Here is a 135,433-nt window from a genome sequence, read left to right on the forward strand (position 1 = left end):
AAATGACTAGTATGTTAGGAACATAAATCTCTTGGTGTCTTTAAGATAAATTCAATCATGACTTGGAACGTCTGTAGTGCTTATGAAATGTAACAGACAAAACCAACCTTGTGAAATATATTGTTGATGAAATCAAGTGTTCCTGAATTGTCTGTGTTCGATTATGAGAAAACATGATCGATTGCTTGGTCGTTTAGTCACTGTGACCAATTTTCGATTATTTCAATTAATCGGATCACCATAAGTATTCACGTATTCACGTGTTCGTGAAGTTGTACACGGCTACGGCTGCTACCTGTGTAGCTTCGATATGCAAATCATCACTCACAAATCTTGACTGCATCCTCCTGTTTCTAAATACCTTATTCAAATCACGGATTGTGTCAAATGTGTGTAAATGGTGACACATGGTCATGAGTTCCACGTTCTAGTTCCCTAAAGCAATGTTCTACATCTTTGTCCAGACCGAAAGCTGATCCCTAAATCGTTTAAGTTGCTGGATCGACAGGACTTGTCTACACCATCTGCCAAGTATCCACATGATGTTATCTGTTTGGCGTCATCAGAATGGAACCTCCGGGGGTGGTTAATTACAATATTGCAACAAATATATATTTTTCTTTTAACGAAGATTTCCAAAATAACCATTGCTTGAAACTTCCTTATGTTTAAGTCTCCACTGAAAATCCAAACCATATAGTGAACACGTTTCTCTGAAATCACTGGAACTAAAGTTTTCCAGATTAGTTCTATCGTCAACATGTTGTTGGCGATCTATAGCCTGTTTTTATATTGTATTGTCCCAATAGTGCTATTAGTTTTAAACTTTCCACGCTAGTTTTAATTCTAATTGTGATATTCTAGTTGTTTACCAGTCCTTCGTCGACAGGTTTTTATAATATACATATATTCCACTTCAAAATCAAATATTTATGTTCTCGTCACGATATGGCTGCAATATTGCCGATGTGACGTTAAGTAATAACTCACTCTCTCACTCTATCGTCAACATATCCTTTTTGTCGCACTTTCATACCTACGGCTTTGAGGTATATGCGTATAATGAACAACGGTTACAACGAACTAAACTCAGTGACCCTATGTATACTGGTATGTGTATATTGAAGCAAATTTTGCATGAAGGCTATTATGAATTATTCCATAAATTCGATTTACTTCACAGTCGAATTATTAGGATAACCCCAGGCCGCCCCAGTCACCAATGAGTTCGCGTTCTATGTTATTTTAGTAGAATGGAGAAGTAACACGTGTATTCAACTGTGCTACATCTCAGACCTGGGAAGATCCAACTTGCAGAATTTCTATCCCTAAATTCCTTGTTTTCATGACTATATTTTCAACCTGACAAGTTTTAGGAGTAATCTCATTAACCGAGGCTGATACTCAGTATGGCCGCTCACGATCCTGCCCAGACTACAGACTTGTTCTGCCGCCGTCGGATGATGTGGAAGAAACTTCAGGTCTTGACTGACTTCCTTAATGCCCCTATTCCACACAGACCACGAATCCCACGAATTGCCACGAATTAACAAATTTGAGTATTCGTAGTTGAATCGTAATCAGCTAGTGGAGTTCTTAACTAATTCGTAATATAGTCATAGTCCGTTCTTGCAGTTCTTGAGTAATCGGGAATTCGTGGCAAAAGTTTTGAACTGTTCAAAATTTTGGTCACGAACTCCCGATTAAACATAATCGTAGTTAATTCGTAACAAATTCGTAGTGCATTCTGAAGCATCGTAACCAAATCGTAACCAATTCGTAGGCATTCTTAACTCATTCGTGTATTCGTCAGTTCGTGGCTTGACCACGAATCGGCTACACGAATCTGTCAGGAATCCGACAAATACACGCCGAAGCAGGTACGAAGCAAGTAAGAACTACCTACGAATCAGCTACGACCGCAAATTGTATATTTAACACGTTGCAGCATCGACATCCAATTTCAGACAGGTAAATAAGGGGCTCCAGAATATATATTTGCACATCATTATATTATGCAATTTCGTTGATTTTAATACACATTTGAAAGAATTTTAACTCAATATAATAGTTAAGTTCAACATTACCTCAAGCCATGAATAGGCTTTAACGAATCCAATTCAGCTTTTGCAAGAGCTTCGGAGGTTCACGTCTATGTCAAGGCATGAGGAAACAAGCTGCAAATACGCTTAATGCCAACAACTGCTCCTTTTCCATGCACAAACATGCTGTCTATTTGAGTTTAACTCAATGGTTTTAATTTATACAGAGGACGCTTTCTTTCTTACATGCAAAAACATTAAATTTTGATTATTTAGGTTGAATAAGACCTCACTCCTCAACATTCCAGCCTATTCAAATACACATGACGAAGTGACATTGTAAAGTTCCACTGCCATGAAGGAAGTTTGAGCCGATTAAAACTAGAAGCGTCTGTTTCCGTATTTATTTGTCTCTGGCGGCACCACACTGATGGAATCATCACATTATTTGACAGCTGTTGATCAAACCACACGACAAACGTAATTGGCAGCTGTCAGCGGGACTCTGAGCTTGAAGCTGTTGCTGGTTGACGTGTACTACGTCCCATCTGGTTCTCCTACAATGACAACTGACGCTGACGTCACTGATGTCTCCAGGACGCTCCCCACCCTTATCACGACATTGTTACGAAAACATCCTCACCAACAGCCTAATAGAATTATGGGAGCGGTCAGCCTCGGCTGTTTATTGATTAGACTGATGAACTGATACTGACGCTGTGGACGCCATGTTTTAGCGAGGCCATGGGGAGTTCAATGTGATTACACAGACACCATAACCTAGTTTCGTTCATGGTGTCAGCCCGATCTGACGTTTGTGAAGGTGATAACGCGACCTCAAACTCGGCACTTGTCTGGACATGATGCTGTGGTCTGCAATCTTGAAATATCTATATTCTCTAAAACCTAAAGACGTGGTTAGGGTTCGTCTCCAGGATTTCAATGGCTTCAATGGAAGACAGGTGACACCATTAATGAGTTTCGTCACGAGTGATTTTACCTGTGTGGTTTATGGAACTTGGGGTTCCTGTGTGACGAGCAAACATCTGGGTTCTGTAATCAGAACATCAGCGACAATTTGTTTCAGGCGACACCACACATTCACTGATTAACTAAACAACTCTAAATATCAAGTGCATGAAAGCAACAAACTGTCCCGCAGTTGGGTCCTTTCCTTCATTCATAAGATATCTCAGTCAGCTGATATTGTCAGAGTGATGATGAATTTGGGGAAATGTTTTTCCAATATTGTTTCTTTCAATTCAAAGAAGGATAGCTAGAGGTTGTGAAGATGGGCCGAAGCCTGTCGCCAGGTGGCGCGTGTCGTGCAAACTAGATCGAGTTCAATGAGTGTCAGGGTGATCTTAACCAGTCTAAGAATCCATTCAGGAGGAGACTTGAGTTACAAGAGATTCCTCACAGGTCATGAATTAATGTGAAATACTCCAGATTAAGTGGACCCTTCATCCGTCACTCAAATCAATAAACGGTGGTTTTTAACAGCGGTGAAAATACATTTTAAAAAACGGGAGGATTTTCTTCCCCCCAGGCAAGATGACAGACTGGAGATCAGCATTACAGGAATATGACAGGCAGGCTGGAACATGGAAACAGTCAAAAGGAGCAAAATGTTATAGGGACGGATTGTGGGGATGGGATCTGGTGAGATCAGAGGGTGAGAATAGGGATGAAGATGTAGGGGACACGATATTGCAGAGATGGGGACTAGGGGTGGGAGTGTGTGGGATCTGACACAGAGGCTTGCAATCAGCTGAACTTGCAGTACATCATATTACAAGAGCAGATCTGAATCTCAAGACACCTTGAAGAGCAACATATTACTTCGGGAGATCGATCTGACACTCTAAACAGTGATCCCAAAGACACCTTGAGGAACAGCATAGTACGCGAGAATAAGGTCCACCAGACCTAATGGCAATCTCTAATGGCAACGTATGGAACTACATTTATACCGAGATGACAAGACTTTATGGATGATCAAGTTCTTTATTTTAAGAATGGCCTTTCAGGTGGGCCTTGTGTTGTCTCTGCAGCTTCACTGTTGGGTCTTTGTTGATTTTTCGGTAGGTGTTGGTGTCGTCAAGGATTTTGCTGACCATGGTGTCGAAGTCAGGGGTGTTGAGCACCACCGTGCCTTGCCCTTGTCAGCAGGGAGGATGGTGATGGTTTTGTCTCTGCGCAGGTCGGCGATGGCTTGTTTCACCCCTTTGGTGATGTTTGGTTGCTGTGGCTTTGACTTCTGGACAATTTCAGCGACCTGTTGACGGAGGAAGTGGTCATCCATAAAGTCTTGTAATCTCTATACCACCAATTTCTAGAATGCCACTCAAACAACTACATTTATACCTATGATCGTTGGTTCTAATCCCACTGGAGTCACTTGTGCTGTTGGTGTTTCAGCATGCCCTCACTCGAGATTTGACCAAATGGATCAAATCTTAGACCTGCATCAGTCTGGACTGGTATACATGAAGCTGGTAAGCAGTGATATAACTACAACACTGTTCCAAGCGGCCTTAAACCCAGCTCACATGATCAATGATCAGACGCCTGTTATCAACACATGTTTCAAATATGTGTAGGACTCAGATCTAAGGCGGGTCTCTCTAATCTATGTCGGGTTTCCTAATCCGTGGCAGGTCTGATTGTTCGATTGTTACATGACGTCTCGCGTAATGACGTCATTACTCGATGACGTCATAATCGCTAACCGTCCCCGACGTTATTCGACACTAGCCGTTCGTGGCGATAGTAATCTCAGGAAAATCTTCAAAGCTAAGAAAATGGAAAACATAGAAAATGATGGTTTTGTAATTGTGGAGTCACCTACAAAGAAGATGAGACCCGTATCAAAAGATCCCAATGCAGAAACATTTTGGAACGACACGGAAAAAATACTTGCAATTACAAAACTGAAAACGCTGAATCCGAAATGGGGAAGTGTAAAGATTTGCAAGATTAGCATGGCCTAAATTTTCGAAGCTCTCTTAGTTCTATGATAGTCGTAAAAACATTAGCAATATCGACAGACGATCTTAGTGCTAACAGAGCTTCAGAGAGTCTCAAACCCAGGGTATCAGTAAGTTAGAATCACATAAATGAAGTGCCATAAACCCCTATTCTACCGAGGTGAAATGTTCTAATGACGATGTGTAGGAAATCCGCCTCAGATTATTAGGGTGTGTACGGCAACTAGCCATGGATTTGAAGATCTGCCATGGATTTGGTAATCCGCCACGGATTTGAGGCCTGCCATGGATCCGAGTCCTACATATGTGAGATAAGATGCGTCTAATATCAACTGTGCACTGTCTGTACGGTCTGTACTCCACCTTTGTGGACGAATGAAAGAAGACTACTCGATAGCAAGTGTAGATGAAATTGGGTTAAAAATCTGGTTTATTATTATTTTATCGTTATAGAATTTGCTGGTAAAACGCAGGAATCATAGTGCGAGCTCAATGATATTCTATATGTCGCCGACAGCCTTCTATTTCCCTTTTATTTCACCAGAGGGCTGCGTCTCCACTGGCTATATGTAGAGAGTTGTACGTGCCACCCGTATTCGGCTAACCCGCCAAATCTCGTGCGTTTCATGCCTGTGACGTGTGACACTTTCATGTCACCATCCGACCATGTCGGACGCACACAACATATTTCTCATGCTGTAATGTTTGTATTTCACAGGTAAGCACCCTCTCTACATATATTCTTTCTACATCTATATCATTGCTAGTATATATATTATTGTCATCAAAATAGTAATAACATATATCTTAAGTTAGTAATTAATCGCGACCGCGTAATGTAAACTTTCTCTCGCGTGCATCACTTACTAACTTAAAGCATTAGCATTGCATGTAAGACAGTGTGTGAATGATCAATGATTATGATTTTATATCTACAGTATACTAAATCATTAGTTGTATATAATTTTGACTGATCGCTAATGCGTGACGTCACATCAATTGCAAAATATCCCGGACGAAACGCTTATGCGTGACGTCATATATATTATATCAATTATACAATTATAGCATAACTATTATATACCAATCTTATATCTATAATTGTATTGTTTATTGCCGATGTATTCATATAAGATACATACGACTTTCATGTCACCATCCGACCATGTCGGACGCACACAACATATTTCTCATGTTGTAATGTTCGTATTTCAGGGGCAATAGACTGGTGCATATCGTAAGCGACGTTCCCCGTCTCATCAATTATTGTCCTTGGGACATCTCAAGACCTGAACCCGCGACACATATCACAGCTCCACCTCGTATACCCACTTAAACCGACTTCGATATTAATATTTTCTTCATGTTATACAATAAACTACTGTTATAACGAACCCAAGGAGAGGCCGCTTATTCAGACAGACAGACAGTATTTATTCAGTAAAGAGGCCCTCGCCCATAATACAATCAGACTGACATTGTGTTTAGTGGGTGCGCAATACAACTTTGCAGCTCTATGTCCTGGAGTTTATCAATTTCTGTACATGGTATAAGTAAAGGCTAACATTGTATATGACAGCATCATTTTTTCTTTTTCAAAAAGATTTACGACAGAGTAATGAGTAAGTGGTTCTTTAGTGAACTTTGTTATATATTTCGTTCTAAGTATATCATAAGCATTACAAATAAATAGTACATGATATTTCCAGCAATTCAAGTTCGTTATAACAGTAGTTGTACGCTATTCGACTAAAATATGAAGGAGGACGCAGTCGTTGCGACAAACAATGGTTGTATCCGTCGGTTTGTTGTAAGCGTGTAAGCGTTATAACCAGAGTTTACTGCACCATGACTTAGCCCCAACGTCAAAATCGCCTCTGATGGATGACTGACTGACTGACTGACTGAGTTTGGTTTTACGCCGCTTTTAGCAATATTCCAGCAACATCAAGGCGGGGGACATCAGAAATGGGCTTCACACATTGTACCCATGGGGGGATTCGAACCCGGGTCTTCGGCGTGACGAGCCAACGCTTTAACCACTAGGCTACCCCACCGCCCCTCTGATGGATGAAGAAAATGAAATGCGATTTATCTACCGAGAAATGACATTGACAAAAATCACACACGTGCAACGACGGTTAATAATGAATAATAGATAATAATGAAAATAAATGCATCAATGTTTTATGATGGAGAGCCCTCATTGAATGCAACCAACTAACCCAACACTTATAGACCTGGTATGTTGTATCACACGATAATAATAATAATAATAATAATGTGTCCATTTTATATAGCGCCAAACTCCACACTAGGTATGCTCATAGCGCTAACAATCAAGGCACAGCACATTATTAACCCGGATAACCCAAGCTGCCTGTTAGGCGCTAGAAGGTTATAGTCATATGACCTTTTTCCACCGGGTACCCATTTTCCTGCTGGGTGAACAGAGACAATTTTGAACAAACTCACTTGCCTAAGGTGAGACCACATGTGTCACATGTGCTGCGTTGTGGGGCAGGACTCAAGTCCTAGAAACTCTCAGGAGTCAAGCTGCCAAACACGGTCACCCATCCAAGGACTCTCCGAGCTCGACGCTGCTTAACTTCACCGATGACATACGCCATACAAATGCAATTATAGACTCTGGGAATAACATTGCTAACCATGTTTTAATGGTCAATGCAAAATACATATAAACCGACAGACCAATAACCATTGTTCACACAGAAAAAAAATATGCCATCTGAAAGGACAATATATCGGCAGCAACATCGTTAATACATGAGCATAAAAACAGTAACACCAGTTATCGTCCCGAAACATCACATAAGCAGCCTATATTGATACCGATACCCTGCCAAACGAGAAGGATTTGAAGCAACCTCATTAATGTTAGACCATGTTCATTGTGGTTTAACTGGCGCTCTCCAAAAACATATTTTATTGAGATGGTTCCTGTTTTCCGAACCAAATCAATACCAATTTCAGATTCGATATTCTTCCAGAAGAACGGAATAACAAGCAGGAAGTTGCAGCACTATGTTCTTTGTTTTTGGACCTCTCTACATGAAAGGTTGTTGCTTGCATTTCACAAACTCTGCTGCCAGGTTTTAAGCCATGTCAGCGCTTCTGGCATTGATAACTCACAAACTGTTTTAATCCATGTCGGCAATGTCCTGGATTGTCTACTGAGTGTTGATATATACAGTATCACCAATGGCTCAACTTGTGTGAAGACTGCTAAAACTATCTCAAATCTTGATGTTGAACATCATTCTGGTTGTTTGTTGTTTAGTCGTTTAACACCGCAGTCAGCAATATCCCAGCTATTTAGCGGTGGTATGTAAAAAATCGAGTCTGGACCAGACAATCCAGTGATCTACATCATGAGCATCGGTCAATGCAAATAGGATACGATGACATGCGTCAACCCAGTCAGCGAGCCTGACAGCCCGACCCTGTCAGTCGCCTCATACGACATGCATGAATTGCTGAGCATTGCTGAACCTAACCCGGATCTTCATGGGTACAAATAGTAAATAAATCACTTTAAATGAATGAGGAATTGCGATATTTTTATTTTTATTAAAAAAAATTTATGTAATTTAAATTTTAGTTCTGAATCCCTGTTACAGTCAAAACTAAGTAGCCAGGGGACAGCTAGACAACAATCTGTAACATTGATGAGAAATTTAGCTGTCGTTCTCCAAACTGTCGAGGCTTAAGCTTAGGAGATCTACAAAAAAGGAAGGATGTTTTAAAGTTTTTGAGAGCCAAGAAACACTCAATTTACTTGCTCCAAGATGCCCATTTTGTCAATAAGTTAGAGTTGTACGTTCGAGCAGAATGGGGTTTTGATTGTATCCTTAACTGTAATAATAGCCAATCCCGAGGTGTTGCAATTTTAATCAATAACAACTTTTCTTACAAAATTCACAGGGTAATTAAAGGTGATTATATATATTTCCATACTTCAGCAAGCTTTGTCTTTTAACAATGAACACTTCATCTTTGGTGATGACTGGAATCTTGTTTTAAACCCAGACGTTGATGTTTATATTCATGTCAATAACCAAATGCTCGGGAGCGATGAATTGTTTTATCAGACATGATTCAGTTTTGTAAACTTGCATTAAGGTTTTGTAGAAACAGTTTTGCACTTGCTGCACGCAAATTATCTCATTATCGTTTTGTGCATTTTGTTTCACTGAGATGAGTCAAAATATAAATCAAGATAACTTGAGGGGGTTCAATAGCATTGCAAGATTCCTTGCGATTATGTGAGGTGAGGTTAAATTGAGTTTAACGTCGTGCTTGAGAATATTTCGCTCATATGACGACGTGCATGCGTGTGTACGTGTATGTGCGGCTGCTTGTACTAGCCCAGACTTAAGCGGGTTTTAAAGTGCTAGCCCAATAAGATACCATGCCGCAGTGAAGCATGAATACCCCACTCAGACACATTATACTGACTCCGAGCCGACCAGTCCTTGTTGTACCCATTAATGCCGAACGCCAGGCAGGGACCAACATGTACCATATTATTAACGTCTTTTGGTATGACGCGGTCGGGGATCGAACCCACGACCTTCTGCTCTCCGGGTGGATGCTCTATCAACTACACCACGGAGGCGGTCTTGCGATTATGTAATTGGTTCTTTATCTGTAAAAATCATTGTCGTAAAATATATCAAAGTAACGTAGAGGTTAGTTGCTATGGTAAACTGATAATAAACTCCTCGATCAATACTGACTTTGACCAGTGGTTTGTTAGCAAGAGACCAATACTCATTGTTGGATTCAAATATTCACAAATGGCTGAAATTAGACATTATGCATTCTGTCGTTGAATGCTGCCGCTCTCCTGTTGCTGGAGCAGTGACTGTAAATAAAGGTGACACAACATGTTCCATATTCATAACCCGTGAAGGTCCGGGTTAGAATATTGATCTTCAGTAACCCATGCTTGTCGTACCCCGTGAAGGTCCGGGTTAGAATTGATCTTCAGTAACCCATGCTTGTCGTACCCCGTGAAGGTCCGGGTTAGAATATTGATCTTCAGTAACCGATGCTTGTCGTAAGAGGCGACTAACGGGATTGGGTGGTCAGGGACGCTGACTTGGTTGACACTTGTCATCGGTTCCTAATTGCGCAGATCGATGCTCATGTTGTTGATCACTGGATTGTCTGGACTAGATCGATTATTTACAGACCGCCGCCATATAGCTGGAATATTGCTGAGTGCGGCGTAAAACTAAACTCACTCACTCACTCCATATTCATAAGAAATGAGAAAGCCTTTCCATTTTCATAAATAATAAACACCTCTCTCAACTGAATGTCCAGTTCGGCGTTTATGAATACATGTCACAGACAATGTGTTCCATCTGAATGGTAAACTTCTAACGTTGGCGTAGATGTAGACTCGCCTTCCACATTAATCTGACAGTGAAATATGGTGCCATGTCGACGGTATAACAAGGTTGGTGTATGGTTTGGCAACGGATCGGCAGTAGTTCTGTTAGATCCTATTCATCATTGGCCTTCATTGTCTATGGTCAAGAAGATGACAAATTGATGCTATAGAGACAAAATAAATCGTTCATATGCTGAACGCGGAGACACTGATAGGATAACAAACGCCTTTGGATGGTGTAGGTCGATGATCCCGTGGTTGTATTGTTGACAATTGGTTCTATTGTTGTCGAATCCCGGGCTCTTAATACATCTCAGTCGACGGTGAATACATCTCAGTCGACGGTGATGCCATCAGTAATGAAACCGAATCCTTTGTATCAACTGACAAGGCCACAAAACTGACGGTTTAAGATCTAATTAGAAATAATCCAGCGTTGCTCACACTTGCAAATACAGCTTTAACATGATTATGTGCTGGGGACAACGGCCCAGGTTATCTTATATTTGACAACCTTGTCGCTGATCTAGGGTGACACTTGAATCAGTATTGCAAACACTTCCTAAACTACTTTCATTAACACACATTCAATGTTATCTAGAGGATTGTAAGCAATGTGTTTGGATGAATAATACCTTTGACCTTGCGCGACCTGGCCCATATTGACGTTGATTTACAGATGGCATACTCTTTCAGATTGTTCTCACTTACTGTTGATGGTCGTCTTCCCGAGTTTTGAAAGATTCGTCCTCCACCTACACACACACAGTGTACGAGGGCTTTGGGATGAATATCTCATTTTAAAGTGAATTTATTTCCGTCTAACAATCATTCATGTCTTCTTTCTGCATGGCCCTCAAAACAAACTGGAATTTCTGAGCCTGTATTCTGGATTTCAGAGGCTATATTCATAGGGTAAACCAACGCTTGACACAAATGTAATCTAGCTGAAAACAGTCGAACAAGCACTTCGAAAAATCCGAATCAAATATGCCATTAATAACAATGTCCATATTGTTTCCTTGGTAACCCTCATCACTCAGTGGTACATACTATTCCCGAGATTCCATATGCAGGGATTGTTTTTTCAAATCCAATTTTAGTATGCTTCATCATCAGAGACCTTAGGCCTGATGTCCCAAGCAGGTCTTAAGACTTGCAATATGTTCCCCTGGCTGTTTGGGTGCTTACATCTCTTGTTCTTGCATGTGTTTGCGAGTTTGCCACTGGCGAATCAGCTTGTGCAATCATTGTCTCCAACTGGCATCATGTCTATTCCATAGTCATTGATAAATGTCTGCACATGATGTAGATGGAAAGGTACAATGAATGTATATGGTTTAGGATTAAGTGAAGGGTTTATATTCTTGAGGCTGTCACATTTTTTAAATCGTTTTCCCCATTCCCACCCGCTTTATCAGCATGAAAGGTAACATGACCCCAAAAACATTGCTGCATCCACCTCCGCTAGAGCTACATCTAACGGATCCATACTGTTGGCACCAAACGCATTGTGTGACAGTTCAAATCCCAACGCAAACGTAATAGGACTGGAACCATAACGGAATAAAATGAATCTAAGATTGAAACTGTTGTTGGTCGAAGTATACCACGTTACATCTGGCTCGTCTGCAATTACATGACAGCTGACACTAACGCCATTGACTCCTCCAAGAAACTCTGCTTCACCACATTGGTTTTATACACATGCTTATATCATCGGCAGTCGCTACATGGCTGAAAAAATGCCCATGCCATGATAAACTTTAACTCACTTCCTCACTCATCGGGAACGTCCAAAAGATACCTTATACAATGTTGGCAATGGTTCCCTCGGCTGTGCATTTTTGTTCAAATACACGTGGGGAAACGAATTTGGGAATTACTACTGGAATTCTCCAGGGCTCGTCTTACGGTTCATCGGCATGAATCAATTTATGAGCCGGTTAAAACTAGATTTGTCTTTTTCCGCAATATTTGTCTCTGACGACCCCACACTGATGGAATCATCACATTATTTGACAGCTGTTGATGAAACCACTCGACAAAAGTAACTGGCAGCTGTAGCAGGACTCTGAGCTTGTTGAATTATACAACGTCCCATCTGCCTCTCCTACAATGACAGCTGGCACTGACGTCACAAGACAGGACAAGACCTTCCGATCCTCATCACCTCCATATATGCCTGTGGGACAACACTCTTACAGTCAACACAGAGATTTGCTTAAATCGTCGGAATCGTACAGAGGACACAATGTGCGATGTTGGAAATAGTTTCCTCGGCACTACATTCTCATTCAAATACACGTGGGGAAGCGACATTGGGAATTTCTCCTGGAATTCCACGAGGCCAGTCGTACGGTTCATCGGCATATAAAATAATAAATCATCACATTATTTGGACAGATGAGACCATACAACAAACGTGATTGGTAGACATTCTGGACACTGAACTTGAAGCTGTTGCTGGTGGAAGTATACCACGTTCCATCTGGTTCTTCTACAGTCATGTGACAGCTGACACTGACGTCACTGATGCCTCCAGGACACTCCCCATCCTTATCACGACGTTGTTACTCTAACATCCTCACCAACAGCCTAATAGAATTACATGGGCGGTTAGCCTCGGCTGTTTATTGATTAGACTGATGAACTGATACTGACACTGTGGCCGCCATGTCTTAGCGAGGCCATGGGGAGTTCAATGTGCTGACACAGACACCATAGCCTAATTTCCCTAATGATGTCAGTCCGATCTGACGTTTGTGAAGGTGATAACCTGACCTCAAACTCGGCACTTGTCTGGACATGATGCTTTGGTCTGTAAGCCTTAATATATACATTTTCAAAAAGCAAATGACGTTGTTAGGGTATGGTTCGTGTACAGGATGCCACTGGCTTCAGAGGATAATCTGGCGGTTAATGCGTACTCCAGTTACTTGTGATTGGTTTGTGAATATTTAAAGTCATATGTCATTAATGTCAAGACAGGTAACGACAACAATGAGTATCGAGTGATTTTACTTGTGTCATGTATAGAACATCCGAGTTCGGGTCACACTTTAAGACAAAAACATCAGGGAAGATTTGCTTCAGGCGACACATTCATTAACTAACTCTAACTCTCAAGCACATGGAAGCAATAAACTGTCACTACGCTCGGTTCTTTACCTTTATTTAGACACGTGAAGATCCGGGGTAGAATAGGTCTTCAGCAACCCATGCTTGCCACAAAAGGCGACTATGCTTGTCGTAAGAGGCGACTAACGGGATTGGGTGGTCAGGCTCGCTGACTTGGTTGACACATGTCATCGGTTCCCAATTGCCAGATCGATGCTCATGCTGTTGATCACTGGATTGTCTGGTCCAGACTCGATTATTAAAAGACCGCCGCCATATAGCTGGAAAATTGCTCAGTGCGGGGTAAAACTAAACTCACTCACTCACTCACCTTTATTTACAAGATATGTCAGTGAAATGATACATTGAGCGATGCTGAATGTTGAGACTTGTTTCCAGATATTGAATCTTTAAATTCAATGATGGATAGCTAACGGCTGTAAACATGTCCGCAAGTTCATTGAGTGTCAGGGTGATCTTAACCAGTCTCAGAATCAATTCAGGAGGAGACTTGAGTGACAGGAGATTTCTCGCAAGATTAAGTGGACCCTTCAATAGTTTCTCGAATCATTACACGGTATGTTTCAACAGCGGTAGAGCGTGGAAAATACATTAAAAAGTACGAAAGTGGTTTCTTAACCCCAGGCCCCATACCAGAAGAATGGCTGTAGATCAGCAGTACGGGATAACATGACAGACAGAACAGAATATGACATGGGACTGGTTGTGTGGGGTGGGGTTTTTGGTATCTGTCACACCAAACAGCTGATGATACAGGATGAGGACTATTAATATGGATATACAACTTCTTTATTCTGTATAGGCGACGTTTCGACATAGATTCTCATGTCGTTGTCAAGCAAGTGATACATGAGAAGTAATTTGGGTGACATATATACATGAGATGTTTGGACAGTAGATGAAGGATGAGGCGAAAATGAGTTGTTTATGCAATAGAAGAGGAAAATATACAGATAGTATACAGGGTTAAGCAGGTTGATGGAAGTACATGGTTCTATACATAAGGGATTAAAGATGTTGATTGGCAGCCAGTAGGAAGTGATGTACATAGGTGTATATATAGGTGATAAGGTACTGTTAGGAAGCCAGTATACTATCTGTGTTATCTACCTCAAGTTCTAAATCAAGCTGGTAAGCAACTGCAATGTGGCCTTAAACCCAATCCACTTCATCATGTATTTAATAATCAGACGCCTGTAATCGGCACATGTCTGAAAAATGGGTGAGACAAGATGTCTCTTATATTACGAGAGTGAGCAATGCCAAACGGTCTGTACTCCACCTTTGTGGACGAATGAAAGAAGATTACTTGATAGCAAAACATTATCTTCATTACCAGTCACTTCCTCATCTGATCAAACGCAACAGATATAAAACTATTTATCCGTGTGAGCACGGCAGATGATATTGACAAATGCTGGTTTCCGTCCAACTACTTAAACGATTCAGACGACATCAACTGACAGCCGAGACAAAGTAGTAAAACATAGCTTCAGGGAAATAGCACAGACACGATATACAGGAATAATTCTGACTTACCGTTTACAACCCAGACAGTCTTGATCCGAGGCGTGTAAGTATTAAATGCAGTATTTAATCTTTGCAGCAAATAAATGTTTTCTGATTGGTTCATCTGTGGGGGTGTTAAAGCAGTGATGAGTTGAGATGAAGTGGGGTTGAAAGTCCCGTTTAGGATTATTTCAATTCCAGAATGAAATTTGCTGGTACAAACCTGGGCTGATAGTGCCAGTTAATTGACATTCCATGTCGCAGATCCACTTAACATGCTATATTTTGTCGAGAGGCAGGGATGGTAACGTCAAGGTCTGTCAAATGTCTCTGGCCAAAGAGACATCACAGTGCAATCTGCAGCTGGTCAGTTGCCATAAAATGTATGAAGCACCTTATACCCTTGGACATGGAAATGTTTCTTATTATTTTTATGACATCTGATTAATGTTGGGCTCAAGTGACGCCACCCGTAGACGTTTACCTTTAAGATGAACCCTGTCGTCGCTTTTAAGTACATTTACAAATTCACATTGCCATTTGCAGACTCTGCAGATAAAAAACATTCGTGACTTACGAAAATCGAAAGAGATACTGACTTCTAATGAAGGGATTCAAGCTGCAACGAGGTATGGTGGAATGGAGGTTACAGTCTCGTTTATGATTATTTCATTTATAGAAGGCATGTGTCTGTGTTGCTCTTTCTACATGGCCGGCAGTGGCAGTGCTATCGGTTCCATGACACCGTGGTTTCCTCACTTATACCGAACAATCATTGTTTCGAAGTTGTATTAAGTCGAGAGTAAAGCATAGAGACATAAGTTTGTGGGTTTTTTGTCTGTCATGGCCAGAAAGATGCCCACACTTATAAAACTCCAAGCATCCCCTTTATCGAATTCAACGGAGACGAAAAATACCGATATACCGTTTTTAGAATATTCTTCAAAATATGATAATAATACATGACATATTCTGCCATTGTGGTGAAAAATACTGTGATCAAATTCTGTTATCACATGCAACTAACTAAATCGTCTATCAAACAATTTAGAACCGCTGTTAACCGCTGGGTTTGATTCCCCCATGAGTCAAAGGGTGAAGCCCATTTTTTGTGTCCCATGCCGTGATATTGCTGGAATGTTGCTAAAAGCAGCGTAAAACCAAATTAATTCACTCACTCTTTGTTAACATGCAGATCAGTCAGATACTGTGTAGATGTACACTTTCTTATCATGCTACGACCCGTGAAGGTCAGGGTTAGAATGACACTTCAGTAACCCATGTTTGTCGTACGAGGCGACTAACGGGATCGGGTGGTCAGCCACACTGGCTTGGTTGACAAATGTCATCGGTTCCCAGTTGCGCAGATCGATGCCCATGCTGTTGATCACTGGATTGTCTGGTCCGGACTCGATTATTTACAGACCGCCGCCATATAGCTGGAATATTGCTGAGTGCGGCGTAAAACTAAACTCACTCACTCACTTATCAAACTTCGATGTGTTTCGGCAAAGATTTGTATGCTGTTGTCAATAAGAACTTTTCATCCATAAAGTATCCTTCCGTTCTTACTACTCACAAACTTCTATAGTGGCTAATAAACTTATCAGAGTAGTCGTTTTAGCTTGATCATACCTTGTTCTCGATCGAAAATACACATATTCTGACAGTCGTTTCGTTTGTTGAGTATGTACATGCACAGTACACACACAGAACTTAATTAAGCACCCCTTCTATTTTTGCAATGATACGTATTCAACACGTACACAAAACGTCTGGTGGTGAGTCACTGGTGACCACGATGGAAACACATGAGTATGATCCTGAAAACATAAAGAAACAACAAAATGATTGGAATCCATGTTGCTTTTATGATGATATTTGCTCAGTTTAAGAAAACCCAAAGATTTCCATACAAAACCATGTCTGTACAAGTATGACCTTGGAATGTTTAATGTTGAATTTATTAGTGAATATGAACATTCAAGATTTCATTGGGCGTGTCTTACAAGATTCAAGGTCCTTCATGTCGAGCGTAACCTCCATGTGACTGTATGGCAGCCATCACTCTCCTCCTCATACCCCTGTCAGCCTCCTGAACGTCTTCAGGGGAAGTCTATGCCATAGTAAAGCAGCTTCCAATTGGGCCAGGTTCTGTACAGGAGGGTCCCTTTCTTGCACACAACGACCATGTTAACCAAAGGGTTAAGATCGGGGCTCATTCAATCGTGAGATATGTCAGGGTGTGCTTAACTAAGTTCTTTGTGTATAAATCAACAATGATGATAACTGATTTCCAGAAGTAAACATCACTTCATTTTCTTCATGTTAACCAATACACTACGGTTATAACGAAGCCAAGGAGACCGCTAATTTAATTTCGTTATAACAGTAGTTGTTTTCGCAAGTGTGGTTTCGACTAAAATATGGCACAGTGGACGGGTTAAAAAAAAACAGTATCCGTCGGTTCGTCATAAATGATTTTTACTTCACCATGACTTGGCCTTAATTCAAAATCGCGTCTGATGAATAGGAAAGTGCGATTTATCTACTGAGAAATTACATTTAACTAAAATGAAAAATTTAAGACTTGCGCAACAACTATCAGTTATGAGGTAACAAAATAGAAGTACATTTTATGACGGGGAGTAATAATTGATCTCATGCATCTAACACAGCATTACTAACAACGAGGAGAGTTCTATGGATATACAACTTCTTTAATATAATATGAGAGCCGTTTCGGTGTAGCTACTAACACCGTTAGTATTTTTATATTTTTTTATTTATTTTTTTCATTTATTTAAATTTGTTTTGCTTGATAACGGAGTTAGTAGCTACACCGAAAAGTCGCTCATATTATGTTTAAAAAGTATATAAAGCCACTCAAACAAGTTACAGCATTACTCTTTATCTCATGTATTGTATTACACAATACGCATTTGTATCTGTGCAACATATACTTGAAATGACCTTGTTAACCGCTGTTTTTCTGGTCACAATGAGCATAAAGACCTTAAGAATAGCTTCTGGCCTTTATCATCACAAATCTCATTTATTTACAGAATCACATATGCCATACAAATGCAATAAATTATGCGAACAACATAGCTAACGATGGTTTCGTGGTCAATACAAAATACATATAGACCGAAATGCCTGCTACTGTCCTGGATGTTCACAATACCCATTACTCACACAGGGAACATATGCCACCTGAATGGACTATGTTTCAGCAACAACGTCGCTAGCGATGGTTTACTGGTCAATACAATGCGCATAAAAGCCGTCAAACCAGTTACCGGCCCGGATCATCACATAAACAGCGAGATGCTATTGGTACCCCCCCCCCCCCTCCTCACTTACAGATAAGAATGATCTGAAGCAACAGTATTAATCTTAGACCGTGTCCCGTGTGGTTCCACTGGCGCCCTCCAAACACATATTTTATTTATATGGTTCCTGTTTTCCGAACTAAATCAAAACCAATTTCAGACTCCATATTCTTCCACAAGGACGGAATATCAAGCAGGAAGTTGCAGCACTTGAAGACATCTATGTTCTTTGTTTGTGGCTCGGTCTGCATGATACGTTGATGTTTGGGTATGGTGTTTCTGCTGCCAGGTTTTAAGGCTCAACTTGTATATAACGCCTGACAAGACTTTGAAGGGCAACATGACTATCCCCAAGAGGCCCTGACTGCGAACAAGGAGACATGTATATCGTTTAGCCTGCGCCCAACACTATTAATGTGTCATGGAGGACAATGCATATAAGTCAAGAACCCTTGAGTGCAGACCCTTGAGTGATACTGAGAAGACATATTCAGTCACTGGGTACGATAAGACATCAAGAAGGCACCCCGTTCTATCACTCAGGCTCTTCTTGGACTGTAAACATCTGGTTTTGCGAGTAGAGGTTTAAGGGAACACTGTGCTTCGAATACCTCAAGAGACAATACTGATGAATTGTTTCCTTAGAAACTTATGAAATTGATCTTTCAATTGAATATTCATGTTTTGTAAAAATCTCCACTTTAAACTGAATGGTATTTTTTTAATGAATCAACCGCGGATTAATGCACATGATTGAAGTTTGTTTATTCGTTAGTTGTTTTAAGCCGCAGTCAGCAATATTCCAGCTATATGGCGGCGGTCTGTAAATAATCGAGTCGGGTCCAGACAATCCAGTGATCTACGCAATTGGCAACCGATGACATATGTCATCCAAGTCAGCGAGCCTGACCACCCAATCCCGTTAGTCGCCTCTTACGACAAACATAAGTTGCTGAAGACCAATCCTAACCCGGATTTTCAAAAATAATAAGATCATTTGAATCAATAAGTTATTGCAATATTGTTTATGATTTAGGTATTCTCCATCGGTTTGAGTGGTGTTTTGTGACGTGTTTATAATAATAATGATGAAATATGAAAAAGTAGAAATGGTAACTTTCTTATTTGCTGAACGCAAATTATATTTTAAAAAGACCCCTCTTGGTAACCGGCTTTACTTGGATACGTGAGTGAGTGAGTTCAGTTTTACGCTGCTTTCAGTAATATTCCAGCGGGGGGGCACCAGCTTCACACATTGTACCCATGTGGGAAATCGAACCCGGGTGACGAGCGAACGCTTTAACCACAAGGCTAAACCCCCACCCCTCCCCCACCCCTGGATAAGTCAAAATATAGATCCAAGTAACTTGATTTAGGTTATTGAGGAGAGTTCACTGTCAGAGATTCCGTTGATTCTGACAATTGTCTTTGTTGATTGGAATTGGTGAGAATATGTTAATTTATATCGAAATATCGTAGAAGTTTCTTTGAGAGGCATTATAGAAGTTGCATAGATAAAGGAAAACCAAGTTCTATGGGTGCTTGCTTGATAACGGTGTTAGTACCTACACCGGAACGTCGCACTTATTGCAATAAAGAAGTTGACTAAGTCCGGTTTTGTTTTATCGTAGAGGTTATTTGCTATCATAATGGTAAAACTGAAAATAAACTGCTGAGTTCATACTGCCTTTGACCGGTCAAGATACCCAGTAATCCGTTCGATTCAATATTTACAGATCTCAGTGATATGGCTGAAATTAGACATAATGCATTCCCTTAAAAATATTGAAGGGGGTGACAACCATTATTGGCATGAGTATATGTTTGTTTGTTTGTGCTATATGGTGGCGGACTGTAAATAATCGAGGTATAACAAGTTTATTGAATGGTCTGGTAACCGATCAGCAGCTGTAGTGTTAAATCTAAGTGACCATTGGTTTTCACTGTTTATGGTCAAGTATATTTGACTACTTCGTTGTTGATTAAAGCTGTACCTCAGCAGGATCCAGCTATTATGGCGGCGGTCTGTAAATAATCGAGTCTGGACCAGACAATCCAGTGACTAACATCATAAGTATTGGTCTACACAGTGTCAGTGACAAGTGTCAACCAAGTCTGACCACCCGATCCCGTTTGATTGCTGAAGGCCAATTCTATCACAGATCTTCACGGGTTGACAGTGAAATATTGTGCCATGTCAACGGCTATAACAAGTTGAGTGTATGGTTTGGCAACGGATCTGCGGTTAGTACTGACTGGTTAAATGTACTGACCATTTGTTTTCATTGTCAGTGGTCAAATGGATGATAAATAGCTACTATCGAACGATATAAATCAATCATAAGCTAAACTGAGACACCGTTCAGATAACGAACGCCATAGAATGGTGTAGGTCGATGATCCGTTGTTCTATTGTTGACAATTGTATCCAATAGGGCTCCTAATACCTTCTCGTCGATGGTGATATGATCAGTAATGAAACCGAATCCTTTGTATCAACTGACAAGGCCACAAAACTGACGGTTTAAGATCTAATTAGAAATAAACCAGCGTTTCTCACACTTGCAAATCCAGCTTTAACATGATTGTGTGCGGGGAGTACAGTCCAGGCAATCTTATCTCGTACACTAACCACACATCTGGGCACTGTCTTCGATTTCTGGACAACGCGGCCGCTAAACTAGGGAACCATTTGAATCAGCATTGCAAACACTTCCTACACTGCCTTCATTAACATGTTTCATGTAATTAAGAGGATCTTCAGCAATGTGTTTGAATGAATGATACATTTGACCTTGAGCTACCTGTGCCGTAATGACCTTGATTTACAAATGGTATTCTCTTTTAGATTGATCCAAATTACCATTGATGGTCTGCTACGCAAGTCTTACGGGATTTATTATACACGTACACACAGCCTACGAGGGCTTTGGGATCAGGGTCTCAGTTTAAAGTGAATTTCATTTCTACAGCTCTGCCATGTTAAATGTCAAAACAAAATCGAGTGATAATGCCGTATTATCCCAGTTAACTAGCAGAGTCAATGAAATGGCCTTAAAACAAAACGTAATGCAATCTTAAGATGCTACATACAGTTGTTTTGTTTTTGTTGTTGCTGTTGGTGTGTTTTTTCTATTTTTTGTTTGTTTGGTTGGGGTTTTTTTGGGGGTGCTTTTTTTCATTTTTCTTTTTCTTTTGGGGTGAAATGCACCAGAACGTGTATAACGTGAAAAAAACAAGGGTCATAGTAACTGCGAATTTGTAATTGGTATCTCCTATCAAAGGATCCTGATATACACATATAGGGTAGCAGTTGCAGCCACACGTGTCAGAATGGAAGTGATACGTTTATGTAAAAAAATCCAACAAATGTCATCATGCAGATAACTATTCTTGATAATTAAAATGGTTTGGATTTTTTGGGTGTAATTTTCATGTATTTATTTTGAATAAGGTGTTGAAGGTGTTTGGTTAAATATGTTCACTATATCTACTAGCCTAAATATACACACGCATCACGTCTTGAAAATCAGAGTACGAAATTAACTATTATCAGTGTATTAAACTGAGATACAGAAAAAAATAATTCCTTCACTACCATTATCGAAACTTTGTTAATACAGGCTTGTTGTCTTTATATTGAAGCAATTTACGTAGTTGGTAATGTTTTTTGATTTTTACCATATGACCTCGGTTGGTTGGTTGATTGGTGGTCGTTTAACGCCGCACACAGCAATATTGCATGGCAGTGAAGATAGACAGGAGACTTTACTATTGCAACTAGCTTCATTGGTGATGCTGAATCAACTCTCAGTAGGCCTGCCCCGATATTACCAAGATTGATAAAACCGCTTGCAAATTATCATTAAATTATTCCTAGAAATAAAACCTGCCATTAAATTAATCCTAGAAGCCCCATCAACTCGCACTGTAAACTGTTTAGCGAAACGATGAACGTAGGTAGACTTTAAGAGCTACAACTTCGGCCTGTTCGTCAGTCTTTGTAGAATATCGAGTCTGAAATTGGTTTTGATTTGGTCCAGAAACCAGGAGCCGTCTCAATGAAATGTGTGTCTGGGGGGCGCCAGTAAAACCCTCTGGACATGGTCAATCATCAATACCATAGGTCATAGGCTCCTTCTCGTGTGTAAATGACAGGGTACGGGCTTCGTGAAAGACTGTTTCGCTGATGATTCGGGGCAGTAGCTTGTTTTAAGGTCTACACCGGTAAAGGCGTTGTTGCGTGCATAGATTGCATATGAGGTGCACACGTTTTCTTGTACAAGTTAATACTTTCTGTCATAATCCAGGGCATTAACTGGTCTCGAGGTCTAAGTGTACATTCTTACGATATTATTGCTAGAATATATTGCCTTGCAATAACATATATCTTCATCGATGTGTATTTGGTAATGCAACAATCAATATGTTAGTGTTTTGTCAGTGGAATAATTTCTGCGATTACTCCCCATCGTATGTTAGTTCTGTTCCACAGACTGTTTCTGTGCAAGTTGGAGGCGGTGGGGTAGCCTAATGATTAAAGCGTTGGCTCGTCACGCCGAAGACCCGGGTTCGAATCCCGCATGGGTACAATGTGTGAAGCCCATTTCTGGTGTCCCCCGCCGTGATGTTGCTGGAATATTGCTAAAAGCGGCGTAAAACCAAACTCAGTCAGTCAGTCAGTCTGTGCAAGTGTGTCTTTTTCGTGTAATCACAAATCATTAATGTTAGATGAATAAATACTGCCTTTCGTGATGACCCAATCCAGGTTAGAACTTTCGATGATTTATAATGTGTAAGTTGATTTATTCCCGTTTATCGTATATGTGCTGTTTCTCTGATTCCTGGTTGCACAACCTTTACTCTGCTGTCAGTTGATGTCTACATCGTTTAGGTAGCTAGTTGTGTAGAAAGCAGGATGTATCAATACAATATCATAAATGGATAAATGGCTTTATATTTCTTGCATTTCATCAGAGAAGGAAGCGACCTGTAATGAAGATAATTATTTTGCTATCAAATAATATATTTTCATTCGTCACAAGATTGTGAAGTAAAGACTGTTGGACATTGCACAGACTCGTCATATCACAGCACTCAGCTCATGCTAATGCATTTCATATAGATGATGGTCGATAAAAGACTTGCGAGAAACGCATAAATGAATGGGCGAGATGGGTTAATGCCAATTTCAACAGGACTGCAGTTATATAACTGTTTAAACCACTAGGGAAAGTTATGTCCATTGTTCTTGGAAGTGTTTTATTAGCATAACTGAATAACTGCCCTAGGGCAATTATTTCTATTTAAAAACAATAAAATTGTACTTATTTTGTTAATCTTCATCATGCCTAATACATTACACGCCCATTAAATAAGTATACCCTCGTGGTGTAAGCCGTTTAATCACCCTCACTACGGTAGTTATTTAAATAACTACCTATTACGGGTGATTATCCTATCACCCATGTCAGCTTGGTAAAGAGAGTCAAAATGATCGTGAAATGGGCCTCGTTTCCTCTTCTACGCTGCATCGTTGAAATTTCAGCCATTTTTTCGAGTAGACCAGGTTTACACATATAAACAAATCCATTTAAAAGCACATATACTTATGTTTAAAAAAGAAATTCTGTACAACACCGTTTACATAGATTTAATGTATTATTTGCAAACCCGGGAATACGTGAGCGAGCTAGGTTGTACGCCGCTTTTAGCAATATTCCAGCAATATCACTGCGGGGACACCAGAAATGGGCTACGCGCAATATACACATGGCGAGAGTGAGTATGGTTTTACGCCGCTTTTAGCAATATCACGGCGGGGGACACCAGAAATGCACATGACGAAAAAACACTTTAGTCACTAGGCTGCCCCACCGCCTCCTTATGAGCGTTGGCATTAATGAGTGGGTGAGTGGGTGTGTGAGTGGGTGCGGGAGTGAGCGAGTGAGAGAAAGTATTGATTGCTGAGTGAGTAGTTGAACAAGTGAGGGAATGAATGAGAGAGTGAGTGAGTGGTGTCATCTCATACACATTCCTGATGTGCACACTGGTACCTGTGCTGGGTACAATGTGTGGAACCCATTTCTGGTGTCCCACGCCGTGATGTTGCTGGAATATTGCTCACAGCGGCGTAAAACCAAACTCAGTCAGTGGTACCTGTGCATATTGCAATGCCTATTTCTTGTGTCTGCAGACGCGACATGAATGGAAATGCTGGCGGCTTAAAACCATACTCATTTTCTCGCAAGTATCTGGATTAAAAATTGACCGCCAGACTGCCAATGTTTCCATGACATCCTGTGGAAGAACTATCCCCGACAACGTCTTCAGGTTATACAGAAAGTATCATGGCGTGCAGACTACAGCCTCATCTCCAGACAAGTGGCGAGTTTGAGGTCGCGTTATCACATTCACAAACGTCAGATCGGGCTGACACCATGAGGGAAACTAGGTGATGGTGTCTGTGTAATCACATTGCAGTCCCCATGGCCTCGCTAAGACATGGCGGCCACAGTGTCAGTATCAGTTCATCAGTCTAATAAATAAACAGCCGAGGCTAACCGCTCATGTAATTCTATTAGGCTGTTGGTGAGGATGTTTGATTAACAATGTCGTGATAAGGGTGGGGAGTGTCCTGGAGGCATCAGTGACGTCAGTGTCAGCTGCCATTGTAGGAGAACCAGATGGGACGTGGTACACTTCAACCAGCAACAGCTTCAAGCTCAGAGTCCCGCTGCGGCTGCCAATCACGCGTGTCGTGTGGTTTGATCAACAGCTGTCAAATAACGTGATGATTCCATCAGTGTGGGGCCGTCGGAGACAAACGCATCTGGTTTCAACCGGCTCATAAATTGATTCATGCCGACTAGCCGTAAGGTTGGCCCTGGGGAATTATAGTGGGAATTCCCAAATTCGCATCCTCATGTGTAGTTAAATATGAATGTGTAACCGAGGGAACCTTTGACAACATCGTACAAGGTATCCGCCGATACAAGCTTGTTAAAGTGACATTTCAATAACGTCAAGCATGACGATCCGATATTTTACGTCACTTCCTCCAGCATACTGGTTACATCAAACGTTAATCCTGGATTCCCAAGGAGCGAATTGTCACACAGTGTACCAATGTCAGTCGCCAGTAGCTAGGCTACTTTTGAAGTGAGTGAGTGAGTTTAGTTTTACGCCACACTCAGCAATATCCCAGCTATATGGCGGCGGTCTGTAAATAATCGAGTCTGGACCAGACAATCCAGTGATCAACAGCATGAGCATCGATCTGCGCAATTGGGAACCGCTGACATGTGTCAACCAAGCCAGCGAAACTGACCACCCGATCCCGTTAGTCGCCTCTTACGACAAGCGTAGGCGCATGGGTTGCTGAAGTCATATTCTACCCCGGCTACTTTTGGAAACATTTCAGATTGAAAATAGCTCATCTAAAGTCGTCAAATACGGAATTGTAGCGTCACAGAGCAATGTTTTGGATACGATTCCTGCTGTGATATGGGAGCTATTATCATCTTTGAGGAACCCAAGTATGAGTGGTTGGGCGCTGTACCATGTATACGTTGGAGCTGGCCTATTGAGGTTATAGGCCTTTGTGTTTATCGGTTGCATAACAATATTCTAGCTATTAGATTGCGGCCTGTAAATAATCGAGCCTGGACCAGTCAATCCAGTGATCAACATCATGAGCTTCCATCTACGCAAATCGGATACGATGGTGTGTGTCAACCAAGTCAGCGAGCCTGACCACCCGATCCGTTAGTCACTTCTTACGACAAGCATGGGTAACTGAAGATCAGTTCTAACCCTGTCCTTTAAGGGTACATTATAAGTTGTTCACTGGTCACGAGGGGGACATGGGTTGATGTACCCTCGATGTTTGGGTAACTTCCCTGAGCCCGAAGGGGAACATAAACAAACATCGAGGGTACATCAACCCATGGGCCCCGAGGGACCAGCGAACAACGTATTTATCTTACCGAAAACCTTAATGTTAATTTTGAACTGATTGAAGCACGGGTACAAATCGTTTTGTAGATTTTGCTGACAAGAAAAACAGATTTAGAGTTATCTCCCTTCCATCGATTTGCATTCGCAAAACATCGGTAATTTCCGTACATCATACGTGATTCAATGTTATTCGAGATAAAGAATTACTAATGCGAAATACAGAATGAGTTGCCATTGACAGCGGGGTACATTGAAATGTTACTCGCTTGTAAGCAGGGTACATTGAAAGTAATAGAAGAGCGCTCAGCCAATCAGAAAGCGACATTTATGTGTGAGGTAAGATAATGTACGAAATACAACTACGAAGTAAACACGTTGTAAGATATAGATTTGTTGGTGCATTCCGACTGATTCGAACACTCAAAGGAGAAAGACAACACCCAATCTTTTATGAAAGCTTTTAAACTGATATAACTCTAACTTTGACCCGTTTTGTGCCTACAAACGCATGCTGCCGCCGTGTAGCTAAAATATCGCTATGTGCGGCGTAAAACAACAAACGAACAAGTCATATACCTGACCATTGACAGTGAAACCAATGGTCAGTTAGGTCTAGTTCCCAACCCATACAATAAACATGCTATACTAGCGGACGTGGCGCCATATTTCACTGTCAGATGAATGTAGGGGCAGAATCCAAATCGACGCCAACGTTGGAGGTTGACCGTTTGGATGGACAACATTGTCTTTAACCTGTATTCATAAATGCTGAGTACTGGAGATTCAGTTGTGAGAGGCGTTTATTGCTTATGAATATGGACCGCGTTATGTCGTCTCTATTACAGGCCATATCTCAGGAATAAATGAGTGAGTGAGTTTGGTTTAACGCCGCTTTTAGCAATATTCCAGCAATATCACGGCGGGGGACACCAGAAATGGGCCAAGATGATTGCTTGGAATTGAGGTGTAAGACAACAAACAAAGAAATGTAAGTAGAAAGATACTATTACTGCAGATCAACACCATTGGTATGGATTTACACAGAATGCTTCATGTATATATGAAACCATGCGACATTTGAATGATAAATTAAACGTGCAATCTACACAGAATGTTACCATTCTTGTATCGATCAGCTAAGCATTGAATGATTTAATTAAAACGTGTCACCTCGATCAGCAAATATCGACCGCCTTGGTGTAGTGGCAGAACGTCCGCCCGGAGACGGAAGGTCGCGTTCCTCGATCGCGTCATACCAAAAGACATTATAATATGTTACTTGTTGGTCCCTGCCTGGCGCTCGGCATTAATGGGTACAACGAGGACTGGTCGGCTCGGAGTCAGTATAATGTGTCTGAGTGGGGTATTCATGCTTCACTGCGGCATGGTATCTCAGTGAGCTAGCACTGTAAAAACAGCTTAAGTCTGGGCTAGTACAAGCAGCCGCACACAACACGCATGCACGTCGTCATATGAGCGAAATATTCTCAAGCACGACGTTAAACCCAATTTCACCTCACCTCACCTGTATTAAAATCAAAAGTATTATGAGGTCTGGTGAGCATGCTGGCCAGTCCATCCGTTCCACACCCTGTTGCTGAAGATAATCAGTGACAATCCTGGCTCTGTGAGGTCTGGCATTATCGTCCTGTAGAAGAGGATCACGACCATAAAATCCATGCATAGCTTGCAAAAAGAGAATAGCAATGGGGTCAAGATTTCATCTCGATACCGCTGACCAGTCAACTTTCCATCAATAATGTGAAGCTGGGTTCTTCCTGTAGCCATGATACCTGCCCAAACCGTGACTGACCCGCCACCAAACCTATTGTGTGTGACAACTATAGCATCAGTGAATCGTTCAATTCTTCTGCGGAATATTCTCCGACGACCATCATTAATAGAGAGATTAAACCGGTCTTTCATCTGTAAAGAGCATGGTCGACCATTGACGTTGATTCCAACGACCGTGACGTCTGCTCCAGGCTAAACGTGTATGTCTTGCAGAAGTGGTGGACGGACTGAAGGTCGCCTCGAACGGAGCCCATTGGCACGTAATCGTCGTCGAATAGTGTTCCTACTTATCCTGACACCATGAATATTGTAATGTTAAGTCTGAAGGTCACCGGCGGTCACGGATCGGTTACGTAAAGCGACGTTAACCAAGTGCCTGCCTTGCCTTGCAGTGGTAACTCTGGGTCGACCTGGTCTTCTCGCATATCCCATCGATCCCTTGGCTTGAAACCTTTGCCACAGCCTCCGAATAATACGTTGACTCACATTGAAGTGATTTGCAGCTTGTCGTTGACTGTGACCAGCGTATCAGAAACCATGATGTCAGGTCAGACTACAGTTGACATTTATAGCCTAACTCTGTGCATGAGAAGTCGAACTTTCTCATGCAATACAAGACAAAATGATGCGTTTCCACGATACAGACATTAGCAGTGTTCGTGGAAACAAAAACTCAACCAAAAGGATCATGTTTTGGAAACACTGTATATCTGCTCAATCATCAATCATTGAGGCATGTGCGCAGCCTAATGTGTTCTATGGTGCGTCTCATCTGATATTTCAAGCAGTATGGAATCTCATTACTGATATATTTAATGGCACAATATGGAATGAAATCTCTTTCTGAACAATGAGAATCTCTATGGCAATACTAGAAACTGTTAACGAAGTCAGTCTGGACCTGAAGTTCCTTCCACATCATCCGACGGCGGCAGAACAAGTCTGTAGTCTGGGCAGGATCGTGAGCGGCCATACTGAGTATCTGCCTCAGTTAATGAGATTACTCCAAAAACTTGTCAGGCTGAGAATAACCCGTCTATAGTCATACGAATAGGATACGAAGTCTGCATGAATTTCAACATGTGGAAGTTGGATCTTCCCAGCGCTGAGACTGTTAAATTTAGCATAGTTAAAAACATGTGTTTTTTCTCCAATCTTCAAAGATAAAATAGAACACGAACTCATTGGTGTCTAATGCGGGCTGGTTTGATCCCAATATTTTGAGTGGATAGTCAATCGAATTAATGGAATAATTCATATTAACCCTCTCACAAAATGTGCCTCGGTATAAGCAGAAACAGTATGCCTGCAGTAGTATATATACTGAAAGGCAAAAGACTGACTGACTGAGTTTGGTTTTACGCCGCTTTTAGCAATATTCCAGCAACATCAGGGTGAGGGACACCAGAAATGGGCTTCACACATTGCACCCATGTGGGGATTCGAACCCGGGTCTTCGGCGTGAGGAGCCAACGCTTTAACCACTAGGTTACCCCACCGCCCCAAAGGCAAAAGAAAAGTCGTAATATTGGAAATGGCATTTAAGTATCAATGGAGAATTTGAAACTGTTTTTGATAAATATACACCGGAAGTCAAGTTGGAGGAAAACGTGAATCGTGGTCAGATAGTCTGTACTGCCCAATAAGATATTGATTGAGATTGAGGTTAGAAATGTTTTTTGTTTGTGGAAAGGGAACTGTTTGCACAAACACAACATTGAAATCGAAATGCACGTGCATGCATTCAGGCATAAATTGCCGGCTTGAATGGCAATCGCTCACTTGTTTTCTGAACACAGCAGCTATAGCTAGGTTAACGAGAGGTGTTGCTGGACGATATGACGGTCCTGGCGACGTGTTGTTACACGGGATCGACCGCTAGGTGGACGGTCATCAGTGCTGTTGGTGGCGCTGTATCGCTGTCTAAGACGTTCTATCGTTCGTACGCTGCAATTGAAGTACTACGGTCCGTTTGAGTCAGAAAAGGAAGGATGAATTGCAAATTGTATCATTGTACAAAATTGCCACATAAATATAAATAGTACACATGTTTATCATTTACTAATACCCAAGAGCTTTCTTATGTTTGAAAATTTTCCGGACTCCACCAAAAAAAGTTGTTTAAGAAACTATCATCATTGAAAACGCAAAAGTTGTTATCTGTCCGGCGGGGTGAAACCGCAGCAACGGAACAGCCAGTCATGGCTGGGGACATCTCAATATCTATTGCGGGAGACCTGTTGGTTCCTCGTCCGCGGTAGTGTCATAGTCACGACTTCAAAGGATGACAAGTGGTGCCACAGTTGCCTGTTGTAAGCCATCCCGAGTTCAATGACGTTTGCTACCTTGTTGATACAGTTTTGCCAAGTTTCAGTCGTGATTTTGTTAAAGAACCACTAAACTTTGTTTTTTGTTACTCTTTTAACCTTTACATATGAAAGATTTGTGGTTAGTCTTATGCGGAACACCAAATGTATTCTTTAAAAACTTGTGGTTAATTAATACCGAGCGATTAAAAGTGGCCAAAAAGTCGCCTGCTTCCCCTCTCGCCCGCCAACGAAACCACAGACAGGTTACGTAACTCTGTCGCCAGAGCACTGCAGTGACGTCATATGAGGAACGATTTTCACTTAGTTGTATAGAAAGTGTGTAGCACGCTCATCATTTTGATGATTTCTCGACATGAACAACGACATGCCGAATCGTTGCTTTGTCGTCAATTGCTCCTAGGGGTCGGGTGATGGTGTCACCATGCACAGATTTCCACAGGACCCGCAGTTCGTGCTAAATGGGTTATGTTTGTGAGTGCGAAGCGAGCGTTGTGGAAGCCTGAAACGATATCTTACTTGTGTTCAGATCGCTTCACGGAAGTTAAAGAATCAAAACTACTTACTAGTTATAGTAAAATATGTATATGATTGATGACCATAAAGATTTTCCATAACACAACTTGTAACATAACGATTTCTTCCTCGGAAGTGAGGTTGTGGTCGAAGTAACAATAATATTATAAGTAGTATTATATTGACACCCACCTCGCTGCCAGGAGAGAAATTGTTATGTTATACGCTATGTCATGCAAAATCCTATTGGCCATCAATAAAATACATATTTTACTACCAGTAGAAAGTAGTTTTGATTTTGTAACTCGGTGAAAACAAACCTAAATAGCATTTATCCACAGACTGGCGGATGTTCCCGACAGGGCGCCGCCATTTTTGAAAATCGTAAAGTCTGTTAGAATTAATGAGATTATAGTTTGTTTTCATCAAGTTAGAAAATCAAAACTACTTTCTACTCGTAGTTAAATATGTATTGGAATCATAACCAAAAGGATTTTGCATGACACAACTTATAACATAACGATTTCTTCCACGGAAGCGAGGTGGGGTCGAAGTCACAATACTGCGCGATAAATTTCTTGCTACATTCACATGGTTAATGTCCACTCACCAGTATGTAGATACTAGTCAATGTGCGTCTTTATATTTGGTCTTATAATCCTAATTAGTTTATTATCATACTTTTATGCATTTTGAAACTAAATAAAAGCAGACGATCTGCTGATACTTACAGTGAATTTATAACAGAACTGTAATATCTAGACATTTTATAGTTTGCCAATGTGAATCATAATTCGCACACACACCCTAGTGTATGTTGTCTGTCTCATTACACTTCACGGCGAAAACAATGATTCTGTTGAATGCTACGACAAATGAATAAAAACAAAATGCAAATATTAAAATTAAAACAGATTAAAGTTATAGGACCAATCTCAGGCCATTACCTTGTTTGAGGAATGTATCCATCAATATCCACAAAACTGTTCCAAATGATGTGTCTTTTAACAGTTTAATATACGAAAAAGTGATAAATCTTTTCAGGTATTGGTGTATAGTCTCATTGGTCACCCAAGATAGCACACCTGGCAACTAATTGCATAATGTCCGCCTTTCTTTAAAAACAGTAATTTAGTTAGCCAATAATGGGGAATCAATCAATGTATTGCCGGTTAATCCTTTGAAAGAAGGACGTTGTTTTTACGCAGACACCGACACGGCAGAGTGTATTCAGTATAGATTAGTAAATCTACATACATAAACACTACCTTTTGACAATTCCGCTGTGTAAGATAAAAGTAATTAATCAATCAGCGTGTTATCGGTTAATCCTTTGATCGATGTTTATAATGTTGAATATTTACTCCAGACACAAGAAATGCCAAATGGGAACCTTTGTCGGGTAATCTAAGTGTGTTACCACTAATTATACCTGTTATAAATTCATTAACTGACCATCAAGTGAATGATGACAAATAATATGTGTAGGTTTATACCACCTTACACGGGTTACAACAAGGGAGTATTAATTGCTGTATTGCATGTGAAAACTTATGGGCCGACACTGTTTTGAGAATACAAACAGATTTTTACATGACATGATTAAATATCGAGGAAAAAAACCCACAGAAATGGGATCAATTTGGATCAGTCATTATACAAATAGGGCCTAACGACACCAATCAATTGTGACAGAAGCGTCTATGAAAACAAGTTGTAACTCGGAAACTAGGCAAAGCAGGAGACAAAATTAAATGACAGTAGATTGTGAGAACATATAGCTTTCATTTTCCACAACAATTGTCACGATTTCAGGTTTATACAAGCCTGTAAACAAGATAATTTACCCCCTAAAATGTAGATGAATTCTGCATCGGCCCTCAAAGCTATTCCTCATATGACGTCACAGAGTCGCGCCGCTCTGATTGGTTGAAATTTCGTTCGCGGGTGAGAATTGTGCACTGTTGTCAAAAAGGTCGATTTAAGTCAATTAAAGGTCGAAATGACTAATTTTAATGACGGGGTTTCATTTATAACGATGCCAGTTAGTGATTTATGTATTTTTACCCCCCTAGGGTTTATGTGACCTTTAAGGGATTCCTTAACCAAAACCTCTACGTCACGTAATCTAAAAGTTGTGTTTGATCTGGCAACATCTCCTTTGACAATACCCCATATCATTTCAATGGCGTTAAGGTCACAGTGATAGGGTGGCAGTCGCAGAATATCGTGACCCTTACTCTTTATGTAACTGTGTTATCTAACTCTTCTATTGTATACACAATTCATTTTCGCTTCATCATTCATCTACTGTCCAAACATCTCATGTATCACCCAAAGTACTTCTCATGTATCACTTGCTTGACAACGACATTAGAATCTGTGTCGACACGTCGCCTATACAGAATAAAGAAGTTCTATATCCATAAAAATAGTCCTCATCCTTTGACCTACCCAACTTCTAGAATGCCAATCAAAGTAAGTAATAATACAAACGGAGATTTATCGAACGCAACACTGTTGGGATGGGCAACATTAGGCTTGCCTACATCCGAGGAGCTTCGAGAACAACTGTAACAACATATAACAACACGCGGCAGATTTAACAAACCAGACAGTGATCAGAAAGATATTTTGAAGAACAAATTAGCATGGAGATCTGACACTCTAAACAGTGATCCCAAAGACACCTTGAGGAACATCATAGTACACGAAACCTATTTATTTATACCTATGATCGTTTCTTCTGATGCCCCTGGATGTTGTTCTAATGCTGTTGGTTTTTCAGCATGCTCGCACTCGAGCTTTCACCACAATGATCTGACACTGGAGAGAGTGATCCAAATGACACCTTGATGAATACATTGTGTATGAGAACTTGGTCCACCCGGCAGTGCTCTACTGAACATTTATGAAGCGGAACTTATGCCAATGATCGTTGTTTGTTTTTTTTCTTATCCCACGAGAGTCAATTTTGCTGTTGGTTTTTGAACATATCCTCACTCGAGAATTTACGAAAATCTCAGACCTGCACCAGTTCTAAATCAAGCTGGTAAGCAACTGCAGTGTGGCGTTAAACCCAATTCACTTCATCATGTATAATTCAATAATCAGACGCCTGTAATCGCCACATGTCTGAAATATGGGTGAGACATGATGTCTCTTATATTACGAGAGTGAGCAATGCCAAACGGTCTGTACTCCACCTTAGTGGACGAATGAAAGAAGATTACTTGATAGCAAAACATTATCTTCATTACCAGTCACTTTCCCATCTGATCAAACGCAACAGATACAAAACTATTTATCCGTGTGAGCACGGCAGATGATATTGACAAATGCTGGTTTCCATCCAACTACTTAAACGATTTAGACGACATCAACTGACAGCCGAGACAAAGTAGTAAAACATAGCTTCAGGGAAATAGCACAGACACGATATACAGGAATAATTCTGACTTACCGTTTACAAACCCAGACAGTCTTGAGCATAGGGTGTTAGTATTAAATGCAGTCTTTAATCTTTGAAGCAAATAAATGTTTTCTGATTGGTTCATCTGTTGGCGTGTTAAAGCAGTGATGAGTTGAGATGAAGTGGGGTTGAAAGTCCCGTTTAGGATTATTTCCATTCCAGAATGAAATTTGCTGGTACAAAGCTGGACGGATAGTGCCAGTTAATTGACATTCCATGTCGCAGATCCACTTAACATGCTATATTTTGTCGAGAGGCAGGGAGGGTAACGTCAAGGTCTGTCAAATCTCTCTGGCCAAAGAGATATCACAGTGCAATGTTCAGCTGGTCAGTTGCCATAAAATGTATGAAGCACCTTATACCCGTGGACAAGGAAATGTTTTTTTATTATTTTTATGATATCTGAATAATGTTGGGCTCAAGTGACGCCACCCGTAGACGTTTACCTTTTAGATGAAACCCGTCGTCGCTTGTACGTACATTTACAAATTCACATTTACATTTGCAGACTCTGCATCAAAAAAAATACATTCGTGACTTACGAAAATGGAAAGAGATACTGACTTCTAATGAACGTATTCAAGCTGGAACGAGGTATGGTGGAATGGAGGTTACAGTCTCGTTTATGAATGTTTCATTTATAAAAGGCATGTGTCTTTGTTGCTCTTTCTACATGACCGGAAGTGACAGTGCCATCGGTTCCATGACACCGTGGTTTCATCACTTATACCAAACAATCATTGTTATGAAGTTGTATTAAGTCGAGCGTAAAGCAGAGTGACATTAGTTTGTGGGTTTTTTGTCTGTCATGGCCAGAAAGATGACCACACTTATAGAACTCCAAGCATTCACTTTATCGAATTCAACGGAGACGAAAAATACCGATATACCGTGTTTACAATATTCTTAAAAGTATGACAATAATACATGACATATTCTGCCATTGTGGTGAAAAATACTGTGATCAAATTCTGTTATCATATGCAAATAACTACATCATCTATCAAACAATTTAGAACCGCACTCTTTGTTAATAGGGGCAATAAGGTAGCCTAGTGGTTAAAGCGTCCGCTCGTCACGCCGAAGGCCTGGGTTTGATTCACCCATGAGTCATACGATCCGTGAAAGTCCGGGTTAGAATGACTCTTCAGTAACCCATGGTTGTCGTAAGAGGCGACTTACGGGCACGGGTGGTCAGGCTCACTGACTTGGTTGACACGTGTCATCGGCCCCCAATTGCGTAGAAGGATGCTCATGGTGTTGGTCACTCGACTGTCTGGTCCAGATTCGATTATTTACAGACCGCCGCCATATAGCTTGAATATTGCTGAGTGCGGCGTAAAACTATACTCACTCACTTATCATGCTACGATGTGTTTCGGCAAAGATTTGTATGTTGTTGTCAATAAGAAGTTTTCATCCATAAAGTATCCTTCCCTTCTTACTACTCACAAACGTCTATAGTGGTTATTAAACTTATCAGAGTAGGCTTATTTTAGCTTGATCATACCTTGTTCTCAATCGAAAATACACATATTCTGACAGTCGTTTCGTTTGTTGAGTACATGCACAATACACAAAGAACTTAATTAAGCACCCCTTCTATTTTTGCAATGATACGTTTTCAACACGTACAGAAAACGTCTGGTGGTGACCACGATGGAAAAACATGAGTATAATTCTTGACACATAAAAAAAGGATTGGAATCCATGTTGCTTTATTTTATGATGATATTTGCTCAGTTTAAGAAAACCCACTGATTTCCATACAAAACCATGTCTTTACAAGTATGACCTTGGAATGTTTAATGTTGAATTTATTAGTGAATGTGAACATTCAAGATTTCATTGGGCGTGTCTTACAAGATTCAAGGTCCTTCATGTCGAGTGTAACCTCCATGTGACAGTATGGCAGCCATCAATCTCCTCTTCATACCCCTGTCAGCCTCCAGCCTCCAGCCTCCAGCCACAACCAAGCCAGTGTGGCTGATGTAACATTAGTTGTTTTATCACAATTAACAGAAACATGAAGTTATACTTTTATGCAAGCTATCCACCTTAAATGTTCATAAAAAATCACAGACGTTGTACAGTTCTTAAAAAGGCATGTAATTTAACATACACCGCCATTACTGATAAATCTGTAAGTTTGCATTATTGCTTCCATTACTCCCTAAATATTGAGTTACTTTCGTCTATGCTGACATATAAGGAAATATATCCTTCACGGATTAGTATTTCTTTTAGAAAGTCCCAAATACTTACACGTATGTAATGTGTATATACAGTTTAAATGTGTATACAATTGTATGGTTATAATATATAATTATGAAGTTTAAATTATGTAAACAATTATTCAACATATATGCTTGTAATGTTTCTATGTACGTCCATATATACAGATGACTATAAAATTAGATGAAACAAAAAACTTAACTACGAAGATAATGAATAAATAAGCAAAAAACAAACCATGAAAAAATATACAATTATCTTCTATGCCAACAATAAGTAGATAGTATGATGTTATAATTAGGCATACATGTGTTATGTGTGTCAGTGCTACTGGCGTAAACATGTTAATTAGCCTTGTAACTACAACTTTTACACCTGCAACACTAAGCTAAAACGTGTCCAGTTTATATATTAACAAAACGAAGCATGCATGCTCTGTGACACACAGAATATATCAGCTAAACAACAAATGCATTCCAGTTGACGCAATTATTAAAACAAAAAGACATTGATCGATTGATATTGAGAAGTATCGGTCAGTTGAACCAGATTTCGGTGCTTACATTGCACAAAACAATAACAACATCGTGTGTGAGGAAATTTAAGTTGAATTCGACAACGCAAAACTGTAAACAAACGCGTGAAAATAGACAGTCGGTGTGACGTGTGACACGTGGTTTGCGAACGTTTGGGGGTGACCTAACTGCCAATCACAACCAACCCTTAACTCAGTCTTACAAAGTTATAGCGTTGGAAAATACGTTCTACGCAGTGTGCGAAATAGCCACTGGCCCGCTAGCCCGTGGCTAGTAAAAATTCAGTTGGGCCAGTAAATCTCTAGTCACTGGCCCGACTGGCTAGTATATTTTTGGGGGGCCATTTTGTAAACATATCAATCTCTCCGACTTGTTAAGTTATAATAAACTTTTAAAAGCAATCATGCAAGATTATGGTGTGACAAAAATGTTCATCACATCAGCAGCTTAATGATGAAACTCGTGTCATGCCAACAATATCTTATTCTCATCTATTTTTGTAATCTTTTGCTTAGTTTCTACATTCAAATTTCGGGCTAGTGAATTATTTTGTGGGCTAGTAACTGTCAGGCATAGATAGCCGGGCTTGGTAACAATATTTCTAAACTATTTCGCACACAAGTTCGATATTCACTCGAAAAGCACTATTCGCATATACTCTGATTATAGTTCATCTAAAACAATGGTCAAATGTCGATATGTACAACAGTTTAGAGGCTGGACTGTTTGAAAAAAACAATGGTGCAATCATTCATAATTGTACAAGTGGCAATGGCAACAACTACACCAACGGACGGCAACGTCTGCCAAAAGCAACATGTACGATTTCAAACGCAACCGACACAAACGTCGAAGTGAAGTGTGCAACCAACGTCACCAATGCACTATCGCTCATTGTACGAGCGCTTCACTCACGTTCGTGTATCGTCCAATAAACACGATCTTGCGCCGAACTGTCACCAACAGCAGATCCCTCGACAAACTCTAGACGTGTATTGCTTTGAGAATGAGTGCTAGTGCCATCAGCATATTGATGACCTACAATAAGAGGGCACGTTCTAAAATAAGATGCCCATAGCTTTTTGGACATCGCAAGACATATTTTCGAAAATCGGTTGTTTCCAATATTGTGCGTTGTATTCGAGAAAATGAATGAAAGGGTGTTGTTTTAAGCCGCTGTGAATAACATCTCCGGCATGCATGGGAAAACATCATTTTTTAAAAGGGGTTTCACCTCTTGTGCGTTGTATTCGTGAAACTAAATGAAAGGATGTTGTTTTTACGCCGCTGTTAATTATATCGTAGGAATGTATGGGTAATATCACTAGAAAAACTAGTATAAGACACGCAGTCGGGAGAATAATGTATTCATATGGAACAGTATTCACCTGGTATGTTGTTTTAGGCCGCTGTGAATTATACCTTAGGCATGTGTGGGACTGACTGACTGAGTTTGGTTTTACGCCGCTTTTAGCAATATTCCAGCAACATCAAGGCGGGGGACACAAGAAATGGGCTTCACACATTGTACCCATGTGGGGATTCGAACCCGGGTCTTCGGCGTGACGAGCCAACGCTTTAACCACTAGGCTACCCCACCGCCCGCATGTGTGGGAAATGTCAACGTAAGAATCGCGTTTATACCACGCAATCTGGGGGTTGTTGCCTTACAGTTGAACCGTCAGACATCTGGCCATCCTGCATGTCGCTTTGTGCCGCTGCGAATTATATCTTAGGTATGTATGTGAAAACAACAGAGTACAAATGAGTTTGAGACACGCGATGTGGAGGAAAATGTTCAAATTGTGCAAAGCTTGACATCTATGGAACTAGCATGTTGCTTTGTGCCGCTGTGAAGTACATCTTAGACATGTCTGGGAAAACCGCAGAGTACGAATGAGTTTGGGGCACGCGATCTTGAGGAAAATTTCCAATGGTGAACAGCTAGATATCTATTGAATTATCATGTTTTGTGCCGCTGCTCGATTATATTGTCGGCATGTGTCGGAAAATATCATTGTAAAATCGTGTTTTGACCACGCAATCTAGACTGACTGACTGACTGACTGAGTTTGAGTTTGGTTTTACGCCGCTTTTAGCAATATTCCAGCAACATCACGGCGGGGGACACCAGAAATGGGCTTCACGCATTGTGCCCATGTGGGGATTCGAACCCGTGTCTTCGGCGTGACGAGCCAACGCTTTAACCATTAGGCTACCCCACCGTCCCCGCAATCTAGAGGTTGACGCATTACTGGTCGTTGGCAACTGGCCATCATGCATATTGTTTTGCGCTGCTGTGAATCAGATCCTAGGCACTATGGGTCAGACTATCCAATAGTTAAAGTTCAGTTATAAACAAACACCAACTTTGACCTTGATTAGTAAAATACTGAAAAGCGCAACACCGGCTTAAAGAACAATCCCTGTAAGCAAAAATACACATTTCTAAAACCACACAAACTAAGAGCACTACGAAATATAACGAAAGATGTGTGCCATCTTAGTACATGAACCCAAAGTGTATGATCCCTTGATCTTAGTACATGTATGCTACATGTATATTATCTGAAACCAAAAGGTTAGTAAGAATATTGAAAGATGAGACCGACGCCCATGCAAAAGAATATTATCTAACTACCTGTAAAATCCGGGTAAACAGATTTCTACAAAACAGTGCTCAGGATAATCCAACCAGTCTACTTATCTGAACTATGGGGACTTCAAGTTCTAAGTTAATTCACGCCACAAGATATGTTGCTTTTTACGGAGTGAGGTTTGTTTTACGCCGCATTGAGCAATATTCCGGCAATATCACGTCGGGCGAGACCAGAAATGGGCTTCACACATTGTACCCATGTAGGGAATCGAACCCGGGGTTTTGGTGTACGAGTTAACGCTTTAACCACTATGCTACCCAACAGCACCTAAGTGGGTTAAAGACTAATAATAAAGGGGCATGGGCCAATATGAAATGAGCTAGAAGATTACCCGGGTTAATAATCCCACATTGTCTTGCAGGTTTTAAAGAAGCAAACCCCGCCATTGAATTCCCCGTCCACCCCCGCCCCCAACGCCAACTGGTCTCTTAAGCTACCAATGGATAAAACCTTTACATTGAAGTCAAACACATCTTTGAATCTTGCCTGTGATACGACAAACTAGGGCTCCCATTGTCCCAGAAGTATTCATAATGAGCGGTGATAGTGAGTGAGTGAGTTAAGTTTTACCCCGCCTTTAGCAATATTCCAGCAATATCAAGGCAGGGAACACCAGAAATGGGTTTCGCACCGTCTACCCATGTGTGGAATCGAACCCGGGTCCTCGGCGTGACGAGCGAACGCTTTAATCACCAGGCTACCCACCGCCATGTGCGGTGTTTGAAAACAAAAGGTGAGTGAGTGAATTTAGTTTTACGCCGCTTTTAGCAATATTCCAGCAATAGCAAGGTGGGGAACACCAGAAATGGGCTTCACACACTGTACGCATGTCTGGAATCGAACCCGGTCCTCGGCGTGACGAGCGAACGCTTTAACCACTAGGCTACCCACCGCCTTGTGCGGTGTTAGAATACAAAGACTGTCATCGGTGTTGACAACTTTCAGCAGTGTTCCAGTTATATTAAAGCATGCAAGCTTGGTGTGGTAAACCTCTCGAAGTGATAAAGATCTCAGACATTTACCACTTTGAAGGTGCTGACAAACTTTGAGTCATGATCAGGGCGAGCCGTGATTCCGCTCCGTGATCATTGGTGTCTGGCGCATCAAAGGGACGCAACTCTGTTGTTTAAAGCTGCACTCAGCAATATTTCAGCTACATGGAGGCAATCTGTAAACAATCGATTCTGGACCAAACAATCCAGTGATCAGCATCACCAGCATCGATCTACGCATGTGGATACGATGACATGTGTCAACCAATCAGCGAGCCTCTGACCACCGGATCCCGTTAGTCGCCTCTTACGATAACCATAGGTTGCTGAAGACCAATTCTAACAAGGATCTTTACGGGTCGAAATTGCCATGAAACCATTGTCCCCAGTAAAACTAACCAGTAACGATTATAATGTGTGAGCTGTGATTTCTGCTGGTTTATTTAAGCATCAGTGCTATGTAAGGATGATTAATTTGTGACAGCGATTTAGTATATCTTGATTCAACAGTAAAAGTCACTTCTAATTTTCAATACGTGCAGTTGTTAATGATTGAAGAGAAAAGAAATAATTAAAAGAGATAGTGAAAGTCGCTTTAGAGTCTCACAGCTGAATTCTTCACAAAATAATTCTTCTCAAAGCCTTTGTTCTGTTCCAGCTGTGATATTAAAATTATTTGAGAAAAAATAGGAGAACAAACGTTACACTTTATAATTCAGATTTTTTAATTCGGAAGAATAGACTGGGAACAGGGTTTCACTGTCTAAATAAAAAATATATATGAAATAAAATACATATATTCAATGTAAAATATATTTTGAATACTACCTGTGTTGTTTCCTGATTTTGTGTGCATTAACAATCAGGACAAGAAAATTTGAAAAATGAAGCCAAACAATTATTTTCTATGACTGATCGGTTGTAATGAACGAATTATCAATTATGAGATTTTAACCAATTCCCCACACTTACGTACATCTTCAGACAAAATGAAGATCAATATCACAAATTTAATGCAAAACATTTCCGAAGGACGTTTGTATACTCTAATATGAATGAATTTCTAGATATCTGCAAAAAGAGAAAGTCATTATATCATTGTTTTGTTCATTAAACATTCCAGTTTCACACTTCTGCCATATCTCGATCGTGAAGATCTGACAATCCCCTGCCTTATGATAGACTTTCTGATCGACCATCAGCATCGATCTTCGTAATTGGGTACCGATGACATGTGTCAACCTGACCACCCGATCCCGTTAGTCGCCTCTTACGACAAGCATTGGTTGCCGAGACCAATTCTAACCCAGATCTTCACGGGATTCGTACCAGAGTATTCGATCTGGGTGTCGTTGTACAAAAGGATCTTAGTACTAAGACTATCGTAAGTCTATGTTAATGTATAGGAGTTAAGATCACCTTAGCACTAAGATTGCTTTGTACAACTGTACCATGATGAAGATATTATGTTTGAAAACCATTTCGTCGTGACACTAAACTGAAAAATGTCCATAAAAATACGTCAAGCAAAGCAGAACCCGTACCTGCGACCTCTGCGTTCGACAACTTTATCCGGTCAATCGAATCTGTATCCGAGTCGTAGTCCTCAGCAACCGGAAGTTTGGGCGTTGTCGGGCCGTTGAGGTTGACGGATTTGACAGCGAAGTCGTTGGAGACGCTGGCACCGGCTCCGAGGTTGTTGATCCGAGTTTGTAGCCTTGGCTGTGGTTGGATGTTTGGCTGGATGTTTGGCGGAATGTTTGGTTGTATGGACGATGCAGGGGAGAAAGTGTCTGCGTACATCGGGTTATCGATGCCAATCACGGCTGTAAAAGAGTGAGTGAGTTTAGTTTTACGCCGCTTTTAGCAATATTCCAGCAATATCACGGCGGGAAACGCCAGAAATGGGCTTCACATATTTTGCCCATGTGGGGAATCTGACCCGGGTCTTCGGCGTGACGAGCAAACGCTTTAACCACAAGGCTATGCCACCGCCCAGCTGACAAAGAACGGTGGGTGTGGTGATTGAAGGTTGTTTTATACGGGACTCAGAAGTACTCCCGTTTCATTTCATGAACATTGATTGTCCTAGGCCGTCCAGATACGATGCCATGCTATCAGCCCTGCGATCTTCAATAATACTGACTGACTGACTGAGTTTGGTTTTACGCCGCTTTTAGCAATATTCCAGCAACATCACGGCGGGGGACACCAGAAATGGGCATTACACATTGTACCCATGTATTCGAACCCGGGTCTATGGCGTGACGAGCCACCGCTTTAACCACTAGGCTACCCCACCGCCCCTCTTCAATAATAGGAGTCGAACACGAACCTTAGGCGTAACGAGCGAACGCTTTAACCACAAGACTACCCCACCGCCCGGCTGACAAAGAACGGTGGGTGTGGTGAAAGAATGTTGTTTTATACGGGACTCAGAAGTACTCCCGTTTAATTGTATGAACATTGACTGACCTGGGCCGTCCAGATACGATGGCTCTCTACAATAATAGGAGTCGAACACGAACCTTAGGCGCGACGAGCGAACGCTTTAACCACAAGTCTACGAAACATTTAGACCTTACTGAGACTAAAAGAATCAAACCATATTGATGACGTCACGCTTATGTAGCAGTGGATTCTGCTGTTTTTTGTTTGTTGTTTAACGCCGCACTCAGCAATATTCCAGCTTTATGGCGGCGGTCTGTAAAAAATCGATCCGGGACCAGACAATCCAGTGATCAACATCATGAGCATCGATCTACGAAATTAGGATATGATGACATGTGTCATCGAGCCTGACCACGCAACCCCGTTAGTGTTCTGTGCCTGAAGGCCAATTCTACAGATCGCATTTCTTACGCGACATTTGTTTGACAGTGTGAGTTTGGTTCTACGCCGCTTGAAGCATCATTTCAACAACTTCACGGCGTTGGACGCCAGATATTGGCTTCAGATATTATACTGGGAATGTTGGGAATCGAACCCGAGCCTTCGGCGTGACAAGCGAACGCTTAAACAATTGGCCTACTCCACCGCCCAATTTGTGAAATTATATATATGCAAATTTAAATGGAAAATATATATGCACCAAAACGTGATTAAAGTCTGAGAAAGTTCTAAAATCTGACGATTTACGATCAATTTTCCCGATATGCTAATGAGTGAGTGAGAGAATGAGTTTTCTAAGCAGAATCGATTGATATTTCTTCAGTTCGTGGTTGCCGCTTACGTCCGCTGTTGACTGTTGGACCGTTGTCGTAGATGGCAGTCATTGTGTCACGCTTCAACTTCCGCATCCTCCTCGTGAAGAACAACACCAGCAGAATGACCACGATGACCAGAGCAACAGCGACACCGATGATAGCCAACACAAGGGGGTTCATGCCAGCGTTGTCTGTAGGCGTCGACGTCGACGGCACAGGGGCCTTGACCTTGCCCTGTCCGTTGCCGTCACTGTTGGTGTCCTTGTTATCGTTGTTATTAAGAGGTGCTTCTTGGGGACCCGCTGAAAAATGCATGACATATCCAGATTGAAATGAGTGTCTGAGTGAGTTGAGTTTTACGCCACTTTTAGCAATATTCCAGCAATATTCCAGCAATATCACGACGGGAGACACTACAGTACTGTCGGAAATAGACAAAAACTGTTTTTAGGCTGTTACTCTGTATCCCTAAACTTTACACAATTGCAAATAGCATATGTTGAAACAACCCACATCGGCCTAACTGAGCGTTCAGCAGGATGTGTAATAGGATATCTAGAAAAGCATGTTTACTCGTAAACTCGGGCAAAACTTAGAAGAAATACGAATAGCTGCTCAAAACAATAGATCAGACTATAGATGGCAATTAGGTCGCTCCGCCAGGTATGACGACGGACCGTCGACTCACCTGGCATGAAATGCATGTGCTGCCTACAGGCACAAGGGGTCATCTCAAAGATATTTCATGCTTTTTCATGTGCGTTGTATATATCTCATCTATTGATTAACATCTTACGTGTCTTTCTTACAGAAAGTTTATGTTGAGATATGTAAAAGAGCATGATACCCATAGAAAAGCTTAAATTAGCCATCGTATTAAATGTCAAAAAATATATAGGTGACATGACCACCCGAAGATCTACAGGACTGGATATTCTATGTAAATTGTTATGACATGCCGTTTACTTCCCAAGATTAATTCCCCTAAAGGATTATCTCATCTTAGCGGATATCTCTATCCCCTAGCCCGACCCCCACCACATACTGCGACACCCGTCCTAGATTTGCTTTTGAGACGACCCCTCCTACCTGTTTCTTTTTATAGTGACAGTGAGACTCCAGGGTAGCTTCATCCTTAACAGTTTCAGTCTTAAAGTTATTATTTTTTACGTCAGCTATCGTTAATAATGAAGCTAATTCTAATTTCAAAATGGGCATTTAAAAAGTTTCCTTTGTTATACAATATCGTCGCACACTAATTTGCATAAATCCATGGTCTGTTCCAAATAAGTCGCTATCGACTTACAAAAAAACGTGCACTGTTCATTTCTGCACTAATATTGCCACTGAAATGGCAATACTATCAATCCCTGGCATGCTTAAGACACTTAAAATCTGCGTGAGTTATAATTTAACCGAAGTTCTTGTGCGGCATTCATTGTAGACGTTGTAAAAGAGTGTTGTATTTGTACAATATTGATTCTGTTAAGTGAGTTTGTGAGTGAGTTTAGTTTTACGGCGTTTTAGCAATAATTCAGCAATATCACGGCGGGCGACACCAGAAACAGTCTTCACGTATTGTACCCATGTGGGGAATAGAACCTGGGTCTTCAGCTTGACGAGCAAACGCTTTAACCATTAGGCTACCCCGCCGCCCAGATTCCGTTAAGTAGTAGGGCAGTAGTGTTCTGGTTACCATGAGATGGTTTGGGCATTTCGGAGCCTTCTGGAACATTCCAGAGTCGTCTGAACCAGAGATTTAGAGAAAGTTCTTGTAGCTTTTTCTTATGAACATAAGAGAGCATCTCATGTTACAAGAAGACCAGAAGATCACTTTTTACCCCTGTTGAGACGAAGTGAATAGTATCATTAATGTCGCCGTCGCTATGATTACTACTTTCATATTATACTGCCTTCCAATTTGGTGAGGTGAGGTGAAATGGGCCAGTGGGGTTTAACGTCGCACTTAGTAACATTTCGACGTGCATGTGTATGTATGTGTGGCTGCTTGTACTACCCCAGAGTTACCGCTACAAATTCTGAGCAGGGATTTTGGTTCGGAATCGAGAAATCACGATTTTTCAAGCTTTCGAAGACCCTAGCTCCCAAAGTTCTGCTTCGATTTTTAAGCTGTATGTCTTATTTTGTAGGTAACTATATTAGCTTGAAATGTGTGCATACTTTAAATGGGATAAATACAGTGAGCATTGTTGGATTCGTCTTGAAACGAACGTGGTGTGTTGACCTCGTTACATCCCTTTCCTTTTAATAAGTACCAAGACCCCGCCGGTGACAGTATATACCTTGATGGCAGTTTTGATCCTTTTATATAGTTCTAAGACCCCGTCAGTGACAGTATATACCTTGATGGCAGTTTTGATCCTTTTATATAGTTCTAAGACCCCGTCATTGACAGAATATACCTTGATGGCAGTTTTTATCCTTTTATATAGTTCTAAGACCCCGTCAGTGACAGTATATACCTTGATGGCAGTTTTTATCCTTTTATATAGCATTAAGACCCCGTCAGTGACAGTACATACCTTGATGGCAGTTTTTAGCGTTACAAACCCCTCTTGAACGAACCATTGACATTCCGGTTCAGGACAGACACTCTATGTGCTGTACCATACTGTCCATTAATGGCTCGGGTTATACGTATTTCTACTTAAATAAACAGCAAATGGTTAAATTAAAATAAACCTAATTTCCCTATATCCGTCAGTTCGTCATACGCCTGTTCTGTTCGCAATATATCTGTAATTAAACCAGTTACATGCAAAACTCACATAATCAGAGAAAATGCCAAACATCACAATATGATTGGTTACTCTCACCTGTACATCCTGTGAACCTATCACAGATTTGCCTAGCATTACAGGTGCAGTTGAGTTGGCAGTTGCGGCCATAATACCCATCGGTACAGGCTGAAACCGAACATATAACCGTCATTATATGCTGATAACAACACTATCAAATGATGTTTGTTTGTTTGTTGTGGTTCGTTGTTTAACACCGGACTCAGCAATATTGCAGCTATATGGCGGGGACTGTAAATATTCGAGTCTGGACCAGACAATCCAGTGATCAACATCATAAGCATCCATCTAAGCAATTAGGAAAGATGACTTTAATAAAACTTGCATATAACGCTCTGCTCGATAGTCCAATCAATCTCTAAGTCAAATTGTTTTTTTATACAGTGGCCCAAAATGGGAACTTCAAGATTTTCGACATAAAATGCGACATAATTTCAGTTAAATACCTCGACAATTAAAGAGGGAGGAGGAAGGAAGTAGTTTTTTCGCCTTGAACAGTATTCGGTAAAAACATGCTGGGTCAGCGTAATGCAACAACAAACCCGTGACGCAGGTTTTGTTTGTTTTTGTTGCTTAACGCCGCACCCAGCAATATTCCAGCTATATGGTGGTTGTCTGTAAATCATCGAGTCTGGACCAGACAATCCAGTGATCAACAACATGAGCAGCGATCTACGCAATTGGGATACGATGACATGTGTCAACCAAGACAGCGAGCCTGACCACTCGATAGCGTTAGTCGCCTATGGCCGACAAGTGAGTATGATTGCCGATGGTTTTGGAGAAAGTGCCTGCTTACTGTCGAGGAAATGATTTGTAGATGTTGCAATAAGTTTTTAGAACCGTGGAATGCCGCTGCCGGTCGAATCTAGCCCTACATAGGCGCTGTCAACGTGGCTGGAATTAATAAACGAATTTAAAAGGTGAGTTTTCGCTGTCTTGGGTGATCCATGATTTTGGCTTGGAATTGCGGAGGTAGCTGTTTTCGGTGAGTCGTGGCGTATAACTTTTGAAATAATAATCCGATTATGACTATTTATAGCTCATTTTGTAGGGAAACCATCTCGCTTTTACTCCATAGGCCTCCACGGGGCCTTAAAAATAGTTTACGTGGTGAAATCTAACTTTGACTGAGGAGGGGGTGGTTCCGTCGTTACATCCCTTTCCTTTTATATAGTACTAGGGTAGGGGGTCTATATACCTATATGTCTTTCTAATGCTGTTTCTAAGCGTGACACGCCCCTGTGAAACAAACAAATAGTGGCAATGGGTATCCTCTGCCGCCTTTGTAAATGCAAATCCTCAGTAATGATATTTATTTCCAGAATACTTCTTTATATGGTCCCTTACCTTGTCCGCAGTTCCGACCGGTAAAACCCGCCTTGCAGTCGCACCTGCCATCAGTGCTTCGGCACTCGGCTCCGTTCAAACAGTTACATCTAAAGGCACAGTTGTCGCCATACAGACCTGCGGAACATTCTGAAACAAACAAGTCGCTTGTATGGCGTGGTCGTTTCTGATCGCTGACAAAATTCATCGCACTGTGTCGATCCGGAAGTTATATAAACAGCTTCAGCATTTTGACACGTGAACGGGGTAGTGCTGAGCATTTATTTTGTTTTATTTGTGTACTTTTTGTGTGACGTAAGACACTCAAACCTTTGTAAAAAAAAGGTGAAAGTCGGAATTTTCGTTTCGTTTCATAAGATCGTTTTGATTGACATACTCACTGTTTTCGCAGGTTGAGCCGTTGTAACCTGGGTAACAGTCGCACGCGCCGTCAACGTGATTGCACGTACCAAAGCCGCACGGTTGACAGCGCCCTCTGCATTTTTCCCCATAAGTTCCGACCGGGCAGACTAGAAGACAAAACACAACGTGGTGACGATCAAACATCTTGCTACAAAATGACGGTTTGAATGAAGAATGCGAATTCACACGTAATTTCAAATACATTAAAAATAGCACGAATGCCTTTCCTCTGTGGCAACCAGAGACGCAACTGAAACCAATGCGTATCAGCAAATTCGTTCTACCGCGTGAGTGAGTGAGTATGGTTTTACGCCGCTTTTAGCAATATTCCAGAGATATCACGGCGGGGGACACAAGAAATGGACTTCACACATTGTACCCATGAGGGGAATCGAACCCGGGTCTTCAGCATGGCGAACGAACGCTTTAACCACTAGGCTACCCCACCGCCCCGAAAGTTAGTGAGGTTGCACAGTACTGGTTATCAGATGGTATGGTGGCAAACGTGTGAACGATAGCATGAGCAACAGGGTTGCAACCTATAACCACCTGATCATTATTCAGATATGTATGAATGTTTACGATCTAGTCTATTCCTTAATACACTGACCGCCTCCGTGGTGTAGTGGTTAGAGCGTCCTCCCGGAGAGCGGAAGCTCGCGGGTTCGATCCCCGACCGCATCATACCAAAAGACGTTAAAATATGGCACTTGTTGGTCCCTGCCTGGCGCTCGGCATTAATGGGTACAACAAGGACTGGTCGGCTCGGAGTCAGTATAATGTGTCTGAGTGGGGTATTCATGCTTCACTGCGGCATGGTATCTCAGTGAGCAAGCACCATAAAACCAGCTATAGTCTGGGCTAGTACAAGCAGCCGCACATACACACGCATGCACGTCGTCATATTAGCGAAATATTCTTAAGTACCACATTTCACCTCACCTCACCTTAAACTGACCAAGTGTGATTTCAATAATTAAATTCACTACCCACCTGAATCTGTTACAATATCAAACTGACCAACACTGACTTTGAACAGAAGCTGTACACACAAACTCACAACCGCAGCCTTCATGTTGATAATATTCGAAAATAAATGTGTTTTTTTTCGCATTAGTAGCTTCAAAGTGCAAGTCAGGTGGGCGGGACGGTGGTAGCTTGGCGACATGTTAGAGTCGCCGTAGGTAGACGAAGCAGCTCTGTTGGACATCACAGACAACGCGCAACACGAACTCTCCGGGGAACGGACCACTGGTGTGTGTATGTGGTTCAATCAGAGGGTCATATATAAATATATTTTATTTCCGCCTTGTGGCTTCAGTTTAGAAGTCACGTCATGTCATTCCCATATACCAGACAGACAGTATTTATTCAGTAAAGAATAATAATACAATCAGACTGACATTGTGTTTAGTGGATGCGCAAAACAACATTGCAGCTCTATGTCCTGGAGTTTATCAATTTCTGTACATGGTATAAGTATAGGCCAACATTGTATATGACAGCATCATTTTTTCTTTTTCAAAAGATTTACGACAGAGTAATGAGTAAGTGGTTCGTTAGTGAACTTTGTTATATATTTCTTTCTAAGTATATCACAGGTATTACAAATAAATAGTACATCATATTCATTTTCTATATAATGCTGGCGTCTGGCTTTACAAAGAGGACATAGCCTTTCGTTATATTCAATTCCATTATACCTGCCACATTCAACAGCCGTATTAAAATTGCTGCATCTAAACCTTGATATAGCAAGTCTTAAATGCACAGGGATATCACAACACAAATATCTTTCAACATTTAACAAAGTTTTGAACTCCTTGTAAAATATACATTTAGGAGATTCACTAATTGATGAGAACCAGGCTGTGTTAAGTTATCACCTAGCCTTAGCTTGAATAGATACACAAAATATTCCACATTTCCAATTTCTTGGCTTAGCCAAGCATAACCAAATCCATATTGATACAGGATGTGCCTAACTTTTATTACCAAGGGGCCCGTTTCAGAAAGCGATCGTAGCGCTACGACTGTCGTAAGTCTATGATAAAGTATGGGAGTTACGATCGCCTTATTGCTACGATCGCTTTGTGAAACGGGGTCCAGGTATTATAGCCTAAGCTATCTAAAGATCTTAACATCAAATAACATTGATGTGGGAGTCTATTTTGTGGCATATGTATAAGTCTACACCAGAATTTGATCACTTGTGACACGTACAAATGCTGTAATGGGAGTCTGCCACACTCTACAAGAACCATACCATTTAATGTAGTTTTTTTCACCCTTAAGTATTGTTTACAAAATTTAATTTGCACAGCCTCTATTATTTTGGAGTGACATGTTCCCCAGATTTCAGAGCCATAACAAAGAATAGGCAGAACCACTGAATCAAAGATATTAAGTAGATGAGTGCAAACAATGTTACCAATTTTCCTCTGGAAACCATTTAAAGACATCATAGCTTTAGAGGCCTGAGATGCAAGACATGTCTGTGCTTTACTCCAGGCAAGCTTGGGTGTGAAAACTAATCCTAAATACCTATAAATAGGAACCGTTTCAACATGGGAACCATTTTAGAACCATTTCTCATAATGACGAAAAGGTCCCCCATTTCTAAAGACAATAATTCCCCTATACCATCTAAATTTAATAAGTGGTTTTTTTGGTCGTTTTTAGCAATATTCTGGCAACAGCAAGGCGGATGGGGACCAGGACTTTGCTTCCCATATTGTACCCATGTGGGGAATCGAACCCGAGCCTTAGGTGAGACGAGCGAACGCTTTAACCACTAGGCTACTCCACCGCACCCAGTCCATAGAGACAAACATGGGGTACTGGGGCATCTTCTGACTGATCACCTAAGGAGTAATCATCATCATCATAATCACCATCATCATTATCGGCGACGTCAACATCATCATCATCATCATCATCATCACCGACGACAGCGCCGAAACACGTCATGATCACTACTTCCATGGTCTTCCACGTATCAGTCTATCGTTATCTTAATCATCATCGCCATTGTCATCATTACTATACTTGTCGTCATCGTCATCACTCACCTTCTTCACAACGGTAGCCCCTGTATCCTGGTTCACACGGACATTGTCCAGTGATTGGGTCACACGATCGCCTGGTCACCGTACAGCTGCACTGAGACACACAGTTAGGTCCATAGGTTCCACTTGGACAGACTGACCGGAACAACACGTAACATTATTATTATTATAGCATATTTATATAGCGCACATATCCAGGCAACTAGTGCCTGCTCAAGGCGCTGGTATATTTTCCCTCGATCATTGGATGTCAATCTCAGCGGCACATCTTATTATCAATCTCAACTCCCTGTGGAGTATACAACTCTTGCAGCCACTAGGCGCACCAAGTTATTGTGGCTTTCTCATCCGAACGAGGTACCCACTCACAGCTGGGTGGACTGGCACATAGTCACAGTACTTCGTCCACCAAGTTCACTGCACGTTGCTGTACCCGCAACTAGGCGTTTGCACGTATTCATGTGGCCACCATCTTGTCATATACCAACGGATTCGTGGGTTCTTTTAAGTGTACAGGGTTGTGTACTGTACACTACGGGCTGTGACAACACTGAAAGAGTCTGCACACAATGTTGACACCAAGGTTTTTACACCCCCTCACAGGTGGGCTCGATCCCGACACCTCAACCTTGCTGGATCAGTAGCCTGGCGCCTTAACCAGCTCGCCAACCATATATAAGATATATACTGAACAAAAAAAGAAACATCACACATGGGGAAATATTTGTTCAGTATATCTGGTTAAACTGAACAAAGCATAGTAGGTCATAGTGAAAAACATAAAACAATTGGTGTTGAGGCCAAATTCCTAAAAAGCGAATTTTCTGCTAGAAAGTTACACTATGGAATTATGCATATCTATCATATTCCTTATCTTAAATGATGTACTGTTTCAAAGAAATGTGATATTGGCAAGTTGGGTATTCGTATGTTGCAAGAAGAGTCATAGCAAATACAGTAAAAGTTTCAGGGTTGCAACAAGTCGAGTGCGATAATAGACAGGGGAATATATGCATTACACAACACTACCCTTGAAAAATTCTAACAAAAGGTTTCTTCTCTGTGGTTTTCACTTCTACTTGGTATGGTTATCAACAGAAAAAAGTCTACCAAAATCCCACTGTGCGAAAGGTGTTAAAATCGGTCATTTCTATAACATGGTATCAAGCAGCAGCTAACTACAAGCGATACAGATGAAGAACACGTTTTTAGGTGAGTAGTATCCACTGCTTGTTTACATTGGAGACAACAAAAAAAACAGCGAATAATACGAGTTGCAATCTTTCAGTAGTTGCAAGAAATGGTAACAGCTGGTGTAATCAAAGTATCAAATTTCAGGAATTTGCAACAAGTCGAGAGCGAAAATACAATATGTTTCAGTTTTTTAAAAGGGGTTGCAATCTTTCAGTGGTTGGAAGAAACGTTAACAGCTAACATAATGAGGTATCCGATCTTAGATTATTTCACAATTCGAGAGCAACTAATCGCGGACTATACGACCTGACACATTCTCAGTAAGGGTAGCATGTTTATTGTTTGTGTTTCTCATCACCCGACCGACACTTCTAATTCTATTGCCGACCCTACCCACCACCACCACCCAACCCACCCAAAAAAATGAATACAAAAATAAAAATAAAAAAATAAAAAATTGTTTTGTTCATTCCAACTCCGCCGATTCGAACCTAAATCGTACCGCCTCGTCACATAAAATGTTTATCTTTTAATCAGTCGCTACCACAAGTCCAAAGACACAAAAAAATTGTCATAAGAATTACAATGAATGAGAATCAAAATCATGTTCAGAATTGGTGTCTACGTGAAACACATAAATGCAAATGATGCCCTACATTAAAGTTGCAATCTTTCAGTTGTTGCCAGAAAGGGTTACAGCTAATTTAATCTCAGATTGCAGGATTTTGTAACAACTTGAGAGCGTTTGTACGTCCTGATTATTTTGAATCAATGTGCCAGTGTTATGTGTCGACAGAGCAAAATAATATGAACTTACTTTCTGAGCACGTTGTTCCCGTGTAACCCGCTGGGCAATCACAGTCGCCATTGGCTTTGCACGTGCCTCCGTTGATACATTGACATGCCTGGGTACAGCCTGGGCCCCATTTGTTCTCGGGGCACTGGGTATCGCACTTGACCCCTGGTCATTCACAAAGACATATACACAGTTATGAAGAAACTGATGTGTTGAAGATGAAAAGATAATCGTACGCAAACAATGAATCGGCTCAGGCATGCTGGGGGCAATATCAATACTATAAATGCTATTTTTTCTTTGTGCTTCGCCTGACACAGGTGACAAGGCATTATGGACCTTTCGTGACGTCATACCTTTGTACTTACGGGAATTTAATTTCGTGGAAGTAGAATTTCTGTAGCCAATTCCTCTGTTCTAAGGATACGCTATAGAAATTCCCTACAGATCGTTATATCCGTCAGTGCGAAATAAACGTGTTCGTAATAAGCGATGTTTGATGCTGAAGAGAACAATGTATTGGTTACATCAGTGTAAAGTACCCGTGAAGATCCGGGTTAGAATTGATCTTCAGCAACCCATGCTTGTTGTTAGAGGTGACTACTGGGATCGGGTGGTCAGGCTTGCTGACTTGGTTGACACATGTCATCGTATCCCAATTGCGTAGATAGATGTTCATGCTGTTCATCACTGGATTGTCTGTGCACACTCTTACAATATGTTCAGGTCGGTATGTTCTCACGGACATAATCTGTTTACCTGGTCATATTTTTACGAGCTCGATATGTCTCGGACAGGTGTACACGATAAAAAGTGTCATATTTGCAGTGACCACACAATGGCGAGTCGTTAATCACAGATCCTAATCTGATGATGGTGACCCGTGAAGATCCTGGGAAGAATAGGTCTTCAGCAACCCATGCTTGCAACAAAAGGCGACTATGCTTGTCGTAAGAGGCGACTAACGGGATCGGGTGGTCAGGCTCGCTGACTTGGTTGACACATGTCATCGGCTCCCAATTGCGCAGAACGATGCTCATGCTGTTGATCACTGGATTGTCTGGTCCAGACTCGATTATTTACAGACCGCCGCCATATAGCTGGAATATTGCTGAGTACGGCGTTAATCAACAAACAAACGTTGTTGTGAAGGTCTTAACACTGAAGGTCATTTTCCAATTTGCGTAGATCCATATTCATACTGTTTATCACTGGATTTTACAGAACACAGCCGTATACCTTGAATAGTACTGAGTTAAACAAACAAACACAAAAACAAATGTTTGTTTGAAGCCTGGTGTGAAGGTCACGCCTTACCTCTCCATCCGTCCTTACAGTCACATGAGCCAGTGATGGGGTCACACGACGCTGTGTTAACGAGATTGCAGCTACACGACTGGCGACATCCGAATCCATATGTACCGCTCTGTAAACATAATAATAATCATAACCATACGATAATCGGTAATTAAAGGTAGTTATAGATTGCTCATTCCAGATGCTGCTTACTCCCGAACTGAGTCTTAAAATTTACCATATATTTTCCACATGTCATAAATTGCAGTTATAGAATTTAGTGAGTGAGTGAGTGAGTATGGTTTTACGCCGCTTTTAGCAATATTCTAGCAATATCACGGCGGAAGGAAATGGGTGTCACACATTATGCACATGTGGGGATTCGAACCCGGGTCTTCGGCGTGACGAACAAACGCTTAAACAACTAGGCTACCCCACAGACCAAATATGATTTAGCATAAAGAACGGTCCATTGGGAGGATGGGGAGGCAAAGGTCTTCGGTGTTTAGAACTTGGCTGAATCCTTCGAGCACGGTTAGAGTGAGTGAGTGACTCAGTCAGTTTAGTTTTACGCCGCACTCAGCAATATTCAAGCTATATGGCGGCGGTTTTAAATAATCGAGTCTGGACCAGACAATCCAGTGATCAACAGCATGAGCATCGATCTGCGCAATTGGGAACCGATGACATGTGTCAACCAAGTCAGCGAGCCTGACCACCCGATCCCGTGAGTCGCTTTTCACGACAAGCATGGGTTGCTGAAGATCAATTCTAACCCGGTTCTTCACGGGTAGCACGGTTAGACTTGGATTCTAACACATAGTCATAGGATCCTGGTGGAGCTAAGAGACTGGACTCTGCAGAAAAGCACTCTTACAAACTAGGACTGAACTTGCTCACACTGTGCCTCGTGTATCTTCGTCACTAAATACTGTTTAATTTGACTTTGCATTGGATCTGTATACGCCCTATTTGTCTAAAGCAGCCCTGGCTTGTTGTGAGGGACAACCAACGGGATCTGGTTGACTGGCTCGTGAACTCATATCCCAATTGCGTAGATCGATGCTCATGATGTCACTCACTGGAATATTTACATTCTCTAGCTGGTATGTTGCTGAGTGTAAACAACGAACAAACCTGGCATTCAAGCTCACACTTGTTACCATGGTAACCACGTGAACAAATGCACGTGCCGTTGCTTGGGTTGCACTCAGCGCCGTTCTGGCACGTGCATGTTTGGCTGCAGTTTTCGCCGAACTTGTTAATCGGGCAACGATCTTGGCATATGATTCCTGTCCAACCTGCAAACAGTGACGATGGGTAAATTTGGTTCTAAACACGAATACGAAATACGTCAGCATAAATATAAAGAAGGCGAAATCATACAAATTAGTGGTTGATATTGTGAGCATTGATGAAGACTGGTAATATATTTTCATATTAACAGTTTATTACCAGGCAGGGAAATAACAAGTACCATATAAAGCGCCATTTGGTTTTACGTGAAAACCCCTGAAGCGCATTTGAATCTTTCTTGGGGTGGTCCGGACCGTACCATCTCATACTACTTGGCAAATAACTGTGTTACGAGTTTATTACCCTCGATCTTTTTAGGTGCCAAATTAATAATCACTTCGGTCCGTTTTATCCGTTTCTCTTATAGTTCTGCAGCGAAATGGGACGCAAAGCGTTTCGTCATTATTTTTTAGGCAGACAGACATCGGCGCATTCGTAACTACTCGTGTCATTTCGGCAAGCCGGGGGATCTTCTTGTAGGTCACGGAAAGAGGCGAGTAGTTACGAATGACATCAGCGAACGATATTCGAAGGGACATAACTCTTGTAGACTTACATACCACGTAACCTACGTGTTGCAAACAATACCACTGTTTAGGATATATCTTTATGTTCAATCTATTTCCACTTCATAGATAAAATGCACAGCACACTCTGAACACATTTTGCTAAAAAACGTGTCTTGATAATCAGAGTCGAATTCTCCAAATGCGCTGTATTTCTATGTCAAAGGTCGCAAACTGTCAAGGTCGAGTGAGTGAGTGAGTGAGTTTGGTTTTACGCCGCTTTTAGCAATATTACAGCAATATCACGGTGGGGGACACCAGAACTGTCAAGGTCGAAAATGGGTAAGATGGATTTATACTGCTCTGCAACTTCAGAGCACGGTGCATTGTCTATTAACCAACAATCTTCTAACTTATCTGTAGGGTAATATGATGTTATCTCACCTCTGGTACATATACACTGCCCGCTATGAGCGAGGCAGGTCTTAGCGTTGATACATGAGCACTGCAGTAGACAGTTGTAGCCCCACTTCCCTTCCTCACAGGGGATGTCACACCTGAAACAAAACACAAGTTATATACCTGGCACATGATGATAGTTTTTTTCTGGAATGTGGTTGATAGTGTGAGCATTGATAAGCTTTCGTATACTTGGACAATCTTCAGCGGACTGGCTTATGCAGTTTAAGATGGCGTTTCAGGACTAATGTATTTATAGTGCTTGTCCAATCAGTTATTTTAAATGTATAAAGTCCATATTAAGGTAACCGGTAACCCATGCTTGTCGTAAGAGGCGACTAACGGGATCGGGGTGGCCAGGCTTGCTGACTTGGTTGACACATGTCATCGGTTCCCAGTTGCGCAGATCGATGCTCATGCTGTTGATCACTGGATTGTCTGGTCCAGACTCGATTATTAACAAACCATGTAGCTGGAATATTGCTGAGTGCGGCGTAAAACTAAACTAACTCACTCATATTAAGGTGTGCGTGTGCGTGTGTAAGTGCATGCGCGCGCGCGCGTGTGTGTGTGTGTGTGTGAAGACTATTTGGCCTGTGCAGATTAAGATTAAGTATTTCAGTATTAAGATTAAGTATCAAGGTATCAGAAGGTGTCGGTGTGTCTATGCGTGTGGACTATTTAGGACTAATGTCCCATTTATAGTATTTACCCAATCAGTTATTTTAAATGAATAAAGACTATATCAAGGTGTGAGTAGTTACATGTGTGTATATGTGTGTGTATGTGTGTCATAGTCCTTGCCCAATGAGTTTTATTGTCGCAACTTGACACCCAACGCACACAATACACGGACTTCCACTGACGCGGTGAGGTAGCCCAATGGTTAAAGCGTTCGCTGGTCAGGCCGTGGACTTAGTTCGATTCCCCACATGGTCACAATATCTGAAACCTATTTCTGGTGTCCCCGCAATGATATTGTTGAGGTATTGTTAAAACGGAGATTAAACCATACTCAAAACCCAAATAATGTCAAGTTTTCAAATGATATTTGTTTGCTTGTTGTTTAACGCCGCACTCAGCAATATTCCAGCCATTTCGCGGTCTGTAAACAATCGATTCTGGACCAGACAATCCAGTGATCAACAGCATGAGCATCTATCTATGTAATAGGGATACTACGTCATATACTACCCATCAAAGACTCACTAGTGTAAATGCACACTTACTTCAGTCAACTGTATTGTAAAACAAATTCGTAACGTTAAAAGACTATTGTCATGAGTTCAATCAATGATGAAACACAGTGAAAAATGTCGAATTCTTAACAAATCTTTACACCAAAACACAGCTGTTCATGTGCACGATATTTCCGCATGCTTTTCAGAAATTGGATGCATGATCCTCGTGCAATTCATCTGTACAAGGTTTGCAGTTGGTTCCTCCAGGTTGGTGGAGAAATTCATCTTCGATGTAACCATATATATATATATGTATATTGGTTTTCAAACAATACCATCAGATACTTACCTTGAACCTTTAAATCCCGACGGACATTGACAAACACCGGTAACTCTGTCACAGCCAGCGTTGTTTGCGCATGCGCATCGTTGGGAGCATCGCTCGCCGTAGTACAAGAGGGGACATGGGTTGGTGCAGTTACTACCAGTCCACCCCGGCTTACAGTCGCATGTTCCAGTACTCGCATGACATTCGCGAGTATTCGCAGGTTCGCACGTGCAGACACCTTGACAAGACTGGCCGAAGCGATTGGAACTGCATGCTGAAAAAGCAACAACTTTTTAAAAAAAGACTTGTTATGGGGTTAGTGCTTAAGACGAGTATAAACACGACACCTTCAATCATCCGAAGAAGGGGCAAGGGGTTGTGTTATACAATAAACAAGAAGTTGTCATCCATATACTCGTCTTATATATTCACCAACTTGTAAATGCCTCTCAAGAATCTCGGGTTAGTGCTTGTCGATACATCGACAGGTTTTACCTAGTTGTTTCTTTTTTAAAAAGGGATGCTATAAGCTTAGAAGAGAATTGGGGTGGGATGTTGAAGATGGGCGTTGGTTGGTGTGATCGGGAGAGGGTGGGTGAAACCGGGCGTGGCTGGGCGAGGGTGAAGGAGGGAGGGGTATGCCTTGGACTAACTCATGACATGTAATGGGAACCATCCTTGTTTTGCAAACACTGAGAGAATAAGTTCTGGTCTACGTAAAATCAACATCATCAAACGTGAGGTGAAATTGGGTTTAACGTCGTGCTTGAGAATATTTCGCTCATATGACGACGTGCATGCGTGTGTATGTGTATGTGGGGCTGCTTGTATTAGCCCAGACTTAAACTGGTTTTATAGTGCTAGCCCACTGAGATACCATGCCACAGTGAAGCATGAATACCCCACTCAGACACATTATACTGACTCCAAGCCGACCAGTCCTTGTTGTACCCATTAATGCCGAGCGCCAGACAGGGACCAACAAGTACCATATTTTATCGTCTTTTGGTATGACGCGGTCGGGGATCGAACCCGCAACCTTCCGCTCTGGGCGGACGCTCTAACCACTACACCACGGAGGCGGTCTCATCAAACGTCTCTGGATTTATCGGTAGGAGGTATTTGAAAAGTTAAGATCAACCGAATAATAATGTTTTCTGGCAAATAAAAAAAAAATTAAATCTGTATTTACAAACACGAATATTATCAAGGTACTCTTTTGAATTCACCTCACACGAAATGTTCATTCAACACATGACAAAAATCAGACGAGGTGGTGTGGTTTTACGTCACATTTAGCAACATTCCATGGCCATATCACGGCGGGGGACACCAGAAATGGGCTTCACACATTGTACCCTTGTTGGGAATAAACACCGGGCGGACGAGCGGACGCTTCAACCACTAGGCTACCCCACAGCCCCTGGACACGTGACTTACCTCTCCTCTCACACCTTTCCCCGGTATAGCCTGGGGGGCAGATGCAGGCCCCCGTGAAGGGGGAGCACCCAGCGCCGTGGAGACAGTTGCAGACAGAGGAACAGTTGGCGCCGTAAAGTCCCGGCACACACTGGCTGTCACACCTGGGAATGTACAGAATATCACAGGTGAGGAATAATGACGTTATCGTCACGTTCAAGATTATGCACGCGTGTGTGCGTGCGCGCGTGTGTGTGCGGTTGTATAAGATTGTACTAATACAGGTTTTATAGTGCTAGAGCACTGAGATACTAAGCAGTACATATATTATATGGATACACCTGTCAGGTAAAGTATACAGATTCCATTTCGATATCCATCCATCCAGTCGATTTGAGTGAGTGAGAAAGTTTAGTTTTACGCCGCACTCAGCAATATTCCAGCTATATGGCGGTGGTCCCAGTCGATTTGAAAATGTGACACATTTGTGGAAGAGTTAGTGATTGAGTCACTGACCTAGCAATTCAACGCCACTTTTGTATCTCTGGGTCAACTAAAAGCCCCAAGTGAAGTATATGTCTAAACTTCATATACGTTTTGTTACTTAGTGTGCGAGTCTACTTTTACGCCGCTTTTAGCAATATTCCAGCAATATCACAGCGGGGGACACCAGAAATGGGCTTCACACATTGTACCCATGTGGAGAATCGAACCCGGGTCTTCTGCGTGACGGGCGAACGCTTTAACCACAAGGCTACCCCAAAGACCATTTTGTTAATGAGATGTTCATATCAATTTAAATAAATATATATTTTTATGAAATATATATATATATGTATATAATCTCTATATATTTGCTATAACCAACCCACCTTTGTCCCACATAGCCGTCCCCGCATTTACACGCACCGCTCACGCTGTCGCACGTGGCGTTGTTGTAGCAGTCACAGTGTCCGGCGCAGTCCGGTCCGTACTTCAGATGACCACAAGGAATGTTGCACTTGGTCCCCTAGGCAGACAATTACATACATAGTCCATCTCCCAACACAATGTCAAACCGTGCTTCTCTACTAAGAATAACCTTCCTGGTATTAGAAAGTATGCGGTTGAAAATTGGCTTTGACAAAAATAATTGCAAACGGTATAAAACAGTTTACAGGTTGAAAACAGTCCGCGAAAAGTTGCAAGATTTATGTCAAAACATAGCCGTGATACCCGTACGGGATACATTACCAACCAACAACCATTTTATATATGCTTTTTGTTAAACGCCATCAAGCGTGTGTATACTTTCTTTGGGGCGTCAGTTCAGTGATAGAAGAGACACGTGAAACCAAATCTGTGAAAGTGATCTATGAATAAACAAAATGATTTTGATGTCCGATTTGCTCAACTGACGCTGCTTTCAGCAAAGATTTTCTTTCAATTACGGAAAAAGAGTTCTGCCGCTTTTATTTACTTCAACGATTGTTTAATTTAAGATAAGGGGTATCTTTTTTATGATAAACAGACCATGACAAAATTCGCTGGGACAGATTTTACAGAACTAATGAACTAAAAATATTTGGTTTTCTCATGGCTTTGGGTATATCAGGATTAACCAATTTGTTGGTGATGAATTTTCTTTCGTACAATGAATTTTCTCAAAGTTGCCATTCCACTTTGAATAATACCTCCAGATATATGATGTATAGAGATTATATATTCATATTTGAACCAGAAAGATGCCTGTATATCATATTAGAAATTAAGGTGTGCTCTACTTACACCAAATTTAGATGCAATGTCTTGCCACTACGTTATAATGAAGGTAGGTGGCAATCAATCGAACCTGGTTTACGTTTCTGTCCCATTTGCATCACCTCTTTAGAGGATGAGTATCATTTCACTCTTATATGCCACTTGTACAATGATTTGAGAACAACTTTTCTTCCGGAATACTTTTGCAAGTTCCCTTCCATCCATAAATTTAACAGTCTATTATGTACATCACATGAGTGTCTAATCAAACCTGTACAGTATACATTTACCATGTCAGTATTCGAATACTGTCAGCACAGTTTATATACGTGGCTTGTATATCAGTTAGTAGTGCTGCAATGATGCATCGAACTATCAATGGGTTGCAGTTGTTCAGTCTTCGCTAGCAATTAATCGATGGTAGAAACGAAAAACTATCGATGCATCGATAGTATGTGCGACTATCGATAGTTTAGTAACTGACTTCCGTTGATAAATGCGCCGCGCAAAACACAGGATGTTTGGGTGCAGACTTGCAGCTTCATTGAGTTTATGTTTTAACTGTTTACTTGAAGTTTCTTGTCAGTTATTAAAAGAGACCGAAACTACTTCAACTTGTTTTTATTTCATATAAACTATACATTCATTTGGGAAATGACTTCTTATGAGAAAATTCAAGGAGAAAAAAAACTGGTACAATAGTTTGTGGCAATAGTTGTTCCCCCTCAATAGTCACCCCTATCAGCGTATCTGTATAAACGTTCACTATCGTCGCTTACCGTCCACCCAGCCGTACATTGACAACTGCCGTCGATGTTGCTGCAACTGGCTCCGTTCTGACAGTCGCACTCTTGTTGGCAGTCGTCGCCATGGGTACCAGGCGGACATGACAGGTGGCACCTGAAACAGGTATGTCCAATATGACTACCCAAATAGCACGTGTGTTTACCAGCAAATAGCGGACAAGAGTGCCCAATCTTCATCCGCGCGACAATTCGGTGTGTAGAGTTACGTCCCTTATGTGTGACTGAATCCTATGCCCGTCGTATTTGATTTCACGTTTCGCCCTGATTATGTTTTTCAGCACCATTCCCGTGTTCTTGTTTTTAGTGATGATTTTTCACTTTTTCCCCTATTTTTCATTTTATTATTTACTTATTAACTGGCAGCTAACTGTTAGCCAAATTTAGATGTAGTAACTTTGTGTTAGCTATCGAAACTGTAAGAAGATGGCTTGTAGCACGAGTTGGTCATGAAGATGCAATATGTCAACAGACAGTCATGTGACAGGATGTCCATATTTTTCCCCGACAGTTAATCTGAAAATGTCTAGTATTTACTGATTCAATGAAGAACATGCATTATCTGTGGTATGTACAAATGCGTTTAACCTACTACGTGATGCTTTCGCCAACAGGTGCGCTGTAAAACTACAGGTAAATCTTGAAATACCAGTATGTGCAGAATTTCTGCAAAGAATAAAATTGTGTCAACTCACAAGTTTCCGGTGAAGCCTGGCGGGCAGTGACACGCACCATTCACGTGATCACAGGTGGCGCCATTGTGACATGCGCAGTGCATTTGGCAGTTCCGCCCGTAGGTTCCCTGGGCGCACTTCGTCTGACAATGCTCCCCTACCCATCCTAATGAAAATATGCAAAAAATGCAAACTCTCTAAAACAATGTCTCCATTTTCACCCATCGTGTCATCAGAACATAATACTCACTGTCATTAAAAACGTAAAAATGTTACATGTTTTGTACAGTGCCTCGGTGGCTGAGTGGGTTCGATCGCTGACTCTGCATGCTGGTGAGTTGTCACCTCACCCTGAGAGTCAGGGTTCGAATCCATGATATGCCTCAGTACAAAAAGAACTAGAATTTGTTGGGTGTTTTCACTAAGAAAATGTAATCCGAAAATAGCATATGTTAAAACTGGAACGAACAGTTCGCATTGTCTATTTTCCCGGGGCTGACGTGAATTGAGTGTCTCTTTTTTGTACTTATGCCGAAGTCGAAAAATAATAAACGAAGCCTCGGGAATACCTGGTGCGCATGTGCAGATGCCTGTTCTAGGGTCGCACGTGCCTTGACCGCTACAGTCACACACCAAGTTGCAGTTCTCGCCCCAGCTTCCAACAGCACAATCTGGAATAGTCATAATAATAACAATAACAATGAAGTCTCTTCATTGTATTGATCTCACTGGGCGACATCTTCACTTTTTCATGTCTTTAATGAGTAGCTGATCGACTCAAACCGTGACAACACGACGACTCGACACATTTTGACCTTGAAAACTGTTATAGTATTTCCCCATTTTTAAAATAAAATATCTTTGAGTGAGTGAGTTTAGTTTTACGCCGCACTCAGCAATATTCCAGCTATATGGCGGCGGTCTGTATATAATCGAGTCTGGACCAGACAATCCAGTGATCAACAGCATGAGCATCGATTTGCGCAATGGGGAACCGATGACATGTGTCAACCAAGTCAGCGAGCCTGACCACCCGATCCCGTTAGTCGCCTCTTACGACAAGCATAGTCGCCTTGTGTGGCAGGCAAAATATCTTTGAAAGTGAGACAATACGACAAAAGGCAAAAATGTGGAATGGTCGTATTGTTGACATTTGGTTATTTTTTACACTGTTTCCTTTTGTGAAGTGGACAAAACAGCAATTTCGGAAACGGGAAGAATCGGGAAAGTAGTGAGGTGAAATTGGGTTTTACGTCCTACTTATTGAATATTTCGCTCATATGACGACGTGCATGCGTGTGTATGTGTGGCTGCTTGTACTAGCCCAGACTGAAGCTGGTTTTATAGTGCTAGCCCACTGAGATACCATGCCGCAATTAAGCACGAATGCCCCACTCAGACACATTATATCCGAGCCGACCAGTCCTTGTTGTACCCATTAATGCCGAGCGCCAGGCAGGGACCAACAAGTACCATATTTTAACGTCTTTTGGTATGACGCGGTCGGGGATCGAACCCGCGACCTTCCGCTCTAACCACTACACCACGAAGGCGGTCCCAGTAAAAGTAGAAAGAAACGGTGAAGTTGCAGCAAAGATCGAGTGTTAACCCAGCAGAAAATGGGTACCCGATGGGATAAGTCATATGTGTTAACCTTCTAGCGCCTCACATCCTCGGGTTAACCCGGGTAATGATATCCATTATGCGAGTTCAGCGTAATGTAAGTGGCCTTATTATTATTATTTGATAAACAGATGAGAGGTATTTGCAGCTTGGTCAGGAATAGTCGTTGATGAAAGCACCTACTTGAAGAACAGCTGGTTCCTCTCCATCCGGAATCGCAGTGGCAGATGTTGATGGCAATACAGCGTCCGTTGTCACAACCTTGTTGACAAACAGCTGAAAAAAAACATAATTTCAGAAGATGTGACTTCATAAAAATCATTTGGTCATTTTTTAGAATCAATATTATTGAATTAACCAGTTATCGTACTGATTTACAAAGAAAGAGTAGGTGAGTTGTGTTTTACATCGCCTGGACTATGTCTGTAAAACCTCTTTATATAGGTCTCTGATATGTACTACTTTGGTGAAACCCACAGGGTGCATTATCTTAAACGAATCTGGGATTCGAACGCATTATCATCTGCAAAGTGAGTGAGTTTAGTTTTAGTTTTTCAGATATATTCCAGCTATATTGGGACACCAGAAATTCATCTGCAACGCTACCACCTTGCTTTCCACTGTTAAGGCGCACATCAGCCCGTACTCGTGTCAATTTTGTTTGTTTTTTGTTTAACGCCACACTCGGGTAATTTTCCAGCGGTCTGTAAATATTCAGGTCTGGACTAGACAATCCAGTGATCAATATCATGAGCATCAATCTACGCAATTGGGATACGATGACATGCGTCAACAAGTCAGCGAGCCCGATCAGTCACCTCTTACGATAAGCACGGGTTACTGAAGATCAGTTCTAACCCGGATCTTCTTGGGTTTCTTGCCTATTTTCAACCCTTTACAAACATATTTTCCGATCGGTCAGTCAAAAGAAATCCAAGAACCTCTTAATATTAAAATAGTGTAGATCTGTAGAAAATAGTGTAGAACGAAACACAGCATATGTGAAATATCACATTTTTACGAAGACGGATTCTCTGGCCAGCTTTGAAATTAAGCCGTTTGGAGACACGTGATGAAAAGGTCGTGACGTCATGAAGAATAGAACCAAGGGAGACAAATCATGAAACTCACGAGCGCAGGAGTTGTCTTTCTCTTTGTAGCCTTTGCAACATACAGGAACGTTTCTGATTTTCTGCACAGACACGCGTTTGTACTTCACTGATATTTCCGTGCTGAAAGTAGACACATTTATACTTGACCTACTTTTTTCGCACAAAATTCAAAATACAATCTTAAAATATTCGACTAGTTCAATTTCATTCATAGAAATAGCAAACAGTCATGTGATTTTACATAGAAGTTATTAAATTTGCTTTGCGAGGAGACTATTAACAGTATCCAACCAATATTGACTCGGGATGCAGGGAGGATGGTAACACGCTGTACCAGTGTCGGGATTCGAACCCAGGGCACTGTCGCAGAAACAGCACTAACAGAATCCTAACTCTTCTATACTAGCATAAGTTATAAACATTAAGATGCATGTACGTCCAATCTCCCCCAACTTAGTTCCAATCAGTGCTATCGTTATTGATGGCGAGACACACCACACCAACAAAAATAAACATTGGAATGTATGCACGTTCAATCTCCCCCAACGTAGTTCCAATTGTTTTCTGATGGCGAGACACAACACACCAACAAAACTGAATCAAAGTTATTTTTAGAAACATAAAAAGGTTCGAATATAATAGCTTTTAACTGAATTTGATATGACAAGAAAATAATCGAAGTAACTTGAAAAAAACGATTTTTTCTTACTTGAAATAAACAGAAAATAACGGAAGAAAACTTGTAATTCCTATTTTTATAAATCCATGAAATAGCAAGAAAATGTTTGTAATTATGGGAAAATATCGATGGAAGGAAAAAAATCAAAATTTCGATAAATGATTTAATTAACGAGACAACCGAAAACAATGCATCGATTTTTTCATCGATTTATTAAAATAAACGTGAAATATCGAGGAATTAATCAAACTTTTGAAAATGTTATGGAAGAAACGAGAACGTATTAACAAATAATTTAAATAAGGATACATTCCGGTTTCAAAATGCAATTATGCAACCAATGTTTCACCATTAAGCCTGACCATGCATGTTCTGAGCAGTAAAGGCCGCTGCAGTAATACCTACTGGAACACACGATGCTGTGTGGGAAACACTTAACCAATGTTGAAGAAAGGAAATTCTGCTGTTACGCTTTGAAGACACGTGATATTTTCAAGCAATGCGCCACGTGTTACGGTCGATGACAATCTTTAACCGGGACCACTTACTGGCAGACTTCGCATCTGGGGAGGAAGGCGAAGCACCAGGTGTGGGTGCAGACACGGACGGGAACATCGCTCTTCTGGACCTCAATTGTGACGTAACTGTAAATAAAGTGAGGGAATGTTATTTTACGCCGCAAACTGTACCCTATTGGCATACACGTCGTGCCAAGACGGAAGAAAGAGTGAGGTGAGGTGAGGTGAGGTGAGGTGAGGTGAGGTGAGGTGAAATTGGGTTTAACGTCGTCCTTGAGAATATTTCGCTCATATGACGACGTGCATGCGTGAGTATGTGTATGTGCGGCTGCTTGTACTAGCCCCGACTGAAGTTGGTTTTATAGTACTAGCTCACTGAGATACCATGCCGCAGTGAAGCATGAATACCTCACTCAGACACATTATACTGACTCCGAGCCGACCAGTCCTTCTTGTACCCATTAATGCCGAGCGCCAGGCAGGGACCAACAAGTACCATATTTTAACGTCTTTTGGTATGACGCGGTCGGGGATCGAACCCGCGACCTTCCGCTCTCCGGGCGGACGCTCTAACCACTACATCACGGAGGCGGTAAAGAGTGAGTGAGCGAGCTATGAGTGGCTACTGACGTAAATTCAAACTCATTTATTTATTTTTTCTAGGCTAACACAATTATCCACTCATGAGCAAAAATGTAAAGTGAATGAGGGACAGTCTAATTTTGTAATGTTATTTAAGTTGCTTTCACCAACATTTAATGTCAATAACACAGGCATTTTACTCGCATTTTACACACGAGGAGAATTGTATCCAGATCTTGCGTGGCAAATAGGCGTTTTAACAACGCCAACGTTTAACTACCGAAAACCTTCTCGATCTTTGTAAAGAAGGTAAATCGAATGATTGAAATACACAACAACCTTGTTCAAGACTCACGAGTGAGGGTATGAATTAGCTGAAACGCCGTAAAATGTTTTCAAATGGCAATGTCAGCAATCTGAACATTGTGATGTTTAGTGCGAGGCAGAAACACCTTTAGGATCACAAAACCATGTCGCAGAATATATGAATACACGATGTTTTCCTGCTACATATATATATATTTAATAAAATACTATTCACACTTTGCTAAGGATCAAATCATGGATTCAACAGAAAATTTGTTGTGGAGTCAAATTGGTTTAAATATCTAAGCTAATTGTTAGCATGGATCCTAGGTTTCAGTATGTCACTGCATCTTGTGGATCCTATACCTGCTATTGACAGGTGTTGACTATTTGACAATGACTCGTTCCATGATTTAATCGCTGTGTATTGACAATTCAAGTTTCAGCTCTATTATCTAGCATGGATTTATCATCATTATGTAATTAACACTTCAAGTTTTCAGTTTCACTTATACTGTACTCTTAATTGTGTATTGTGATACGCAGTTATGATGTCATAGTGACAACGTCATAGTGTCAACTGTCAGTTCACCTGATGAAGGGACCTGGAATGGTCCCGAAACGTCGTGAGGGAAATAAAAAAGAAGTTTAATCCATAAAAATATCTTGGACATTATTTATACTGTTTTAAATGGATACTATTACAAATTATAAATCTACGTTCAAGTAAAGTTGTTAATTTTTGTGATCCTTATCAAAGTGTGAGCAGTATATGTAGTCTAAACCGACTGACTGACTGACTGACTGAGTTTGGTTTATTACGCCGCTTTTAGCAATATTCCAGCAACATCACGGCGGGGGACACCAGAAATCGGCTTCACACATTGTGCCCATGTGGGGATTCGAACCCGGGTCTTCGGCGTGACGAGCCAACGCTTTAACCATTAGGCTACCCCACCGCCCCCTAAACCGATATAATACAGGGGCGGTGGGCGTAGTAACACAAACGTTCGGCTAGAGCCACCTGATCAAAACTACGAGGATTTAACAGGGGCTCAGATGAGGGTTTGAAACGGATCATGTGCGACCGTCCAACACGAGCAAAGACTTGATAAATGTTTCAACAAAATCTTCACACTCAACCATGAAAACACACATAAAACTGATTGCTTACGGTTTGTGAGAAGCCCATCATAGGTTTGGGTTCGTGAGTGTTTTGAGTACATATATATTACTGTGTTTAAGCCAAGGATTTCACACAACGATATTTCTACAGGACAAACCTCTTTCTGGCATCCCGGCCACGCCACGCCTGTTAATAGACGATATCGTTTCCATGTGTAAACACACGCACACACTATTTTTTTCGTGAGCTTATTAATGGAAAATATGTATCATGTTGGGTGTCAAGGGTTAGATTATTACTTTGGTACACCGGATTTTCATATGTTTGGATCGCCCAGGATTGTGGTCATATTGACATATTTATACAGCAGTTTCAACAACGTTGCAAAGATATTCAGTTTCAAGATTGGCACTTTAAGATTGGTAATTCACACTTCCTGGGTGCATACCCTGAGTTGAAATCATTGTTAACTCCTGAGAAATGCTTATCCTCACTTGCTGACGAACACGATTTGAGAAGAATTCTATGTAAGTTTCGTTGTCTTTTACATAAGATAAATATTCCACAGTATCGGTTTGATAAAACTGCCGAGAGAATAATGTCAGTATGCAGTAAGTGCCAAATACATCAAATTGAGGATGAGTATCATTTTCTTCTTATCTGTCCCTATTATTCTGAAAGCCGCAAGAAGATTAGTCCACCCTACTATCATGTTAACCCATCAGGGCGGTGGGGTAACCTAGTGGTTAAAGCGTTGGCTCGTCACGCCGAAGACCCGACATGGTTCGAATCCCTGGTGTCCCCGGTACACTGTGTATTGCAAAAAGCCCATTTCTGGTGTCCCCCGCCGTGATGTTGCTGGAATATTGCTAAAAGCGGCGTAAAACCAAAACTGAGTCAGTCAGTTAACCCATCACGTGCTAAATATATATTATCAGTAACTGTTGTTGACATCAATTGACGAGGATCACATACTAGCTTTAAGTATCTACCTGAAACGAAACTTGCCAGTCTGAATATATCGACTCTACAGTACTCAATCCCGTTCTTCTACATTGTACACCGTAGTGCACCGTATTTCTGTATATTAAATGTACTTTAGGCCATGTGGCTGAATAACTTGTCACTGTCATTGTCACTGTCATATGTATCATGTGTTCTGTAATTTACACTCATGAACTTTCGTAAATTCATTGTGCGCTCGTGTGTTTATATCTGTACTGCCGGATATACTTCAAGTGAGTCATCCTATTTTGTATTCGGGGCATGTATTTCTATTTCTTTATAGACTTTCTACAGACAATCCCTCTGTTTCAGGTATATTCAGTAGAGTTTGATGTCTCAGCTATATTCCACAGCATGTCCCTCGTTGTTAACTTATTTTGCATTTGTGTGAGTGAGCGAATTTACGCCGTTTAGCAATATTCAAGCAATTTCACTATAGGGAACACCCGAAATGGGCTGCACACTTTGTACCTTTGTGGAGAATCGAACCTGGGCGTGACGACGAACGCCTATACCACTAGACTATCCCCGCCCCTAAATGAACTAGTAAGTATATGTTACTTATCAATGGAATCGAACTTGCAACCTGGGAAAGTTTACGTATTCAGAGGAGCTGATAAACCGCAATGGCTTCCAGAATCCCCTTTTCAAGATTTAATGCGATATATTATTATGTCTGTTTCCTTAGATTCCATCGTCTCATTCCGCAACCTTTGGGAACGTTCGTGACAAACTCGTATTGTTCCGGGACAGGCCGAATGGTGTCATCTTGTGGTTTTCGGTACGGGGAGAATGGTGACGAATGCAGCAAATCCACTATTCCGATTCGTCACTATTCGCCCCTTTCTGTAACCTCCAAGATCGGTATTTGGCTTGGTCTAGAATAACACGAGTGGGTCACGACTGCGGTTTGGAAGACAATCATTACATTCGTAGCCACCTCGTGTGATGCCGGGATATACGGAACGGGGCGAATGGTGCCGAATGCAAGCATTGTTGATAAATGTTGTTTAATATTTCTCGTTCGGTTCATGGAGAGATAAATCCATATCCCTCGAGTCTCGATGAAACAGAAAACACCCGGGGTCTTAACAATACCTCGATCTTCCCCCATGTTTATATTAACAATCAAACTTTCTGAAGTGTGTTTACACATCAGTTAACATTGTGTAAACTGGCCTTTAGATGACAAGGTCGCCGTGCCCACAGGCGTGCTATGACCAATGAAGCGTGTACAATGTCGGTATTATTCTCAGTTGGTGCACCGTACAGCATGCCATGTTATGTAAGTGTTTGTTGTATGTGAATAAAGAGTTGGAGAAGACCAGTGAAGCGTGTACAATGTCGGACTTACGTTTCAGGCCTCTCGCACACATTGGTTTCCCCAAGCCTGATGACAGCTGAAGCCCCGGTTACACACAGAAGACAAATCGCAAGCAACTGCATCTCATCAGATTTCTGAAAACACAAAGTACACAAAATTAAGATATGACATCAAAACTGTGTTGAACTTGATGCAGCTCATCACCTGTGCTCTATTCACTAAATCTAAATACATCGTTTATTAGGATGTAACGTCCTACGCCGGTAACAAACTGATGGATATAACGAACGCTTTTGTTGTATATGTTAGTCATGATGCGTACAACGAGATATTGATATATCGAACTGAAAGTAGTGCTGCTGCAAGTAGTATAACCGTGGTTTACTGTTTATAAAAGGTAAGTCCATTGTCCTGATAATTTGTCAATCCGGACGATTTCATTGGGAATGCCAAACTTAGGCGAGTTGATTAACGTCGTGACTATAATTACTGAGCTGTATAACGACATGTATTTGTGTAAATGTGGCTTCTTGTACTTGTCGAGAGCGCAAGTAGCGTTTAACATTGTTGCAATAACCAGACAGTATACTGGTGAGGCGACCACGTTCTTCTGATCTTGAAGGGGCGGTGGGGTAGCCTAGTGGTTAAAGCGTTGGCTCGTCACGACGAAGACCCGGGTTCGAATCCCCACATGGGTACAATGTGTGAAGCCCATTTCTGGTGTCCCCCGCCGTGATGTTGCTGGAATATTGCTAAAAGCGGCGTAAAACCAAACTCAGTCAGTCAGTCAGTGTGATCTTGAATGTCTTGTAACATTATGATGTAAACCTCTATTGCCGCAGAACGCGGCCGGAGAGTAAATCAAGTTGAGTCCAGTTGTGATGCACTAAAGACTTAAGTGTATATATCATCTATGTTCTTCACCTGGTTCAGAATGCTCTTCTATCAAGAGACAGTAAACATAAATTCAAGAAGATCCACGAGAAGCTTCTTAACCTCTGGACACAGTACCCAGACAAGGAACTCTCTACAAGGTCATTCCTGTCCAAGGCAACTACTTGCTAACGGCACTGAAGGACTTCGCCCGATCCAACACAACGAGAAAAGACTTTGGGTGAACGTGTTTGGGGTGAAACGACCCGTTACTCTTTTAACAAGGGTCGTCATTTGTCTCCCTCTTGGTATGACGCGGCCGGGAATCGAACCATCATCAGATTAGCATCTGTGATTAACGACCCGCCATTGGGTGGTCACTGCAAATATGACACTATTTATCGTGTACACCTGTCCGAGACATATCGAGCTCGTAAAAATATGACCAGGTAAACAGATTATGTCCGTGAGAACATACCGACCTGAACATATTGTAAGACGTTCATCTGCCTTTAAAAGCAGGCAGGATAGGGAACTCCGGCAGACAGTGGGCAGAGCTCGGACAGACCAGCAGAAGGCACGTCAGGTACGTTCATCTGCCTTTAAAAGCAGGCAGGATAGGGACCTCCGGCAGACAGCGGGAAGAGCGCGAACAGACCATTAGAAAGCACGTCAGGTACGTCCATCTGCCTTTAAAAGCAGGATGGGGAGCTCCGGCAGACAGCGGGAAGAGCGCGGACACTGAACACGTCTACGTCCATCTGCCTTTAAAAGCAGCTAGCTGACAGCAAGAGCGCGGACACACACGCAGGTACGTCCAGCCTGTCACTTCGCCGCCACCTGCTGCCCAAGTGTCAGCCTGACTTCGCCGCCTCCGTCGGACTGTAAACTGTGTGTAAATCTGTTCACACTGCCTCACACAGTTGTACTGCGAGAATAAAAACGCCCATTCTATGTACGCCATTACGCCTCGTATTGTTTCAAGACAGGAGCGCCGATGGCGTTACACACGACACAAATGAGATTATCATTTACCTTTTTCTTCTCACCCGAATAGATTCCAAACACTTTCATGCGGGTGGTGTAAAGAGCGAAATTATAGTCAGTGCCATCCAACTACGGCATAAACGGTATTCACTCAATCTCTCACTCAACTTGCCTCCAGACGATATCATTTTTTTCCTTTTTTATTCTCCTTTTTCGGTTTTGCTCTTTAAGTTTGAGTTATTGTCTGTGTTGCATGATTGATAGCTCTCACTATGGCGACATGTAAGATGTACAATGGTAGTAAGTCGTGGATGATCAATCATGGGGTGTAATCTATTTAATTGCATTACTGATGGGACGATTAACTGACATCCGCACAAAGACATTATTTTAAATAGTTATATGAGAGGTAGCGTAATAAAAAAACAACGTTTAAAAATACTGATTAATATCACCAGATATATGAGTGAGTGAGTGAGTTTAGTTTTACGCCGCACTCAGCAATATTCCAGCTATATGGTGGCGGTCTGTAAATATTCGAGTCTGGGCCAGACGATCAAGTGATCAAGAGCATGAGCATCGATCTGCGCAACTGGGAACCGATGACATGTGTCAACCCAGCCAGGGAGCCTGACCACCCGATCCCGTTAGTCGCCTCTTACGACAAGCATGGGTTACTGAAGATCAATTCTAACCCGGACCTTCAAGTGTACAGGTTCAGATGAAAAACAGGTAGTCTAAGTTATAATTAAACTCGCTCAGCTGCATGGAAAATGCCACCCCCTGTCTGAGAAAACGGTGTAAAAGAATTGTCGGTAATGATTGCCTTGGGAACTAGTTGTAAACCGTAAGAGAGCGTGTTGACGTTAACCAGTGGTTAATAACGTGAGCATAAATTTAGATTAACATATGTCCTAAAAATGTTAACTATTGTCGTGAAAATATAAAAACTAGACATACTATGCCTATTTGCATAATTATCCTGTATTTAGATCGGTTGGGCGGTTGCATGTGTTGTTATCAATGCCAACACACCGTCACTGCTATGTATAATATATCTTTTTGTCACTTTGAACAATATTCCACATATGGCATATCCCACCGGATACCCATTCACTGCTGGGTGAACAGCTGCAGATATTTACTTATGGAAATTGGAAACAGACAATTTATTTTGACAAATGAGAGACCATATGTGTGCTCCGTTGTTGGGCGGGACTGAAGTCCCAGAAACTCTCCAGACTATTCCAGCAATATCACGGCGGCGGACACCAGAAATTGGCTTCAAATATTGCACCTATGTGGAGAATCAAACATGGGGTTTGGTGTGACGGGCAAACGCTTGAACCACTTGGCTAACCCTGCGTTTCCAACTCCTCTTTGACAGTAGCAGTTTTAATCATGTGTGGAGTGCACGGAAAGGCTTATTTAGGCCTGTAGGTTCTGATTATAGAACAAACACGTTGAGAAAAGTCTGGTCACCTCCTATGCAAATTTTAGTGAAGCAATGACTAAATGCTAAGCGATCACTGCGCCGGAGTGTGAGAACTTTTGTTTCTTATGACATGTATATTTCGTTTCGGGATGTAGTACAAGCGTTTTTACATGAACCTCACCCTCCGCCCACGTTAAGAGCTGTAAACACGCCTAGGGGTGAGTGTCAAACTGCTCGCTCCTGGCAAGGCAGAATTTATCACTTGCCAAGCGGTTGGTGCGGTAGAGCATCTAAAAGACTTATGTACCCTCAACTGACGTCACGGGTCACATGAGTCACGAGTCACATGTTGTTCATGTTCCACATGTCTTCACAATATACGATGACACGAGAATATATGAAGCCTTTCACGGATGCAGAGGGAAGGTATGGAACACAGTAAGGGCCGTTCTCGCCATCTCGCAGGCTTGACCTTTGAAGCATACTCCTTACGTTTATGCCAAAGTATAAGAATGCGGGATCGTGGACATATTGTCAAATCTCGCGACGCCTTTATTCTATAAGCAGGCCTCTCTGTCTGTATCAAGAGCATCGCCTTTATCTCGTATTCACGTGGAGATATCCCTAAAATTATTCCATAAGTAGGCCTCTGTAGTGAGTGAGTTTAGTTTTACGCCACACTCAGCAATATTCCATCTGTATGGCGGCGGTCTGTAAATAATCGAGTGTGGACCAGACAAACCAGTGACTAACACCATGAGCATCGATCTGTGCAATTGGGAACCGATGACATGTGTCAACCAAGTCAGCGAGCCTGACCACCCGATCCCGTTAGTCGCCTCTTTCGACAAGCATAGTCGCCTTTTATGGCAAGTATGGGTTGCTGAAGACCTATTCTACCCCGGATCTTCACGGGTCATAGGCCTCTGTAGTTATCTCAAGAGCATCTTCTCGATCTCACATTCACTTGGAGATGTCCCTAACAGTATTCCATACGTAGGCATCTGTAGCTGTCTCAAGAACGTCCTCTTAGTCTCGCATTCACGTGGCGATGTCCCGGACATAATTCCATAAGTAGGCAGCTGAAGCTGTCTCAAGCATGTATGTGCGTGTGTGCGTGTGCGTGTGTGTGTATGTGTATCCCGAGAAGACCAAGTTCAACATTTCAACCTAAATGTTCACAATGCAGTCAGTGCACATGAGATAACAGCAGGTGTGCTATTATCAGCATGGTCATGTCACGTACGGGTCAGCTATCTGACATTGTAGTTCGAGAATGGCTGGTCCATCTCTGAAGAAAGGCTGGTGGACTGACCATACGTGTATCAACACTACAGGGGCGCGGCAGTCTGACACTGAGTTGGCTGGCTGTCAAAGTACAAAGCTTTTAAATGAGTAGCCTGGGGGAACGGCTTGGTAGGTTTGGATGGTCCCACGCCTGTCGTTGCGGCCTGATCAGCATGGCTTTTATGTCACTGTGAAGCAGCATGTCGTAAAGCGCTGTGGACCTCGGATGGACGTTTTAAAGACCTACAGAGATCTCAAACCAATGGTACCTCGGTAAAAGCTCTACATTTATCTTTGGATGAAAGGCAATGTGCTGTATGTAAGCTTCCCAATAGATAGGGAACTTTAAATTGTTGGGAAAGTAAGGCAGTTAAGTCTGAAGAAAGTCTCATGGTTGTGGACAGGTGACAGTCTGTTATTAAAAGGAATTACAGCTATCCAAAGAAAGGTAACAATCCCGGTAAAACAGCCGACATTTAAAACATAGTACGCCTATGGAAATCGCAGGAAGTTGAACATAGAATGTTCTACGAGACTATAACCGTCCTAGCCCGTCCACCGCATGTGCCTATCACAAATATTTGGACAGAGGATCAACTTCAACCAGGCTGTAGATGACTTAACAGGCTAGAAAATGTTTGTGATGCAAAATAGTTTCCTCATCTACCTGGTAAGAACTAGAAAATGTTTGTGATGCAAAATAGTGTTCCTCATCCAGTGAGTGGTAAGAGTTTAGTTTTACGCCGCTTTTAGCAATATTCCAGCTATATCACGGCGGGGACACCAGAAATGGGCTTCATATATTGTGCCAATGGGGGAATCGCAGGTCTTCGGCGTGACGAACGAACGCTGTAACCAGCTACCCCACCGCCCCTTCGCTTGACGTTGGTTGGTTTGGTTGCTTTGGTTGTTTAACCCCGCACTCAGCAATATTCCAGCTATATGGCGGCGGTCTGTAAATAATCGAGTCTGGACCAGACAATCCCGTGATCAACAGCCTGAGCATCTGTCTACGCATTTGGGATACGATGACATGTGTCACCCAAGTCAGCGAGCCTGACCACCCGATCCCGTTAGTCGCCTCTTACGATAAGCATGGGTTGCTGAAGATCAATTCTAACCCGGATCTTCACGGGTCACGTAGCTTTAGATTATAAAGAAAGTAAAGTGGTCAAGCTTGACAATGAGTTGGGAACTTTGGATTACAAGAAAAACAAGGTAGTCAAGCTTGACAATATGTAGGCAGCTTTACATTTGGGAAAACATAGCCTTACAACGCTCTTCATACCGATTACATGAGTTCTATACTCAACAGTAAAATCAAATGCGCGAAGTTCACTTTTGGCTTGTACAATACGGTTGGAAACAAGCTACGCCCAGATGATTAAATTGCTTGACAGGACTGAAACCCAATTTAACCACAGAATATTTACGCAATACCGCCCGATAAGATACAACACGGTTTGAGGTTGCTTTGACTTTCAAGGTCAGGGCGGGTTCCATCAAACGAGATCCTACAACAATGATAAAATTGAGACAAAAAACAGACAGCCTTCCGGAGCTTGAAAACTTCGTGACTGCATTGTGCAACACAAGGCATAGATTTCACCCGCTTCTTGACAAAGCATCTGACCTGTATAGAATTTAAGTGCATGCATGGTTTACCAAGCGGGTTGTTCAGGGAATTTACGCCGCTGTAAGCAATGATCCGGTTATATAATGTCGGTGAATGTTATTGGCAGACACAGATGGTTATTGGCTGTGCATAATTGCGCCTATCACCGTGAGTAATACCCAATGCTATTTAGAAAGTGGTCAAATGTAACATGTCTTATATTTGGGACTACACTTTCTTAGTAAAGTACAGATTCTAGTACTTTTGTTGGGTTGAGTACCATCCGGGATTCGAACCCACACCCTCAGAGTCAGGCGCCTAATCGCCAGCACACAAAGTCAGCCACCGCGGCTATCACCGTGAGTTCGAATTCAAAGTTCGCCTGATGTTTCTGGGTGTGTCAGAGCCCGTGGTGGCTTAAAAGTAATTTTACAGTTAAGATCGCTTTGTTGAATAGGTGTCACGTCTGAATCCGCCTTTATACCCTGTAAAATGTAGTCATGTCGGCTGGAATATGGGTTTGTTCAAAGTTATTGCCTTGTTGGCTGGTGGGTTTGTTGTTTAACGCCGCACTCAATATTCCACCTATATGGCGCCGCCGCTAAATAAAATACATAGTGCTGAGTGCGGTGTTAAACAACAAACAAACAAGCAAACAAACGACAGTAAATACAAGGGTCATTTTAAAAACATTTCGATGATGTGAATAGAGACAAAATGAAATTGTTTTCCAGAAGCTCAATAAAAGGATACTTTCTATGCTTGACGAGTTCCATTATCGCCGGTACCATAAACTCTATGCAGCAAACACCCCACACCCCACCCCCACCCCCTTCTCAACCCCAACAACCCGTGAAGATCCGGGTTAGAATTGATCTTCAGTAACCCATGCTTGTCGTAAGTGGCGACTAACGGGATCAGGTGGTCAGGCTCGCTGACATGTTTTTGACACACGTCATCACATCCCAACTGCGTAGATCGATGCTTATGTTGTTGATCACGGGATTGTCTAGCCTGGACTATTTACAGACCGCCCCCATACAGCTGGAATATTGCCGGTGCGGCCTAACACTAAACTCACTCACTCACTCAATCCCAACATTCCCACTCTGTACACACAGAATGTGGGTCAATCGAAACCAAGAATCCCAGTTACCCTTCTGAACAACAACAGTTCACATGAACAGAGGGGCACGTATTCAGCGACTGATATTTGCTTTAGATTTTGGTTGAATGCACACGGGTGTGTAGCTCAAGCCACCCTCGATATGTATTGCTGTCACTGGCCAACAGAAGGAACAAGTACATATATTTCTGTTGTGTAGTCACGTTAGCTTTCAAACATGAACATGCTTAATCGGGCTTGGAATGTAACTATAATACTGATCTCATGTTCACCTTCTCTACGTATTGCCTCGGACGGTGTAGGAAATAACAATGGGGAATATTAACGAGTCAACAGGAAACTAAGGAGGTGAGGTGAGGTGAAATTGGGTTTAACGTCGTGCTGGAGAATATTTCGCTCATATGACGACGTGCATGCGTGTGTATGTGTATGTGCGGCTGCTTGTACTAGCCCAGACTTAAGCTGGTTTTATAGTGCTAGCCCACTGAGATACCATGCTGCAGTGAAGCATGAATACCCCACTCAGACACATTATACTGACTCCGAGCTGACCAGTCCTTGTTGTACCCATTAATGCCGAGCGCCAGGCAGGGACCAACAAGTGCCATATTTTAACGTCTTTTGGTATGACGCGGTCGGGGATCGAACCCGCGACCTTCCGCTCTCCGGGCGGACGCTCTAACCACAACACCACGGAGGCGGTGGAAACTAATGAACATAAATAGTACATATGATATACCCTGAAGTTGAAATAGAAACGCTTAGGAGGGAGATTCGTGTTATGACATCTTGTGGATTTCGTTGCACGTGTAGTAGCACTGTGCATTGCTGAACTCTGAATATTTTAAGATTGTGTGAATTTAGTTTTACGCCGCTTTTAGCGATGTTCCAGCAACATCACGGCGGGGGACACCAGAAATGGGCTTCACACATTGTGCCCATCTGGGGAATCGAACCCGGGCCTTCGGCGTGATGAGCCAACGCTTAACCACAAGGCTACCCAACCGCTCCGAATATTTTCAGAAACTACAGCCGTAACGCTTCGACGTTAAGACTGGTTGTCATTAAATGAATAAAACTAGTTGCAAGAGAAGAGAATCGATCAGCACAGTCAAACAATCATCAGTGATCTGTGGTATTAAATATGCACGACATTGATTATTCACTAAAGACGTGTGAAGGCTATCGTTATCTACCTGCTTGCATACGTCACATGATAATTCCCCACCGCACAACGGCAGGAGCAACCCTAGGAGTATCAGGGTCGGTCTGTCAGTTGTCTTACGAATTATTCGAACTATGAATGAAAATAGAATTTTTGACCAAGCAAACAAGCAGTTGATATTATGAGCAATGTTTCTTACATTCAAGGTGTGTCCGCCCAATTAAGTTTACAAGACGCCCAACAAACGCTAAGTTTATCGATCGGTATTAGCAATATTCCAACCATACGACGACTTGGAGTTCTGGGAATGGTTAGAAACAAGTTAAAAGGGTGAGGAATCGAACTCAGAACTTTGATGTGACCTGACCCATGAGTGATAAACGCGTACTGTAGATCCCTACCCTGCTGACTTTGAGACCTGACGATAGGCCACCTAAAATACATTTCTGGTTTCTCAGTACTTTTTTTTTTAAAAATATTGTGCAGATTTTAGTTTATTTTTGAATATTTTTTTCCTGATTTTTTATACAATGTTAGTCTAAAACTTGGAATGTCGGAAGCTAGGACGAATTTCGGAAGTCTGCTGGCTTTATACACGCAAATTTACCAGTGCAATTTTTATTTTATGTTAAATTAGAGTCGGGCTAAATTCTAAAGGTCGGGCAGTAATGGAAAACAAGAAATTATTTCGATGTGGTCTAACTGTTGAAAATTCTCAATCTATGTGAAGACGATGAGTGAGTGAGTTGGGTTTTACGCCGCTTTTAACAATATTCCAGCAATATCACGGCGGGGGACACCAGAAATGGGCTTCACATATTGTACCCATGTGGGGAATCGAACCCGGGTTACAGCAAAAAATGAAAATAATTCTACACTGCTTGCTTAAAAAACTTTTGTATTTCTTTTTTCTTTTTCTTTAGAAAAACTTGGGGTAGACTTTTTTTCGTCATTTTTTCATGAAAAATAGAAACAACTTGGGTATTTTTGACTACTATTAACTCAATATGGAAAAGGCCAATTGTCATGAGAAACGTCTTGGCGTTCACGTTAATGACACCATTATATCTACACTCTGTATACCATACGTGTTTAATATACATGATCAGTAAATGAGGATTTTATGACAATTTTATGGTGTCAAAGGTTTATATGTACGCATCGTGTGCCATATCTGTTAAATATACAGATTTTGACAATTTTCCTGGTTTATACATATAATGAGATGACAGCGTGCATGAGATGACACACATTCTGTACAGGAGAGGTGAGTCAGGTCACATGTCTCATCACTCATCCAATCAAAAGCGATCATTACAACTGTTATGTTTATTGCGCCTTTAATAACGTCGGCACATTGTCATGTGGGTGGTGATATATGCTGACTCGTGTTAGTGCGTGTTGGGTGAATATTGTTTACTGCCGCAGTCAGAAAGTTTCCTGCTGTACTAGTTTCTCCAAGAGAGGGAGAGACAAGGAAAGAGAGGGGGGAGAGAGAGACACAGAGAGAGAGGTGGGAGACAGAGAAAGAGAGACAGAGAGGGACAGAGAGAGACAGCGACAGAGACGGAGAGACAGAGAGGAGGGGAGATAGAGAGGGGGAGAAAAGACAGACATAGAGGGAAGAGAGAGACAGAGAAGGGGGTAGAGAGACAGAGAGAGGGAGAGACAGAGAGAGGAGGGATACAAAGAAAGAGAGAGGGAGATGAAGGAGAGACAGAGACAGACTGGCAGAGACAGAGAGGGGGAGATAGAGAGGAGGGAAAGACAGAGGGAGAGAGAGGAGGGGAGATAGAGAGAGGGGCAGAAAAAGAGAGAGACACATAGGGAGAGACAGAGAGAGGGGTAGAGAGAGAGAGAGAGAGAGAGAGAGAGAGAGAGACAGGGACAGCGAGAGAGGTGGGAGACAGAGAAAGAGGGGACAGAGACAGAAAAAGACAGACAGGAGGAGATAGAGAGGAAGGGAAAGACAGGGACATAGAAGGAGAGACAGAGAGCGGGGTAGAGAGACAGAGAGGGAGAGACAGAGAAAAGGAGAGAAAGACAGAGACAAAGGGAGAGAGAGGAAGGGAGATAGAGAGGGGAGGAAAGACAGACAGAGCGGGAGAGAGAGATGGGAAAGAGAGAGACAGAGAGGGGGTAGAGAGACAGAGAGAGGGAGAGAGAGAGGGGGGAGACACAGAGAGAGAGGTGGGATACAAAGAAAGAGAGACAAGGAGATGGGGAGAGAGACAGACAGACTGGCAGAGACAGAGAGGGGGAGATAGAGAGAAGGAGGGAAAGACAGAGACAGAGGGAGAGAGGAGGGGAGATAGAGAGAGGGGCAGAAAAAGAGAGAGAGAGACAGAGAGGGAGAGAGAGGGTAGAGAGACAGAGAGAGGGGAGATAGAAAGAGAGAGACAGAGACAGCGAGAGAGGTGGGAGACAGAGAAAGAGGGGACAGAGACAGGAAAAGACAGACAGGCGCAGATAGAGAGAGGAAGGGAAAGACAAGGACAAAGAAGGAGAGACAGAGAAAGGGGTAGAGAGACAGAGATAGGGGAGAGAAAGAATGGAAAGAGGGAGAGACAGAGAGAGGAGATAGAGAGGGAGGGGAAGACAGATATAGAGGGAGAGACAGAGAGAGGGGAAGAGAGACAGAGAGGGAGAGAGACAGAGAGAGGGGGAGAGAGAGACAGTAAGAGGGAGAGACAGAGACAGACAGGGAGAGAGAGGGGGGGTAGAGAGAGAGAGGGGGAGAGTCAGTCCTTTGTATTGTAGCTGTCGGTCAAATCATTGTCAGCACATTTTGCATCGAACTAAACTAGTAATGCCAGTAACAAAGATGAATGTAGGCTTACTGCGCCCATAATTTAAGATATTACATCTTACAACCAACGTCCCTAGTGAGTGTGTTGGGTCTTGCGCCGCTTTTAGCAATATTCCAGCAATATCGCGGCGGGGGACACTAGAAATGGGCTTCAAACATTGTACCCGTGTGGCGTGGCGAGCGAACGCTCTAACCGCTAGACTACCCCACCACCCCTTACGTTCCTAGTCATTGGTGCACCACAACATTTAGTCATGTCGCTCTCATGTCGACAATGACGATGGGAACAAAAGTAACAAGCGTTTCCAGCTAAAGAATGTAATATTTATAACATATTTACTACTTTTAATTTTTGGTCACATACGAGATGCCTGAAATCACTGGTGTCTGCTCAATCACCCAATGATTGATATTGTGATATCTTCACACATTGTACCCATGTGGGGAATAGACCATGCGTCTTCCGCGTGAACACTTTAACATCCAGGCTACCCCACCGCCCCTTCAGCTATGAGTTTGTGAGTGAGATTAGTTTTGCCTTGCTTTTAGCAATATTCCAGCAATATCACGGAGGGGGACACCAGAAATGGGCTTCACACATTGTACCCATGTGGGGAATCACACCCGAGTCTTCGGCGTGACGAGCGAACGCTTTAACCACTAGGCTACCCCAGCGCCCCCTCAGCTATGAAATCACGATGTCACACTGCCCTGATCGTGACTAACTTGTAAATTGACGCCGCATTTCCAGTTCGTATTTCACCGCTCCATTTCGTACATATTATTAAACTGAAAAACCCGTCTCTACGCTATGTCATGTGGTCGACGAGCACTGACGAGACGGTAAACTGCGCAGTGAACATCTTTCATCTTTGAACCAGCATAACTTGTTTATTTCGATAAAAATCGCGTTTGCCCAGGTTTGAAAACTATGAATTATGGCCGTCGTTAAAACGGCTGATCACTGAAGCTTTGATGTTGTAGAATGTCGTCGGGGATGACGGCAAATTGAGATGTCCTGTTCCTGAGTGTCTACCATTATAGTCCACGGAGCAAAACCAGGTTTAAATTGGTCCCTACGTTCCCATAATAGGCCTGTTACCATCTTTAATTCGTATAATTAATCTTAATAAAAATCATTTTATTGGTTGGACAAACATTTCCAACTTCTAAATTTCTGTAATTCTTGAAAGAAATAGAAACATCTTAATTGACATTTGCACTGCAGCTCTCCTTCATAGAGAAGGAGTGGGTTTAGCTTTACGCTGCTTTTAGCAATATTCCAGCAATATCACGGAGGGGACACCAGACATGGCCTTCACACATTGTACCCATGTGGAGAATCGAACCCCGGACTTCTGCGTGGTGAGCGAACGCTTTAACCACTGGGCTACCCCACCGCCCGAACGATAGATAGACAATGTGCCAGCAGTAGTATTCGACTACACAGCAAACTATGGTCGTAATGAACACAAAGGGACAAAGCAAATGGAACAGTTCGTTATATCCGTCAGTTCGTTATAAGTGAGTGAGTATGGTTTTACGCCGTTTTAAGCAATATTCCAGCAATAGCAGGGCGGGAGCGCCAGAAAAGACTTCACTCATTGTACCCATGTGGGGAATCGAACCCGGGTCTTCGGCTTGACGTGCGAACGCTTTCACCACTAGTCTACTCCACCGCCCCTGTTCGTTGTAAACCTAGTTTACTGTATTGTCCGGATGGCTCAAAAGCTGACCGATGAATTGCGATCTAACTCGAAGACTGAGAAACATATAATACTCAATGAATTGTCGATCATAATAAAAACATCAGACCAACTCTGTGAGATTTTTGCAGAATGTATGTCCTAAAAAAAAAAAGTTGTTTGACAATCTAAACAAAAACTCAAAGAATTGGTCTGATGTTTTTATTATGATCAGCGTTTCATTGAGTATTATATCTTTTTTTTTCAGTTTTTGAGTTAGATTGCAATTCATTGGTCCGCTTTTGAGCCAAACGGACTATACATATAAATTCAAAAGCTGAGGTGTAACCGAAACTGCTTTTCTATTCGTAAATGCCTACCTCCACAACGTTTTGCATGTTTTGGAACAATTATCGTTGATAAAGATTGATTGATTGATCAACAGCGCTTTTCGACTATATGAAAATGTCTGTAGCCTCGATTATCCAGAATATTATATTTCCATTCTATTACGATGAATGTCCCTTGACTAATCGCCACCGTAGCCTCGTTTTGAGAACGAGTCGTTTAGCTTGACACTAAGAATAGCTGTCCAATCACATTACACACAGGAACGAAAGAAATTGACTACGTTTTTGATAGGACCTATAGTCTGTTTGCAGTGAAAACGTACCAATGAATTTCACCTTAAACAAAAAAGTAAATCAAATTATGTGAAATTAAGATTGCGAATCCTCATATTTTTACTTGCCAAATGAACATTTAAATCTCATAATTTATTCAACTTAGGATAAAAGTTGTTTAACAAACGATCATAGGTTCAAATCGCGATTATTGGTTTGTATTACAAGGGGGTAAGCGCAGTAGATGGAACAGTGAAACAAATGCACGTGCGGTACGTGATGAGCGTGAACTTGTTCTCGGTGTTTCCTCTAATGTGCATACCCCTTGTAATACAAACCAATAATAGCGATTTGAAACCATGATCGTTCGTTAAACAACTTTTATCCTAAGTTGAATAAAAGTCTGAGATTTGAATGTTCAATGGGCAAGGTAAAATTATGAGGCTTCGCAATCTTAATTTCGCTTTAATAGATTTACTTTTTTATTTAGAGTGAAATTCATCGGTACGTTTTCACTGCAAACAGACTCAAGTTGGTGATGGAAACATGGATTCGTCATCACTCGCCCATTTCCGTAACCTCCAAACAGAATCACACGTGTAATGGGAATGGGAAATACGCTTTATTTGTTTGTTGTTTGTTGTTTGTTGTTTAACAGCAATATTCCAGCTATATGAAGGCGGTTTGTAGGTAATCGAGGCTGGACCAGAACATCCAGTGATCAACAGCATGAGGAAATATGGTGTCAAATGTATCCAGGATGTTTATTAGACTGCAGAAATGATGAACTAGATAAACCAGGAATTATTTCTGTCCCTATTTAAATTTAAAAAGGATTTCCCTTTACTTTTCAGACCCGTGAAGATCCGGGTTAATATTGGTCATCAGTAACCCATGCTTGTCGTAAGAGGCGACTAACGGGATCGGGTGGTCAGGCTCGCTGGCTGGGTTGACACATGTCATGGTATCCTAATTGCGTAGAAGGATGCTCATGCTGTTGATCACTGGATTGTCTGGTCCAGTCTCGATTATTTACAGAACGCCGCCATATAGCTGGAATATTGCTAGTTAAAGTGCGGCATTAAACAAACAAACAAACAAACTTAATTCGACACAAGGACGCAAAACAAAACTCACTCACTATATTTTCCGTATGCAAATCTTACTTTCACTTTACAACACGGATATATCACCATCTGTCCCGGATACGCATATGCACCAATCCCGATGTCTTGTCACCTTTGGTCATGTATGTAACAATGTCAGCAAATTTGTTAAAAATATGTTGATGTTCACTGATACAAATTATTCTCGGGAGAGTAAGTGCGTCCTTAAGACCTGGGATTTTTAATGCTCGGTGTTACTACGCATGGGGCACTGTTGTGTCTTGTTTTGATCTTTGTACAGGACATCCTTGATGATCAGCCAAAAGTTACTATTTTACCGCCCATACCCATGAGAATAAATTCAAAATGAAACCATGACTGGAATGATGTAGCAAATCTGGATGTAAGTAATGCCCTGTGCTCATTTTGGTTAGTTTTGTGGGGCGGGAGTTTGTTGGGGGAGCTATTTAGTTTTACTTATTGGTCAGGGGTACAATCTGACACATGGCTGGTGTTTTCCATTACATGTATTTTCTGACAGATCAATTTTGAACTCTTACAATCAAATTTATCGTGTATAAATTCACGAAAGAGCAAAGCAGCTTCGTACTACCAATCTGAGATGTTCGGATGGAATTCAAACAAAGGAAGGTAAGGGTTGAAACTGTGGACGAGACAAGGCATAACTCATCTGGACCGACGTTCACCTCAAAAGCCATACAACGAGTGTGCACCAACGGGGTGTTCTCAGTTTTTTTGGGGGATTAATGGATTAGGGCTGGGGGATGCTGAAATGTGTTCACCAATTAAGGGTGCAGCTGAAGGTCCCCAGCTTCGTGAACTGTTGTCACCTGATGAGCGAATTGTGATTAATGAGTGTCACGAACATAAATATTAACTCAATCTATAACAATAATTTGATTAAAATCAATGAGTTTGATGAATTTGTGAACAATTACTCAATTCATTAGACGACTTTGATTTAAAGCAGTCAATGGGGCGATAAAACAGACTGGCATCTTCAGTTCCCATGTCAACATGGCAAACGTCGATGTTCAGATACCTCAACTGCTCAACAAATGGTTGGAAAAATAATAATAACAAATGGTTGGAAAAATAACAAATGGCTCTTTGTTGGTGTGGGAATAAACACGACAAAGGCCTTCGTTTCAAATCCACTTAATCCACGAGTCCTTCGCGTGTAACCACCACGGACATTTATATGTAAAGGTGATTCATTAGCACATGCTTGCGATACAGTCAGCGCAGTACAATGGACTTTGCCTTCACCAAAGACTGGTTTATGATTATGGAAATGTTTTGTCGGTTTTATTATGTATATTTATCAGCGAATCTCGCGAATTTGGCAGTTGGACGTCAAGCTGATTAATAACTGCTTTCACTAGAAGTCTCTCAGTCGTGGGAAACGCTCATTAGTATGTATAGGGCATCTGTTTGTATCTTTCGGGGACCAGTAAAGCCATAACTCAATGTTAAGTTTTTGACTGTGCTCTTTGCTAGACTTCATATTATGGATATCGCAACGAAAATGCTTTTGGATTGCAATTGTAATAGCGTAACGCGTAGTAGTTGACGATTTAAATAAGACCCATGTGTTTTTATTGCAAGTGAGAGAGAGAGAGAGAGAGAGAGATTTAACACACACACACACACATATTACACATTCATACACACACATGAACGTACACACACACACAAACATGTACGTATACATAAACACACGCACACACAAATAAACAAACACAAACACACCCATGCATACATACAATGTACTCAAATTCGTTCTGAAGAACATGTCCGGAAACTATCTGAATATGTGTATGTCGATACGAGTCAACGGTAATACTACCATATATGCACGCACATAGATGCACATAGTCCGTACAATGATTCATTGATCTCGACTTCTGTTAATCAGGATTATAAGGTGCATTTAAATCAAAACAACTTTCATAATCCATAGACGCATCACGAAAGAAGTATATTCCTGCGGTTTGAATGTTGAGTGAGTGAGTATGGATTTACCAATGTGTACCCATGTGGGGAATCAAACCCTGGTCTTCAGCGTGACGAGAGAACACTTTAACCATTAGGCTACCCCACCGCCCCCTTTTGAATCTTAAAGCATGACCCATAGTGACACCAGCGAAGATCAACATGTGGATTTTTAGTGAATGAATTATTAGTTTTCCTGAATCGAGATCGCTCCAAACTTAAATCCAAACACGAGAATCATTTCTAATATCCTATAATTACGTGCTTACGGTTTAGAAAATATGATTAAAATAATAAGTCATATGCTGTCCCCTAACATCAGACCTTTACCAGTTCTTTAGCTACTCGTGTTTCATGTCACTATATACGAGATACCAGTGCATTTGTTACACCTTTGTTGTTGGTCCTGTTCATAAAGTGAGTGAGTGACTTTAGTTTTACGCCGCTTGTAGCAATATTCCAGCAATATCACATATGGGGACACCAGAAATGGGCTTCACACATTGTACCCATGTGGGGAATCGAACCCGGGTCTTCAGCGTGACGAACGAACGCCTTAACCACTGGCTAACCAATCGCCCCTGTTCCTAAAGAAATATTACAGTTTGACCCAGTGTTCTGTGTCGAGAGCTTCGGTGGCGCCCAGGAGTTCCTTTTGTGTTCTCATCCTATGAGCGTACGTCGAGGAAATATGGGGGTTCCCCTTAATGTCTAGTGTGATATGACTGAATAGTCTTCAAAGATGAGTTAGAATTCACCCGGAAAACCCAGACATGTCAAACTCAACGAACCGCACCGTTTAACACAAAGATTCACGCAACATATTATCTCAATGTGATCTATTCTGATTCCTTATCTGAGCTTTTGTCATGTAAATCTAGCCTGCTTCTTTTGATTGTGTATCACGGTCTCAACAAGGAAATGATTTCCGAATTACCACAAAACACGCCAGCAAGCCGATCACGGGACAAGTTAATAATGTTCAAATTAAAGTAGGTAGATAAATAAAAGGATCAAAATCCTTCAAGGAGAAATGGCGACTGAAAAACAAAGCCGATTGCACGATTCCGCTTAAATCAGGATAATGGGCTTGTGTTATGAATCACAATCACATGATGAGCCGAGAAAATATCATAACTGTCACAAACACATGCAAAGGCAAGGACCACTACACACAGATGACTCCCAAACCTAGGACAGACACAAAATGTATCTTTTTGTTGCCAAAACTGGCAATCATATGCGATATTGCAGAAGCAATATCTCCAAGGAAACGATTGGCAGACTATTGTGATGTCATCAAGTACCATGACGTCATAACCAAATGACATCACTAACCTATGTATTCTTGATATTAGTCACTACTGTGTACAAATTTGTAAACGTTTTCGGGCTGTAGAGAGAATTTCGCTCGTCGACATAATTGTAAAACACCTTGGCAAGTTTCAGTGGTAATTGACATCCGAAGACCCGAGGGTGAGATGCTCTCTGCTCCTGAACCCTCCTTCACACACACACACACACACACACACACACACACACACACACACACACACACACACACACACACACACACACACACACACACACACACACACACACACACACACACACACACACACACACACACACACACACACACACACACACCAGAGCCTTATTTCACACCCTGGTTCAACACTACGACCATTATATATTTTCAAGACAATTAGGGGCGGTGGGGTAGCCTAGCGGTTAAAGCGTTCGCTCAACATGCTGAATACCCGGCTTCGATTCCCCACATCAATGTGTGAAGCCTATTTCTGGTGTCCCCCGCAGTGATGTTGCTGGGATATTGCTAAAAGCGACGTAAAACTAAACTCACTCACTCACCCGATCGGGGAGGTGGGTTAGCCGAGTGGTTAAGTTTGGCTCGTGACGCCAAAGGCGCGGGTTCTATTGCCCACTTGGGTACAATATGTGAAGCCCATTTCTCACTTATTCTTGAAAGACAATTAGCTTGCCAAGCGAACAATTATCCAATAATTTTCCAATTTTTCTGAAACAAGTTGTTTTTGTTTATGTGGTGTGTTTTGTTGTGTGTGGTTTTTGTAGTTCTCCCCAGAACATCAAACTTTTTTCCCCTAGCTGTCTGCTTACTGAAACTCAAACAGCTGAAAATAATCATCTCGAAGTTCTTTGTCTCGAGTATAGGACACATTTTAAGACACAGTAGCTTCTCTGGGTCATTGATTATCAGAAATGTTCAGAGTTTTCGCGTTAAACAGATGCAGCTCTACAAATCTCAGCATAGCATTAGCTGTATAGTTTGGCATGAAATGCATGTGGACCCGGTTTTTTGTAAATATCTCTTCATCCAATGACCCAATCGATCTCAAACTGTGCAAGTGGATGTTTTGTCAGACAACCTAATCACATTGTAAATCACCGATTTTATGCATTTGTATTAAAGAATCTGTCTATGTAACTGTCAACAAAATAAACAGCAGAACGCAGACGGCTTGCAGAGGGAGGGAGCCAATGACCTGTAACAGCGGCAGTGTTGGGTCATAAAGGTCAACGTTCGTCAATGTAGGTCAGCTATGCTGATGACCCTGATGTAAAAAGAATCTAACTTTGGATTGGTTGTTGGTTTATTTTTCACAATTTTTAGCACGATGTTCTTTTTCCACGTTGACCCTGGCTCGCATCTCTCGCCTACCCATAGTGCAATGTTGTCTTAACAATACCTTTTTGGTTAGACTCTGGCTAAGTGAGAGTGAACCTTCAGCAGAGCTGGGACAATATCGACTTGCCATGTCAATTTAGACATGTGTTGGAATTTAATAAACACTTTAGGGTTTGGAGACAAATAACCATTGCGGTAAAAATCTGCTCTAATGTGTCACCTTAATCAATGATTAAAGAAGTAGAAGACGTTTATTTCAGTTTATAGGCCATCGGCCCATGTACAAAAAAGCAATACAACTGATATTGTGCATAATGGCAATAGACAGACGTGTGTTGTCAAGTTATATAAGATCGACATTTAAGAAATGATTTTAAAATATTGGCACAATTCAATAAAAGTACCATGTCATTAGAAGTTATTAATTTTATGAATTTACAAGCATTTGTTAAATTACTCCATAGAGGTAAATACGTTTTTCCTTGTGTTACATACTAGTGGTGGTCCGATTAATTGAAATAATCGAAGATTGGTCGCAGTGACTAAACGACCAAGCAATCGATCATGTTTTCTCATAATCGAACACAAACAATTCTGGAACACTTGTTTTCATAAACAATATTTTTCACAAGGTTGTTTTTTTCTTTTACATTTCATAAGCACTACAAGCTCGTTTCAAGTCATGATTGAATTTATCTTAAAGACTCCAAGAATTTTATGTTCCTGACATACTAGTCATTTTTTAAAGATGTGAAATTTTGCCAAAACAACCCAAAGAACTTTTCCTTATTTTCATGTGCATTAACAAATTTCATTAATGACGCTAACCAATTATTTTCGATGATTGATCGGCTGTAATAAACCAATAATCAATTATGAGATTTTAACCAATTCCCAACACTATTACATACTTACTCTTCATTTCTATTACTATTACACATCTTACAAATAACATGTGATTATCAAGCGGCAATGATGATATAATATTTTTGAAATGTACAAGACTGGATGAATCCATGATACTGCTACTGATATAATTTTGCTTTTAACAATCAACTAACCTCTGCTTAAATAATCATAACAATAATGACACATTTCCGATGTCTTGGGAAAGCCAGATATAACCAAATCCACAGTTATTACTCATTTAAAAGCTTACGTATTTTTCAAACCAAAGTAATCCTACCTACAGAATCTAATCTAAGTATATAATAATTACATTGTTTAGGATAACGATCATTAGACATTCTTAATAGTTTACACCAAAATGTAACACATTTATGATGATAATCTACATTCATACTACATCTTCCACATTAAGTTAATGCTGCATTACTTGATGCATGTTTACCTACCCCTAAAACCAATTTACAAAAATTATTATGAAATTTATCAACAACACTTCTTTCCTGAAATCCCCACACCTCTGCCCCAAACAGCAATATTGATTTATTTTACAGTCACAAGGTTTAAATATCACATATTCAGGAATATTTGTAAAATTATGTTGTAGTTGTTTTATTACTAATAAGGCTTTACTGACTTTTGCCACAAGCGTCTTAATACAAAACACTCCAAGACAGCCTTATAGAAAACAAAATACCAAGGTAATCATAATATGTAGCTGTTGTTAATTGTACGCCATCGAAAAAAACATTTTTCATAATTACGAAATACAAATATCTCTGTCTTGTTCGTATTTAACTGTAACCCCCGATGTTTACAATTGTTTACACAATATGTCGATTTTCCTTTGCAGCCCAAACACGCTATCATAGAAAATACACAAATCATCAGCATATAATAATAATAACAACTCTAAATATTCTTCACCGATAAATATTCCACCGATATCAGAATTTTCTATCGTAGTTTGAAATTCTGAGATAAACATTGAAAATAGAAAGGGGGCTGAGGACACATCCTTGTTTTACTCCACTTAAGCAATCAAAATACTCTGTTATAGAAGTACACATTTTAGCATACATATTTTGTAGAACCATCAATGATTATTCCATAGGGTAATGGTATCGACAGAGAATATAACGCCATAATTTCACAGAATGTTCACTATTGTTACTGATAACCCAGTTCGCACCGTCATGCAGTTATTTCCTATATGTTGTTCTGTAACTGTTCATGCGGTACTTAACAGACATGCTTTGCGACACGAAAGACGCCCTGCTGACAATGGCAAATGACATAGCGGGTAAAACCCATGTTATCACAGTAGCTATTGAAGCGGCTTAACAGGGTATATGCATGACTCATAGTGTGTGTCATTGCCAGACGGTCTGTTGTTCCGCTTGACGGACGGTTGTTGTCATCAGGGGCTTGAGGTTGAGAAGTGAGTTGATGGGTTGAGTTCTGTTTGTTTGTTGTTTAACGCCAAAAAACATCGTAGCATGATAAGTGAGTGAGTGAGTGAGTGAGTGAGTTTAGTTTTACGCCGCACTCAGCAATATCCCAGCTATATAGCGGCGGTTTGTAAATAATCGAGTCCGGACCAGACAATCCAGTGATCAACAGCATCAGCATCGATCTACGCAATTTGGATACGATGACATGTGTCAACCAAGTCAGCGAACCTGACCACCCGATCCCGTTAGTCGCCTCTTACGACAAGCATTTGTTGCTAAAGACCAATTCTACCCCGGATCTTCATTGGTTAATATTATTACAAAACAATCAAACAAACCAATCTGGTAACATTAAAATGAACGTGTGTGTACCCATGTGGGGAATCGAACTCGGGTCTTCGGCGTAATAAGCGAACGTTTTAACCACAAGGCTACCCATAGACCCGATATTATTGTATATATATCGGTCCTACATGTGATAAACGTCTGGCCAATAGGGACCTGACCACTGGTTGAACGAACTGATCATTTCACCACGTCAGTTACGTAGAGCTCGAAAATCACAGGACACCAACATTTGGTTGAACGAACTGATCATTTCACCACGTCAGTTACGTAGAGCTCGAAAATCACAGGACACCAACATTTGGCTTAACGAACTGATCATTTCACCACGTCAGTTACGTAGAGCTCGAAAATCACAGGACACCAACATATGGCTGAACGAACTGATCATTTCACCACGTCAGCTACGGAGAGCTCGAAAATCACAGGACACCAACATTTGGCTGAACGAACTGATCATTTCACCACGTCAGTTACGCAGAGCTCGAAAATCACAGGACACCAACATTTGGCTTAACGAACTGATCATTTCACCACGTCAGTTACGTAGAGCTCGAAAATCACAGGACACCAACATTTGGCTTAACGAACTGATCATTTCACCACGTCAGTTACGTAGAGCTCGAAAATCACAGGACACCAACATATGGCTGAACGAACTGATCATTTCACCACGTCAGCTACGGAGAGCTCGAAAATCACAGGACACCAACATTTGGCTGAACGAACTGATCATTTCACCACGTCAGTTACGCAGAGCTCGAAAATCACAGGACACCAACATTTGGCTGAACGAACTGTTCATTTCACCACGTCAGTTACGCAGAGCTCGAAAATCACAGGACACCAACATTTGGTTGAACGAACTGATCATTTCACCACGTCAGTTACGTAGAGCTCGAAAATCACAGGACACCAACATTTGGCTTAACGAACTGATCATTTCACCACGTCAGTTACGTAGAGCTCGAAAATCACAGGACACCAACATATGGCTGAACGAACTGATCATTTCACCACGTCAGCTACGGAGAGCTCGAAAATCACAGGACACCAACATTTGGCTGAACGAACTGATCATTTCACCACGTCAGTTACGCAGAGCTCGAAAATCACAGGACACCAACATTTGGCTGAACGAACTGTTCATTTCACCACGTCAGTTACGCAGAGCTCGAAAATCACAGGATACCAACATTTGGCACCAGGTACCCACACTTAGTGATCGATTTCATATTCTGGGACTCTCCAATCAGATAAAAGTGTGTTTAACCTTAGCATCTCCACCCAACCTCTTCAGATCCGCGCACCAGAAAAACGAATGTTTGAAAGCATAGCATGGATAGCAGGCATGGGCCTCACAGGAAGCGTAAGGGTTCAACCTCCAAAAGTTTATTAGATCATACTGAAGAAGTAAAATTGAATGCTGGGTTAGTGTTAGGGTGAGGTTTCCATATCCCGGGCAAAACACTTCCCGATACCCGTAACAATTCACAACGACAGAATGAGTGAGTGAGTTTGGTTTTACGCCACTTTTAGCAATTTTCCAGCAACATCACGGCGGAGTACACCAGAAATGGGCTTCACACATTGTACCCATGTGGGGAATTGAACCCGGGTCTTCGGCATGACGAGCGAACGCTTTAACCACTAAGCTACCCCCAAGTTCCCGTCACCCACAACCCCAACCCCCAGAAGCATAAGCTTTGGACAAATTCGGATTAAGCCTCCAAAATTTACGATCATAGGTATGAACTAAAATAATCAAAATTGAATGGTTGGTTAGTGCCAGGCTGAGGTTTCAACTTCCCCTGAATATCTGAAGCTGATATTTCGGGCAAAACTCTTCACATTTTTTGTAATAATTCACGACAGAGAAACCAGTGAAACTGCTGTTCATATGCATAGTGATCTGAAACAGAATGTCCTACACTGCTCGCTCTTTCCCTCTAAACGACGTTCATCCTTTGTAGTGAATGAAAGTCGGCTATGGTGTGGGTAAAGAACAGTTTTGAACGTTGAAGAATGTGAAATTGACGTTTTGATTTCTTTATGTCATTTCTCACAAACAAAAATTTACCAAAACGATACAAAATACCAACACGTGAAGACATGTCAATATATAGGTGTGATAATCTTAACCCCATTTCGCCACATCGGGATCTCCTCGAAAGTGGTTCGTCCGTTGCTGATCACAAGCCTTGTAGTTCTATTGTAATGATGCTACTTTGGCTGTGGGTATCAACTTTGGGTATCTTCTATAGCATTATTGTATTTCCAGGATTGTCAACAGCACAACGTGCTCAGTGTGTGTGTGTGTGTTGGAGGGAGGGAGAGAGAGGAGAGAGAGAGGAGGAGAGAGAGAGAGGGAGAGAGGACAAAGAGAGGACAAAGAGAGGAGAGAGAGGAGGGAGAGAGAGACGGGAGAGAGAAAGCGAAGAGAGAGAGGAGAAAGAGAGAGAGAGCGGAGAGAGAGGAGAAAGAGAGAGGAGAGAGAGAGGAGAAAGAGAGAGAGAGGTGAGAGAGAGAGAGAGGAGAGAGGAGAGAGAGAGAGAGGAGGAGAGGAGAGGAGAGAAGAGAAAGAGAGGAGGGGAGAGGAGAAAGAGAGAGGAGAGAAGAGAGAAGAGAGAGAGGAGAGAGAGAGAGGAGAGAGGAAAGAGAGGAGAGAGGAGAGAGAGGAGAGAGAGAGGAGAGAGAGAGAGAGAGAGGGAGAGAGGAGAAAGAGGAGGAGAGAGGAGAAAGAGACAGGAGAGGAGAGAAAGAGATGAGAGAGAGAGACGGAGAGAAAGAGGAAGAGAGAGAGGAGGAGAGAGAGGAGAAAGAGAGAGGAGAGAGAGAGAAAGCGAGAGGAGGGAGAGGGGAGGAGAGAGGAGTGAGGAGAGAGAGAGGAGGAGGGAGAAAAGAGAAAGAGAGGAGGAGACAGGGAGAAAGAGAGAGAGAGAGAAAGCGAAGAGAGAGAGAGAAATAGAGCGGGAGAAAGAGAGAAAGAGAGGGAGGGAGAAAGAGAGGAGGAGAGAGGAGAGAGAGAGAGGAGGGAGAGAGAGAAAGAGAGAGGAGAGAGGAGAAAGCGAGAGGAGAGATAGACGGAGAGAGAAAGCGAAAGAGAGGAGAAAGAGAGAGAGAGAGAGAGAGGAGAGGAGAGAGAGGGGAAGAGGGGAGAAAGAGAGAGAGAGAGAGGAAGAGAGGAGAGAGAGAGAGAGGAGGAGGGAGAGGTGGGAGAGAGGAGAAAGCGAGAGGAGAGAGAGGAGGGAGAGAAGAGAAGAGAGGGGAGGGAGAGAAGAGAAGAGGGAGAGAGGAGAAAGAGAGAGAGAGGGGAGGAGAGAGGGAGAGAGAGAAGAGAGAGACAGGAGAAAGAGAGAGGAGAAACATCATCACCTGTATCTTTCATCCCTCCAATTCTATTTCATCCCTTCAATTCTATTTCACACTGTGAGCCTGACACACTTTTATTTGACGTCAACACAAACCTATTATCAGTTTAATTTACAAACTAAACAGACAAGAGTGTATAAATGTTTAAAATAAACCAATATAAAATAATCATGAATAAAAGATGAATTAAGCAAAAATATCAATATTTGCTAACAACAGTTTCAAGAAGATCGCTAACCTTTCGTATGATGTAGAATACCACGATTCAAGTCATGGTTGTACAGCATCAAGCAGGGATCTCGGATAAATGATTATAAAGGTAGGTAAAGTGTACATTATAATAAACAAGGTGTAATATCAAGCTTTTGGGCAAGACCAGAACTAAACTGTAATTCGATCAACATCGTCAACATCAATACACACTTGGACAAGCGATGATACAACAATGGTCCTACCTGGCCGAACTCTTCCGGTTCCCCTTTGGCTGTAAACACAAATTAACACAAAGCAGTGTACTCTGTCATACGGGTGACATGTACTATCCCTTTCAGTGTAATAATCCAAGAGAGAATATGTTCAATCTCCTCCGTTCCAGGTAACACGCGAACTCTCGAGACGAAGCACAACTACAGATATTTATAATGCCAAATCAGGGCTGGTTGTCAATAGCGCTTTATGAGTATAGTCTAACTTAACTCGTTCAGCTCTAATTCCCGCAGGCCCAACAATAGACTTAACGTCGTGGGCCTGACTCGACTGTGATGGACATGGTGTTGACAGAATAGATATCAATGTTAAGTTTGTATGCACTGTATATACAGTGCTGTATGGTAATTGTCAATATTCTGTGTTCAGGACAGTATGTCTTACAGACCTGAAACAAATATATGCAAGAAAGCCAAGTGTTAAAATATGTGGCAAGTCTAGATTTCCACAGTTTTGGAAAGAGAACAAAGTCCCTGGGCTCCTTTTCATTATATTTTATGATAATTTTGAATACTAGATTGTTTGTTGCTGTTTGTTTGGTTGCGTTTTCTTTCAGTAGAATAGCTGGTCCGGTCTAGTGAGTGAGTGAGTTTAGTTTACGCCGCACTCAGCAATATTCCAGCTATATGGCGGCGGTCTGTAACGGTCTAGTTGAAATCGTGTCTAGCCCGACTGGTCGGGAAGATATTTAATGAATGCTGCCTCAAATCACTATATTTGTTATTTTTTTTATTTAAAAAATCTTGCACAGCGTCATTTATTATTATGAGTATGAGACAGATTGTTATTAAGCTTATTCACGTATAAAAAGACTATAAAAGCTACTCTTTAATGATTAACGTTCTTCAGTAAAATCAAACGTTAAAGTATACAGTATTCAGAATGGACACAGGAAATCAACAATTATTACATAGTTTTGCGCTTAACATAGTTTGTACGTTTAGTATGCACTATAAACCTGGTGATAACAGAAATAACCTTGTTTGGTCTTCCAACGGTGTGGTCTATAGTCCGTTTGTCTCAAAAGCCATCAGATCAGCTCTGTGATTTTTTCCAGAATTTATGTCCTAAAAATGAAAAAGTTGTTTAACAAACTATCATTAAAATATTTACAGTTCACTGTCTGTTGACCCGTGAAGATCCGGGGTAGAATAGGTCTTCAGCAACCCATGTGCTTGCCATAAAAAGGCGACTATCTTGTCGTAAGAGGCGACTAACGGGATCGGGTGGTCAGTTTCGCTGACTTGGTTGACACATGTCATCGGTTCCCAATTGTGCAGATCGATGCTCATGCTGTTGATCACTGGATTGTCTGGTCCAGACTCGATTATTTACAGACCGCCGCCATATAGCTGGAATATTGCTGAGTGCGGCGTAAAACTAAACTCACTCACTCACTCACTGTCTGTTACGAGGGAGGAGTGCAAAGAAAGGGACAGCCAGGTGTGCGAGAAAGGATGGAGACAACACAGCTCAAGTAAATGAATCAATAACTTTGACGACCTTGTGCACGTGCTACACGTACATCTGGATGTTCCTGTCTTTAAACTCCTCTCTCGTAATAAATAATGAACTGTGTCAAAATTTTAATGATGGGTTGTTAAACAACTTTTTTAATTTTTGGGACATAAATTCTGCAAAAGAATCCCAGAGTTGGTCTGATGTTTTGATTATGATCAGTGTTTCATTGAGCATTATATGTGAAAAGAAGACGTAGTCGCCGATAGTTCGTGTAAGTTTACTGGCATTCACGTTTCAGTACAGGCATTCGGCATTCCCGCAACACTTGCGAGGCAAGGCAAGTCATAATCACACGCACTGTCAAAAAACCACGGACAGCACGTGGTTTCATCAAAATTACACACTTACAACAACAAACGAAATCGGGTGCTTCTGCTGGGTGTATGTAATTGTTGAACTGGCCAAAAAAGCGGAAAAGACTTAATTGTCTTCATATAATTAAAATTCAAAATAACATAATTCATTACTTTCTGACAATATGTTTATTAGTTTTCGAGTTAGATTGCAATTCATCGATCCGCTTTAGAGCCAAACGGGCTATATAGTTGTCGTTAGGCCAGGCCCAGTAAATGGAGGTACGCACATGGAGGTAACAAGCAGAAGAATGTCGGATGTGTACGGCATTGTGACGGCATCTGCAGTCCCAAAAAACTGAAACCAGATGCCACTGCTCGCTACCACTTCACGAACAACCCGTTACAATTGGTTTTCAGCAACCCATGCTTGTGTAAGGAGGCGGCTAACGATCGAGATCGGGCAGGCTCGCTGACTTGGTTGACACATGTTATCATATCCCACGATGTCAGTCATTGGATTGTCTGGTCCAGACTCGATGATATACAGACCGCTGTTACAGTGCGGCGTTCGACAGCAAATGCACGAACGGGTAGTTTGTGGGTGAGTGAGTTTAGTTTTACGTCGCACTCAGCAATATTCCAGCTATATGGCGGCGATCTGTAAATAATCGAGTCTGGACCAGACAATCCAGTGATCAACAGCATCAGCATCGATCTGCGTAATTGGGAACCGATGGCATATGTCAACCAAGTCAGCGAGCCTGACCACCCGATCCCGTTAGTCGCCTCTTACGACAAGCATGGGTTACTGGAAATCAATTCTAACCCGGATCTTCACGGGCCATAATCTTATAGAAGAGTGCTGACGTAGTAATGAACTACAAATAACGAGGGCGGTGGGGTAGCCTAGTGGTCAAAACGTTCGCTCGTTACGCCGAAGACCCGGGTTCGAATCCCCACATGGGTACAATGAGTGAAGCCCATTTCTGGTGTCCCCCGCAACGATATTGCTGGAATATTGCTAAAAGCGGCGTAAAACCAAACTCAGTCAGTCATAATCTTATAGAAGACTGCTGAAGTAGTAATGAACTATAAATAACGATGTTCGGTGAAGCGCGGTTTTGCGGTGAAGCTTTTGTCAGAAGGTTTTGCGTTGGCTTATCACGCCCGTCATACTACGAACGATTCATCACACGGCGTGTTCCACAACTACACCTTCACGTGGGCGATAAATGGGTCGCATACAGCGGAGATGAGGTCACACTATTCATACATGTAGGTGAGCATGTAAAATGTTTGTTCACACTTCCGCAAAGGTTGTAAGGCAGTTGGGTAGCCACATGGGTACAATCTGTGAAGCCCATTTCTGGTGTCCCCCGCCGTCACATTGTTGAATACTTTCTGAAATCAACTGCACTGGAATTTTGCATTGTTCATAGTGAGTGAGTGAGTGAGTTTAGTTTTACGTCGCTTTTAGCAATATTCCAGAAATATCACGGCGGGGGACACCAGAAATGGGTCTCATACATTGTACCCATGTGGGGAACCGAACCCGGGTCTTCGGCGTGACGAGCGAACACTTTAACCACTGGGCTACCCCACCGCCCCTTTCTGCGTAATAAGCAAGACTACATTTGACGAAGACGTGTCATAACAGAATAATGTCGCACCGTTTAACGTTCATCTAAATTATTTATCAATCCGTCTTTTACAGGTGGTGAAAACCTAATAAAACCTTCGTCACTTTTGCTTGCAGTGAATTTTTCATCTTGGGTTCGAATCCCAGATCCGCACCGAATGTTTCTAGGTTTGTCTGCACCATTGCGATTATTTCATCAGTGGTCGAAGACAAGCTTCACCTCATGCTCTCATCCAATGTGCGAAACAGTTTCCAACTTTTGCTAGCCAGTCGGGCTAGCTATGCCTGAAAGATACTAGCCCAAAAATAATTCACTAGCCCGAAATTTAAATGTAAAAACTAAGCAAAAGATTCCAAAAATAGACCAGAATAAGATATTATCGTCATGACACAGGTTTCATGATTAAGCTGCTAATATGATGAACATTTTTATCGGGCCATATTTAATCTTGCATGAATTTAAAGGGTATCATAACTTAACAAGTCGGAGTGATATATTTACAAAATGACCCCATGAAAATTCACTAACCAGTCGGGCCAGTGACTGGAGATTTACTGGCCCGACTGGAAATTTACTAGCCACTGGCTAGCGGGCCAGTGCCTTTTCACATCACTCTCTCCTCCCACAACAACCCGCACCTACTGACGTAACTGAAACACTGCTAAAGCGACGTTAAACTCAATCTCACTCACTCACTCTAACAAGACTGAGTGGGTGAGTATAGTTTTAAGCCGTTTTCAGCAATATTCCAGCAATATTTCGACGGTGGACACCAGAAATGGCTTCACACATTGTACCCATGTAGGGATCGAACCCGGGTCTTCGGCGTGACGAGCAAACGCTTAAAGCACCAGGCTACCATACCGCCCCCACTCTTACAAGAGGTTGGAAAACCTAAAATATCCTAGTTTCCAATTTTAGGCGAACCTCCAACACATCATATACTAAAGTATTAAACTATAAACTAATGATATGATAACTAGAAATATTATAACAAATACTTCGTAGTAATGTAGTTGCCCACCTGAATATTTCTGGTAAATATGGATGATGTGGTTTGGGTTTTTTTTCAAAATACTTGAATGTTGATAGTGTTTTCTCATTACAGTAATACTGACTGACTGACTGAGTTTAGTTTTACGCCGCTTTTGGCAATATTCCAGCGATAACATGGCGGGGGACACCGGAAATGAACTTCTCACATTTTGCCCATGTGGGGAATCGAACCCGGGTCTTCAGCGTGACGAGCGCACGCTTTAACCACTAGGCTACCCCACCGCCCCACATTTCAGTAAGGGACGACTAACGATATTGGTGGGTCAGGCTCACTGACTTGGTTTGACACTTGTATCCCAATTGCTACGATCGATGCTCATGATGTCAATCACTGGTTTATTTGGGCCAAGCTCGAGTATTTACAGACCACCGTTATATCGCTGGAATAATGCTGGGAGCGGCGTAAAACAATAAACAAAACAACAACACAAACGAAAAAAAACCCTAGATCGTTACAAGATTGTTGTCAAGCCTGTTTCGTGACGAACTGCGCATATAGCATTCGACTCACGCTGCCTGTCAAGTTTCTTGACAGCTGACTCTTTGAAATCAACAACCCGTCATCTTCAAGCTGCCTGGGTCACGTGACTCACACAACGACGTTCGTGGGTAGAATTACATAGGATTTCGTGGCGAACGGGATGTATTTAGATAATCTTTGAGACATCTTTGTTGAGTACGCTATGATACACCATGAACATTGAAACTCAGAATAACCTGTTGGTCATTGTTTATTTGAACCCTTTGTCCCGTATGGTTTACGCTGTTGTTAGCAATATTCCAGCAATATAACTACGGGGACACCAGAAATGGGTAATGAGAAATTCGTGTTTTTGAATAGACTGACTGACTGAGTTTGGTTTTACGCCGCTTTTAGCAATATTCCAGCAACATCACGGCGGGGAACACCAGAAATGGGCTTCACACATTGTACCCTTGTGGGGATTCGAACCCGGGTCTTGGGCATGACGAGTCAACGCTTTAACCACTAGGCTACCCCACCGTCCCTGTTTTTGAATAGAAATATTAATAATAAAGATAATGAAAGAGTTCGCAATATCCGGGTTCTCAAACGCAACACACTGGCCAGCGTCAACTCGAAACTTGGCAAAACAGCATAGTGTGAAGGTTCAAACCAAATCCCCACTCGCTCGCCGACAGGTAGCGGCCGAGCTTGTACGTGACGGTAACCGTCGAACTGGGACGTGACGCAAACCGCCGCGAGGTCTCAATGAAGAAATATTGCCACAACCACCCACGTGTGGACTTACAAAATAGTAACACGCCATGACTAATCCCCTTTTCTCACAGTTCCACAGAGCTAATCCTGTAGAAAGAGATATGTACAGTTCGTAATATAGAACTCCGCCATGCACCACTGGGTCGAACATATATATATATATGCTTAGCACACTGATGTCACATGAGCGAAATATGCGGGGGGAAATATTTCCCCAAAATAAGATCTTTTGGTGAAGGGTTCATGAGAAATATATAAACACTGGCTGCGGTTAGAAGAGCACAGAGACCATACAACGAGATGCAGTTTAATTTCGAAAGTACGTAGGTGCAAGTATCGCAAATGGATTTCCTGTTGGGTGGCCCTTTGTTTCGCGGGACTTACCATTTCATATAGGGTTACGTGTTTTGTAAGAATTTCATCAGGTCTCAGTTTTTGAGGAATGATAAATGGGATTTTGACGTCATTTTTCAAGATTCTTGCATTCCGCAGCCGTTTGTGTGAGTACGCGCGTATGTGCGTGCGCTTGCGCGTGTGTGCTTGTGCGTCATAGTCTGGTCTAATGTCGGTGTTATAGTGCTAACCCACTGTCATACCATGACGCAGTTTATAAACATGGAAAGCCCATGCAAGAGACTTTACGAAGATGAGCGGATTTTTGTTCTATCCTTTGAACTTTAAACAGCAGGAAAGGTAACAACAAGTTTCATTTTTAACGTTTGGGAATAGCGCGGCCGGTTTCAACCGACCGAACCCTCCCCCTATTTTAGTGAAAATATATAGTCACAAGCATGGGTTGCAGAAGACCAATTATAACCAGAGGCCCTCGTGTCTTTGTGAGGATTAAAGATTTAAAAAATAAACAAATTTGAGATGACCCCAGATCATGATTTATTTGTACTGTGAAGCATTCCGAGTCGGGGGTCAGCTCAAAAGTTTGGATTTTTTAATCTTTAATCCTCGCAAAGACACGAGGGCCTGTGATTCTAACCCGGATCTTCACGGGTGATGTTTAGTAAAACCGGAACTTATATCTCGAACATTAAGTGGGTAAAATTGAGCAAACATTTCCAGGGAATTAACAGTGTTTTCAAACTGTGTGCATTTTGACGGTAAATTGGTGAAACTTTTTGTCCAAAAATGTATTTTAATGTGATATTTTGTAAATTCTGAGAAATAACTATCATATGTTGCATTCTTGGGACCGAGTGGTGGTCTTGTTAAATCCTTGACTGCATAAACTATCGAGTTTGTATTGCAAGGGTTATTTTTCTTCGTCTGCAAATTCATCTGAATAGAAAGGTCACAACAGTCCTTAAATTACAGTTTCCCTCTCTATATTATGAAAGTTTACTTTCCGACAAATGTGTTGAGACTTAGTGATACGATATGTGTCAGATTCGCACGTATTATGTCGAAATGCGACGCGAAAGTCAGGATTATTACAATGTTTGAAACATATTACAAAATCATTGCAATACTATCTTAACTATCCCAAACTATTTCAGTGAAAAAATGCCCTTAATATTCACTTCATGTCAATGCGAAGTAAAACGAAAATAATTGCCACTTAGACTTGACACTTCGACTTGCCACACTACGTCTTCACGTCTAACAACAGGTCAAACGCGAGAAAATGCGTAAATTTGCTTTTTCACAAACATTTATTTCGGACTTAACAATGTTGACATTAATGTACGCGTCTTGTGTTCCTGTTCTTTTCATGTTCCATTGGCAGTTAAGAGTAATTTTGGAAACGACATAAAATTACTCAAATTCACGGCTAGTAATATGTTTTATAATTAGTGTCACGAACAATACCTTGCTTTCAACTACGCTTGGTCTGCTCTGCAAGTCCTCGCGTGTACTTCTCACAGGAAGTCAAAGACCGCCTGATTCGTTCATATAATTGTCGATAATCTGTCGTCCAATAAAAGCAGATAAACTGTTATCTTACATCACACATAAACGTCGTTTTCTGATTGGCTGAGCGCTCATCTATTATTTTATCAATGTACCCCACTTACAAGCGAGTAACATTTTCTATGTTTCTTTTTTCTACATTTGGTACTTCGTGTTAGTAATTCTTCTTTATCTCGAATAAGTGAGTCACGTATGGTGTATGGAAATTACCGATGTTTTTGCGAATACACATCAATGCTAGGGAGCTAACTCTAATTTTTTTCTTGTCGTCTGCTAGATTCTATGTCATCTGAAACTCTAGTATTGACTAAATACCTAACTCTGGTACTCATATGTACTCCTTATTAGGATCCCGACACCCGTGCTTCAAACAGTTCAAAATTAACATCGGGGTGTTTAGTAAGATAACATACGTTGTTCACTGGTCCCTCGGGGCCTTAGGAGCCCTTCGTGACCAGTGAGCAACTTATACAGTGTTGTGAAAGAGTCGGATATCCTTCAACTTTGTGAACAGACTATAATTTGTCTTGCGTTTTTGTCCAAGGAGGGCAAAGGTGTCAATGTTTGCTTGTTTGCACACAGAAATATAACAACTCGTATATGGCGGCGGTCTGTAAAAAATCGACCTGACATCACGAGCATGGATCAGTTGGGATACGAAGAGATGTGTCAACCAAGACAGCGAGCCTGACTACCCGATCCCGTTAGTCGCCTCTTACGACAAGCATGGGTTGCGGAAGATCTATTCTAACACGGATCTTCAGAGATCAGGTGGCAATGTGACTGAAGGCTCTGAAGTCGCAGTGGAGAGCAATATTCCAGCAATATCACGGCGGGGACACCTTTGTACCCATGTGGGGAATCAAACCCGTGTCTTCAGCGTGACGAGCGGACGCGTTAACCATTAGAATACCCCACCGCCCCGAAGAGTCACTATAGTTTCAGATATTTTGAAAAACTTTGATCGAATCATTGTTCGTCCTGGTTATCGGTGAGCGAACATGGTTTTACGTCGCTTTTAGCAAAGTCACGGCGGGGACACCAGAATTGGGCTTCACACATTGTACCCATGTTGGGAATCGAACCCGAATTCGTGACGAGCGAACGTTTTACCCACTAGGCTACCCCAGCGCCCCTTGCATACAGGAAACGTTCACACACAAGTACGGTAATATTGATTTAAAATAATTAAAAGCGATAAAATCTTTCCGTAAGCAGCCCACAAGAAATCTCTGCTAAAAGCATCACACATTGTATATATACACCCTTGAAGGTCCGGGTTAGAATGAACCTTCAGCAACCCGTGCTTGTCGTAAGAGGCGACTAACGGGATCGGGTGGTGAGGCTCGCTGACTTGGTTGACACATGTCATCGGTTCCCAATTGCGCAGATCGATGCTCATGCTGTTGATCACTGGATTGTCTGGTCAAGACTCGATTATCTGCAGACCGCCACCATATAGCTGGAATATTGCTCAGTGCGGAGTGAAACTAAACTCACTCTACTCCCATTGTATATTATTATGTACACCAAGTCGTCATGTCTGGGGACATTCATACGGAGCTGTCGGGCTGAACAGCTCCCAGGCCGCAGCTTGAGGTCAGGTTACCAAACTCGAGGATCGAATGGCCCAATACGTGACCTCGTTGGCTGAATGTCATCTACATAATTCAGTGCTCATGATGTTAACCACTAGCTAGGCTTGGGGTGAAGTGAAACTGGGTTTTACGTCGTGCTTGAGAATATTTCGCTCATATGACGACGTCCATGCGTGTGTATGTATGTGCGGCTGCTTGTACTAGTCCAGACTTCTTAAGCTGGTTTTATAGTGCTAGCCCACTGAGATACCATGCCGCAGTGAAGCATGAATACCCCACTCAGACACATTATACTGACTCGAGTCGACCAGTCCTTGTTGAACCCATTAATGCCGAGCGCCAGACAGAGACCAACAAGTACCATATTTTAACGTCTTTTGGTATGACGCGGTCGGGGATCGAACTCGCGACCTTCCGCTCTCCGGGCGGACGCTCTAACCACTACACCACGGAGGCGGTCACCTAGGCTTGAAGATTTACATAGTGCCCTTATTCAGCTGAAAATCTTACTGCGAAGTTAAGCAACCAACATCCCCTAACACGCACGCACGCACGCAAGCACACACACACACACGCACACATCCTTAAAAGCCACTATATCCAATCCCTCAGCTTGAACGTCTACTTATAACCGATTTAGGGCTAAAGCGAACACATCGACTAACACCCAAAGGCTGGAAGTCGCATAAGTCACGTGACTTTGATTATAAATTCATATCAATAAAATCCCTTCATGACAAGTAACCAGTTTCCTTTACTACCATTACTGTTTGGTAACTTTGCGATAAAACAAGTATCATTTACATTTTAAGCAGCGAATGGAAATAGCGCTTTGATGACTACCTTTAATGTTACATGCACGGGTCACCGTCCATCATCTAGTACGGGGTCTGCTTACTGTTTAAACAAACACGTTGGTAGAGCTAATATTGTCAGTAGTACCAACACTAGACTACAAATTTGCCCCATTTAACAGCGCTGGTTATGGGGCACAACTGACTGACTGACTGAGTTTGGTTTTACGCCGCTTTTAGCAATATTCCAGCAACATCACGGCGGGGACACCAGGTTATGGGCAATAAAGCAAACGAGGACTACAAACGAGTCAGACGTTGGCCAATCTCAAGTCATGCGTTTATATGACGCTAATGGTAACGAAGTAAATAACACAAAGTGAGGAGAGAGTGAGTTAAGATTTTAAGTCACATCGGTAATATTTTCAGCCATATCGTGACTAAAGCAAGTTATAAATATATCAACAATTTAAGGTAAATTATAAAACCCTGCCAACGAAAGACAATAAAACAACTTGATTATCACAGATATAAATATAAAACTAGTAACTAAATCTAAAAACATTTGAATTATACAAGACAATACAATATAAAACAGCTATTGATCGCCAACAACTGAAGATAGATCACCATACTAGGAACCATGGGGACTTACATTACTTTTTGCATACCTGCATGGACCCTAGCTGGATTTACACCATCCCCTCAGCCGCTGGCGATGTAGGAACAATTTTAGCCGAAAGTTAAAAATAACAGAAATACTACGATTAAAAAGTATGGTTGTACGAAATTGACTTTGAAAGTGTTTGGGACTTACGTAATAACACAAAGACCATATATCGATTGGTGAGTGATATTTGACATGACAGCATAACGTATGAATGTGTATTCATTTACATCATTTTAAAAGAGACATTGCTGAGTTGAGTTTTACGCCGCCTTTAGCAATATTCCAGCAATACCACGGCGGAGCTTCACACATTGTACCCATGTGCGGAATCGAACACGGGACCTCGGCGTTACGAGCGAACGCTTTAACCACTAGGCTACCCCAACGCCACGTGTGTTATAATAAAAAGGTGTAAGATTAAATTGTCACTAAATGTAAGCATTTTTCATTTTTACCGCTCCTACCAATACTAAACACCGCCATCCATCAAAGCGACCCCACCATCACCACCCTCATATCATCATTTTACCCTAAGCCATGTATAATATATATAATGCAAATATTCAATATAACAATAAAAGATAACAAAATCAAATTCCCAAACACTTGAGACATGTTTTGTTTGCAATCAGTCCAATTAAACCACATTTGTTTAATGTACGACTGAAATAGGATGTGACAACGTCGCTCGACACGGCGACGTGTAAGTGAAAGATACCAGGTCGTGACTTCACTATAATATATCATGGCGCTAACGTCGCTTCCGGGTGTAGCGCCGTGAAGGAACTACGCATTTCCAGAGGAACTGCCGTCATTAATAAACGTCATGCAGACTGAGGACTAGTCTGTCTCACAGTCCCTGAACCATATTATTTTCCCAATGCTTAGCCCTCCCCTGCAAATGCTAAAGCCCTAAATGAAGCAAGTCTAGATTTCGTGTTCACCTAAATCTCTGGTCTCACTGGGGTCTCTTTTCAATTTAAATGGGTTTATTTGTTACTATCAAAATTATATATATATTCAGGGACTAAACGTTAGTCTAACTGAGGACCTCCATCTCGGGTCTCTTATAGGTTGGGATTATATCTACATAAAACAGCACGTGTTTTCAAGAATAATGAAGGGATTAGGGCTCACCTGACACTATAAGAAGTTTGATCTTAAACATTGCAAAGGATTTCCTCAATCTTTCAAGTGACTACAACTGTGCACTGTTCCAGTCTTTGAAGTAGATATTTTGTTTTATTTGTTTTGTGTTGTTGTTGTTGCTTGTTTAACGTCGCTATCAACAGTTTTACAGCCATATGGCGGCGGTCTGTAACAATCGAGTCTGGACCAGACAATCCAGTGAGCAACAGCATGAGCATCGGCTCTACGCAGTTGGGATACGATGACATGTTTCAACCAAGTCAGCGAGCCTCACCACCCGATCCCGTTAGTCACCTCTTAAGACAAGCATGGGTTACTGGAGACCAATTCTAACCTGATCCTCACGGGTTTGAAGTAGATGTACAACACATATTTACTACCTGTAACTTTCACGCCGCTTTTAGCCATATTCCAGCAATATCATGGCGGGGACACCACACATGGGCTTCACACATTGTACCCATGTGGGGAATCGGACCCGGGTCTTCGGCGATACGAGCGAACGCTTTAACCACTTAGGCTACCCCACCGCCCCAGTTTCAATAATACTCAAGCCATTGTCAACCCGATGAAAAACAACAACAACAAAAATACCCAAATCATGGCACAAATACACCGTGGAATTTCTGTTAACCAGAATTTATGAATATTATCATTCTTATCATATGTAGATCTAAATGTATGCAAATATATTATTATAGGACATTTTTTAGATTTTTATTATTATAGGATATTTATATAGCGCACATATCCACGCACTAGTGCATGCCTCAAGGCGCTGGTATTTTTCCCTCGATCATTGGATGTCAATCTCAACGGCACATCGCATTATCAATCTCAACTCCTGGGAGTATACAACTCTTTGCAGCCACTAGGCGCACCGAGTTATTGTGGCTTTCTCATCTTAACTTGTCTCTTTGTTCCTATGGTCGGATTAAGTATTTTAATGAATTCACGCATTATTTCTGTATGGCATATAACATATGTTATAAAAACAACCATATAATAATCATCACAATAGGCTGAAATATTCACTGAAACCAGGGGTTTTCACAGATAACGTGGAAAGCTGTTTGCATTTTTTATAATGATGAAACTATACTGAGAGAAACAAATAAAGGATCGCAGGAAAATTCAAGCGTTCCTTTATTATTTTCCAGTATTCGTCACCACAGCGCTATTCAAAATATTTAAAAAAAATTGTAACTGTTAAATGTGACTAACAAATTGCCTGTCTTCAAATTTGATATGTTTTTGAAATATAAATCATTTCGAGTATGTATTTACAATGTTTATTAATGCAAACTTGTTCTCGTCACTATATGGCTGGAATAATGCCGATGTGACGCAAAACCCAACTCAACTCAACTAAGCTATTCAAAATATTAAGGGAACGCTTGAATTTTCCGTTGGTCCTTTATTTGTTTCTCTCAGTATATTATTATGATATTCAATGCACTAAGGGTAAACGTTAACTGCAGTGGAACACTTTAATGTGTTGAATGCATGTGTTGAATACACTTTAATGCATGGACAGGATGGATCATATTGCTGGACAATAATACAAAACAACAACAAGAGCTACCCCACCGAAAACAACACGGTGTCTACTAGTAACTATACATCACATTTCACACCATGAGTATATCCCCGTATGTAAACAGACTTACCTTTACTGCATACTATCCACAGACCTGCTATATTATCCAACGCCTGAGAGGGGCAAGATCTCCACAAATAACCGACGGCCGACTTAAGACAACATGCGACACGAACGCTGGAAAGGCTAAGGCGATTGCACGTGACTTTCTCTGTTTTGACTGCCAGCATTGTTTGGGACCTGAATAAGCAATGAACGACTTATAATTATCGCATGTCCTATAGTCAAAGGGAGGTAAGTGAGGCTGAAGTCAAGAAACCACATTGCAATAAAACCTGAAGATCGTTCGATTTGTTGTTCTGTAAAGAATCTATCTAAGGGAGGTAACTGTTTCGCGGATGGTAATGTTGTCTCGGTCCATGCATCTTTAATGCTTCATAGGGTACGTACCTTCACAGGGCTGATGACGTATAGACAGTTATTGATCGTGGTGTGGGGTTATATACGCAGGCTGATTGTCTCCGTGACTGCTTGATTAAGAGTCACCTCGTCATGTCAAAGTAAATTTGTTCGTGACGACATCGATCTTGCGGTTATGGGTTTCAGTCATATTCGACGTCGAGGTATTTTACGCAAACAGTCTAGATCTTCCGTCACGCGTCACATCGCGTCACAACTATCACATGCGTCAGCATACTGTCACGCGCTAACTGATTTCAAGCACCACTGGTTCTGCTCGGAAAGCTTGTGAGTCAGTGGGTGAGTATTGTTTTACACCACTGTTAGCAATATTCCAGCAATATCACGGCGGGGGACACCAGAAATTGTACCCATGTGGGGAATCGAACCCGGGTCTTCGAAGTAACAAGCGAACGCTTAACCACTAGGCTACCCCATAACCCCGCTTGGGAATGAAGTTGCAATTACCTTGTGAACAGACATATCTCACGTATTCATGCCTGTATCATGCTTACAGTCAAATACTGATGTGTCGAAGTAAAAGAGGCCTGCGAAAATATATCGAGTTATCCGAAGTTCGACACAACCACAAAAGGATAAATAAAAAAGGAATACCCAGAGACAAAGCTTTCACTTTGAGAAAACCACTAGTTCGACAAAACTACAAAAGGATAACATAATAAGGAATACCAAGAGACAAAGCTTTCACTTCGAAAAAAACACTAGTTCGACACATAAAAGTTGGACACAACAGTGTTTAAATATGTTATCTTGGGGCTGTCCGAAGACCTTTAGTTATGGTCATGCTGCTTAAACCTCGTCACAAAATATAGAAATGCCCTTTAAAATTAATTTGTAAATACCATTTCTTATGAAACAAAAGAAATTGGAATTCAGTGTAACCATAGTTGTTTGAAGTGTCTCTTTTCACTTTCACACGAGAAAATCTGAATCCGCAGAAAACTAAGTCGTCTGAATTGGTTAATGAGACTCATGTTTCGGCTCTTACCACATGGAGGAGTGAGTGAGCTTGGTTTAACGTCGCTTTTAGCAATATTCCAGAAATATCAAGACGGGGAACACCAGAAATTGGCTTCATACATTGTACCCATGTGGGAATCGAACTCCGTCTTCGGCGTGACGAGCGAACGCCTGTTAACCACTCAGGCTACCTGACCGCCCCTTGACACATGGAATTGACTCTACCCACGCGAAATACTACTACACACACGCATCACGCAATTACGCAGACAATACGTACACATCATAAGGGATCCAGAGGGTGCAGGTGCGTACACACCCACCCCTTTGCCAGCTGAAAGTTTGTGAAATGACCATTGACACTGGGTGAAAAGAAATGCACCCTCCTTCTCTCAATTGTGTGCAGCCCCTTTCTCAAAAGCTGTATCCGCCCCTGCACCATGGCAAACCAAGCTTAAGCTCATCTTGGTCGGAACCAACGTTAACGGGGGCGGTTGGGTAGCCTCAAGGTTAAAGCATGCTGAAGGCATCGGGCTCTCATCTATAACATGGTAACGATGTGTGAAGACCATTCTGGGTCCTCCTGCGGGTGATAATACTGGAATATTGCTACAAGTTGCATAAAATCATTCTCTAGTCTTCCACAAACGTTTATTAGAGCCAGTCATTTTAAGTGGAGACTTTACCCGCAGACCATACCGACGTCTGCGAGGTGGTAAAGAGTAAGATGATGATGGTAGCCGAGATTTGGGGTTTCAGTTTAGGGATGGAATGAGGGGTGAGACTCAGCAGTTGTTACGAGGGAGAGAGGGGCGAGGGGTAGCCTAATGGTTAAAGCGTTCGCTCGTCACGCCGAAGACCCGGGTTCGAATCTCATACTGTGGGGTACATTGTGAAGCTCATTTCTGGTGTCCCACGACGTGATATTGTTGGAATAACATTGCTAAACGCGGTGTAAAACCAAACTCACTCACTACGAGGGAGAGATCACACAACAATTTAAAATAGTTTTAATAATGGCAGTTATACATATGTACAAATGTGCAAAACACGTATCATTTTATATGGTTAAAAGTCTTAATTTGATAAACAATTGTTCCTGTTCCATCACATTCCTCAGAATAAAAACACATAAATCCATGAAATGAAATCCACTGCATGCCGACATGGCATATTCAGAAAGTCAGTTTAACTAGCCGACATGGCTAAACCTCTCGCTCCCGACCTGGGCACTGATCACTTTGTGTTTTAACTTGCTGGAGGAAGTCAACAACCCAAGCTACAATTATATAACATCATTGTTGTTTCATTACCCCAGCTTACTTATAGACAAAGGAAAGTGGTCACTGGTAAGAATAGCTTCTGAGTCATGGTGACTGACTGAGTTTAGTTTTACGCCGCTTTTACCAGAAATAGGCTTCACACATTGTGTCCATGTGGGGAATCGAACCCGGGTCTTCGGCGTGACGAGCGAACGCTTTAACCACTAGGCTACCGCACCGCCCAGAGTCATGGTGAACAGGTATTGTATGGAATATAAATATATTTTAGAACCACTTCAAAGTTATAATTATATATACATATACAGATTTATAGATATACATTTATATGTATATAAGTATAAGAGATTCTCGAACACTGTGCATATATATACCTGCGGATTTCACCTGTAAGCATAATTCCCGCCTGGTACAGAGCAGAGATATGATTAAAAGCGGTTAATGTCGCTTGATGTAACCTATAATCAACTGCCTATAACGTTGATTGGGTGTGAATATTTAGTTCTGTCCCTTACATGTCTTTAAGTATATTATCTAACAATTTTTGACAAAGAAGATTTTATGTGCGGATCTTTTATATTTTGCGACATCATGTGTTAGAGTCCTTTGGCTCAAAAAGCGGACCGGATGATTAGCAGTCTAACTCGAAAACTAATAAACATATAATACCTAATGAAACACTCAACATTATCAAAACATCACTACAGAGTTTATTGGTAAGAATTTTGTGTCCTAAAAATAAAGAAGTTGTTAAACAAAACTATCATTAAACTATTTTAAGCAAAGTGCACCATATTTGTTACTAGGGAGGAGCACAAACGTAGGGAACAGCTAGGTGTGCGAGAGAAAGACGAGACGACACAGAACACGTAAATCAATTACTAACTTTGTCGGCACTTGAGTACGTGCTTCAATTTCCACTCACTCACTCTCACTCACCCAAGTAACCAACCACTTCACGCCGGTGAGTCCGGAGTCATCAATTCACTCACTCACAAACTCACCCACCCGACCAACTAACCACTCACGCGCTGCGATCACTTACTAACCTTCCGTCAATTTCACTCACCCACGAATGCCAACACAGACAATACATAATTATTCATTCACCCACTACTCACCCTTGGGTACAGTGTGTGAAGCCCATCGAAAGTGTCTCGTTCGCCGTGATATTGCTGGAATATTGTTGCAGCAGCGTAAAACCAAAACTCACTCACTAACTCAAACAAGGGAACCCACAAAACCAAGCAAGCAAAACAACCAGCATATCAAACAACAAACCAAACAACGATCCACCCAGCCACCCAGCCACCACCACCCACTCCAACTCACCTTCAATTACCTTCACCACTCAACCCAACCAACCAGCCACGCATCGCGCGCGATCTCTCGCTCACTCACTCACCTACCTAAACAAATCACCAACCCGCCCACCAAACAATAATCCAACAAACAAACAAACCAACCATCCACCCACCCACTCACCTTCCACCCAGAGACCCTAACAACCCAAACAACTAACTCACCCACAATTCACTAATTCACTTCACTTTCAGACCCACCCAACCAACACCAAACCAACCAAACAACAAACCAACCTAACAAACCAAACAACCACCCACCGATTCACTCTGACCACAGAGACACGATTGATGCTACAGAAGACCGCCGCTACAAATATTGTTATAATATTGTTGGAGTGCGGCGTTAAACAACAGATACACAAACAATACTTGTTTTAGTCGAATATTATCTCGTAAATATCACCGAAAGGTTCGTATAAACAAACAGCCGTCGTAATAGGAAGGAAAGCTATAGTCTGTTTGGCAGAAAACGTCACTGATGAATTTCTACCTTAAACCGAAAATCAAATCAAATAAAGTGAATTAAGATTGCCATTCAACTTAGGATAAAAGTTGTTTAACAAAACGATCAAGTAGTTTCAAATCGCTATTATTGGTTTGTATTACAAGGTAAGCGCAGCAGTTGAAAAGGAAACAAATGCTCGTGTGCAGTAATGTATTGAGCGTTAACTCAGGCCGAGGATTCTTGGTAATCTAATTTCACACTTTATTTGATTTACTTTTTGTTTAAAGTAAAATCATCGGTAATGTTTTCACTGCAAACAGACTATAGATTGTCATGAGCGCAAAAGATCGTTTCTGCAATAAAATGGATCCTGTTCTTAATCGCACCTAATCTACGCCACCTTTCGTGTATCTGTTTCTGTAAACAATACTAGCGAATTCGATTTCGCCTACGTTCCATTGAATGACTACAAAACAAGTGAAATAAAGCCGCGATGCAGTTTGTATTGTGCTCTGGCTGAGGCCCACTGATACTCGAACTCAATCAATTCGCTTGTGTCACCAATGGTTGAGCCATTGGTACCTGGCTTTCTACCGAGGGAGGAAACGTAACAGCATCTTACCCGAGAGATCGGCATAACATCAAACGTAGAAAAATGAATCAATAACGGATGTAGATCGAATGACTTGTATCGACATTATGTGGCTGACTGAAGCTGATTGCCGATTGTGTAACTGACTGGGACTAAATTAATCTTCGCCTTCAGCTAGAAGTGAGTCAATGGCTAGGATTGGTAGGTTCTAATGTCAGTACAGATGCAATTCTTCAGCTGTTCCGTCAGGTGCTCAAGCGTAGCGGAGAGAATCAGGAGACAAGATTGACTGAACTCTAATAGATATATTTCTCTCACGAACATGGTATGGTAATGATTTTTAAATGTGCATATGTGTGAAGATAGACAACATGGCATCATAGCGGACACCACCATAAACAACATGATTTGACTTGCATACCGAAAGGCAATGTGTCAAACTGCATGTTTACTACAAATACGATACAATGGTGACACCCTCATAAACACACTGATTAATAGATGCATATCGAAAGTCGTGGCAATGTGTCAAACCTGCATGTTTAATAAAAAGAAGACACATCGGTGGACACCCTCATAAACACGACTTGACTAATAGATGTATAATACTGAAAGTCGTGGTAATGTACAACCTGCATGTTTACTAAAAGACTACACATCGGTGGACACCCTCAAAAACACGACTTGATAATAGGTGGAAGTACGAAAGTCGTGCCAATGTGTCAAACCTGCAGCTTACTAAAAAGAAGACACATCGGTGGACACCTCATAAACACGACTTGACTACTAGATGTATACTGAAATGTGGTACGTGTCAAACCTGCATGTTTACTAAAGACCACACATCGGTGGACACCTCAAAACACGACTTGACTAATAGGTGAGCATTGAAAGTCGTGGTACACAACCTGCATGTTTACTAAAAGACGACACATCAGGACACCCCTATAAACATTACCGACTCAATGATACACGCCGGCAATGTGTCGAACTTGTGAATATATTTACTTCAAAGACGACACAGCGGTGGACACCCTCATAAATTATCGACTAATTTGATGCATACACTAGAAGTATACTGAAAGTCGTGGCAATGTGTCAACTTGTGAATATATATTTATTAAAAGACGACAGCGGTGGACAATACCCTCATAACACGACTTGACTACCAGATGTATACTGAAAGTCGGTACGTGTCAATCCTGTGAATATATTTACTAAAAGACGACACAGCGGTGGACACCCTCATAACACGACTTGACTACCAGTATATTGAAAGCTGATAATTCAACCATACCGCGATCGATGTTCACATTCCATGACTCACACGATTAGCTGACAACTCAGCATCAGCCAATTTAGATTGTATTGTCGGAACAATTATAATGACGACAACTAGGGAAACGTATTCAAGTTCCACCCGAAAGAGACGTTCCCTGACAAACTGGATCCACACATTACTTTGGTAATCTCGATTTGGAATATAGAGCATATCAAGTGGAAATAAACAGTAGGAGACGATGTGATCTTACTACTCATTAAACTAGGTAGTTATGCTGTACACACAAGTCAATGCGTGACTACCAGTAAGGATCTATGACCTGGAAGTAACATTCGGCGATTAAACAGACTACAGAGAGAGTTGGGGTACATTTGGATCATGTGTTGCTGCCATTAAAGGTATTACCTAAGTGTACGTGTGTTAGAAGTGCTTACAGTGGATGTCGTCGCTGATACCAATATTTCTCATTATCGCTGCAACGTGTATTGTGGTAATGGATTTTCCTCATTTGGTTGCTGCAGGTAGGGATGTGAATGGTTGTTTTCCTTTTCCTTTCTCTGCCACCGTGTGTCGCGTATTGTCGTAATGGCGGGATTTGTGAAGTTGGTATTTATCGTTTTATTGTCAAATTTAGACTTAGCAATGAGAGACAGTGTGTGAGTGAGACTTAGGTTTCACGCCGATTTTAGCAATATTCAAGTTAATATCACCGCTTGGGGACACAGAATACGCTTCACATACATGGTATATACGAACCCATGTGGGAATCGAACCTGAGGTTGGTTTTTAATCACTAGAGCTACCCCACCACCCCACGTGGAAATAAAACCTGTGTTTGTGACAGCAAAGTTTAGGACTTATCAATATACAGTCACTTTACAGGGGTTGACGCCAACAAATTCTTCTGTCTTCCGTGCACTGGACATCCGTTCTGCCTTTAATATACGAATTGCAGTCACTGTATAGTGATCTGTTTGAACAACTATTTCCTTTATACGACACTAAAGTCACCGTTTCAGAAGACCCGTGATTCATTCACATAGCTACTTTATCTAGACCGTACCAATATCACCATACAGTGATTCATGTGAATATCTATTTGCTATAAGGAGAGGTGAGGTGAGGGTGAAATTGGTTTTAACGTCGCTAGAGAATATATTTCGCCTATATGACGACGTGCATACCGTAATGTGTATGTGTAGCGGTTGCTTGTGCTAACCAGCCCAGAAGCTGGTTTTATAAAGAAGGCCCACTGGAGATACCCACGCCGCAGTGAAGCATGAGATACCCCTCTCAAACACATTATACCGACTCGAGACGACCAGTCCTTGTTGTACCCGGCATTAATTGCCGAGCGCCAGGCAGGAATCAACAGAGTTACCATATTTTAACGTCTTTTGGTATGACGCGGTCGGAATCGAACCTTAATGACCTTCCGCTCATTGGTATATGAGACACTACTATCTCAATATAGCATTCGTGGGAACAGCCTTTTTATTCAAGAGACTAATACCAGTGTACGTGATTCATGAATGGTTATACAATGCACTATTACCGAGGGCGGTTCGGTAAGGAATAGCCTTCGTCGTCAAGCCGAAGATTCGTTCGATTTCATTACGGTACAATGTGTTAAGCCCATTTCTGAAGTCCCGTGATAGTTGGTGGAATACTAAAGCAAGTTAAACTAAACCTATTCACTCACTAGTTCGCAACACGTTGTTCGAAGCTCCATCTGGTAACATTCCAGCGATCGTTTTTCCGTCGCTGATAATCGGCACTTGTTTTCCTCATCACGGTATGCCACAAACAATCTCATCCGACTGTCGTTCATACCGTCCACGCATATCATGCACGCGATTCAACAACAAAATCACGATTTTACTGTATGATATAATTGCGTTTAAGCAAACCCGTGTACAGAATGTAATACCATGTTTTTGTGTTAATTTAATCCTAGAACAGGCAGTGTATATACTTTCTTTACCACTTGAAGTTTCCATCCTGCACCTCAAGGTGTAGCACCATATTTCCGGACACAAAATTCAGCTATCTAACCACCGAGCCACCAAAAAGTTCAACAGCTGGTAGCCCACAACATTTACTTGTTATCTAACCACAGGAGGAAATATCCGCCCTTACCTTATCGCCTGGTAGCAATATGGTGTAAATACTTGTAACGTAAATCTTGAAACTGATACCATAAATCACATGTTATCGTAGCAACTAAACACTCAAGTTCATGTGAATTATGCTCAGAATTATCCATGTACACTTGCAGATTCAGATGTACTGAATTTCAGGTCCCAATGGTTACCGTGTGCGATCCTGCTTTGAGTGAGAGGAGTGAGAGGGTAAAGCTTGCTGGCTCCTGCCATATCATTGCGAGGGACACCAGAAATGGCTCCACCATTATACCCACCATGGCGTGAAACGAACTGGTCTTTAGTCGACGAGCGAACGCTTAAACCACTAAGTTAACCTTCGCCTATGTGCTCAAGCCTCTCAGTTCACAGGTTCATATTTTTCTTACAATGATGCCCTAGGGCAAAAATATTGTCATGGATGGTGACGTGACGTCGCTGAACAAGGCTATGACGTGTCACGTTTCTTCTATGACGCTGCATCATACATGCGGCGACGGCGGGCAGCCAGGCTATGTTTGAAAGCAGATTTGCCATTTTCCCTCAATTTAACGACTCCCGTAATAAACAGAATATTAGTATTCGTGCTCATATCATACCATGCTTACGACACTGTCAAAGCCTAAATATCGGTATATCCCTCGTTCTCGCTCGAAAATACCAACATTTAGGCACTCGTGTCGTAAACATAGTATGACAAGGGCATTCATATAGCATCCTCTAGAACCTAACATCTTTATTAATGATGTCAACGTGAATTGTTTTCCACGCGCCAGTGAAGTCAATTGCTCTATACCTTGAATGGTAAAAGGCCAATACTTTACTTATAAGCGTGTTACCATAAATGCATTATTCGATGTCTTCATGGGTAGGCGTTGAATCATAACAAACTCTTTCTTCTGCGCTTCGTCTTCGATTGTCCTTCCTTCGCGTCTCTCGTTCTTTCTTTCTCCCACTTTCCCATCCAAATTGCCCCGTTTTCTCCTGCCTGCCTTCCACTGTGTGTGGTGATCCAGCAAGGCAATATCCCAAAAGCCCAAATACAATGGCATACATCGTCGAGTAATACTACAATTTGTTGTCTATTTCCGAGGATCGTATTTGTTATGCATGATTAACAAGGTCAATAAAAAGATCCTCTTATTTGTTTACCGGGTGCTAGGCAACGACGAGACTTGACCCGTTTACGATCGCCTGACAGTCAGTCGCCAGTCCCAGTCGCAGCAGGTGCTCGCACACTGACTGCCAAGCTGCATCATCGTTTATAAAAAGATCCAACCACCGTTAAGTGTCGAACGAACGTTTGTATCGAAGTAAAAGTTTGATCTCTGTGTATTTTCTTTTAACTAGCACTATTATTTTGTGGTTAAATAAAACTTTGATGTGTCGGACTCAACCGTTGTCTCGAAGAAAACATTTGACCTATGGGCATTTTCTTAATCAGCCATCTTTGTGGTTGTGTCGAAACTTTGATGAGTCGAACCAACCGTTTTCTTTGCAGTTAAAGTTTAATCTCTGGTATGTTCATATAATGGTATGTAATAAGGTTGGTTGTAAGAAACGTCTTGTTCCTCGAAGTATTTACATTGGTCGCTTAGACTTTCGACACAACCGTACTGTACAGTCAGTACGTAGAATAATTAGTTACGGGTGCTAGCTTTGATACACATAATATTTCAGTACAGATACTTATCATAAGCCCCTATCTTAACAATATCAATTACCCACTTACATACAAAGATTACGTCCTTGTCGAGCGAGTGCGCAAAGCGCATACTAAGCATAATGAACGTTTTCATCGAGATAACCTCTCAGCTGCCTGTGAGGCGCCAGGCAAGGATAGTCACTATGACTTATCGTGATTCGTGCTCCGGGCTTTATGAACAAATTCGTAAAGCGGCTTGAATAGTGAGTGAGTGGAATATTGGCCGGAGCGGGATGGGTTGGACCAGTGAAGAGTTGGCAGTCCCACTACTGTACCAGAAACCATCACCCTCTCCACTTCCACACACACCCGGCACCACACAAGAATAAAAGAATAACACATGTTACCTTGCAAACAGAACCGAAATGGCGTGGTTAATTATTACAGAAGAAGAACTCAGTACGTGTGCAAAATATTCTTCAGAATTAAAGGCCTCAATTAAAAATAGTAGACGTCTGTGATCTTAATTACTGGGATTTTACCTCACATGAGTGAGTTTAGTTTTACGCCGCACTCAGCAATATCCCTCAAGTATATATGGCGGCGGATTTGTAAACAATCTAGTCTGGACCCAGACAACCCACTGATTAACAGCATGAGCAATTGGGAACTGATGACATGTGTCAATCAAGTCAGCGAGCTCTGACGGTCTGATCCCGTTAGTCGCCTCTTAAGCATGGGTTGCTGAACACTCAATTCTAACCTGATCTTCACGGGTGCGACCCACATGAAGCTAACTGGTCGTAACTTAACTGAAATAATGTTCAAAGCGGCAAAAAATAATAGGCTTCACACATTGTACTCTCATGGGGAATCAACCCCAGGACTTCGGCGCGACGAGCGAACGCTTTAACCACTAGGCTACCCCACCTCTCCGTTATCAATTGCATGACAACATGTAATGTTATTTTGTGTGCAAACGCCTTAAGACATTGAGGATGCTAGCTGTGGATGGTATGTATAAACCTTTGTGTACATCTTCAGGTCTAAACCAGGATACATCATCAACTACGAACCTCTGGTACCACGACCACCACCTCCACCAACAACAACATCATCGTTCTAAGCGATAACGCAGCCAGATGTCAATCTATTTTTCAGCTTTTGAAGGTAAAATCGATACCACACTGAGGCACACTGTACCCTGAACGACACATTGTTTTGTATCACATTATACCGAGTTCCAGGCATGGTGACAAAGTCCCATTTTTCCGTATGGCGTGGTTAAATCCAAACACGACCTTTCAGTCTTGGCGGACGCTCTACCAAGTGCACCCCATTTGTTTTCAATTCACGAAGTATATTAAGCGCGATAAAATGCTAGCCATTAATCCATATCTTCCACCTTGTACCGGTAGAGATTCGAACAGATTGTCTCCTTCTTGCTCGTATTTGTCATTCTACGTTTAAGCTGCGGTGGGGTTGCTTGTGATTCACAAAGTGTTTGCTCGTCACGCCGGTACCAGGTTCGACTCCACACACATGGGTACAATGTGAAGCTGATTTCTGAATTATCCCCCCGCCGTGATGGCCAAGTGGAATATTTTCAAAGCGGCGTAAAACTCATTCTCTCATTCTACGTTTATCTTGCAATAAAGTAGTCTCCTATATTATAGAATTAAACTCCGCCAAACCATACTCGTAAAGGAAAGCACAGTAGATTGCATAAATCCCACTATATCACGTGTGTGTGTGTAGCCATGCACTATCAAATCGCTGAACTCATATAGATCCAGGTTTAGAACTGGATCTTCCAACAATCCATGCTTTTCTTGTTTCACCCGCGCAGCATCCAGGTTAGAATTGATCTTCAGCAATCCGCATAACGTAAGAGGCGACTGATGGGATCGGGTGGTCAGGCGAGATAATTTAGTTGACACATGTCATCGTTTCCCAATTACGTAGATTCGATGCTCCTTGATGTTGATCACTGAATTGTCTGGAGTCAAATTAGGGAATTGTATCGGACATCAGTATTGTCACAGAGAGCATAACAGTTAGAATGTCCTCCACATGTCTTCCGCAAACGTTTTGAAAGATCACCATATTTATATATTTGCTGTAGTTTGTCTTTTCCAGAGTAATCCAGTCATTATCATGTCTTCTTCGTGTTTTAGGGATTTCAACATAACCCTGCGACGACAACGAAGCTCTTCAGTCAGCACATACAAATTGAAACAACGATCGGTCAAGTGCCTTACGATATCAGCCGAGCGTATAACGGAAATCTCCTGAGAAGATTATGGTAACAAACTGATTTTCCTCGTCTCTTGCTTTGTTATTATCAAATATTTCTCATCTTTCAAAATTTTCAAGAAATGTTACAATAAGTCAAATGTTCATATTTGTTTACGGTTAATCAATAGTCCTTAAATGCAAAATGGAGACACATTATATTGTAGTCCTGGCTATCGACACAGCTCATAGAGATCGATATTCGTTAACTAAATATCGATCTATTATCGACAAACATCGGAGAGGTACCATGAAGCAAAATGCCACAAAAAGCCACAAATGAATATATTTCACATCACTCGTGAGTGGTGACATGCTACATGGTATGCTATCAAAACAGGGTCCTGAACATTATATAGGCAGCACTTTAACACAAGTCTTAACACTGTATTGTGAATGTAAATTAAATTGTAATCTGTACGAAACATTTATGTACGATATTATCGATAACTATTTTCCATATCGATAATCATAAAGTAATTTTCCTGTCGCCTATATTTTCTATTATCACTTAATACAGTAATAATTTCCTCGTATATATTTTTTTGCTAAACGCATATTGGCGAAATCGTTGGGTGCATATCTGGACCCGACAAGATGATCCATATCTTCCCTGCTCCGAGCGGTAAGATAACCGATATCTCACAACTCAATTTTGTGTGCGAACGTAACACAAAAAGAGTGACGTCATATGTTCCAGGACGTCATGAAAATGACGTCAGATTTAGTTGCGGCAACCTTTAAATGAAACTGGCAGGTGATCGGACGCTATCGTTGCTTGCCAATAATAGATTGATGGAACTAGATGAAGCAGAGGAGCGGGAGGATATTAAATATAAGTGATAGTTAAAAACATTGCAGAGTATGAACTGACAAGTGTTTCAGAAACTAACGCGCAAGTTCAGTTTTTGATTTGCCTATCAAGGTTGATGATATAGGTTTCATTTCGTTCAATTAAGGTTTGTCTATGTCACAAAGAGCAAGATGGAAATTTTTCACGGGAGCAAACTTTTACGCGCCTGTTCATGTTAATGTTATAAACGGCAAAGGTAAACGATACAAACGTATCTTGCGAGGACGACCCGTCATTCTTCACAGCGAGCCTTCGTAGCAAAGTGGGTAAAACTATGGTGTCCTATAATTGCCATCGCGTGGCGCGTAAAAAAAGAAGTACGTCGAATAAAAACACTACGTCGACGACGACGTCGTGCAGAAATACACAAGAATGATCTACGACAAAAATACAAAATCGACGTCGTCCACGACGTCGATGGCGACGTCGTGTTTAGAAATTGTTATATTGGAAAATCGGGGAATAACCTTTTGTGATGCAGTTGTACTGCTATTGATCTCTTATCGCTGACTTCATGTTCAACATTACTACTTATTTAAGTAAACCAATCGAGGGGTTAGTGCCAGAACACCTTAAGTAAAAAATTCTGTCAAATTTAGTTGATGTTGTGAAAAAGGTGTTGTTTTAAGGGATCGATACACTGGTTTTCTACAAAATGTAAAATGTCTCCACTCAGGAAACGAAATATGACTTTTGTACCAGCGGGTTGACATGTGAACCAGCGTGTTTAGTGAGTGAGTTTAGTTCACTCAATTCATTAGTAGTGAGTTATTCATTTCTTACATAAACTTGGAATTGACAGTTTTCATCATCATTTCCACAAATTCAGTTATGGAAAATGCACAATTGGTTTCTTCATACTTCTCGTGGTGGAACATTCATATATGTAAATGGTTTTATGTTTATTGTGAACAAGAAGAAAAGGGGAAAATGGATCTCGTGGAGATGCATTCAGAACGACTGCATATCCGTCTTAACAGTGAACGACATAATTTCCCAAATACCTGGAGACCACAACCACGGACCTGTACACAGCGAAGTCAAAGTGAATCTTTTCGACTGTACCAAAAATACTGACGGCCCCTGCACAAACAACAACCTCCGGGGTTGCAATTGGCATGGCCGTCTCAAGAAGGTTGTGGTAAAACAACATCCCAACCTATTCGAGATGGCCCAAGTTCTTGAAGATGAACAAGGACTGAACGAGGCAAAGATGCTTCAGTATAATGCCGGCCAAAGACTGTCCCCAAAAAGTACTACAGAGATTTGAGGAACGACTAGATATACCTTGAAGTTCAGGCTTTCAAATAACCACCCGACATTGATGGATTACCTGGACAATGACAGAGATAGACAGACAGATAGACAGACAGACAGTCACACAGGTTTTATTCAGTAGTTAAGCCCAGTGGCCCAGAGTACAAAATGAAGTTACTCAATTACAACTATTGGTCACGTGACATGAAATTATGGTTTTACATGTCATTTACGGATGGACATCAAATGTTTTATGAAAATGGCAACAGATTTAATAATATCAGCATTATTAGAATTAAGTACATTGAATATCGTTTGTGGGGCATCATTAGTGCATTTTAAATACTTCTTTCGGCAGGCAGAGAAAGTCTTTACAGACTAATAATAAGTGACGTTCGTCTTCAGTTTTGCACCAGAAGAACAATAAGAACATGATAAATCTTCCAATGTATTATTATCTTTTTCTAAAACGTTCTATTTTTAAGGCATGTAGAGAGATTCTAAATTTACAAAAAAAATTCTTAAAAGGGACTTATCATTAAGAACACTGATATAGTTTGCAGGTCCGAACATCGATTTACATCGTGAATAACGACTAAGAAAACTGGATGAAGTGACTGATGCGTACCACTTTTGAATATATATATATATATATATATATATATATGGTACACTTACATAAGGAATACTGATACTCTACTAGCCCATATTGTTTAGTGTCAATGTCACCCTAACCCTAAACTCACCCTAACCCTTAAGTTCTAACCCTAAACCCTTACCCTAACACTTACCCTAAACCTTACCTTAACCCTAAACCTTAATCCTAACACTTGCCTTAAACCTTACCTCTAACTCCCCTTACTCCTAACCCTAAACCTTACCCTAACCCTCTAACCCTAACCAATAGTAAACTCACGTGCTTTCAAAGATGGCGGAAGGTATCCGGTATTCTGTAATCTTACATATATATATATATATATATATAGATATATATGATACAGTTACGAACAACGAATAAAAGATATATATATATATACATATCTTTTATTCGTTGTTTAAATGTTGACAAACATTTTATATCACCAAATATCTTGCTTAAACCAAACATAAGAAAAACTCGCTTGAAAATATCATCATATTTCACATCTGAAGCCCATGAATACTTTCCACATTTATCCAGTGATAACAATATTTGATAACTTTGATGGGGGCTAAAGCGATAATCAGGCATTCTATATAAGTTTAATCCAGTATCTAATAACTCCTATTTGACTCTCAATATGCATGTTAAAGCGTCCTGTTTCGACAAGTATGGTTTCATTGTTAGATGTACCAACCGTAAGAAATCTTTAAAATAGGGATGCTAATCGGTTTTGAAATTAATTTGTCTCTCATATCATATGCGGAAGTCTATGACATGATTATATATGTGCTAAAATAGGCCAGTATTAATCACATCCTTTTGTAATATGTTATAAAGCGATCAAAAGAAAGTATACATTTGCCACAATTTTTATGTGGGTTTTCATTGTATTCTAAACCGTAAACAACACCCAGCCCAAATCCGATAGCCAGCGCGCGTAGGCATATGCTTAAAGTTGCTAGTACAATACGAAAGGCAAATGGTATTATATTCACCTAAATACTTTCTTTTATAGAGTCGCAAAGCGTAGCATTTTAAGCAAACACTTTGCCTGGAAGTGAACTTCTTCTTTTTATATATTCTCAACAAAACACACTGTCACAAGCGTCCGCTCCGCCTTGGTGTCTGTGTCAAAAGCACCTAACACCTCAAAGGTGTATCTTTAATTGTGCCTTGAATCCATAGATTAGTATTATATCTACCTACATATCACATTGAAATGCGTTACAAAATGCCACATGCAAAGGTAACTGGTCCGTTAAAGTGAAGCTCTTGTCTGCAACCACTCGGGTTGTTCAATCGTGCACCACCTTCAGCTGGCTCGAGTCTGTCTGGCTGTCAAAGTACCTTTAACCTCACACATGTATCTTGGAATGTGTTGAAATCCATAGATCAGTATATTATATCTACCTTAAAATGCCACATTGTGATGTTACAAAGAAAACTGGGTCTATGAAGTGGTATTTAGGGATAGATATAACCATATTCATTGGATGTAAACAGAATCTAAGATCTTCATTCCGCAGAGACTTCTCAAGATACATGTGTCAGGTTTAAGTTGCTTTGACACGCCCGGGCTAAGTAAATAACAGACTTTAACAACAACACTCTTTGATTGAGTGCCATGCTGTCGGAGAAGAGTGAGAGGAGCGAGTGAGTTTAGTTTTACGCTGCAGACTCAGCAATATTCCACCCATATTGCGGCGGTCTGTAAATAATCGAGTCCGAACCAGACAATCCACTGATCAACAGCATGAACATCGATCTGCGCATTCTGAACCGATGACATATGTCAACCAAGTCAGCGAGCCTTGACCAATCTGATCCCGTTAGTCGCCTCTACGACAAGCATGGGTTCACTGAAGGCACTTTAACCCTGGACCTTCACGGCAGAAACAGAGAGAAAAGGACTGAAAAGTGATATATATGTAGATGTAATACTAATCTGTGAATTAAAACGCAATTGAAGATACATGTGTAGAGTTTGCTTCGCTTTTGACGGCCCGGAGGTATGCCGGACCGAACAATAGTGGCGGTGATTATGTTTAGACTGACTGACTGGACTGAGTTTGGTTTTACGCCGCTTTTAAAGCAATATTCCAGCAATATCACGGCGGGGACACCAGAAATGGGCTTCACTCATTGTACCCATGTGTGGGATTCGAACCCGGTCTCGGTCATTGGCTTGACGAGCCAACGCTTTAACCACTAGGCTACCCCACCACCCTTCGATTATGTTTAGAGTGGAGAAGAGATCGTTTCATTTGCAGATGGTATGCTTTAAAACAATGAACATGGCCTCTAGGGTGGTATTTGATTGGATATAGGTGTAAAGTTCATTTTCGGGTCGACAGACAGTTTATCGGGAGGACTGAAGCATTTTGCGTTTTAAACTCAAGGTTTCGTTTAACGATTCTTCTTTAGACGTAACCTTGGTCAGCCACGTTCAGAGCCTATAACATAGTCGATGCCATTTATCTTCGTTTTGAAATACCTGCCGCTTACGTCGCGCGATGCCCGCCATTGTTCACTGCGTCCGGTGTCAAACAGGATTGGCAAAAGCATTGTTCATTCGACGTCGTTGACGCCTGCGGCGTACCATATAAAGTCGCGTTAAGGCCGTTCGAACCAAGCGTCGGGTACGGCGCTACGTTAAATACCGTCGGGCGTATCATGAATTTTAAGATCGTGCATTCAGTGATGGTGTAGACAAAGTCTATCAATCTTCAAAACAAGTAATAATTCATAGCTATTCCTCAGAAAATGCCCGGGCAGAGTGGACGTTATTAAGATACCGACTGACTGACTGAGTTTGGTTTTACGCTGCTTTCAGCAATATTCCAGAAACATCACGGCGGGAAACACCAGAAATGGGCTTCACACATTGTACCCTTTGGGGATTCGAACTCCGGTCTTCAGCGTGACGAGCCAACGCTTTAACCACTGGGCTACCCCACCGCCCCTGTTATTTAGATTTGAGGGATATTACGAGAAAAAAGTGTCCCCTAAGAACAATAATAGGAGGACGTCACTGTCGGTTTATAATAGTTTGTTGGTATTTAAGCAAAATACAAAGTTCGCTCTACCACCATGTATAGTGCCATAAACACACTTTCGCCCTGAACTATTATAGTTAAAGTACGAGGTGGGCGCTTTTTAACCGTCCTAAAACATAAACGTAATGTTTCCACCAGTGCGATGTTAGCTGCGTGAAGCAACTGCAAACCAAGAAACGGGATGCAACGGAGTAGTTTACTGTAGAGGCCGTACGAAGCGATGACCACTCGACATGCATCGTGACGTCACCTACATTGTGACGTAATGTAAAATGGTTCGATTACTAGAGGGCACACCCAGAAAGGCGCAGCGGACGGATAACGCCATTCAATTGCCACCATCAAAAACGGCACCTTTAGCTGTCGGATACAATGCAAATTTCTTTTCGATTTGTTCCGTAAACTGCCAGGGTAATTAGAATTAAAAGTGATAAAATCCATTACTGACCCTTTCATATATTGGCTCCATATCGGAAACTCTCGATCTATTATCTGACCTCGGGCTGACGGCCTCTGTCAGATCAGTATAAGGGTGTCTCGGGATGAAATCGGGGCAAGATATGGAAAAAAAGGAGGTCGCTAATCTCATCACTCATGGACCTTTTAACCGTTTCCAATTAAATTTGCACAGTAACTTTCATCAGTGTGTGGATCTACTTTTAGATACTGGTGGTTAATTTTCTTCATAATAATTCTTATTAAGTGGTACTTTGGTGACGACAACGTGTACAGATATATGTGGATGTGTAAGAAACAAGTTGAAAACATGTCTTCAAAATCGCCTAGCTTTAATAATTACGTTGGAGGGTATTGAAATTTTAAAATAAACTCTCAGTAATTTGGTTGAAAAGGTGAACATACTCCATGATAAGGTAATCTTGTTACCAAGGCTTTTGTGAATGTTGGATTGTATTTGGATGTGTATGGAAAATTTGCATTTGATTGAAGCAATTTCGGGAACAATGTGTGTAAATATTTCTTTAAACACAGCTGATAAATGGTTGTATAAGAGGGAATTTATAACAAAATATGATTAAGGTAGAAAAAGAACGTGTTGGGGCATAGGGCGGCTAAAGATTTCACCAAATCTTATATATATACTCATGCCAATAATGGTTGTCACCACCCCTTCAATTTTTAATTGGAGAGGGGGTGTTGGGTTGGGGTGTTGGGTTGGGGAGAATTATATGGATTATATTTTGAACTGCGCTGAGAAATCAAGTATGGACAGATATCACTTTGGCGATATGTCAGACCGAACTTGATTTTCTTTTATTATTAATTCTGCTCTTTTATTCTTTTACAGTTGATATGGTTCCAGGCCAACCGTTAATGGAATCTCATTACAACGACGGGGCATTTTCAGGGAACGATTGACACCGGTGATGAATTCTATGTTAAGTTGAGAAAGCCAAAAATATTTTGAAGAACCTCAGGAATTCCATTCCAAAGTTGTGTATAGGAAGTCGGATGTGAAGTTTGACATAGACAGTGCCTTCTGTGGAGCCGAGAAACACAGTCAACGTTTGCTTACAATTCAGAAAAAGTGCGACGAAGAATCTGACGAAGATAACAATGGGCAGGACGATGACACAGGAACATACGATTGGTCGAAAGATAACGATACGCATTCTGATTGGTCAGAAAAATACTTCCATTATGATCATACAAGACGAAAGCGGGCTATTGTTCCTACCAAGACCACGTCGCGAACTGTACATGCAGGCCGATCACGTCATATTTCAACAACACGGAAGTGACGTAGACAGCATTATTGAAGAACTTCCTCGCAGAGTGTACAAACAGTTAATGCCATATATGGAGCCATCGGTAGGCCATTTCAACCTATTCCCTGAAGATCAGTGCGTGTTTTGTTGTACAATATTTGTCATTATTATCCGTCCCCCTCTTTATAAAGTAATACAGTGATTACTCTTTGCATTAGCAAATTGGAAAATAATATATACTCTGTAGCATCCAAGCCAACTGGTCTTCAGCATCCCATGCTTGTCGTACCCGTGAAGATCCGGGTTAGAACTGATCTTCTGTAACCCATGCTTGTCATAAGAGGCGACTAACAGGATCGGGTGGTCAGGCTCACTGGACTTGGTTGACATTACGTCATCGTATCCCAATTGCGTAGATAGGGATGTCACGATTTTGATCACTGACGTTCGGTCCAGATCTGATTATTTTTCGTCATATTATGGTCGTCGAATCTGTATAACTCGAAGTAATTACGTAGGTCATCAACTCCGACACAACGATGTTTTACTGATCTGTTTAGATTTCGATGGCGACGGCAACGCTGACAGCATCAACTTTACCATCAAGAAGATCATATAAAAGTACCACGAACAACAGCGAATCTGCGACGTACAGACCGAACGGAAACCATTGGAGTGGGAGAAGTTCCTGAGCTCCACTCGAGGAGAACTACGACAGCTTCCTGTCTGTCGTACATGTTCCTCACCCATTGGTGGGACTTCAAAGGCGGCGGGTGCTGGGGCTGGCGTGGGACGGTAGGGGAGGGACAGTCGGGAGGCGTGCGTGAGAAGCCATACGGTAAAATAGTTTGAACATTCTTTGCATGCTTCCGTTTTACTCTCCTATATCATCGTTCGGACTCGATGTTCTCAAAATCAAGTTTTCTTCCCACTTTCTACAAAATGTATGCGTATATAAACAGGAAAAGCTGTTACGATGTGGAAAGCATTTAACATCTTCACTCATACATAAATGCCGTTTTCTGACTGGTTGAAGCTTACAGGCGAGTAACATTTCTTATGTTACCCGCAGGAAACGCTGAACCATTGTGGTAATTCTGTTTTGGTACTTCATGTGTTAGTAGTGTTTGGGCTGTTGTCTAACTCTTGCACCCTCCCTATTTTGATCCAATACCCGTGCTTCAAACAGTTCTGAAATTAATGAACTATGTTGTTCATTATCCCTCCTCGTCTCATGGGTTAGATGTACCCCTCTTACGTTCAGGCTCAGGGAACATAAACAAACATAGAGGGTACATCAAATCCCATGTCCCCCACGTGACAAATAAGTGGAACAACTTCTATGATATTTTACCTTCTGGCGAAAATAAATACAATACACAACACCGCAAAAGAGTTTTCCAAAAATTCGATTTTACCAAAAGGCAATGAAAATTCATTTTGACTGAAAACAGTCGCCAAAACACTGCAAAGGTCAGGTCCAACAGGTAGTTGTGATATCAGTATCAAGTACTCACACCACATAATAACTATGAGTTGTTTGTTGGTGCAAAGAGATGATGTTAACGACCTTCGTGTAATAAATTTCATTTCTTATTAAACGAGTTAATAATTTGGTATCAAACGAGAAAGCGCGAGTCTGGATATATCTTACGCCAGTTTTAATCGAAAAATGATATTTCCATGGAAGCGAGTTTATTATTAATTTCAACATAAATTGATACAGAAACCGCTTGGCTGCGTGATGCCTCCCTCAACTTTCGCGAGTCAAGGGAAGGTCTCATCACCATTGTGACAGAGGTGGTTAGCATTGTGACGTCATAACTTCGGTAAAACATTATGACGTCATAACGTCTAGCGGTATTACATTATAATTTGTATGTTGTCGAGATGGATGCAGGCCTCTTTGCAGCAGTGTCACCCGACTGCAAACAAAGAGTAGCGTACATCGTGACCGGTATTACCCGAGGGAGAAGCATACAACGTATTTATCTTTACCGCCACGTTAATGTGCACAAAAATATCATCTTTATTTTATGTTAGGAGATTGCTACCGACTATATGACATGCAAAACAAAATGGCGTCTGCCCCTCGACTCGATTTCTTTTAACATCAGTGAAACATATTCTGACAAGCATAGAAAACTGCTATAATTTTAATTTTCGAGGTTTAAGCTTTCGGAGTGTGCAAACCACTCAATGTATAAAATAGCTTCAAATAGAGCAGTGAAAGTCGGGAAAATATATCTGCACAAAGTGAACACAAAAAAAGCTGATCGACCGGTTTTCGAACCTGGCACGGCATGCGCTCATATTATGACGTTACATGATTGTTAGCGCTTCAGCTCTCTCTGCAGAGAGCTTGGCGGTTACCGTAGCAGCGGGTAACATTTTTTCCAGTTGTCACCCCTCCGAGGAAATAGAGAAACAATGGTTGCTGAAGCAGTGATATGCACATTACGTGCAATACGTGCACATATGCGTTAAGCATGATTGACCGCTTATACTTCACCTCATATGGATAATAATCCTGGTTTACATCACACCTGTTCCAGAATATCTTCATGAGATGAGGTGGGCGGTTTGAAACAGGTTTTACGTAACCAAATCCAGGGTCACCCAACGATAGTGACGCCATAATACGGAACTTCTCTGTTGCAAACCTCTGATATCTTTGAATTACTACAACTCCATTCAAACAGTTTTACCAAAATGTAAGTTTTGTGGATAATTAAAATTCAATTCCTCTGTTTCTCCCTGAGATTAGTTTTATTTTTCAATTGAATATTGTTAATCGCTTATTTTCATCTATAAGGTAGTCGTGACAGAGTTATCTCTCGTTCATTTGAAAAATTTATGTTGAAAATATTTAGTTTTGTCACCTCTATGTAGATTGTCACTTGCTCGGCGGTTCAGAAGGAAATGACAACATTTGGCTACACAAAAGTAGGATTCATGGATCCCCAACATGTGCTTGCAAAACATTCCATTTGAAGAAAACAAAAACCTAAGCTGGTTTTTTTTCAAGTGTAGCCTGAAATTATGGTAAAAATGAAGAGATTGTAACATTATGATCTCATTATATCTTCCTTTCATCTAACTCCTACAGTGTATATTTCCAGACATTTGCTCAGGGTAGTCCTTCAGCCTGAACACCGGCATAGTGACGACACTCGCACTACGGCAAGACAGTGTCCACGTTGGTCTCAACTGACCTTCGCCCACGAGATCGGCCACAACTTTGGTTCACCGGTAGTTATCCTATGTTTGTATCAGCTATCACGACCCAGTTTCTGGGATGTGTCCAACCCCCGAATCGAAATAATATAGGTCCCAGAGCTCCAGATAAGCTTTAGGCCATGTGGGTATGATACTTCCATATTTTTTTAAACTAAGAGGGTATTTCTAATTTCAAGTGGGTATCTATACTTTTAGATACCCACCATCTTTTAAAATCCGTATTCATTTCAAATAAGTATAAAAGGTGCGACATTTTCTTCATTCAATAATAATAAATAAGACAACCCCTAACCCCTACCCCCACCCCCAACAATGCTAAATTATAGCAACTAGCTGATCTGAAATCATTATTTTATAAACCACATGGACGTGTGTGAGGGTGTGTCGACGTATCGCAGCTGCATAGATCCATCTTCTTCATAGTGTCAATCACTGGATTGTTTTGGTCCAGACTCGATTATTTACAGACCGCCACCATATAGCTGGAATATTGCTGAGTGCGGCGTTAAAACAACAAACAAAACACATGTGTAAGGTCAATTTGTCATTCCTGTCAGTCATAGTGTTACTTTCACCTTTACGGCGCTAAAATTAACTTCATTATTTTACCAATGAATTTGAAAATACTCGATTATAATTGGCAAGTTAGATGTTTCCGCCCCGATATCACATAGCTGCTTTTACCATCATTCTAAAGCAGACCCCAGTTAGAATTTTAGCTACATCTTCTGAAACAGAACTTCATCATTCTGAAACAGACCCTAGTTTGAATTTCCATCATTCTGAAACAGACCCTAGTTTGAATTTACATAATTCTGAAACAGACCCCAGTTAGAATTAACATCATTCTGAAACAGATCCTACTTTGAATTTCCATCATTCTGAAACAGATCCTACTTTGAATTTCCCATCAATTCTGAAACAGACCTTTAGTTTGAATTTACATCATTTTGAAACAGACCCTAAATAGCATTTACATCATTCTC

The 135,433-nt window shown here is 41.5% G+C and overlaps 1 protein-coding gene and 2 long non-coding RNA genes across 5 annotated transcripts in view; 2 read left to right on the forward strand and 1 right to left on the reverse strand.

Annotated features, from left to right (window-relative positions):
* Positions 1-5,112, forward strand: part of LOC124292118 — a 20,654-nt gene extending 15,542 nt beyond the window's left edge. Inside the window, exon 3 of the long non-coding RNA XR_006902362.1 lies at positions 5,021-5,112. This is a non-coding gene — a long non-coding RNA (uncharacterized LOC124292118). The remainder of the gene's footprint in view (positions 1-5,020) is intronic.
* Positions 5,113-39,567: 34,455 nt separating this feature from the next.
* Positions 39,568-111,395, reverse strand: LOC124292115 (multiple epidermal growth factor-like domains protein 10). Of its 3 annotated transcripts, none has more exons than XM_046729164.1 (22): positions 97,670-97,705; positions 71,773-71,876; positions 67,430-67,525; positions 66,222-66,322; positions 65,274-65,366; positions 64,037-64,138; positions 63,489-63,633; positions 62,770-62,890; positions 61,123-61,259; positions 60,272-60,414; positions 58,853-59,105; positions 57,308-57,420; positions 56,199-56,362; positions 55,083-55,191; positions 53,787-53,930; positions 51,779-51,910; positions 48,686-48,814; positions 48,306-48,434; positions 46,974-47,063; positions 44,163-44,438; positions 42,475-42,756; positions 39,568-39,944 (listed from the first exon to the last, which is right to left on the reverse strand). In XM_046729164.1, the coding sequence occupies exons 2-22, from the start codon at positions 71,862-71,864 to the stop codon at positions 39,916-39,918; spliced, it is 2,880 nt and encodes a 959-aa protein (XP_046585120.1). In that variant the 5' UTR covers positions 71,865-71,876; positions 97,670-97,705; the 3' UTR covers positions 39,568-39,915. The 3 variants fall into 3 exon arrangements, with proteins under 3 accessions (XP_046585120.1, XP_046585118.1, XP_046585119.1); XM_046729162.1 differs by lacking the exon at positions 97,670-97,705 and adding an exon at positions 111,258-111,395 and having other exon boundaries at positions 39,569-39,944; XM_046729163.1 differs by lacking the exon at positions 39,568-39,944 and adding an exon at positions 41,486-41,588 and having other exon boundaries at positions 97,670-97,843.
* An 11,039-nt stretch (positions 111,396-122,434) lies between these two features.
* LOC124292116 lies at positions 122,435-130,829 on the forward strand. Its single transcript, XR_006902361.1, has 3 exons — positions 122,435-122,546; positions 123,554-123,681; positions 130,787-130,829. It is a non-coding gene; the product is annotated as an uncharacterized LOC124292116 (long non-coding RNA).
* Positions 130,830-135,433: the final 4,604 nt, after the last annotated feature.

This window comes from Haliotis rubra, unplaced genomic scaffold (assembly GCF_003918875.1).
Source record: "Haliotis rubra isolate DU_JTF1 unplaced genomic scaffold, ASM391887v1 Scf508, whole genome shotgun sequence".
In the NCBI taxonomy this organism is placed as follows: domain Eukaryota; kingdom Metazoa; phylum Mollusca; class Gastropoda; order Lepetellida; family Haliotidae; genus Haliotis; species Haliotis rubra.

Coding starts and splice junctions, on each gene's coding strand:
- LOC124292115 (XM_046729164.1), bottom strand. CDS start 71,864: ATGCAGTTGCTTGCGATTTGTCTTCTGTGTGTAACCGGGGCTTCAGCT. Junction 61,260..62,769: donor AATGTACGGCTGGGTGGACG/GTAAGCGACGAT, acceptor TTGTCTGCCTAG/GGGACCAAGTGCAACATTCC. Junction 51,911..53,786: donor GGGAACAACGTGCTCAGAAA/GTAAGTTCATAT, acceptor TGTTCCGGTCAG/TCTGTCCAAGTGGAACCTAT.